We start from the raw sequence: 144,179 nt of genomic DNA, 5'->3' as shown, positions 1-144,179 counted from the left end.
GTGGCCGTTAAATCAGTGTCAAGGGGATGGGCCGTTCGAGGAGAAAGTATAGTAGTTGACTACATTCAAGGAAAAGGGTCCATGATCCAATGACTGAAATCTCTCGATCTTCGAGATTTTCCATGGCATCCTCTGTACACTGTTATTATTGTCGGATCAATGGTTCGGATCGCAGATACATAGGCGCGTGTATGTTAGTAATATAATCGAAGTTTGCTACAATGCATCGCGAGGTATTCTGTGGGATACGTCGGGACTTTAGCCTTTCAGCATGGCATGGATCATCTTCCAATGATCCAGACCGTTTGTATGATAAAAACTTGCTGGATAGTGACATGAAAACTAAGAGCTCATAGCTTTTACCATAGATGGATTACAGTAAAGTTCAGTTTAATCCGTTCTTCCAATGGTGTGGTCCAGTTGAGCTTTAGATTTACTTCATTTTTTTTCTCATTCAATGAAATGATATGGAAAAATAGATGGACGGCATGGATAAACCACATACGTCATGTATGGGCCCACGGAGCTTTTACAACACCTACGTCGGTACTCGAGGGGTCAGCGCTGAATCCAAGTCCATGCACATCAGCCTCAGGGTCGGGTTCGTCGGGACATTGGGTCGGGCATGCATCCGTGGAAGAAATGGATGGTTAATGTAAAGCTGACCAAGGGTCACGATGACTGAGCGTGCTTGATATGGGTCCTCGCACATGTGAAGCACTGGCACGAGTGTGGAGAGTATGATTTAAGAGAACCGATACGGTAGATATACCGTTACCTTCATTCCAGACCGTCCATCTAGTTGCCCATAGTGTGGATGATCAGCCATCCATCTACAAGATTTTCATATTGGTCTGTTCTGTGAAGCGCTTTTCATCCAATCTTCCCACAAGATGGACGGTCTCGATCATATGTTATCCTTACACGTGTACTGTGTATGGTTTCACCCGCTCTCTACTGTATCATCTCTCGGGATTTGAATGGCTACTCTTGCGGGTGGAATAGTAGGGCCGTCTCGGCCCGGATTTTGAACTTTTTCGGGCCGACCTTTTGAAAACTCTGATTTGTAGGCCCGAACCGGCCCATTGACACCCCTGCCTAAAACGGAAGCAGATTGCGTACTGAGTAACTCAGTGGGGCGCACCGTCATTAATGCATTGTATCAACTCCTTTCATCCTTTTTATCATATAATTTTATGGCTTTAAACCAAAAATAAATAATTTAAAAATCTTAAATGGACCACACCACCTGAAACAGTGTGAATTGAAGTCTACTGTTGAAAATTTCTTGGAGGCCACAGAAGTTTTAGATCAAGATTTTTTTTTTTTTCCTTTCATCCACATCTGTGTGATATTATGAACAATTTGGATGATAAATAAACATCACTAGGTCCTTAGAAAGGTTTCAACGGTGGAAATCAATATTTCCACTGTTTCCTTTGATATGGTCTACTTGAGATTTTGATGTACTTTAAATTTGGGTTCAACCCCTAAAATGATCTGGAAAAACGGATGAACGGCGTGGATAAACCACATGATTTCACAGTGGGCCCAACAGAGTTTACTCAGTACGATAAGAGCGTACTGAGTAACTCACTACGCAGTCCAATTTCATCGAAAACGACATTTTTTGCATGTTGCATGTGTGAGGAGATTAATGCTAAGACGCAAAACGTCAATGGCTACGGTTGACACGTGTGACGATCCCATGCCATCTGGCCAATAGCATGTAGATTTTTCTTCTTTCTTTGTTGGGACACTCCTTGGACGGTTGGGATCAGTTTTGTATCGTGGGATGGTTGAGCTCCTCTCGATTCCCGGTGATGTACTTTTGCAATCTTTTTAGCGTTCCTGAGCATGCAGCACGTGTGTTGAGATCCAGACCGTCCACTGGACAGGCCCGCCATGCAACTCACCAGGTCCGAGTTTCACGTCCGCCAGACAACCTAACCACTGACTCGGCTTCGGTGGTGACCCCTTCAGTAGCTAGCTCCTTAACGGTCGGTGATGGAAAATCTCTGTGGGCCCCACCATGATACGTCTGTCTTATCCATGCCGTTCATCCATATTTACATATCGTTTGATGGTATAATATATAAAATAAAGGGGATATAAATCTCAAGTGAACCACACCACAGGAAACAGTGGCGATTGAACCCTTACCGTTAAAAACTTCCTAAGACCACTGTAATGTTTCTTTGCCATCCAACCTGTTGATTTGGTCACAGGAACCTGGATGAAAGCTAAACACAAATATCAGTTTGATCCAAAACTTCCATGGCCTTTGAAAAGTTTTAATGGTGAGCGTTCAATAAACATTGTTTCTTATGGTGGTCCACACTTGAGATGTGAATGTAGTTCTTGGTTTTTAGCCCATCACCTAAATTGATTTGGAAAAATAAATGGAGGGTGTGTATAAAACATTATATGGAAGTTCATTGATCCTTTTCCAGCACTGAGCTAGGTACTAGAGGGGTCACTGCCGAATCCGAGTGGATGTTTGGTGCAGGAAAAGCTCGGTGGGCCTCATCGTGATATATGTGTTTTATCCATTCCGTTTATCTATTTTCTAATATCACTTCAGGACATGAAATAAAAAATAAGGCAGATTTAAATTTTAGGTGGACCACACATAGTTGTGATTGAACACCGGTTTCGGGCCACCAAAATTTTGGATCAAGCTGATATCTTTGATTTCCTTGATTCAGGTCCTGTGTGGCCCTGCCAAAAGGTTGGGCGTTTGATTACTATTAGTTCATGTGGTGTGGTCCACTTGATATTTGGATCTGCCTCATTTTTTATATCATGCCATAAAATGAGCTCGAAAATTAGATGGACAGTGTGGATAAAATTCATACTTCATGGTGGGCCCACATAGTTTTCAAGTACCTGGCAGTACCAAAGTGGGTCCTGGGGGGTCACTACCGAATCGAAGTCCGGTCTTGGCTGAACTAACTGTAGAGGTGAGCAACTTAGGCTCGATCCGATGGATCCGACCCGACCAGACCCGACTTGGTACCGTACTGAACAAAACCGGCGATCTGATTAGACCTAATCGATTCTGATGGTCCAGATCCGAAAGCATTTCGAATTGGGTTCGGATAGCACTATATCTGAACAGATCCGGTCCGAATACCCAAACCGACCCGAACAGACCTGACCCGGTTTTGACATCGGGTATACAATAAATATCAGCTTGATCAAAAACTTTTATGGCCTCTAAAACTTTTTAATGGCCAACGTTCACTAAACATTGTTTCCTACAATGTGGTCCACTTGAGATTTCTATGTACCTCATTTTTATTCTCATAACATAAAATAATTTATAAAAATAGATGGAGGGCATGGATGAAACACATACATCATGGTGGGGCCCATGGAGCACTAACCACGGGTTCATTAAAATCAAATTTACCTCTGTGTTTCCGGTTGGATTTCCAAGGTGATTTGACCGCCACCTTTCATTTATAGCACTCCTCATGTCACCCGAGGAGAAAAAAGTTAAATTGTGGGGGCCACCTTGATGTTTGTATATTATCCACACCGTCCATCCCTTTAACCAACTCATTTTAGGGCATGAGCCAAAAAAAGAGGCAGATCCAAAGATCAAGTGGACCACACTACTGGAAACAATGGGAATTGAACTCCTACCATTGAAAGCTTCTTGAAGACCGATGAAACTGATATTTTTGTTTCCACTCTATCCATGACTGTGTGACCTTATTAACGGGATGACAAATAAACATCACTATGGGCCCTAGGGAGACAACAACTTTCAACCATTGACGTTTTAATGATCATTGTTTCCTAAGGTGTGGTCCACTTGAGATTTTGATTTTCCTCATTTTTGGGGTCATGCCTTAAAATGTATTTTTTAAAAAGATGGATGGTGTGGATAACTCATATATATCATGGTGGGGCCCACATATTTAAATCAGTAATAACAATGTTTGTATGGACCGATTTTCGAAACTTAATTCCTAGTGACTTTCAAATAGGTGTAATAAGCAATAATCAGGTAATTCCGTGTGTTTACCAGGGAAACTAAAAAACCAAACAACCCGAGTTCTGGGCGCATTAATGGTCAACGTCACTCAACACTGTTTCCTCGAGCTCCGAGTTGTACGAACGATTCAAAGGAGATCAAAGTTATATGGTCCCCACAGTGATGTGTTTATTATATCTACACCGTTCATATACTTTTAGAAATCATTATAAGACATTATCTAAAAAACGAATAATATCAAAAGATCATCTCGACCGCACCACAAATAGCAGCAGAGAATGATTTTTGCCATTAAACAATTCGTGTGGTCTACTTGATTGTTAGATCTGTCTTATTTTTCATCTCAAGCCTTAATACGAGGTCACCAAATGGATGGACGGTTTGGATATAACACATACCCCATGATTAAACCCACACAACTCGCTAATATAGATAGAAAATCAAAACTGTGCATGTGCTTGCATGAAAAGCAAGTCTTGTTGCCGTGCACGTAAAGTAACGTCTAGTGAAAACCTGAACGCTGGTGAAAAGCTCTTTCAAAGCCATGTGGGGCCCACCTTGATGTATATGTTTTATCTAAGTCATTAATCCATTTTGACATATCAATTTAAGCCTTGAGCAAAAAAATAGCATATATTAAAGGTTAAAGTGAACCACAGTATATGAAAAGTTAAATTAAATTCACACAGATCTGAATTGTACCAACTCGATCCGACTCGGTTTCTCTGACAGAGTCGGACTCGGTTCGGGTCAGGCAAATCATGTATCGGATCTGTTCGAATCAGGTGACCCAGATTTGATTCCGGATCTGATCGAGTTCAGGTCAAACCATTGTCATTTCGGATCTGATCGTGTAACGCCCTGGAAATCGGGGGTTGTGCATACACTCGACTCTCGAGTTCTCGAGTGTCACTTATTGTAAAATTTTATGGTTTTATGATTAATCAAGCTTCATTGTGCAACTTAAAATTTCCTGGAACATGGAACACAACCACAACTAGTCTATTGAAATGAAAGGAGATCGAATATATACATATATGTACATGTCTAAAAGAATAAAGGGGTCGCACAAGGCATTACCCAACAAAATCACAAAAGAATAGCATGTCCAAAAAAGAATAGAGCTGAGTCATTTGCTCAACGATCCAACGTCCCATCTACTGATCTGATGAGGTCCTGCTCATCAGCTGGAAGTAGCAGAACTCGTCCTCCTCATCGAGGCTCGCATCGCCATGCTCCACGTATTCTGCATCACCTGTATCTACGAACGAATCTGGTTGGTGTTTTAAAACACCGTCCTAGAGTGGGAGTGAGTGATCAACTCGGTGGGTGCTATTAACCTTAAGTTGTAACAGGCATCAATTATATTATGAATTTAATGAAAAACAGTTATCCATAAACGCCTAACTAGTCTTATTAATGCATATGCATGTTAGATGATATGATGCATGCCCTCGCCACAACACTCCCTCAAGCGACTCCATCTAACGATCGCGTATGACCAACAGTCCCTCAGAGCGACCTCGACTGCCGAGTCACCACCCTAACTAGTGCGATACAATATGGTCGTGTTAGTCGAGTTCTTAGTTAAGTCCATTCATCCAGTTGGTTAGGGAATCTGGTATATCCCATGTATCAAATGCCCTAAACTGGTTGCGAGGCCAAAACCCCCCAACGTGTGACTCCAAGACCCCGCGATCCTTAATCCCGTCAGGTTTTCCGTCCCCTACTTCAAGCACATAGGGAGTGCTGAGAGAAAGGGATCGCTCGCGATCACTACGGGGAGGCGCGTCACCCCGGCATAGGCCGACAGCTCAGACACAGTGTTCCATTCCACCATGCCCAGCTCACGAGACTGTGGATCAATATTCTATTCGTTATTAATGGGCTACAACGATGGTAGGGTGTTCCAAATTCCATACATAAGTGAGCAAACATAGTTAACAAATAGGGTTGGACAGTAAATAAGTTAGACCACACGAGTCAGGCGAGCACGTGACGGACGACATCGAGCACAAGAGGCCCATGTAGTCGAACTACTGCTGCCCACGCGCACCCGCCCAAATCTATGGGTTTAGCCTTGGATAGTCCTACCAATGGGGTTGTCGTTTCTCCTCAAGTTTCCTAAGCAACGCAAGGACTTGAGAACGATTCATAACATGCCAACCATCAAGATTATCAACTAGCATAACAGTATCATCATCACATACATGTCAACATATGATTTAAATATTCCTAACAAGCAAGCTACAACATCATGAACAATGTGGATGTGAGTGGTGTGTATTAGGGAGGAAGTTAAGCACTTCCTACACCTCAAGGGATTAATTACGCAAGAGTAATGGATTCTACACACTATGAAGCAACACATATGAGAAACATCAAACAATATGAGCATGTAATCGTCCACACTAAATCATGTGAGAGGCAAGAACCAACATCATATGAAGGAAATCAAACAAGGCATACAACTTCATACAATTCCCAAACAAACCAAGCAATCCCTAGGTTTTCTCTAGATTCTTCAATACAACATCCTAAACAAACAAAATTATTAAACTCATGGTATAATTGGTACTATGCCACCTAAGGATAATAGTCTGCACCTTTGGATCGTTGTAGGCTTGGGAAAACGACTTAAGAGCGTGGATTTTGGGGTCAAACGACCGAAATCCCTAGAGCACACATTTGTACATTATAATCTCATGTAAATCCCTTCTCAATACAGGGGTTTCAAGAAAATGGATGAGAGATCTTTCCTAAGCGATTAACGGAACAATTTGTGTGGTTGTGGTGTTGGGTTTCCCTTTGGAGAAGGGATAGGAGGTTGCAAGGTTTGATTTTCCTTGGGCCCCACCTCAATTTAAGCTTCTCCTTGCTCTTCTTCACTCTCTCTTTCTTCTCATTTACTCTCTTGCTCTCCCTTTACTCCTTGGTGGTTGTGGTGAATGAGAGAGCTAGGGTTTATTTCATAGACTTGGGCCCTTTGGCCTCAAGTTTCAACAACATCTCAAAATTGCCCCCTAGGACTCCCCATTGGCGTCGGGGAGGCCCTAACACCTCCCCTTGGCCACTAAATTTGGTGTGTAGGTGTCACGGCCCAATGAGGGGTCATGCAAAGTTTGGGAGCCAACGGATAAACGAATATGGGGTTGGATCATACGGTTCCGATCTTTAAATGGCCCTATGGAGTCCATTCTGGTGATTGGAGCAGTTCTAGTGGCCCTCTGGCCCTGAAACTCATAAGGTAGGTGCTCCATGGCCTGATGAGAGGCCATGCAAAATTTAAAAACGATCGGGTATGGGGTTTGGTTGTACGGGTCCGATTTGTGATCAACGGTCACCGTGCCACAATCGGGTCCTAGATTTTGTGGACGGGCGTAGGAAAATACATTAGGCCTTCACTGTAAATTTTGAAGAAATTCGATGGTTGAAATGTTTTACATTTCAGTTTTATTTACAAGTGCCAGATTCCAATTCTGGCATTGGTGGGGCGCATCTGGCAAGTGCCAGATTCCACTTCTGGGTGTCCACTGGGCCTGTGGTCCGCGATGACCTACAAGCTCAGTGAGATCTATGCTTCCCTAAATTTTTATAATTTTTTGACCTTCCCGCATTTCGGAATAGCCCGCACGGACTGTTGATAAGTGTAAACAGCCATCTGGCTTGACGGTCCGCTCTTGGTCCTGTCATGATCCGTCTGGTCTATTCAATTTGGGCTAATCTTGGATTAAATTATTTGTGGTACCTCACTACAAGTGACTTAAACGAATGGTCCTGTGGCAAATCCTACGTGGACGCCACAGGAAACTGTGCTGGTTGGACGGGACGTTACAGATCGGGTTGAACCCAATCCGCTCCGATCCGGACTGTTTCCCACCTCTAACTAACTGTCTCCATTAAATGCACAAATTCAGCAATTAAGATTATACAACCATTCTTAATTTTAGATAACTTATCATCAGTTATGGAGCTTGCCTCACGGTGGGCTTGGATCTGTGATTCTGATGTCCCATCGACGTAATTGAGCCACATGTACGGCTAAAGTGTAGGAACGAGCGCATAAGCGGGAACGGATTGGCTACTCCCCCTGACACCAGCCCCGTGGATGTGGTCGGTGCTCCGTGGGCCCCACCATGATGTATGAGCTTCATCCATTCCATTCATCCCATTTTAAGATCATTTTAGGTTGTAGTACCAACTACCAACAATGAGAGTGCTATAAATCTCATGTGGACCACACCACGGGAAAACAATAGTAATTGGATATCCACCGTTAAAATCCTCCTAAGGGCCACTGTACTTTTTATTTGACATCTAATCTGTTGATTAGGTCATAAAGACCCAGACGAGGGGGAAAAACAAAGATTAGTTTGATCCAAAACTATTATGGCCTAAAAAGTTTTTAATGGTCGAAGTTCATTCAATATTGTTTCCTATAATGTGGTTCATTTGAGATTGGGATATACCTCAGTTTTAGTTTTATAAAATAAAATGATCTAGAAAAATAGATGAACGGCATAGATGAAACACATGCATCATGTTGGAGCCCACATAACACCGACCACCAGGGGAGTAGCCGATCCGTTTCCTGCATAAGCATCATTTGGAGGATATTCAATTTAAACGCAAACAACAAGAAGGATCACATTCGATAGAACGCAGGCATATTACCGTTCGTTCGAGATGTTTTGGGTCCACTCGAGATGTTTATGTAGAAATCCAAACTGTGAATCGGGCGTGATTTCCCATTGGCACCATCCATGCGAAGAATTATTCGTATCAACAACTCATGTGAGACAAACCATAGGGAAATATGGAAGCGGTTTAGCTGGTGACTCAGGACCAGCTAGATGGTGTCAAAGCTCTATGGTCCCTTCATGATTTGTGTTTTATCCATACCGTCCATCCATTTTTTTCAACTCATTTTGGACATGAACCAAAAAATGAGGCAGATCCAGAGCTCAAGTGGACCACACCACAGGAAATGGTGGGGATTGAATGTTTACCGTTGAAAACTTCTTCCTGGCCACTTGAGTTTTTTATCAAGCTGATATTCGTGTTTTCCCCTCATCCATGGTTATGTGAATTTATGAACAGGTTAGATGGCAAATAAACATTGTGGTGAAGTTTTCAATAATTAGTGTTCAATCTTCACTAAGTGGTGTGGTCCACTGGAGTTCCGGATTTGTCTCATTTTTTGGGATCCTGAGCTGAGATAAACTGAAAAATTGGATAGACAGCTTGGATAAAACACATACATCATGGTAGGGCCCACAGAGATTTGACACTAGTAAACTGGCCGGTGTTGGGATCAGGGGCCAAATCGCTTCAGAGAAAATGTACGTGACATATACACAAGTGGGGAGCCCTTTCCATCGGGAAGTTTCTACGGTGGGATCCCCTCCCCGTGTCCCCCAAGGTTACCTTTGGTGTGGCCCACCTAAGTTATTTATGGGAACGGATTGGCTACTCCCCCTGCCACCAGTCAATGGCTGATGGTCGGTGCTCCGTGGGCCCTACCATGATGTATTTGTTTCATCCATGCCGTCCATCTATTTTTCCAGATCATTTTATGGTGTGAGACGAAAAGTTAGTTATATTCCAATCTCAAGTGGACTACATTACTGGAAACAGTGTTGAATGAGCGTCCGCCATTAAAAACCTTTTGGGGGCCATAAAAGTTTTTGATCAAGCTGATTTTTTTTTTCCCTTCATCTGGTCCTGTATGACCTAATAAATAGATTGGATGTCAAATAAACAGTATAGTGGGCCTTAGGAAGATTTTTATGGTGGATATCCAATCACTATTATTTTCCTGTGGAGTGGTCCACCTGAGATTTATATCCCTCTCATTTTTGGGATCAATCCATAAAATGATCTATCAAAATGAATGAGTGGAATGTATAAAATACATACTGTTGATGCAAAAATCTGATCCACCCTCCTTAAACCTTCGAGTACCTGCACAGGAAGAAGACGAAGAAGACCCTTGCTAGAGCAGGGGACCCTCCGATGCCAAAGTTAGGCTAGGAATCCGGGTCTTATAGTATTGAGGGGGTTTGGGAAAGAGTTTTTACGTACCTTTTATCTTGGAGATGTCCTCTTTTTATAGGAATGGGAGGCCCCGCCGTGCAGGGATTTTCTTCCGAATATCTCGGAGATTTGATTTAATTGCAATTTATTTATGGATGCTTCCCGATCCCGAGATTTTCGGGGTCGAAAATCCTTTTATAGGATTTTTGGGATGGTGTTTATGCTTACACCGTCTCTTCTTTGCTCGGCTCGGCCCTAACCTACTCTAGTGAGAGATGAGTCTCGGCTGGCTGCAAGGATAAGGCTTGTTGTCTTCTGTCGAACAAAATAGAGTCGATCTGTAACCGATACCCCTTCTTACTCTGATAGCTGACACTACGACCGATTTACTATGGGGTCAGTTTTGTGATCGACCAAGTGACTTATAGCCTTGGGACCTTAATTGGTCTCATTTAGACGTTACTGGCTCATTATCCGAGACAACTTTATGCATCTTATATATTCTGCCTATGACTCTTGACTCTTTGAATCTCGATCGGGATTCATTTCCTGCAATTCGAGCTAAGTCTCTCTTTTAGGCTTCGTCTTGTCTCGGCCTGACCTGTTGCCTCGGAATCCCGGGCAGTGCCAGCAGAGTTGGTCCATTCCATAACCGGGTCTCCAAACTTGTCATATTTTTCCCCAATAGTAAGCCCTCCTTACTCCTTGTGTCAGTTGTGTCGACACTAAGAAGTAACGAGTTTTTTAATCGGTTTGCACTGGAGATCGAGACTCTGATGGAACATTTAATGCTTGTTGTATCGTCCTTAACAGGCGTCGGTTTGATGCTCGAGGTCGCACGAGCGGACAGCCGTCAAAACGTTTCGTCTGCTTATGAGCGACGGACGCGTGGTAAGGGCGTTACTTGCGTCAGTTGGCGTGCGCCACTCGTAGGGCGGGGGAGTCAAAACAGGCGTCAATTCGACTCCTCCTTAAATGCCTCTACCACGTGGCAGGGGTATAAAAGGAGGAGAAGGACGCTACTTCACCATTTTCGCGCCCACCTCTCTTCTCTCTCTCCTGTCTGCCTTCACTGTTGTCGCATTCCGCCATTTTTCGACCATTTTCTTATCTTCCTTTCTGGTCTTTGCCTCCTCATCTGCATTTATCTTGTCATCTCTGGTGAGTATCAAGCTCTCTTCCTCCCTTTATTTTTCAATTTTCAAGGCGTTGCGAGGTTCTCAGTACCCCCGGGAGGGAGCTTCCGGTGATGAGGACGAAATAAGACATCTCTGGAATGTCTCGAAATCGCCCTCATTGCTGACAGAGATAGCGATAGGCACTAATGAGGTCTTCTAGTACTCTGAGAGAGTGACTAGGCCTTCAGCCGAGCGCCCTGCTTCTATGGGTTCCTCTCGCGGAGAGGCGTCTCTAATGACTGCCACTAGGTGGCCTAACCCTCTTGGGAAAGACTTAGAGGAAGAGGATGAGGGTTTTGAGGAAACCACTGAGTCGGTTCCTCTTAGAAGATCGGCACGGGCCGTTGAATCGGTAGACGAGGAAGGGGAGGCTGCCGAGGGAGAGGAGGTTGGAGATGAGCAGAGGGGTCCAGTACCTTCGGTCTTAACTGAGGCGGATTTGGACAGAATTCGAGTCGGGTACCATATCCCCGACTCAGTTATTCTTCGTCTCCCCCTTCCTAGTGAATTACCCGACTATCCTCCTGTTAGGGTGGTCGCGATTTTTTAAGTTGCTATGCAATGTGGCTAGCGTCTGCCCCTTCAACCTGTTGCTTGGGATTTTCTTTCCCGATTCTGAATCGCTCTCGGACAGATAGTTCTGAACAGGTGAAGGAACTTGTTTGGATGTTCAGTGTTGTAGGCTGAGATAGAGCAGCCCACACTGACTATCGACGAGTTCCTATATCTGTACCAAGTACGATCAAATCCTCAACAGCCCGGTTGATACTTTTTGTGCGCTTGGCGGAACAAGGGCGGTCCTTTGATAACCGACCCTCCTACCTCCACCAAGCACTAGAAAGAGAGGTGGTTCTGGGCGTGCGGTCGCTAGGAGAATGCCGAGTCTGGACTCTTCGAACCTCGTGTTCCCTGGGCGTTCTCTGAAGCAGGTGACTTGGCATGTCTTTTTTACATATTTTCCTGCTATGATATCTCTGAGTCTGACTGAACGCATTTTGCAGATATCCTCAAGAAAAGGCCGAAGTTAGAAGCTAACGCTCTAGCTCGGATCAAAGATCTAAAGGCGCTAAGTCCGGAGGATCGATCTTGGAAGACTCTTCTTCAGCCAGAGCGTCTTCTTCTCTCGGGCTTAGACTCGTCCGTGACAGGTATCCTCTGGTTGTTCTGACGCGTTCTTACTAGATTTTATTTAAATCTGTGCCTTGTTTGATATAGATATGGCTGAAGCTCGACCCCTTTTGAAACCAGCTTTCAAGATGAAGGCTCCTCCGAGATCGGCGCTTCTGTCAGAGACTCGGCCTTCGAAGAAGCCGAAGACGGCTCCAAAGGCTAAAGGGCCTTCCGCCCCAGTCGCCTCTGTCCCGGTCATTCCGACCGTGGTCGTACTCTCTGACCCAGAGGAGAGGACAAAAGAGGTGGGCACGGCTCTTGCCGAGCCCCAAGTGGCTCCTGAGCCAGGACTTGTTGCAGAGTGGGTCTCGAAACTGAGAGAGGGAAGACATCAGGGGGGGAGATGACTCAACAGGAGCCTTCACCCCTTCAGCGGGACGTGTCGGCCATAGTTCCTTGGGCCATCTCTCAGGGGGGAGAGAAGGATTATGTTGGCCTCCTTAGCTCCCCCTCGAGGCGAGTTCTTGCTCACGCGGCGAAGGTGCTGCTTGAGGTAACGTCTTTAATTTTTGCCGTCTTAAGTAGCTTCACATTTGTCTTGGCGACTTAGTTCTGACCTCAAGTTTTTCTTTTTGCAGTTTGCCCCTTGTGTGCTTAGGGGTAGCTCGGATCTTGCTGATGCTGAAAAGTGAGTCACTGAGCTGGAGGCGCAGCTTGAAGGGGCTATGACTCGGGTCGGCTTCCTGACGGGCAATTTGAGTCTCGCCAAAAAGGCTGCTGAGGATGCCAAAGCCAAGTATACCCGCATGGCCTTGCTACTGAAAGAGGCTCAAGAGGAGAGTCGGCGAGCCCTTCAAGCTCATGCCTCTTGTGGGGATAAGCTAGCCCGGGTCAAGGCTGAAGCCGGGGTATCCATTAAGCGAGACAAGGATGAGGCCAAGGACCTGGCCATAAAGGCCTTTCTTGAGTCCCAAGAGTTTTTGGATGAGAGGGATCGCTTATATCAGGGTGGGTATATGGCTTGTATCCAGCTGATGAAGCAATCTTTTTCCGACCTTGATCTCTCGGGATTCGATGATGATGTCGCTGGTTCTGAGGACCCGGAGGCCGAAGCTGATGGGTCTGATGGTGTTGCGGCTGGTATCGAGGTCGAGTTTGAGGCAGCTCTAGAGGTCGCTCCAAGTGGTGGTAGTAGTTGAGTCTGAGCCACCTCCTGAGTTAGCTCCTGATGAACCTTGGAGCCTAATTTTTGGCACTCACACCAGCACTTTATGCAGACCAAGCTCCAAGGCATGCTCGAGAGTATCTACAGCCGAGGAAGAGGCTCGCACATCTCGGCTAGTCTTTCTTTTGCTTTTAACATTTTTACTCTGTCAATGTAGCGTCGAAGCAAGATGTAACTCGATGTAACAAACATACCAATGAATGAATATATTTTGGTTTCCTTTTATTTATTTTGACTCAGTTTACATGCTTGTCATCTTTGAGTTTTCTTACGTATTAAATTAATAACCTAAGGGTAGTATATCTTTAGATGCTCGGCATTCTAAGGGTGAGGTAGCAATCGCCCGGTTAGGTCTTCCAAATGATACGTTCCAGGTCAGATAGTGCTTGAGACGACGTAAGGTCCTTTCTAATTGGGTCTCAGTTTGCCCACGCCAACTTCCTTGGTATTGAGGAACGTTTTTTGGAGGACCATGTCTCCGACTCGAAAACGCCTGACCTTGAATCGAGCATTGTAGAACTGAACTACTTGTTGTTGCCAAGCCACCATTCGCAGTCGAGCTCTTTCCCTTTGTTCGTCCGCAAGATCGAGTCCAATGGCTAAGAGTTCTTCATTATCCTCCTCATTAATGACTCTGGCTGAAGGCAACCCGATCTCGACTGGGGTGACAGCTTCCGAGCTATAAGTGAGGGAGAAAGGAGTTTCTCCAGTAGCAATTCGAGTCGTGGTTTGGTATGCCCACTAGAGGTGCACATTTAATTGGTAGAACCGTGGAATCGGACCGAAACCGTTGGATCGGTTCGGTTTGTTCTGGTTCTAGACAGCACCGGTTCCGGTTCCAAAATTGCAAGAACTGTTGGATATGGTTCGGTTTCGGTTTAGGGGCACATAGAACTGAACCGAACTGTGGACCCGAACCGTGAAACCGATCCAATGAACCGTGGCCCAAAACTATGGATCTGAACCTTGCATCCGAACCGTTGATCCCAACTTAAAGATTAAAACAAAAAAAAACATATCTCTTTCTCATTCTCTCACCATCTCCCTCTCTCTTGCCGTCTCTCACCTTGCAACTCGCGTGCGACTCTCTCTCTCGTCGTCCCTCTCTCTCAATCGTCGTCTCTTCACTCGCCATCGCTGCAAGAATTTTCTTCGTGCCGCACGTAGCAGCTGAAGAGAGGAAGATGTCTTCCTGCTGCCACGGGGATTCTCAACCTACTACATGCAGCTGCTGAACGGAGGGAGATAAGATCTCCGGCTGCCACAGTCGCACTTATCGACAGCAAAAGTCCGACCTCCAGCCACGAAAATACATCCACGGGACGCCGGCGACGGCCTCATCAAGGAAGGTGGCATGCCATCGTCTATGGCCGTGGATCTGGAGTGTGACAATGGCAATCGACTCCCACAAATCACAAGTAAGGGCCTACAAGATGAGCCGATTTTGAAATCCCCAATATATTTGTCTGGATTTGGGGTCTAATCAGGAATTCCTGATTCCCGATTTGGGGATTCAAATCCCTAATTTCAACTGGATATGAGGTATAGGACTGAAATCCCCAAAATTAATTGGATTTGGGGTTCCAAAAAAAAATCCCTAATCTGAATTAGGAATTGAGGTTGGGGATCTGAAATTTCCATAGCTGTTTAGGGGAATTGGAATCCCTAATTAACTGATTTTGGGATTTCCTAAATCCCTGATTTGCTATTTTGGGGTTTTGAATCCAAATCAAATTATCACCGTGGAATTTTATTTTGTTGAATTTTCTAAAAAACCCAGAATTGTGGAACCGATCCGGAACTAAACCAGTTTTCATGGTCCAGTTCTGATTCGATTCTAGTATGCTAACGGTCAGGTTCCAGTTCCGAAAATCCCAGAACCGTTAGGAACGGTTCGGTTCTGGTTTTACCCCAAAATCGGATCGAACCGACCTGTGTGCACTCCTAATGCCCATAGTATCTTTAGGAGTTCTTCTGCCCATGCTCCTTTGGCTCGGTCAGCTTGGTTCGAAGATGTTGTTTGATGATCTTATTGACTGCCTCAACCTGTCTGTTCGTCTGAAGATGATGGGGCGATGAGTACACATTTCTAATCCCGAGATTATCGTACATCTCTCGATAGCTCCTATTATCAAACTGCTTTCCATTGTTAGTAATAATAGTCCGGGGTATCCTGAACTGACAGACAATATTTTTCCATACAAAGTCTGTGATTTTCTGTTCGATCATCTTCGCTAATGGCTCGGCCTCAGCCCACTTTGTGAAATAGTCCACCGCTACGATAACAAACTTGGTCTGGCCCTTCCCCATAGGGAGTGGTCCGATGATGTCAATTCCCCATTGAGTAAATGGCCAAGGACCGGTCATAGGAGTCAGCTCCTCCGGGGGTTGCTTCGGAATGGCTGCGAACCGTTGTCATTTATCGCATCGTTGGATGAGCTTATGAGCATCATATTGGATGGTCGGCCAGTAGTATCCTTGACGTAAGACCTTGTGCGCGAGTGATCGTCCTCCCGAGTGATTTTCATAGATCCATTCGTGGATTTCTTGCAGTACGTAGTTGGCTTCATCGGGATTTAGGCATCGCAATAAAGGAGCATAATAACCATTTTTATATAATGTCCCGTTGAGTATGGTGTAACAAGAAGCCGGATCTTTAACCGTTGAGCCTCGGCACGATCTTTGGGCAACTCTCAGTTGTCGAGATATCGGACGATCGGGTCGAGCCAAGTTGGGCTCGAATTAATTGTGTGTACTGTCACACTAACCGGGTCAGTGATACTCGGCTTAACGACATATTCGAATGGAACGGACCAAGGTATGTCGTCTTCGTCAGCAAAGGCAAGTTTTGCTAGTAGATCAACTTTAGCGTTTTCTGTCCGAGGGATTCGAGTAACCACACACTGTTGAAATCCATCGATTAACTCTTTGGCTTTCTCCATGCATGCTTTCAATTGCTCTTTTCGTGTCTGACACACACTGGTGACTTGATTGACGATCAATTATGAATCGCTAAAGACGTTGAGATGAGTAACACCCAAACTGGCTGCGAGTCGAAGGTCGAGCAATAAAGCTTCATATTTTACTGTATTATTCGAGGCTTGAATTCCAAGTCTTTAGGCATACTGCATGTAGGTTTGATCAGAAGTTTTCAAGACGATTCCTACCCGCTTGCCTTAGAGTTGAGGAGCCGTCGACATATAGCTTCCAAGGAATTGGGTCGGGTGCTGATTGGGGAGAAGCGATCGTTGATTACTCTATAGGCTTGGTAACATGCTCATTCATTGGATCAGCTTGTGGTGTCACTTCAGCAATGAAATCGGCCACGGCCTGCCCTTTGATTGCTACTCTTGGCTTGTATTGAATGTCGAATTCGCTGAGTTCGATCGCCCACTTTGTCAGTCGGCCGGATGCTTCTAGTTTCTGAAGAATTTGACGCAGTGGGAGGTCGGTCATAATGATAATGGTATGAGCCTGAAAGTATGGCAGAAGTCGTTGCGAGGAAACTACCAGGACTAACGCCACTTTTTTCAGGAGTGGATATCTTGTTTCTGCCGGTAACAGTGCTTTGCTGACGTAATAGACCGGCATTTGCTTTCCTTCATGCTCCCGTATCAGAGCTAAGCTAACCGCTGCGTCGGACACTGCGAGATATAACAGCAGATCTTCCCCTGGTTTGAGTTTTGACAAGAGAGGTGGAGATCCGAGATAAGACTTCAATTGCTGGAACGCAACTTTGCACTCTTCCATCCAGTCCACCATTTGTCGTCCCTTCAGTTGTTTAAAGAATGGGAGGCATTTATCGGTAGCTCAGGAGAGGAAGCGGTTGAGCGTGGCTACTCATCCGGTCAGCCTTTGTATGTCTTTGATTATTTTCGGAGACTCCATATCGAGTAATGCTTTGATCTTCTCCGAATTTACCTCGATCCCTCGTTGGCTAATTAGGAATCCGAGAAACTTCCCCAAGCTCACGTCAAAGGCACACTTGCTCAAATTTAACTTCATTTGGAACTTGCGTAAGATTATGAACATTTCTTCTAAGTCAGTTATATGGTCGGTCGCATATATACTTTTGACGAGTATGTCATTAATGTATACTTCCACGGTTCGGCCAATTTGCCAAGCAAATATTTTGTTCACTAATCTTTGATAAGTTGCCCCAGCGTTTTTCAAACCAAACGGCATCACATGGTAACAATAAAGACCTTTGTCAGTGACAAAGGTGGTCTTAGATTTATCAGATTGATGCATTACAATTTGATTTTATCCTGAATAAGCATCCATAAACTAAGAAGTTCATGCCCCGCACTGCTATCCACCAACTGATCAATCCTCAGAAGAGGAAAACTGTCCTTTGGACAGGCTCTGTTTAGGTCGGTATAGTCAATACAGACTCGCCACTTCCCATTGGCTTTCTTCATAAGTACGACATTAGCTACCCACTCTGAGTAGTATATCTCTTATATGAATTTGGCCTTGAGGAGCTTGTTGACCTTTTCTTCTATGATGAGTACCTTTCAGGGCCGAGCGGGCGTCGCTTCTGTCGGATCGGCTGGTAGGTGGATCGATGTTGAGTCGGTGAGTCATTACTGATGGGTTGATTCCTAACATTCTTCATGGCTCCATGCAAATACATCAGCGTATCGTCGGAGCAGGGTTATCAAATTGTCTTTCAGGGGAGATCGCAAAGATGAGTCAACTTGCACCATTTTGGAGTCATCTATCTCGACCAAAGGTACCGAGATAAGGTCTTTCATGGTTGTCCACGTTTGTGAGTTTCGACCTGAGGATCCAGTGACTCGATCATGGATATCTCGGCTGGAGCTTTTGCGTCTTGCTGATCTCCTTTGACAACTCTTACTCCCGACTCAGTCAGGAATTTCATGAAGAGGTGGTATGTAGATGCCACTACTTGGAGGAGACTCAGAGAAGGTCGGCCGAGTATAACATTGTAAACGGACGACTGATCGACTATTAGAAAGTCGACCATTACTGTCACCTGATGCGAAGGGTTTTTAGCTGTAAGTGGCAGTAAAATGATTCCTTCTGAGAATGTCTGTCCTCCTGAGAATCCGATCAATTGGGTACGAACTGGCCATAATGCCGATTGTTCAACACCCATTTTGTCGAACGCCTGAGTGAACAGCACATCAGCAAGCGATCCTATGTCAACGAGTATGCGGAACACCCTATGGTTCGCAATGGTGAGAGCGATGACCGATGCATCATCGTGGGGGTGATGAATACCCCAAACATCTTCATCAGTGAATGAGATGCAGTATTTTTTCCTCTTCTTTTCTTTAGAAGGTCGAGCTATGATCCTGGCGTGATTTTTTCGAGCTAAGATCTCGGATTCGGGTCGACTGATGCTCCTGGCGTGATTTTTTCGAGCATTGTTTGAGTAGCCTCCGCCTCAGAGACCACCGACGATAGTTCGGATTTCCTCCGTGGGTCGGTTGTCACTCGGGCGTTCTTCCACTGTCCTGGTTCTTTCGACGTGTTCTCTGAGTCGGTCATCTTGGATGAGCCTTTCAATCTCTTCTTTAAGATGACAACAACACTCGTATTATGCCCATGATCGCGATGATAGTGGCAATACTTGTTCTTGCTTCGTCGATTGGGATTGCTTCGAAGTTTGTGTGGCCAGTTCACGAATCCTTCATCCTTAATCTCCATCAATACCTGTTCTTGGGGTTTATTAAGTGATGTATATGTAGAAAACTTTTGATCAGGTCGTTTACCCAACTTGCGCTCTTCGCGTGTTTGGTTGTCCTTGTGCTTCTTCCCTCCGGCCGAGTCAACTTCCTTTTTAGCTGACTCTTTGGCTGGGGCTTTTGCGTTTTAGGCGGCCTCGTGCATAATTCGTGTTTCCTCGGTATCCACGTACTTATCCGATCAAGTCATAAACTCAGCCAAAGTCATAGGCAGATTCTTATCCCGGGATGCTAGAAACGACTTATCTCTAACGCCTTGCATGATCGAATTGTGTGTTGTCTCCTCTGAATGTTTTCGAACTTGGAGCGACTCAAAATTGAAATGCTTAATGTGGTCTTTCAGTAGCTCTCTCTCATTCTGAACTATGTTGTTCAGATGAGCAAGGGGCTTCAACTTCTTCTTTCCACCAATGAAGTTGGTGAGGAACGCATCACTGAGCTCTGCAAACGAGCTAATGGAATTTGGTTTCAGCTGTTTGAACCAAAGTCGAGCTATGTCGGCTAAGGTGAGGGAGAAAGCTCGGCACATCACGGCATCCGAGGCATCGTGCAATTCCATGTATGTTCGAAAGCATTCGATGTATTCAGTTGGGTCTGTTTAACCGGTGAAAGGTGTAATCTATGGAGGACGAAATCATTCCGGTAGCCGAGCCTGCATTACTTCCTCCACAAATGGGGATGCCTTTGTTTCAGGCCTGTTTTGATGTGCATCTCGACTCTGCTTCATGTCTGCAATATCTTCCCGTACTTCTTTCCTAAAGTCCTGAAGGTTGGCTTTTCAGGGCTCGTCGTTTTCTGTCATCCCCTCAACCGGAGGCCAACTACGCCTCTGCCGATCTATCTCGTGTCGGAGATCAGTGGGGGGTAACACGGCAGTCGTGGAATGAGCGGGCGCTGGCTCGGACGGACCGTGTGGTTGACTTCGCTGAGGGATTAATCGCGAAGCGATAGACTCAGGGTCAGCTACTTGTTGTGGGACGTTCATTGTCTGACCATAAGGCTGAACTTGCTGCCGATGTATCTGCTCCAGCATTTGTTTCATGACGTTTATGTCGAATCTGAGTTCTTGGACCTCTTTATCCAATCGCTCATTACCTCAGTTCCGCTGGGTATTTCTTATCGCAGCAGAGGCCGTTGGACGAGCAGCGAAATCTCGACGGTCGTCGGGTTGATTCTGAGTTCCTTGGGCTACGCTCGCACCCGGCGGTCCAGTGACAGCGGCCTCATTTGGCTCTTCTTGGACCGTTCTTCTAGTTATCGCCACTATAACGTGTTCACAGCTTCTGGGTAGAGCGTGGAAAATGACTTTTTGTACAAAATTTTCACAGATGACGCCAAACTTTTGATGCAAAAATCTGGTCCACCCTCCTTAGACCTTCGAGTACCTGCACAGGATGAAGACAAAGGAGACCCTGGCTAGAGCAGGGGACCCTCTGATGCCAAAGTCAGGCTAGGAATCTGGGTCTTATAGTATTGAGGGGGTTTGGGAGAGAGTTTTTGCGTACCTTTTATCTTGGAGATGTCCTCCTTTTATAGGAATGGGAGGTCCCGCCGTGCAGGGATTTTCTTCCGAATATCTCGGAGATTTGATTTAATTGCAATTTGTTTACGGATGCTTCCCGATCCCGAGATTTTCAGGGTCGGAAACCTTTTACAAGATTTTTAGGACGGTGTTTACACTTACACCGTCTCTTCCTTGCTTGGCTCGGCCCTAACCGACTCTAATGAGAGATGAGTCTCGGCTGGCTGCAAGGATAAGGCTTTTTTGCCTTCTGTTGGACAAAATAGAGTCGGTCTGTAACCGATACCCCTTCTCACTCCGATAGTCAACACTACAACCGATTTACTATGGGTCGGTTTTGTGATCGATCAGGTGACTTATAGCCTTGGGACCTTAATTGGTCTCATTTAGACGTTGCTGGCTCATTATCCGAGATAACTTTATGCATCTTATATATTCTGCCTATGACTCTTGACTCTTTAAATCTCAGTCGGGATTCATTTCCTGCAATCCGAGCTCTCTCCTTTAGGCTTCGTCTTGTCTCAGTCTGACATGTTGCCTCGGAATCTCGAGCAGTGCCAGCAGAGTTGGTCCATTCCATAACCGGGTCTCCGGACTTGTCATATTTTTCCCCAACACATACATCATATTGGGGCCACATAGCATCAACCACCAGCCACCGGGCTGGTGGCAGGGAGTAGCCAATTCGTTTCCTTATTTATCGGGCATTGTCTTTGGTATTAGCGGGCGCGGATTAGGTACTACCCCCGCCTGTTAGGAGCTCCGGACAGGCGGAAGCTCCGAGGGCCACTGACGGTCCACTGTGATTTATGAATATTATCCACACCATCCCCCCTTTTTTTTTCATATCATTCTAGAGTAATGGATCAAAAATAAGGCATATCAAAGTTTAAAGTCGACCACACCATAGGAAGCAACGGTGCTATGGATGCCCACCGTTGAAACCTTCTTACGGCCCACTGTGTTGTTTATTTTCCATCCAACCCATTAATATGGTCATATACACCTGGATGAAGTGAAAAAACAAATATCATCTTGATCTAAAGTTTCTCTGGTTCCTAAGAAATTTTCAACGGTAGAAATTTAATCACTACTGTGTGGTCCATTTGATATTTCGATCTTATTTACTTTTCGGATAATAATCTTAAATAATATGAAAAAATGGATGGATGGTGAGGATAAACTTAATACATCATGGTGACCCCCTTAGTGGCGCTCGGAGCCTCCGCTTGTCTCGAGCTCCAACAGGCGGGGGTAGTACATGATCCGCATGTGTATTAGCCCTGCCATATGGGAAACGGATTGGCTACTCCCCCTACACCAGCCAATGGTTGGTGGTCGGTGCTCTGTAGGCCCCACCATGATGTATGTATTTCATCCATATGAGACCAAAAATAAGGTACATCCCAATCTCAATTGAACCACATTACAAGAAATAGTGTTGAATGACCGTCGGCCATTAAAAACCTTTTGGTGGCCATAAAAGTTTTTGATCAAGCTTATTTTTTGTTTTTTCCCTTCATCTGGTATTGCATGACCTAATAAACAGATTGGATGTCAAATAAACAATATAGTGGGCCTTAGGAGGATTTTAATGGCAGATATCCAATCACTATTGTTTTCCTGTGATGTGGTCCATCTAAAATTTATATCCTGCTCATTTTTGGGATCAATCCATAAAATGATCTGTAAAAATGGATGAACAGAATGGATGAAACACATACATCATGGTGGGGCCCATAGAGCACCGACCATCAGCCATGGGCTGGTGGTAGGAGAGTAGTTAATCTATTTCCTTATTTATTAGGCATTGTTTTGGTATTATGTAGGGCTATACATCGAGCCAAGTCGTCAAGGTGGGCCAAGCCTAGCTTGACTTGTTCGTTCTCTCCTCAAGTTCGAGCTCGAGCTCGAGCTCGGCCTCGAGCTTACCATTGGAGCTTGGCTCGTTTTCCAAAAATTTCGAGTCGAGCTCGAGGCGAGCTAGTTGATCGAGTTGAGGCGAGCTTACCTCAAGTCGAGTCGAGCCTGATCCCAACCCGACCCAACTCGCACCTGACTCAACCCAGCAACCCGACCCAATCAGCACTCGACTCAACCTAGCCACCCAACCTAATTGACCAAACCCACACTGACCCAACTCCGAATTCAAATATTCAAATAATAATAATACATATATATATATATATAATATTTAATTTTTTATTTTTAAATACAATATATTATGTGTAATATAATATATGTTCGAGTCGAGCCGAGTCGGGTCAAGATCCACTATGATCGAACTCGGCTTGTTTTCAAAACGAGTTGGGTCATTTGAAGCTTGGCTCGCCTCGAGTCATCATTCGAGCCGAGTCAAGTCGAGCTAGATCGAGCCGAGCCGAGCAAGCTTTTCGAGCTAGCTTGGCTCGTGTACAGCCCTAGTATTATGCCTGGCATTGGAAATGGATTGGCTACTCCCCTTGCCACCAGCCATTCCATGATGTATGTGTTTCATCCATGCCGTCCATCTACTTTTCTCGATCATTTTATAGTACGAGAACAAAACTAAGGTATATCCCAGTCTCAAGTGGACCACATTACAGGAAACAGTGTTGAATGAACTTCAACCATTAAAAACTTTTTGGGGGCCATGAAAGTTGGATCAAACTGATCTTTGTTTTTTCCCTTCATATAGGTCTGTATGACCTAATCAATAGATTGGATGTCAAATAAACAGTCCAATGGTCCTTAGGAGGATGGGATAATCACGTAACTTTACATCAATACGACGTGTCATCCATGATGGGACCCACAATTGGATTCACATCACTGCCACGTCTTCTATAATGAGGCCCACAACTAGATGGTCATCAACGCCACATTTAGGGGTCATTTGGTTGACAGCAAACAATTGTGATTGGTTGTTAATGGCTGCACAGGGGCTAAGAAGGTTGTTTGGTTGTTAAACAAGGATGCCGATTGCGTCTTACCCCTGCCCGGACGGTAATCCATCTGGGCAGGGATCTGTGGGGCCCACAGTGATGTAAGTGTTTTATCCATGCCGTTAATCGCTTTTCTCATATCATTTTAAGACATTATCATAGAAATGAAGCAGTTCCATAGCTCCAGTGGACCACACCAAAGGAAGCTGCAATGATAATGACACCCACCGTTGAAACCTTTCTAAGGGCCATTGTGATATTTTTTTTACCATCCAACCTATTCATAAGGTCATGTAGACGTAGATGAAGTGAAAACGAAAATAACAACCTGATCTGAAATTTCTCCAGCTCCGAAGAAGTTTTTAATGGTGGAAGTTCAATCCCCACATTGTGGTTCAATTAAGTTTTGGACCTGCCTCATTTTTTGGATAATTTCTTAAAATTATATGGGGAAAACGATTAATGGCGTGGATAAAACACTTACATCAAAGTGGGCCCCACATAGCCCTGCCCGGACGGATTACTGTCTGGGCGAGGTTAGGACACAATCTGCGTCCGCCATCTGGGGGGCGCATGTAGTGGACGTGTTGGATGGCGATCAAACGGTCAAACATTGTGGTAGGTCCCACGCAGCTCGAGCTTGTTGCAGCCAATTACCATGCGATCAAATGCATGTGATCATTCAATACAGTTCGGTGAGGCCGTGATTGTGGGGGCCCCGCCTTGATGTATTTTTTGAATATCCATGCCAACCTAAAAATGAAGCCCATCCAATTCTCAGCTGGACCACACTACAGGAAAAGTGTTGATGGAATGCCTATTATTAAAAACTTGTTTTGGGCCACAACAATTTCAGATCAAGCTAATATTTGTGTTTTCTATTCTTTTGTATCTTTGTGACATTATCAACTACTTAGATGGAAAAATAATATTATTATAAAGCTTTTCTGTGATGAATGTTGAATCATAGCCGTTTCTTACGGTGCAGTTGACTTCAAATTTGGATATTTTTATATTTTTTGTTTTTTTTTTTAACATACTTTTTTTAAAAAAAAACACACCCCCACACACTCACGCAGTCACGCAAGTGGAATTTCACCACGTATGGGTACCCGAATCCTTGACCGGGTGTTGAAACTCCTAGCCTACCACAGCTAGAGTAAAGCCCTGTTGGTTCTTACTCACACCCGTTGGTTCATGCTCAAATGATATTAAAAAAATAGACGATGGTGTGCATATACAACACATACATCACGGTGGGCCCCACAGTTACGGTCTCACCAACGTCCCCTGCTTGGCCGAATCCTTGGGAGCACCTCGGGGGCTGTGTGGGACCTACAGAGATGTCCGTGAAAAATCTACTCCGTGCATCTGTTTTAAAATACTGCGACAAGACGATATTCTAAAAATCAGGCAGATCAAAAGCTCAACAAAACAGCGAGAACCTCAACGTTCACCATTGAAACCATCCTGGAGCTAACAATGATGTTTTTGTGCCATCCAAACCGTTCATAGAAATATTACCACTCAAATAAACTTTAGGAACTGATATCATCCTGATTCGAAACTTCTGTCATTGCCAGCCGTTCAGTCCCCACTGTTTCGGGTGGTATGGCCAATATGAGTTTTTGGATCTGCTTGATTTTTAGAAGCCTATCTTACTTTAGTATTTCAAAACAGATGGACGGAGTGGATTTGTCACGGGAATCTCTATGGACCCTACACAGCTCCGGGCGCAGAGCTCCTTGAAGCGGAAATCATTTGTCGTAATGGGCCACGCAACACACGGCATCTAGCAATAATCAATGTTTCCGATCGAATGTTGCATGAATATGATCTACCTACTCCATTTTCTTCTGAGCCGTAATTTATGCCACATTGCTCCTAATGATCTCGACCGTTCATCCACTAGGCCCCATTGCTGGTGAACGCGGATTGCATACTGACACTGCCAGTGCCAGTAACAGCCTTGCTACCGGTCGGTGCTGTGGGGCCACCATTACTTGCATGTTTTATCCATGCCATCCAACCATTTCAGCAGCTCAATATATTTTATGAGCCTAAAAATTAAGCAGATCTAAGTCTCAGGAGGACCACACTACTGGAAAACAGTGGTGATTAAACTGCCATCATTAAAAAATTTATGGGCCCAGTGTAACTCTACTTGCCATCCGACTGGTTGATTAGGTCACGCAATGGAAAAAAAAAAAATAATTACAAACATATACTTGATCCAAAACTTTTGTGGCTCCCAGTGTTTTTAACATGGGCATTCAATCACTTTCGATTTCCCCGCTGTTAGGGTTGGGCATGTGACGACTCAACTCACCTAATTTGACTCATTTAGACCTGGCATGACCCATACCAAACAGGTGAGTTGGTCCGAGCCAAATATGCTTTGCTGAATCCAAACTCAAAACGAGTTGTGTTTGAGTTATTTGGTAACTTGACTTGACTTGACTTGAAACTCGATTCAATCAAACTTGTCTCAATACGAAACTAATTTAGCTTAGATTCAAGTATATATATAATAAAAAATCTTAATTATAAGTATTTATAACCTATACACTGCACTTGACCTCAACTCGATCTCAAACTCTCTCTCTCCCTCCCTCATCCTCCTTCTCTTCTAAGCCCAGCAACTACCAACCACCATCACCACACTTCTCTCTCTCCCTTCCACAGCCACCCACTAGCATCACCACGCTCCTCTTCTCTCTTCTCTCCACTCTCCCCTCCCTCATCTCTCGATTTGACTTGGTGTCAACTTGAATCGATTCGGTAGTTTTGACTGGGCTAGACTTGGTCCGAATTAGTCCATGCCAAACCCAGTCTTGGATCGGTTTACATACGTTGGACTTGGTACTGGGTCGAGCCAAGTTCAGGTCAAGCCTATTTTAAAACTAAATCCAGTCGGGTCAGGAATATCCCAGACAGACTCTACTCGATGCCCAGCTTTACCAGTTGCGGTCCACTTGTAATTTTCATCTACCTTACTTTCTGGCACATTAACTAAAATTTGCTTGCAAAATGGACGTACGTTTTGGGTAAAATCATGGTGGGCCACAGACAGCCGACTAGTAGCCACGTGGCAGCGTCATTATGCAGTCCACTTTCAATGCGGGTGGCTGTTTCCAGTCGTAGGTTGACCGCTGGCTAGCCATCCCTTGTCAGCCAATAGTCAGATGTGTACGGATGTCTGCCAGTACCAGTGGAGTTCTGTGGCAGCAGCATCACTTGATGGTTGTGATCATTAAACGACGGTCCAGATCACTTGTCAGCAACGTACGTGTTTTCAGTTGGGCTGGAGTGAGTTGGTCACCATTTGAGAAGCTATGGTGCCACTTGTGCACCGTACACATGGCATGCATGATCTAACCATTCAAATTGTGGGCCACGTCGTGGATAGAGCTTAGCTCACGAACCACACCGATCAGATGAACCAACCGATCAACATTGGGACCCATGACTCATGGGCTGCCGCCCAAGTGCAGCCAATTTCCGGAGAATTGATCAGATACACGTGCTGTTTCACGAGCTATGTTGCGGCCGTTTTGTTTGCCGACATGCCTCACTGAATTTCGATTCCGTGGAAAAGGTGGCCTAACATGATTATCGCCTGATGCCAAAAGTTGGAGGTGTACACGAGTTAGAACCCGGCACAGCTCGACTCAGCCTTCAAGCCTGACTGGCAAGCTAACTCGGTTCATGTACAACCCTAGCCAAAACCATCCACTCGTTTAGGGCCCGTTTGGCCGGGTGGATTGAAAGGGATTGAATGGTATTAGGGTGGATGGCATGGATTTCTAAGTAATGATGGTGTTGTCGGTGGATTGTCTTGGGATCTATGGGATTGCTATATCCGGTCTGTTTGGCACGCCTGCCAATCCCGGATTAAACCTTCTCATCCATTCCAATCCCTCGAACTAAACACGTCTCGGGTAAATTTGAATGAATTAAGGTGGATTGAATGAGATTTAAAGGTAATGATGTTGTCAATGGATTATCTTAAGGCCCACGGGATTGGGATCAGATCACCGACTCTGTTTGGCACGCCCGGCCAATCCCGGGATTTAACTTCCAATCCCTTCCAATCCGACCGGCCAAACAGGCCCTTAGTAGACCACACTAGGACATCTAAGTCATGGAGGCAAACTACCTCTAAACCCTCATTAAAGGTCCTGTAACCCTTGTACCGGTCGCCCGCACATGATGTGATGCAGATTTCAACGCATGAAAAGATATTATCTTTTTTTGGTGGGCCTACATCTGACATATGCACGTGACGCTCTTTATTGTCAGGTTCATTAGATGGCCGATTTAGGTAAATTTCGTAACTGCTAGCTGTACTATGATTGTTCATTAATTTTAATGTTTTGTTCCAACGGCTCGAAACATCTTTGCTTGCAGTAGATTAGATGACTATCACAATCCAATCCACCTCTCTTTTTTCCAAGGAAATGGTGCCTCACCGGTGTACTGGCTCTCACACATATTAATGTATTTTGCTTTCTAGAAAATACTAAAAAATTAGAAGCTATCAACTAAGGAAAGAGATAATTACCTTTCTCTATTTTCATGGGATTGTTTGGATATGTGTAAATTATAAAAGGTGTGTTTGGATGAGAATAAATGTCAGTAAAAATATTGAATTGGATGTAAATGGAGCTGATTTTAAATGCTGAAGAAGAGGAGAATTTTGAAATTAATGTGAAATGCCCTCTTTCTCCTCCCTCTGAGAGTTGCATGAATAAATAAAGATGTCGTTAGGATATCAATCATGTAATAAGTCTATAAGGTGAGCTTTATTGATCAATGGTTTAGATTGTCCTAAGGGTTGAATAATGTGATCGGGTATATTAGTGGGCCCCACTAAGTTGTGATACATTTAGAAATTCGTGTAAGGGGTAGAGTGCTACAACTGTGATACACACATAGTATTTTAGAAGAACTAAGATTATCAAATTCGTGTGAAGTTAGAAAGGAGTTTTGATGGGTTTCAAACTCCTCTGGCCTCTGTAATTATAAAACTAGGCTGGGTCCCCAATCCAGCACCACCGACATAAGTTTAAGCTCCATCATAGCTTCTTTAATGGTGTAAGGAGAGGAAGACTTCGGTATCCTATCTATAGCAATGGTGTCTCAATTAGGTATGTCATGTACTCCATATCCAATGCACAAAAGATCTTTTGGCTATTCCGCATTATTATATCTTACAAATCCATTATACACGTTGCGCGATGATGATACTTAGAAACAATCCAATTATTGGTTGTATCATTAAAATAACACCAATAGAACTATCCAAACCATCCAAACATTGGCAATCTAAATGAATTGTTGAAATTGATTGACAAGTTAGTTAGTTGTAATCCTCACATTTGTGGCCCACTTAGGGCTCAAAATTTCCTCATTTTAAGATAAAATATATATTTCATTGAGTTTATTACAATCATTTTGTCAAATATCACATATGTATACTAATTTGATATATTAAAATTAATTTGGGGATTTACATGTATTCTTATGAATATGTTGAAGAATTATAATGCATTCCAAGCCCTTTCATTTACTCGCATGTAGATAGAATGCTTGGATTCCAATGCATTTCATTTACAGGACACCAAACGCAACTAAAGATTTCGTTTACACTCAATTGTAATTATAAAATGAATTTCATTTAACTTCATTTACAAGCTCCCAAATGAACCCTAATGTAATGACCCGGAAAATTTCGTGCTAAGACCCGAGTACTACCTCAAATGCTTGAGAAGTTATTTGTGAGTTAATTAGCGCTAACCTCGATTGCCTGTGAAATTAGCATCAATCACTTTAAATTTGATCTGCAGGACTCAAAACCTGTAGAATCGTTAGTGCTATATTACTCTGAAATCTGGGATTTAATGCTAAATCCAGTTGCTCTCGAAATTTTTTGAAAACTTTGGATCGGACTTGGACCGCGTGTCGAAAGTCCGATAGTGATGATCTTAGACAGTTATGGTCACCTAGTTGGGCTTGACCATCACCCCAAAAATCAAGTCCAAATGATGTCCTGAGTCGATTTGCTTGAGTCCGGAGTGAAGAGGGTGAGAACGGTGAGAAATTAAGTATAATTTAAGTAATCTGACCGTTGGATTCTGACCTAATTTCACCCTCAGATCAGGGAAAGTGGCCTAAGCATGTCATAGTGCTTGTGGAGCTTATCGAGTTTCGGTGACCGTTGAATTGAGTGTGGTCCGCCACGGCTGATCCGTAAATTCGATCGGTACGAAAACTCAGTTTGACCTAGATCCATGGTCAGTGAGCTTAAGTCTGACCGCACGTGGAAAAAGGACCACCGGAAGTGCTCCATTGGATCGAGAGAGGCCTGATTTGGTTATAACCTAAGTATACCTTGGCCCTGGGGCTATTTTCATCAATGTTAGGCCTATATAAAGACCTTAAAACCCTCACTCTCTATTCCATACGAATTTCCTAAACCCTGGCTAAGAGAGAGAGGAAAAGAGAGAGAGTAAGTGAGAGTGAAGTTGGTGAATCATTGGAGATTCTTTCTTGTTTCCCTGCATCCTTAAACTATCACTTCTGAATCGTTATTCCGGTGATTCTAAGTTCATTCTTGGGTAAGTTAATCTAACCCTAATCTGTTTTGGAGCTTAGAATAGTTTATGTGTTGCTATAGCTCATTTTTATTCTTGCCTTAGGTTATCTAGTCGCCGTTGACGAAGACATATCGTCTAAATCAGTTCGGTGTGCTTTTTCTGGTTTAACGTGCGGACTATATTCGTATAGGTTATGGTTTTCAAGGCTTTCAATGTCAAATAATGATTTATTATTGTTGTGGGTGTAATTTCACATGCCAAATGCGATGTTTATATTGCGTTCCTGATATATATGAGTTATGTTGAGATTTGTGTATTATATATGTATGTAGAAAGTATCGTATACATATATAATATGAACATGTGTTTGCCATGATTATTTGTCGTGTACTTGTGCTAGTTGTACGTGTGTCAACTCCTTCGCAAAAGAAATTGTCCAAATGTGTGTTCTCACCAACATACGTCATATATGTTGGAATATGTAGTCTAAGTGTTTATAGAAATGTCTGAATAATTAAGTGTAGTATATTATCCTATGTACGGGTGTTGAGAAGAGATTCTTAACTCTCATCTTGGTGTGTATGATTTCCTATATTCAATTTACATTCTTTGTTCTTTAAGTTCAAGCACTACTTATGTTGAAATCCATGTTAAGTTGATATTCTTCAAATGCCCACATACTGTATGATTTGGGTTGTTGTTCAATTACTGTTCTAAAGTGTTGATATGAATATCTGTTGTAATGGAATATGTTTAAGACTATGGAATAGTCCAGAAAATCGGTAATCGGCCTTGAGTTCGTGGCCGAGGTTGCTTTCGCCACGTAGGACGTGTTTGATGAACCCGAGTCGTATTAGAGTTGTCGGCAGTGGTTTGGCCACACGGAGTGTTTGCGCACTCTATGTCGTTCAACTCAACATGCACTTGTGCTAGTCGAGTTCGTCAAGTAATCCGATTGTCCGATGTATGTTCACCATGTATGGACGCTATTGTTTGAATCTAGGGTACCAAACTTACCGATGTAATCCCGTTAACCATTGTACCTTGATCCGCTAAGACTCATGAACCGGACATGGTGGTATGGGACACCGTGGTCGAGCTGTCGGCCTACGCTGGGGTGACGAGCCTCCTCGTAGTGACCAGTGAGCACACAAGACTCGTGAGCCGATTATGGTGGTATGGGACACTATATTCGCACTGTTGGCCTACATTGATTGGTGACGAGCCCTTTGTAGTGACCTCGAGCATACCTTGATACTGCAATAAGGCGACGAGCCTTAGAGTAGTAACTAATGTATGATAGGTGTGCATTGATTGGTGACGAGCCCTTTGCAGCGACCTAGAACCATATGAGCATATGAGATTGCCTAGGACTGACGACCCTATAATGGATCACTGTGTGAAAATTGATATGAGGAAGGTACCTTAGCTTATTGATTGGTGACGAGCCCTTTGCAGCGACCTAGAACCATATGAGCATATGAGATTGCCTAGGACTGACGACCCTAGAATGGATCACTGTGTGAAAATTGATATGAGGAAGGTACCTTAGCTTCTCAATCCTGCTGTATGAAAATGACTAATAACAACTTGGTAATCATGTTCATGCACCGCATTGCATGTGCGTAGAAGTCGTTGGCACTGCGAGAGATTGTCATGCGTAACGTAAGATGAAGACGCTAAGGGAGTGCAGGCGAGGGCATGCATCATTTATACATACATCCTTGCATTAACAAGAGTACTTTAGACTTGTTTAATTGTATTGCCTTATCATTACTGCTTGATTGATTTGATATCATATTAACTTTTACTGTATAGTTCCACTAAGTTAATCACTCACTCCCACATTCTGGGACGGTGTTTCAACACCAACCAAACTCTGTCTTAGATGCAGATGATGACGCGACCCATGAAGCAGAGCAAGAGTTCGAGGATGATGAGGACGTGTTTTCTATTATGCAATTCTCAGGCGGGTTCATGTGAGCCATGTCCTGATAGACGGGGATTCTGGGTTTTCTTTTGGAATTGATAACTTCATTTTAATACTTGTATTTTTGAGATAAACACTTATATTATGACCTGGCAGAGCATACATACCACAGAGACTTACACATGTACACATATATTTCTTTAAGTCTTCCGCTTGCATTTTTCACTTATTCCTAGATTATGTTTGCAGTTTGGCTTAATCTATTCCGTGTTTTATACACTCATACAGACAACATACATCCATCATCACATATGTTGCATAAGTGATGTTTTAGAACTCACGAGCTGAGTTATGCTCGACCCCCGAATTTCAGGGCGTTACACCTAATCCAAAATAAAGGCGTCGGTTGGAGATAGTTCACCTCCATGGCTTTATAGTTTTGATATACTTGGATAAAACATAGCCCCATATTTGCATTTGATATACTTGTTGAATTTAGCATGGTGGCCATCTTCTTTTGATTTATAATACCGTGTGCGGATGTTATCTTCTTATTTAAGCATATCACCTCTTGCAAATCCTTAATTGAATTTCAATTGATGACAAATCCACACCACCCATTTAGTAGACTATTGTTTTGGATGAGCCATAGCCTAAGATTATAGCAATTGGGAGTTCACCGCTCACATTCGATGGCCGAGAGAGGTCTATAGCAGTGACTTGATAAAAATGTCCATATATTCGAAAACATAAGCCATTCCCATTCGAATGTACAGAAAAGGTGAGCCACACCACGATTATTACCTAATGTAAAAATCAGGTCGATTCACTCATTGGGCGGGCCAAACTAGAGCTGAGTCACATACGTAAATTCCTTATAAACCCTGATTAAAGGCTCTTGTAACCCCTGAAGTGGCCCACCACGCATTATATGCGGGGCTCGTGGTGAAAACAGAGATCTTTCTACATGAAATAGCATATTGTCCGTTCGAGGAGTTCTGCATCTGACAGGTGCACTTGGTGCTTTGTCATAAGCCCATGGGAGTTAATGGACTATAATAAGCAATTCACATCCTCTAGTTGTTTATTGATTTTGATGTTTTGTCCTACTTGCTCAAAGTGGTTGTGCATGCCATAGATGGGAAGCCTACCACAATCCAATCCAATTCTTTGTAGGGAAATGGCGGCCCGTGAGGGCAATGGCTCCTATCAGTGGATATATTTGCCACATATATCACATATATGTTACCTTTTTAGAAAATACTTAAAAAGTAGTGACCAATTAAGGAAAGAGATAATTAACTTTCTAAACTTTCACTAAAGCCAAGACAAAGGAGCCATTCGGAGTTAGTTCACCTTCATGGCTTAATAATTATGTAGGGCTCGTTTGGGTGAAATATAGCCCTAAAATTGTATTTGATAGAATTATCTCAACCATCTTATTTGCTTATTTATAGGTGGTAATCTTCTTTTGGTATAGAATGTTGTGTGTAGATGTTGCCATCTTATTTAAGCATATTACAAATCCTTAATTGATTTGTTATTAACCACAAATCCACACCATGCATTAAGTAGACCATTGTTTTGGATGAATCATAGCATAAAAACTATAGCAATTGGGAGTTTATCGCTCGCATTTGATGGTTGAGAAAGGTCTATAACAATGGCTAGGTAAAAATGTGCATGCTTCTTGAAACATATGGCATTAATATTTGCACTTTTGATTGCCAAGAAGTACTTCCTTCATGGAAATGTTTTTTTGGAATTTTTAAAATTCCGGTTGGTTGGGACTTGCATGTCATGTGCCAAGATGTTATTAATGCATCCGTGCAAGCGGGCACCCTTACTCTTGCTTTCAGTTCAGTTGCATATATAAGGTGTGATATTGACTAACATGTGAAAATGCATTTTATTTGAAGTCATCACTAGCCAAATGAAATTTAGAATCTACGGCCAGCTAAAATTTATATAATCACTTAAGGGTCAGAATCCCTAACTCAAATGATTGTTGCAGTTAGTCTACGACCGTAGATTCCGGGTAACAACTTCGGTGACATAAGAGAAAGGGGTAAAGCATCTTCTTATGCTCCACATGATGTAAAGTTTATCCTTTACTTGACTTAGGGCTATTCAGGGGTTTGACAGGGTTTTGGTATTGTTACATCTAGTCGTGCTTCATTAAACCTCCCCTTGTGTAGTATAAGCTTTCTAATTCTTCACTCTCTTATGTTCTCTCTTAATTTCTTGTATTTTACAAAGTCCTAGAAGTATAACACTCACACAATACAATTGAATGCTCCCTGACTCAAGTAGCGTTGGGGATGTTGCACGAGTGCCACATAGGCGAGAAGGTAAGCAAGCTATAGCAAGTCCATAATAAACCACTGGTGAAAATTGCCTTTAGAGCTTATTTGGTTTATTAGGAAATCTTTGTTGGGAGATATGATTTTTTGAAAAAAAAAAAAAAATTTATTTGGTTGGGAGTCTTGATTTCCCGGGGAAAATGTGGATAGATTTGATAGGAACTAAGGATTTCATATGAAAAGTTTATATATGTGTGTGTATCTATTATACAATTAGCTATTGTCAAATATTGATTATAAATATATTTTAATATAAAAATAATATATATTACTTTAAAAAGTTTTTTGCCAAAAAAAAAATAAAAATTCATTTTTTGGAGTTTTTAAGAATAGTCTCACATGGGAAAAGAGGAAAAGAAAAAATTGGGTTTATATGAGAAAGGCAGAGTACCTTAATGTTTATTTGTTTGTTCTGTGGTGTATTGGGCACGGTCTCAGTGCGAGGGTGTGGGGCGTGGGTGTGTGAGGCAGTGTGGCTGTAGAGGCACACTTCGCACGTCCGCATCGTGTCGCAAAGGGTCGCTCTTTCACGACCTTACGCGAATCGGTGTGACAGAGAGATAGGTCAAATAACTGGGATGAACCTAGCGGTCTGAATGAGACCTATATGATTGACCGTTGGAGTGAGGTGTAACTTCTCATGTAAATTAAGACTGACAATGTAGAAATTATTGCATGTGGCTAGCCCAACAGCTATAAACGGCTAGCCAATGAGTCTAAATGGTCAACATACAACAGCTATTCCACCACATGCACAACTGTCAGAAACTGCCAATAATGGCTAGTTTCTCACCAATAGATAGAAACGATCATATGGATTAATGGCCCTGGACCAAAACGGTCAGCCATCTTAGCCTATATATACAATGCCTACATGGGTTTGCAAACCATCACCAACACACTCCAATCGTACTCACGCCAACCATAAAGAAGAATTGCAAATAGTGTACTCCAGCAAGTCAGTAAGGTTCATCTGAACCTTAGCCTAAAGAACTCAAGAAAAACAGACCAGTATTGTGGTCTAAAATGGTTCATCTGAACCTTAGCCCAAAGAACAGGCCAGCGCTGTGGTCTAAAATTAATTTAATTTTTTCCCTGATTCTGAGATTTTACTTTTTTCAGTTTTATGCCAGAAATTTGTGTACGGAGCTCCATTAGTGGATTCTCGTATTTGTTGAACGCAGTTCCACATCAGGCTCGTCGTATCTTAAAAGTTGTTTGCCTGTGACATTTCAGCATATTCAATTTATTTGAGAAGAGGCAAATAATGCTTTAAGGACAACATTCTCATACATACTTCAGCCTGTCAGGACATCTTTGATTTATCCATTTACAAAAAATATTATTTCTTTATTATTTTTCAACATTCGCAAGCATGGAGGAATATGCAAGTGATTTATCAAGTGGGCCATGTCGTGTAAAAATCACTTTAATCAAATAATTCTAACCATCTAATTAATGGCCATAAAAAATGGAAGGCTTGTGGTAATTATTCCAGAGTGTTCGATTAATGGCCAAGCACGTCTATCATGTGGGTTATACTTTTGCTTGCAAGAATCTCGTGAAAGTCACTTTGCATAGACAATCATAATCAACCAGTCAATTATGACAGTGAAATGTCTGATCATTGATATGGACAATCTATCATTTTTAACTATCTTTTGATTGCCCATCCTCCAAAAAAATCACCTGGAGTTATCATCTTAACTGTCCATCAATGATTAAGAAATCGACGGTCCATATTATTACATTGTAAAAGGACAATTCATCACCTTTGATCCCCATCCAACTCCAAAGATCATTATAATCTAACGATCACTTCCATCCAATGGATGGATGGGAAATAGAGAATGTACATTTATTATACTATAAAAGATACGATCATTTATATGGACCATCTATTGCATGAGGCCCACCTTTGGTTGCCATCCATATTTATAATAAATCATTGTGAACGGATCATCCTAGCAACCCAATCAATGGCTGGGAAATGAATGATCCATGAGTATATTAAGGCCTCATCATCACCCATCACGTGGGCCCCACCATCGAGGACGGCTTGAAAATAGCAAAGAAAGGATACTTGAGGACGAAAACCATGACAGGCACATTGGATGATCCTGATCATGTAATTGTTAAACCTCGTATCAATGGTGGAAAGTAAAAATAGTCAATGGTGACCGTAGGAGGATAATGAATGGTAATTAATGATAACCGTTCATCTGGGGAGAGTGAAAAAAAGTCACATCTTTGATGGTTCAATTTCAAAACATAAACTATTCATGGTAGGGCCCACTAGATGGACATGCTCAATGGGAACATCACCCTGCAATATGTACTGTGGAGAAATGGTTCTATGTCTCTTAAATGTTTACTTAAAATTGAAATAGTGTAGTAGTCTTTCTGCATTTTGATGTAGAGTGGATCACGGAAACTTTCATGTCCAAGATCAATAAGAGAAGGCCCGATCAGATGTAGAAGTCATCAAGACCATCAAAACCTTAAAACAGGCATATCTCACAAACTGGAATTAGTTAATCGACGTACCATATGTGGTTTTGGGGTAGGACAAGCTACTTTAGCCAACTAACCCAGCTATACTGGGTTGCCCACACCCCAGATTTGCGAGATTCCATCATATCGATGGTCGAAGTCCATGTTTAATTCTATTTTTTAGGGGTGTACACGAACAAAGTTAGCTCGGTTAGGTCACTTGACTCGACTCGAAAAAGTTTGATTCGACTCGGTTCAAAGTTGAGTTCGAGTCGAGTCGAGCTGGTTTTTTGAGCTTGGAAAATTTTCGAACCGAGTTCGAGCTTGCCCGACCTCTACTCGACTCGGATCAAACCCCAACTCCAATCGAGCTCAGATCGAACTAGTTTGGTGACTCGGTTACTTTGATATTGATGTTGCTCACTAGGTGTTTGATGAAATGACTCAACGAAGTATTGGCTAGTGGCAAGGAAGGTATGTATACGAAACAAATACCATTTTTCCTTGATTTTGATGTTGCCAATAAGGTGTTTGATGAAATACTTGTAAACAGTTGTTACTGTTTTACAAATAGTGAGAAATTGAAAGTGAACTACATGTGTTTGTGAAAATGCCACAGAGGCTTGATTTTCGCTCGAACTAGCCCGAGTTGTTGACCGAACCGAGCTAAGTTGTCCAGTCAGGCTCGAGGACCGAGCTAAGCTGAGTTCGAGCTAGAGTCAACTAGTGGCCAAGCCGAGGCAAGCTTAACTCGGTGTACACCCCTACCATTTTTACTATAAATAGTAAGTTTTAGTTTGATTATAACTCTTCATCCGTTGGGCTTTAGGAGTTGCGCCCAACATGAAAAGTGATTAAAAGACTTAGGAGAAAAATGTGGTTAAGCCACACAGGACACTTACTATAAATAGAACATTTACTATTTATAGTAAGTTACGAATTTTAAGGAGTTTTAGTTATAGTTTAATTCTTAAACTTCTTCCTAGTCTTGGTATCCTTATTTAAAGGGTTGTAGACTCGTTTATTTCATCTATCAATCAATCAATAAGTTTCTTTCATATATTTTAAAATTATTTATATTTCTTTTCCTCATGGATTCGAGAAATCTTTATGAGGAGTTCGAAGAAGCTTGTGGATTCGGGGTAGTTATCCTTGAGGAAGACAGTGATTGACCTCGTCACACGTTCATCCCTACATCACATTCACCGCAAGGATTAGCTACATGCGGGATGAATTCCATCCAATGTCAATGAAAAAACATATGACCCGTGGTGGAGGGAGGAGATTGGGTGTGGCCCTTGCCATGGGGCCCATATCGATGTATGTATTATGTATCCATTCCTTCTGTTCATTTTGCCACATCATTATAGAGCATGAGCCCAAAAAATGAAGAATATTCAAATACAGACCATGTTATAGGAAACAATGGTGATTGAACTCACTATCATTAAAAACTCCCCAATGCCCGCTGTGATGTTTATTTGGTGTCGAACCTGTTGATAAGGTCGCATAAATGTGGATAGAGGGAAAATGCAAATATCAGCTTGATCCTATATGGTCATTGGTCAATGACCATTGTTTCTTATGGTGTGGTCCACCTGACAGTTGAATCTTCTTCATTTTTAGATCATCCCCTAAAATGATTTGAAAAATGGATGGATAGTGCGGACATAGAAAACATGCATTAAGGAAGGCCCCACAGTTAAGGTGGCATGCATGACAATATATATGACATTGAATGAAGTGTGTCTAGTGGTTCTAACTGTAAGACCCGTGCCTTAGTCCGTACCGTTCCATTAGCTTCCGCGGTCATTCCGGTGGAATTCCGGCAACCTTCGCACCGTATCCGACATTTGCGCGCCATCCTAAATCGGGTCCCGCATACCTAAGTCGGTTCAAACCGAAACCTATACCTTAGCGACCGCATCGTCGCCGCGGTTCTAACACCGCGACTCACGCACCGACCCGATACCCAGGCTAGAAGATGTCGGTCTGCATTTATTCCGAAGAAACGCCGCGCATTGCTAATCTCGAGGGAATCTCTACAACAAGTCTTATCAATCAACCATAAATGCATCCCTTATCCAAGTACAACCACCCTACTCCTTTTCCCATAAGTCAAACCTCTCTCTCCCTCACTATTCATTCTTTTAAAAAAATTTCAAACTAAATCATCCCTCTTTTACCCATTTTTCAACCCATATCATTCATTCTTTTTCTTATTTTATTCTTTTATTACATTTTCTTAAGCTCTCTCCCAAGCAACCCAAGACACTCCATACGTCCAAGCTTCCTCTCCCTCTCAAGTGTGGTCCACCTTCTCATCTTCCATCTACACCTTCTCATCTTCCATCTCAATCATCCAAACCCCATCGACCTCCATAAAAGTTGAAGGCAAAGAGCTTAGGAGCCTAAGGGAGCAAGGAGAAGGCTTAAAAGTGGGTGATATATCGTTGTTTTCAATTTTAAGGGCCACTTGTTGTGGGACCCACTTGATGTATGTGTTGTATCAATGGAGGGCCCATAGTAGCGGGGTCCCTCCTCTCTATCATCGTATCTCTCTCTCTCTTTCTCTCTCTATTTCTCTCTCTCTCTCTTTCCTCTCCTTAGAATGAAGTGGGCCCCACCAAATCATGTTAAATTCATTCCATTCATCAATGGTGTGGCCCACCACATTTTAGGCAAAATCCACCATCCATTTTTGGGATGATGGGAAGTCTCACATGCTATAAATAATATATTATATTTATTTTATATTAATACTATATATATATATATATATATACATATATGCATGGTGGTGGGCCATGTACATGTGGGACCCACCATGGTGCATGGGTTGTATCAACACTGTCCAGCGTCCAGGGACGCTGGACGTGTAGCCATGGACGGCGTGGCTGTCATGGAGTGCGTGTACTAACATGGGCGTGCACTAGCAGCTATCAAAACAAAAAACTTTTTAAAAGTTTGGGGTGGGCTGCTTATGCAGGCCCCACCTTGATGCTTGTATATAATCCAAGCCGTCCATCCTATTTCCCCGATCATTTTAGGCGCTGAGCTAAATTTTGGCACCAATCCGATTCTTGGACGGGCCATACCATAGGAAATATCGGTAATACCGTTAAAAACGATCTTGAATCTTCTATGTTGCCAAGAACACATTGCATATTTGTCTCATTTGGTCAATTAGAGGCCGTAGAATCCAATGGCCGGATTGGATTTTTCAGATGTGGGTCATATCTATGAAAAACCGCAAATTAAATAAAATAAAAAAAACAAACAACATGCACAACAACGCTGCTGCTGTCAGAACGCAGCAGACGCTGCCTGCGGCTGGCGGGTGGACGGCCTGGCAGGCCCTCACGGCCTCAGTTGTGGGCCCCACCGTGACACGTTTCGAACATCCACTCCATGCATTTAATGGGACCCCACAGACCAGGTGTCCACCCCAAAGATCAGCCGTATACGGAACTCAGGTGGGCCACACCATCTAAAATCATGTGAAGACATGCCAAAAACATATAAAATCACTTGTGGGGCCTACCTGAAATTTAGATGTGGCTGAAACTTGGTCTGAACCCTCGGCCAAGTGGGACACACATAATGGGTGGGTTGGATTTGGGAACCACATTTGGTGGGCCCCAGTTTTCCCAAGTCCACGTGACCTTTTAATAGGTTGGATACAAATAAACATCACCATGGGCCCCCCTGACCGTGTGACCTTATAAATAGCTTGGGTGGAAAACAAACATTCTAGTGGGCCCCAGTCCAGTGGGCCCTACCCCAGGTCCACGTAACCCTTTGAACGGGTTGTGTGGCAAATATACATTACTGTGGGCCCAGGTCACGTGTAACCTTATTAAAAGGTTGGGTAGAAAAAAAAATTACAGTGGGCCCTACCTGGTCCAAGTGACCTTATGAATAGTTGGATGGCAAATAAACATTACAGTGGGCCCAGGTTGGGTAGAAAATAAACATTTTAGTGGGCCAGGTTGGGGTGGAAAATAAACATTATGGTAGGCCTCACATGGGACCCACTTACGTATGCATTGTAATCCACACCCTCCATTAGTGTGGGCCCCACCATGATGCGTGTGTTTCATCCAAATCGTCCAATCATTTTGAAAATTATTTTAAGGCCCATTGTCGAGGCCCACCTTAAATTGAATACGCCCATTGTGATGTATGCAAGGCCCATCTTGATGCATTTTTGGCCCGTCGTTGAGGCCCACCTTGATATATATATATATATATATATATATATATATATATATATATATATATATATATATATATATATATATATATATATACATATATATGTAGACCCATGCATGAGGCCCATTTGATGTATTGGAGGCCCAATGGGATGTACATGAGGCTTATACCATGATTTATGTGTTGACCCTTATAGCGGCAATGCCTTGGGAGCAATGATGGTTTGATGTCCACATTGTAAGGATAATGTTGGTTAAATGTCCGCATTACGACTCTCCCTAAGGCCCATTAATAGGCCCATACCTGTAGTATATAGGCCGTCTAGGCCCATCTTCATTTTGATCAGAGTCCATCACCACATAACATGTATAGCATAGATCCATGATTCATGATCATACGCATCATATGTATGCCTGATATGAGAAGTGATTGATCATAGCATATGCCTTCGGGCAGATCATTATGAGCTCCCTGATAGGCGAAGTCACCCCACATGAGCGCTCGGTACGTGCAGGATTGTTGTATGTTTGGTAGGGTGATTCATGCACTTGCATTTGTGTGATCATGATTATTCTATGCCCTAGCAACATCAGAGCCATAGCCTCCACAGACACATCGTGGGTGGCTGGGTTGGATACCGAAAATGTTTGGTTCTAGCATACGGGCGCCATAGATGTCCTTGGGTGAAAATCTCTAAACCCGATGGTACCAAAGGATGACTCCAACATCGAGACCGAGTGGATATACGAGCGCACGAGGGCCGAATACCAGTAGGTCGCGTCTCCCACTGTGTCATGGTCAGTTGGAAAGGGGTGTGGCCTTACTCGCAGGAGGGTAGGGGGCAATACTAAGTTGAGTTTGACCAGCTCGTGAATGGGTCCGCTATCGACGTCCCGGATAGGTATTGGCAGACTGTTGGCCAGGCGGATAGTGAGGTTTCTTACGCTCACTTGGACTGTGCGGCTTGGAGAGCGGCAATGCCTCTTGGAGTGTACTAAACCCCGGTGATTATCCAGAATGAGAACTGTACTGATATATGATGAGGATTGGCATGCTTGAGTTGCATCTCTCATCGCATGGCCGTGTTATGGCTGATAGCATTCATATCTTGCACCGCATAGCCTTGGTACGGTCAATTGCATTCATGTACTCATCACCATGATTCTGCATTACTCTGACCTTGCATTCTGAGCACGCTTATATTGCGCACACACTTACATCACCCTCTAAGCTTTCTATAAGCTTATGCACGATTGATGCGTGCAGGTGACGCCAAGACGCAGTCGCAGCCATAGTCTCGCCGTAGTTGGAGCGTGCAGCCGAGCTTCTAGAGTTTTGTTACTTTTGTTATATTGTATTTTCCCTTTCAAACGCATTGTACTCAAAAGTTTTTTATCATAGTGGATTTTGTGGTGGTGTTCTTGTGGTTATTGTTCGTGGGTTATGCTCATTATGAATCAGACTGATGATTATAAATCCTCCTTGTAGTATCCTAGGATCGGAACCTGGTGAATGGGTGCCGGGAGCCGAGAATGGGGTTCTACGGAGGCTGTCGGCGCTAGATTCGGCGATCGAAAATTTTGTGAGCCCGGTTTCCGAGTTCGGTGTGTGACACTAACCATGCATGATAATGCATATGGCATTAAATGGAGCGTGTCTAGTGGTTCTAACCATGCATTATAATGCATATGGCATTGAATGGAGTGTGTTTAGTGGCTCGCTTCTCCTTGTTTAATGGAGTGTGTCTAGTTGTCTGTAAGACAAAACAAGCAATAATGTCCTTCACTTAAGCTGAAACTTGCGAGCCATCTTTAAATTGAAAAGTGAGCCTTTGGCACAATGAATCGTGTTATATGACATTTGTCATGGCTTAAAGATGTGGATTCCATAGCAATCTATATGACATATTGTAACATTCTGAATTTTCGTCATTTTGGATTACCAAAAATTCTTAATTTTTGTTTAAATATAACTAGCCTACGTCATCACTTACTGACCCTTTATACTCGAAATGAGCCTATACGTGGGTGGTATCGATAAAGAACTGCACAAATAAGATTAATCAACCGTAAAAAGTCAACGAATTCGACTGATCACTTGAATATCGAGTATAACTCCATGATTTGTTCATATAGGGCCCAAATCTAGCCAACCTATCACTGACCAATCAAAATAACCATAACCAAATAAAGACCTACCTAAAGCCGAGACAACTATGGGTCGGATCTTAATTAATAGACCAAATCAAATCAACCCGATCACTCATTTAGCCTAAGAACCAATGATCTAAAATGATCATGACCGAATCACCATTTTTACTAATTTCGAATAGGTCACACTATGAACTTAGTTAATCTAGACCCTAACAACTACGCCCAAGAAATCTCCCTGCCAAATTCATTCGAAAAATGTCTCGATTATCCGAATAAGCTCTAGACCGCTCGTTAGTGGGTCACTAGTTCCGAAATTATAGAATAATGTTCGTCTCACTGGGCTTGACGTCCATCACGGGTGGCGAACCAAGAAAGTGCTCAAAACTGCTCAACTTGGGCTAGAAGCCACGCGCGAATCCCTTATGCTGAAATCTGAAAACTTAAGTGAAATAGACATTTCGTTCTTTTACGAAGTTGTGGCATCCCGACCATTAGATCGCAACCAAACTCGATGCATGAGTTAAGGATATTTCCTTGCTCATATCTATATAATTGTGGCCCCGATCGATCATCAACGACCGTTCATTGTAAGTATGGTCCCTACGATCGATTGAGGCATCTGATCTCCACCCAATTTAGACCAATCGCTCATCCTATGATGGGACACCTGCACCATGGCACATATGAGCTAGCGGGACCCCATAGGGGCCCTATAAATCAAAATTCAGCTCACTAGGGGCATACATGTTAGAAATAAGGACCCCTAAGGTCATTTTGACACAATTTCTGAACTATATAAAGCCCATAAATTCACTCCCCCACTCCCATACGAAATTCCAACTGCAAGGGAGAGAGGGAGTAGGGAAGAGTGGAAGAAGGAGCTCCTTGGGGGAGCTGATTTGGGAAAAATCCCCCTTGCCACTGCCCACAATGGACCCCGCAATCGAGCCCACCATGGAGAGTAGCCCACCGGCAATAAAAAGGCAATCCTATAGCCCTTTATAAATTTCAGCCTTGTAGGCCATTTGCATGCGCCCTTACAAGTTAATCTTATCGGCGCAGGGCTTCGATACACCCATCCACGAACCCGAATCCTAGTGGTGGCGCTAGAAATCCAACGGACTACTCCTAGGTGAGGACTATTACCTTTAAGTTACCGATTATCAAACATATATAATAATTGATGATTGTGTAGTGAAATTTGGAATTTATATGTTAAGCAAATGAGAAGTTCATAGTTGACACATCCTCCATGACTTATAGCTTGCCTATAATAAATGATTATTGAATGCATGTTAGAATAAGTTGTCTCTATTGAAAATTTCTTGCCCATATGCTTTACGTTTTCCCCTGACACATGCACCCAATTACTTTAATGTTGTGAATTCTGCGATGATTGAATAATGCTATTGCATTTCCAATTGATTGCCCATATTAACTGAGATATCCTTATTTTCTAACATGTATGTTTACCTATTCCTGAAAGATAAATGTGTGTGGTATACTATTAAATTTAAGCCTATTGGTCAATTAGGTTAGCTAATAAGCGGAAAAAACTCACAAGGGCAACCTTATTGGATCGGCTGCCTTGGGCCAATCCGACTGATTTAGGCCGAAGATGGACAACCGACAGTAGTTAGACTACATGAGATGCTTGCATCATAGTTCGCGTGAGTCAATTGAATTAGTCCATTAGCCGGCTAACCGTGTGTGTTCACCATGTATGTTCACGCATACTTGAATCTGAAACACTCTATACTATTAACCATTAGTGGTATGATCCCCAAGTCTCGGGAGCCAGGCATGGTGGTATGAGACACTGTATCCACGTTGTCGGTCTACACTGGGGTGATGAGCCTCCCCATAGTGACCAGTGAGCATAGGAGGTAATAGATCCTTGTTCGAAATGACCCTATCAAATTACCTAGCTGATGGTTTTGTGCCTGAGTACTGTTCGAACGACCCGAGCATGAATGAAATTGGGTGACGGGCTATTTTTCTTATAGTGATTTAGTTATGTGACAAGCTCGCACCTTGGAACTGAGTGATCATTTTCGGTGTTTTGGTGACGACCTATACCGAGTTTATCTCCATACTTTTAGGTATCATATCATACCTTTGGAATTATTGATTTATGAGATAACTGGGTGATACCTAAATTTAGATCATGGATCGCAGGCTCTGAGCCGCTATGGCCACCCTAGGCCAAGCGATATGAATAAGGTCATCGATTAAATGAAGGTACTTCAGCTTCCCCAATCTTCCTGGATAAACGAACTTAATTAAATACCCAGCTAACATGAACATTCATAGCATTGCATTAGTTAGGTTTGTGACTTGACGGTCGACGTCGCCTTATGAGGGAGTGTTGGTCATTTGCGAACGTGAGATGAAGTCGTTGTGAGGGAGTGTTGGATGACGAGGGCATGCATCATATCATAATGACATGCACATGCATTAACAAGAGTGTGTAGGGACTGTATGCTTACTTTGCTTTTCATTAACTCTGCGTGTAGATTTGATAGCTTGTGTAACTTGATGTTAATGGAACCACCGAGTTGATCACTTACTCCCACTCTGGGACGGTGTTTTAAAACACCAGGTACTAGGAATCCGATGCATTAGAGGAGGCTCACATAGACTCGGAGGAGTCCTCGTACTTCCAGTTGCTGGATTGGCCGATGTAGGACACTTTCAGGACATCAATGAGATTTCTGGGTTGATACATTTTGTATTTTTTAAATTGTTTATATTGCTCGGTTGTGGTCCCGTACTTTGGATAAACATATTTTACTTGTTGGTTGTTTACTTGCATTAAAATTTACTTTTATTCCACAGTACATACATCGCATAGTCTAATTTAATTCCATGAATTGCTTAAATGCCAGATAAAATGAACTATATAACTCCGCTTCCACAAAGCATTAGTGGCACTCGAGATATCGGGAATCAAGTATCTACTCGGCCCCCAAAATCCGGTGTGAAATTGCGGTGAAGACCGCTATAGTAAAAGTAGGAATATATCAAAGTCTCTTAAAGGGAGGTGAATAGGACTTTATAAACTTTTATGACAATTTAAAATCCTATTAACTTAATCTTGATCTAATGTGCAATCATTAAGATATACTCATTTTAACTCTAATGGTTTCGAAGCCAAGTAGAGGATCAAATTACAAGACTACTCAATATTTAAGCAAGATGTAACAATTAGTCTATGATGGATGAACTATGTGAAAGCATGTGGGATGTGATTCTTATCAATTCTATGTTATATTGCTTCATGTGATCATTCAAAGTAAACAAGGTAAAAGAATGTGCAAATATCAATCCCAAATACAATCGTTTATAATGGTTCGGTTATGTGCCTACTCCACTCCAGGCGGACGCACTCAACCCTTGAGTGTACATGATTTCACTAACGGAGGTTTTAAATCAGGTTCATCTCAAACCTTTATAACCTACACAAGGTTAACTCTAGGACCTACACAAGGTATCTAAACATGCCTACACAAGGCAAACGTTTATGCCTTACATAAGAGAAACAAAGGTCCTACACAGAGCACGTAGGTTTTATGCCCTACACAATGGCTAATGATCCACACATGGAACCTAGGCTTTATGCCCTACACAAGAGCAAAGGATCTACACAAGAAACCTAGTTTAGACCACACTGGTCAAGGATCCACACAAGAACTTTGGTTTAGGCCACACAGGCCAAGGACCTACATAAAGGACCTGAGTTTATACCCTACACAAGAGCAAAAGTCTTACACTAAGCACCTAAAACGTACTCTCTCGTCGGAGGCCTCCTATGAGGGCTTGAAAGGGTTGAGATGCACCTATGACCCAATCCTACACAAGGAATGATCGGCAGGGTCTTTGGACTCTAATGACTTACAGATAAGTAGATGAGCCTCGTTCTGTACGTTGATGAAGAAGACTTCCCTTGATGACGGTGATTCTTCAGCTCTCTTGATCCGCACCACTTAAGATGTTCTAATGTAAGGCGATGAGTTGGGTCAAGGTTATGTTGAAATCTACTCTAATGAATGTTACTCATTTGAGAGACGGAGAGATTTCAAGCTCTTAAGCATTCAAGGGATCTTAAATCAATGATTTGCCATTAAGATGGTAGCTGGATGATCCTTGAATGAGGAAGTTCATTTACCAATCCACTCTATTGAATAGCAATATATATGACATATATGCACCATACACCTGTTTTATTATAATATTTTGGGAGGTGATCCAAAAAATGAAGCAGATGTAACGCTCAAGTGACTGCACCAACGGAATTAGTGGCCATTATATGTCCACCATTGAAAGTTATTTCCTTCACAGGCCCATAGGGATGTTTATTTGTCATCTAATATGTTCATTAAGGTCACATGGACATGGATAAAGGGAAAACACCAACATTAGCTTGATCCAAAACTTCTAGGAGCTCTAAGAAGTTATTAATGGTGGGCACTTGATTCCCACTGTTTCTTTCATAAGGTCACGTGGTCATGGATAAAGGGAAAACACCAACATTAGCTTGATCCAAAACTTCTAGGAGCTCCAAGAAGTTATTAATGGTAGGCACTTGATTCCCACTGTTTCTTGTGGTGTGATCCACTTGAACTTTGGAACGGCCCCATTTTTTTTGGCTTATGCCCTAAATTCAGCTGGCATAGTGGGCATACGGTGTGGACAAGCCACATACACTATGGTGGACCCCATATTTAGATCACAGGGTCCTCTTTTGAGCGTTCAAAAAGTAATTATCACTGTTTGCACTCTGAAAGATGTGGTGATTACCTAAGTAAATAAATATTACCCATTTACATGGTAATCACTGTTAAGAAGAAAATCAAACAAGCCCTTAGTGATACATATTTTCAAATTGTTATTTGGAAGCAATGAGAAAAGTTCAGCTAAATAATAGAGTATAAATATTTGGAAATGGTTAAATTACCATTTGAGATGGCTGTTGTGGTTCACAAAATACAAGTGTGGTCCATTGGCAAATTGGATGAGGCTGATTTTTGCTAAAAATAATCTAAATAGTTGGGACAACCTATTCTATAATTTGGATGTGTGTACACACAAGAAAGAACAACAATTATTTGTTAGGTGGACTATAAATTATGGTCCAACTAGTTTCACCTGAGACCTTTTATTTTTTATTTATTTATTTTGGAAGAATCTGCCCTCGTGCATTAGGTTCTATGGAATAGACAAGCAACATTACCAATGGAATTTGGTGAAAGTTGAATAAAATAAAGAGGGTATTTATTTATTTTATTTTTAATACACCTACCCACACCTACACTACATGGGCACCCAATCCCATGATCTCGGTATTGAAATAAAGTCTGTCTACCACTTAGCCATGATTGGACCCAGATAAATTAAGGAATCGACTAGCCAACAAAATCTCAAATCTATGAAAGGCTATAATGTGTGGAGCCACGTAATATGAAGGTCCAAGTTTGACAAGTTCGACAAATTTGACTTGAATCATTTAGGTAATGGTCTTATTGGCACTTGATTTGGTTTGTGTCATGTGCGGTGTGTGCAGGTGTGCCAAAATTAATATAGCGGCTCGATTCAAACCGATCAACTTTGCTCCTAAGCGCCGAAATAAACAGATACGTCCAATATGAATATATATGACCAGAATATAAGGAAATTGGTTGCCTACTCAGCCACTTGCATAATTTTATAATGATAAGGTGCTTGTCTGGGAGTGTGATTCTTTTTTCGATAATGGGTTGAGCATTTACTTTCACAAGAAATGACTTTTTATTATATCAGTGCAATACAACAAAATGAAAAACTTACAATCGATCACTAGGAGTGACTGTAAGAATATGTCTCTTGAAAGAACTGCTTAATATTAGATAAAGATCATGTATAGCGTATGAGCGTAGACCTATATTATAACTAAGAACTATAGCTAAAAATTACTGCTATTGGTTTGAGACGATAATGCTCTTTTGATCTCTTTTATTATTTATAGATTTCTCTTATTGCTCATCCTCGTCTAAATTATTCTCATATTATGTTTCTCTTTTGTGACTGTTCATATTATACTTGACTACTTTTTACTTCTAGGTGTCCTTTGGCCGCTCATTCCTCTTCACCGCACTTCAAACTTCTTAAGATTTTGGGCCGTGTTATTTTATTGGCCATTTGATGACGTGTAACACTAAACTAGTGTCGTGTAGCACCAAATGAGTGGCCACTATATATATTAAATCGCTTAAAAATTCTTAGAAAATCTCTTCATACTTCTCTTATCATTCGTGCAATGCTACATGCCATCCTTCCATTGGCTCTTCTCGAAACGGTTATAAATAAGATACAATAGGTTTAGCTTCAAATATTAAAGGGTATGGAGAAGTAGAGTATAAGACACCCTTTTTGGTGATACATGTGTGCGATCTATACTTCGCAGAGTTCAACGTTTTTACATTATTGCTCAAGCAAAAATCTCAAGCGAGTAAGCAAGGGGGTGTGAAAAAAATGAAAATGTAGTAAAGAAACAAATAAAAACTCTACTCCCAGGTGTGTATAGTTCATGCTGCCCGTCTTGACTAAAGATTTGAAGGAAGAAAGAACTCTAAGCATTCCCTTCTGTAAAGTTCAATGTGCTACGGTTTCATGAGAGGAAGGTGCACCCCCAAATCAGCGTACAAAGAAAATATTCATCAGAGTTCTTAAATCCCTGCACCCTGCTCTCCTAACAATGGGTTATTCTTTTCCAGTGTCTAGTTTATTCTTCGACTATTACAATAACAGTTTTGTAATAGCTTAGATTTTTCTTGTATCTTTTTCACTATTCAATGCTCCGGTGGTACACTCTCGGGAGTTTCAACACCAGGTCAAGGGTTCGAGTATCCATAGGTGGTGAAATGCCACTATGACATGAGTATGACATGAGTGTGTGGGGTTTTGTGTGCTTGTGTAAAATGAAAGTAAGTTGCTTGAACTGTTTCTCCTTATTCGAACCTTGCGCAAGACATAATAATAAGGATACCATGCGATGAAGGTTTGTGTATAATGTCAGCCCAAAAGTAAGGTAAATATAAAAAGTTCCGATGGCCTTAATAAAGAAAAATATTAGGATGGATGAAACATTGTTGAAATTAAGACTCTCTCTCTCTCTCCGTGCATGCAACCCACACATTTAATACAATTTCTACTAAAATTAATTGAAGATTGCTGAAAATAAAATTTATCAGGTAGGCCCTCGGAAATGAAAACTCAAGACCCGACCCCAACCCCACTCGCTGACAGCCCTATTTTGAACTTTCCAGTTCCTGCCTGCGAATAGAAAAGAGGGAAAAAGAGCGGGAATTTTCCAGAGAGGGAGAGAGATGGTGGAAGCCGAGGAACCGATCGATCTCGAAAGCATCCGCAGGTTTCAATTTCGAATCCCGACTCTCCCCTCATTTCCTCCACCCCTCCAATCCCATTTTAATCTCATCTTCTTTCATCTGCAGCCGACTGAAAGAGCTCTCAGTTCTCAAAAGCAACTCCACCAGCGACTCCTCCAACCAATCACTCCAAGACTGCCTTCTCCATCTCGAGGTTTCGAATCTCCTAACTTCCATTCCTTTCTCCTCAAATCAGTTCTTTGAATTCATCACTTCTCCATGTTTTTTGTTCTTTCTTTTTTTCAGAGCAGATTCAAGGAGATCGAATCGGAGTTCTCGGATTTAGGGTTTGAAGATTTGGGTAGGTCTTTTTTTTTTTTTTTTTCCAATGGTGGTGATTTATTGATTTGTGGACAGCCGTTTTACATATTAGGAATGAAAATGCTATAAAACGATACTGCAGCTTCTGAAATGAAAAGCTGGTGTATGCAAATCAACCAGGGCGGGGTAGACATCAGTTCCTTTTGTTGGTGCTGTTTGCGAACAGTAGGCATTATTAATTAGGAAAACACTTGGGTACCTCACTCTAGGTACTCGCAGGGGTTACTTTCACTAAGGCGTCATTTGGAAATGCTACAGTAGTTTTCGAACCGTAGACATTATTAATTAGGAAAACACTTGGGTACCTTGCTGTAGGTACTTGCCAGGGTTAATTTCACCAAGGGGTCATTTGGATGCATGAGACTTTTGTAAAATGCAACTTATTTACCTGGAAGTTACTTACAACCTACAAGTGGTGTTTGGGGGAGGAAACTTACAGGTAAGGGCGCGTTTGGATACACCCTGATCCATAGCTCAAGTGGCAGACTGAGTGAAAGATACCTTGTTTCAACACTGAGGTCTTGGTATCGATTCCCTAGTGGGGGTGGCTAACAGTGATGTGTGAACTGACAGTGGGGTGTACTAACAAGCTAATACTCAAAAAAAAAAAAAGAAAAAAAAGAAAAAAAAGGGCGCGTTTGGATGCCTGTACATTTTTTAAGCCGTAAGTTACTTACAGTTACAGGTAAGGGTGCATTTGGATGCCTGAGACTTTTGCAAAACGTAACTTACTTGTAAGTTTCTTACATGTGGTGTTTGGGGGAGGAAATTTACAGATAAGGGTGCATTTGGATGCCAGTAGGTTTTTTAATTTGTAAGTTACAGGTAAGTTACTTACATGTGAAAGTAACTTATACGTAATCCTGTTTGGATGTAAGCTGTAAGTTCCTTGTAGATAAGTTGGTTTTTGTGTTTGGGTAACTTGTAAGTTAGTTGCAAGTAATAAGTTATATATTCATACTAAGTAGCGCTTGGGGTAAGAAATCATTCGAAAGATCGATATATAAGACAACTTAGAACAAAGGATGCCATTTTGTAAATCCATTTAGATGAATAGTCGAGCCAATTCTTAGGCTGAACTAATCATTAGGTGGGCCATAAAAGTGGGCCCATGTGTTCAAAATACTTGTAATGTGGTCTTGGAGGAATGAAGCACAAAATATCAGCTTGATCCAAAGCTTTTGTGGCCCACACATTTTTTTAATGGTTGGCATTCAATTAAAGCTGTTTCTTGTGGTGTGGTCCACTTGAGATTTGGATCGACTTCATATTTTAGCCCATGCTTGGAAATGAGATAGTAAAGCGGATGGATGGTGTGGATACAACACAGACATCAAAGTGGGCCCCACAATACGTGAAAGATGAGCTATCGATGTCCTGGGGGGGGGGGTGGTAAATAGGACAATACTAAATTCTTCAAAATAAAGAATCTCAATCGGCCAAGTATTGAAACCTTGATTCCAAATAATCATAGGACAACCTTCACTTAGAATTTTAGGCATGACAACCTTATATCACGATGTCTTTGAAATCATTTTTTCAAACTAGCAAGAGAAGATAAAATAAATACAACATTCACTACAAAGAATGAAATAAACATGACATTTACCACAAAGAATGAAATAAATATGACATTCACTGTAAAGAATGAAATAAGCAATCACCACAAGGCACAAGGGGTTATAGTGGTTCGGTACTTAAACCCACACCTACTCCACTCCCAAGATTACTACCCTCGTAATTTTGACTTTCACTATAACAAGGTTTTCGCAGGTTCATCTTAACAACCTCATACAGTTCTTGTGATTTTCACGGGCTATCACAATCAAACCTCTTTTGTGATTTTCACGGGCTATCACAAATCAACCCTCGGAGATTTTCGGGCTATCTCAGAAAAACCCAAATAAAATAAAGTAATTGACAACGTACTTATCTTTAAATGATGATTCGAAGATGTAGTTGAAGCTTGAAGCAGCGATCTTCTTTCTTGGGTGTAGATGAGGCAGTATTTGCTCAACCAGAAAGAGCATAGGGATCTAATGTATTTCAGGAAATGAAAACTCCGATGCTACAAATTCAATTCTCTTGTTTCTCAAGTGGAGTATAGATTACTTTCTAGAATGTATTTGAGATTAGCTTGAGAAAGGGAATTGAATAAGTTAAAATGAAATTTATAAATACCACACAATTAGCTTGATGAGGACCTGAGCTTCTCTTTTACTTGCAGACGATTTTTGAGTGAATTTTGTTGTAGTTTAGTATGAGAGAAGGTTCCTATTTATAGCCAAAATATTTGAAAATTCGGCTAGCCTAAGAATAGGTTCGGCTTGCTGGATTCCAACAATTATGTTTTAATGGCTATCGGATTGCATGGGATAAGATTTATCCAAAAATTCGGCTGGCTCAAGCCAAAATTCGGCTAGCCGAATTTCTTCGAAAATCCGAGAATTCTTTGCTGAAATTTGACTCGAACTTTCCTTAGGCTGACCGAACTTCAAGTTAGGCTGGCCGATTTTTCAACAGATTTTTCAAATTTGAAAAATTGCCCAAACCTGAAGTTAGCTTAGCCGAAGTAAGTTAGGCTGGCCAAACCTAAAGTTAGGTTAGCCAAACTTCAGTGAACTTATGCTGAAATTAACCTATTTTAATCAATTTTCGAAAGCACCTAACCTAAGGTCTTTCTAGGGTCATTTCACCGATTGATTGACCTATACAGAGATCTTAATCTTGAAACTATTGCGATGCCTTTAAGTCTTGAGATGTTGAGCTGATCTTGAGTCGATCTTCATGAGATGCCGAAGAAGACTGAAGTGTACTTGCGATCAATTTGGTACTTTGTTTACAAAATTTGACAACTCTAACTGTGCTTCAAATACAAGCATTTACAGTCTGCCTCATCTCTCACACATCCAAGGGGGTTGTATTTTAAGCGACGCAAAATTGGATTCGGTAGTGACCCCTCCAATGGTCTATGTTGGAAAGCTCCGTAGGCCCCACCATGAAGTATGCATTTTATCCATGTTGTCCACCGATTTTGCCAACTCATTTTAGGGCATGAGACGAAAAAATGGGGTAGTTCCAAATCTCAGGTGGACCGCACCATAGGAAATAGTGGCGATTTAACGCCCACCATTAAAAACTACCTAGTGGCCACAAAAGTTTTGGATCAAGTTGATAATTGTGTTTTCCTTTCATCTAGGTCCGTGCGACCTAATCAATAGGCTGGATGGCAAGCTGAGAATTGTGTTTTCCCTTCATCCAGGTCTGCGTGACCTTATCAATAGGTTGGATGGCAAATAAACATTACAGTGGGCCACTAGGAAGTTTTTAATGGTAAGCATTAAATCACCACTGTTTCCTATGGTGTGGTCCATCTAAGATTCATTTTTTGGGCTCATGCCCGAAAATAATGATTCGAAATGGATGGACAGCATGGACAAAACACATACATCATTTTTTTTGGGGGGGGGGGGGGGGCATAGAGCACCATCGAGCAACACTTGTATGCAATTCGTGTTTGTCAAATCGACCTTGAGGTAGAGGAAAAAAAGAGGGATTATGTCTCTTTGTTGTGTGCGTATGGAGAGAGAGAGAGAGAGAGAGAGAGAGAGAGAGAGAGAGAGAGAGAGAGAGAGAGAGAGAGAGAGAGAGAGAGAGAGATTCAACATTGTATGATTTGCTCACATTCTATATTCTCTGCTTGTATTCACTCTTTCTTTCGTTCTACCTTCTACACAACTATCAATGCTTTCATAGGCATAGGGTATTTGAAGTGAAAGAAGCTTTGAGAGAGATGAAGACTAGAATGCAATATTGCAATTATCGTGGGATTGAACTTATGAGTCATACTATGGAACTTTGGGATTGAGTGATTGAGCAAAGATAAAGGCATGTTTTGAATGTATTGGAACAAAATTTTGGATTATGCCTGGAAAGTCAACCACCGAGGCTATTTTCCTTCTTAGACGGTTGATGGAGAAATATAGGGAGAGGACCTAAACACTGTCTTTATATACCTAGTGAATGCATATGATAGGATCCCTATAAAGATAATTTGGTGGGTGTTGGGAAAGGACGGAGCCTCAAGAGACATATCAACATGATTAAGGAGATGTATGAGGGAGCGGTAACAAATGCGAGGATCGCTTGTAGAGAGACAAGCGAGTTTCCAATTATTGTAGGCTTACGTTGGGGGTCGGTATTGAGCTCATATCTTTTTACATTGGTTATGGATGAGTTAATGATCTTGTGGCGTATTGCTTGCAGATGACATAGTTTTGACAAGGGAAGGGGGTAAACACAAAGATAAACGATTCTTAAGAGTCTAAAGGTATGGAAATCAATTGGACTAAAACATAGTACATGTAATGAAATTTTAGTAATAATAAGAGTGGAAATGAGGAATTAGTTAAGATTGTTGGCCAAGAAGTACTCCGAAATGACAATTTTCAATAATTTGGGTCAATAATTCATGGGAGCGGAGAGATTGAGAAGGCTGTGGCACATAGAATTAGAATTGGGTGGATTAAACGGAGATGTGCCTTTGGTAGTAGTCAAATTGAAGGTGAGATTTTATAGGACAACTATAAGGGCCTGTTTGTTAACGCTGAATTTTTGTACTTAACACGGAATTTGGAAAATATTCCATGTTTAGTGGTGTTTGTTAATGCATAGGAAGGAGAGCACTCCACGATTTTATGTTGAAAATTTTCCGTGATGGGAGTCTAGCTTAATGGGGAATGAAGAATGCGCTCCGTGATTATTATTTTTTTAATCCAAAATTATCCCTTGTTAGAGAGATTTGCTCCTTTGCGTTGTACACATCCTAACTTTTAACATGGGGCACTTCTTTGAGCCCACCATGATGTATGTGTTTCATCCATTCCATTCATCCATTTTTAAATATCATTTTAGGGCTTGATACCAAAAATGGGAGTAATATAAATCTCAGGTGGACCACACCACAGGAAAACAATAGTGATTGGATATCCACCATTAAAATTCTCCTAAGGCCCAGTGTACTGTTTATTTGACATCCAATCTGTTGATTAGGTCATATAGACCCAGACGAATGAAAAAAACAAAGATAAGCTTGATCCAAAACTTTTATGGCCCCCAAAAAGTTTTTAATGGTCAACGTTCATTTAACACTGTTTTCCTGAAATGTGGTCCACTTGAGATTGGGATATACCTCATTTTTGGTCTCATACCATAAAATGATCTAGAAACATAGATGGACGGCATGGATGAAACACATAGGTCATGGTCGGGCCCACATAGCACCGACCACTGGTGGCAGGGAAGTAGCCAATCTGTTGTTGCGGACGTGGATTGGATACTGACAGGTTGAGTAGTGAGACTCGCCACTAAAGTGATGTCACCAAGTTATGTGGGCCCCATCATAATGTATGTTTTGTATCCACGCCGTCCATCCATTTGGAAATATAATTTTAGGTAAAGATCTAAAGAATGAGTCAAATCCAAAGCTTCAGTGGACCTCACCACAGAAAACAGTGGGGAGAGTGACGGCCACCATTAAAAACTTTAATAGGCCACAAAAGTTTTTGATCAAGCTGATATTTGTTTTTTCCCCTTCTTTCATGTCTGTGTTAACCTGTGAACAGGTTGGATTTCAAATAAAAATCATGGTGAGCCTTAGGAAGGTTTCAACGGTAGGCATCAATCTCCCCATTGTTTTTTGTGGTGGGGTCAACTACATATTTGGATCTGCCTCATTTTTTAAATCATGCCCTAAAATTAAATCTCCAAATAGATGGACGGTGTAGATAAAGCACATACATCATAGTGGGGCCCACATGCATCATAGTGGGCCCATAGAACTTGGTGACGTCACTTCGATAGCGAATCCCGCTATTCAACTTGTTAGTAGCTAATCCGCGTCCAAGTAGGATGCGGATTGGCTGGTGTACCTCACACCAGCTATATAGCTGCTCTATTGATGTCAGAAAGTTTTGCGGGTCCAATCATGAGGTATGTGTTATATCCAAACCGTCCATCCATTTGGCGAGCCCGTATTAAGGCTTGAGACTAAAAATAAGACATATTGAACTATCAAGTGGACTACATTGCAAAAAGCAGCGGGGGATTGGACGTCTACCATTGAAACCCTTTTTGGGGTCACAGAACTTTTGGATCAATATGATTTTTTTTTTCCCCCTCTTCACACAGTTATTTGTGACCTTATGAACATATTGGATGGAAAATAAACGTTATGGTTTGGATAGCATTAAGTGCGCACCGTTGAAGCATTTTTATGGCCATAAAAGTTTTGTATCAAGCTATATTTTAAGTGTTTTCACTTCATCCAATTGGGAATGACCTTATAAATGGTTTGGATAGCATATAAAGATCAAGGTGGGCCTTATTTGAAGGTTTTATTGCTAATGGTGGTCAACCCTACATGACACATAGTGACAATCTTCCCGCTAAGAGGAATTGAGGGCACTATGAATAATGATATTTTAGTTTTCTATTAAGTATTTTAGTTTATTTGAATTAAATATAATGATTTTATTTTCATTTAATAAAAAATAATTTCTTTATAATGTAAAACATTTCCAAATGGGAGATAGGGGCAAATGTGTCAAATTAACATATTTCAGACATTTAAGATGTTTGTTAACAAACAGGTTGTTTCAAATTCAGTACTTAATTTTCAGACTTCAGCCATAATTATCAAACAAGTTTTTTGACTTCAGATTTCAGATTCAGGATCCAGATTTCAGATTCAGGCTTTAGATTTCAGATTCAGTCTTTAGACTTTAGATTTAACAAACGGGGCCTAAGTCTATAAGACTAGCCATGCCCTATGGGACAAAATGTTGGGTAGTCAAAGAAAATGTTCTAGGATGGGTGTGATTGAAATGAGGATGTTGTGATGGATTAGTGGCAAGACGAGAAAGGATAAAGTTAAGACATGAATTTATTCAGGGGAATTTAGGAGTAGCACCAACTGGTAATAAGATGAGGGAAAGTAGACTTAGATGGTTTGGCCATGTGAAACGGAGACCAAGAATTGCATAAGTTAGGAGTGAGTTGGTTCAAGTTGAAGGCTCTAAAATAGCAAGGGGAAACTCCTTTTGTTGGTTTTAAGTCAAAAGCTCTAAAATAGCAAGGGGAAAGTCCAAAAGGACGTGGGTGGAGGTTGTAAGAAAATGTTTGATGACCTATGGCTTACTTGAGGATATGGTCATCGATAGAGTGGACTGGTGGAGTGGGATTCATGTAGCTGGCCCCAAATAGTTGGGATTAGATGACGACGACGAGGATGATGTATCTATAATTATCATTTATGATGTACATTTTAAAAAAAGTGAGACTGGAAGTATGCTCCTAGGTGTTGCTTGGCCCCTCGGTTATTCTGGGGGCCCATGCAATGTAGGCGTGCTTATTGCTTCGTGCCTTTGACCACATTGGGTGTGAAACACCAGGGTCAATGGTGAATATCCATAGACATAGTATTCACAAACATTATGAAACATCAACATCCATAGCTATTGGTGAATACCATCACTTTCCGACAAGGTGTTCCATAATGGTAACGGCGCCGTTACCGTTACGATACGTGCTGTAAAGGGCATTACGGCATTTATTATTATTATTTTTGAAAAAACCTGTTTTAGGACCGTTATGGGGCTGTTGCAGGCAGTTTTTCCTGTAACAGCTGTTACGGCCGTCATAGCCCCGTAACGGGTAGCAGTTACGGTCGTTTTTGTATACCTTGTTTTCCGATCAATCTTGCGTATTGAAAGTAGGCCCCAAGTCAAGGCGAGATGAACATTTTCCAATTGCAATCCAATCTTGATTAGAAAGTGGCAGTTCTAAATGTCAGCCCAATTATTACAATTAGAATATCAATTATGTTTATTGTGGATTCTCTCACTCACACATGTAAAATTTTTAACTCGCCACCAATACTTTAGTTTTACCTGCATTCACCCACTTTGATGAATAAATACACCATCCTCTGTACTGTTGATTATACTATGGACAATTTTGTTCCAATGTATTACTTTAAGTGGAGTGGATGGATGTCTTTATCAGTCAAGAGTGGGTGGCAACGAGAATTGTCTTATGCAAATTGCCATTTTGTACCTATATAGAGGTGTATGTGGAGCATGCGAAGAAGGCGCTTGATTCAGCTGGGGCTGAAAGTGAAAAGATCTCTGACGAAATCAGGGCCCTCAATGAAACCTTTCTACAAGGTGGGTTGACTATAATAATGGTTCTAATTCCCAGTTTTGCTGTTGGTACTTACCGTCTTTGTATTTTGCAGATTCTATTCAGTTGGAGGGCGATCTGGAAATGTTGGAAACTTCGTTAAGCTTTATTGGTTCACAGGTTAGTACACCGATGATTTAGTCCATAGGGAAGTTCAAATAGTAAAGAACTTGAAGAAGAAATTTTCGCTTTCAACCAACTCTCTTTGTAATTTCTTGTTTATTGTTTGGGGGAAGCACCCACACAAGGTACGGAGAGCAGTGTTCGAAATATTGGTACTGTGTTACGTATCACACCCTTGGGATACGGATACATATCGGTTATTGCATGAGATATATCGGTTGTATTGCGTAATGTATTGCTATTGTTGGAAACATGGGGAAACATTGAGAAATTGGTTGAATTTTTCATTGAAACTTCTGTGATTGTTAAAAAAGGCATCGATACACACTTATAAATCAAAGTATTATAAAAAACAAGTGCCCATAATAGGTTTTCGTTGTATAGGTTCCTAATCTATGCATTGTCTTACTGAATTCATGCAAGTGTATTCAAAGTCTATTCATATAATTTATAAATGTAGGATGCGTGGAAACACAAGCAATACATTCAAAAGGAAAAGAAGAATCATTAGATTAGGTTACATACATGTTTGATTTTATGTTTGGATACAAAGATTGCAACCGATTTGCGAGAACTTGGGAAAATTTGATTTTTTTCAATTTTTCATAACTTGGCCCATCTCTTCCAAATCTCAAAATTGAAGCTCATAATATATGAATTTTCATGCAAGACATGTAAGATCATGGATTTTAACAATTTGACATTGATTTAACATGATTTACAGAAAAAAGGATTGAAGATTGAAAATGCTCACCGGATTGAGCATGTGCGATATATCCCACTCCTCGTGTCTCGTATCGCACAGGTGGGATAGGATATATCGGGTGATATCGTCGATACTTAAAACACTGACGGAGAGTATGTAAATTCTGTGGATTAAACATGTGAGTTAAATTGAGCGGCTTTGTATCATTTCCATGTTATGAGTGTTATGGTTGGAAGCATGGATTTTTTTTTGATGATCCTGGACATGTTACAAAATTTTCTCTGCTTTATAAGCATGGAAACAAGACAATGACTCACATGGTTTGTTAAAGTGAGTCTAGACCCATTTAACATAATTGGCACAATGTAGATTCTTCTCATGAAAATTCCTTTGGTTTTTCTCATTCTAATATTGACTAAAGTTTTATGAATGAAGTTTAGCTTGGTCATGTTTAATGACAATCACTTTCTGTTTCTTGGAAAGCTTCCCAAATCCCTGAACTTCACAATTTTCATTTCTTCCCAAATTTCGAGTCATTGTCAATTCATTGCTTGCATTTTTTTTTTTTTTTTTCAACATGTCTTCCAAATTCAATTAGTACAAGAAATTTGTTCTTTTGTTTTGAATGCATGGGAAGTAGACATTGTAGAATCTAGGAAATTGTAGACAAGGAATTTTACTTTCTTTCTTTTATGTTCTTGAAGCACCAAAGATGATGCAATTGCCATCCCCATGTGGAAGTGAAGTGAATTGCTGACACTTCCTAGATCAAGAAGTTGGAACTATATGATTCTTAACCGAGGATATGCACAATACACAGAGGTTTTCAGTTTGTACAAGCGAGGGTTGTATTCAGTGATCCATATTATTGGTTTGATACAACTTGATATTGATGGACCTCTAGAGAGTGTTGTATAGTGTGTGTGTTTAGTGGCCCTTCTAATGTAAGTGCATGCACACACTTTCCTCCTCCTGCAATGTACCATATGTGCTCTATTCTAATAAACATTGTGTAAGGGCATGTTAGCCTACACAACATTTTCCCCAAACTCTCCTCTTTCTTCTTCTTCTATCTCACTCCTCTTTTCTTTACACTATAATCACCAAATCCTTTTCTACTAGACGATGCTCCAAGAATGTCCCAAATAAAAAGATCTTGCGCACCACTCTTGCTCCTTTTTTCTAGGTGAATATGGACAACTGTTGTATCTCTCTTCCTAACCATCTAAAATTGTCAATTTGAGGATATTTTTGGGGTATGGTCATCCACATTGGAGCCCAATTGGCCATTAACTATGATCATTGAACTATGGACCGTCTCATCCCATCATAGATTATGTTCCAAATATCAATGATATTATCGATAATATCTTTGATATTATTGGTATCGCCAGGTCAGAGATACCAAAATCTTGGTAGTTTAAAAATTTTCAAATAACGTTGATATTTTTGATAATATCGGTGATATTTGGCGATATTATCAATATCAACGATATTTCGAGAAGAAGCCCTAATCAAAATTTCCCTGGTATCAGCGATACCGTCAATAATATTCCCGATACCATCAATGATATCCTCAATACTAGGGAAACATTCTTAAATAGGTGAAAATTGACAGAAAATTGGGAAGAGTTGGGGAAACATCAATGATATCCTCAATACTTGGGAAACATTCCTAAAACGCAAAAAATTCTCCATTTTTCCGTTTTTTTATTTTTATTTGTATTTTTGAAATTTTGTTCCTTTAAGTGATTTCAACCACTCTTGGTTTTTATTGAGTCGAAGTTTAGATTTGGGGACAAATCGTGGCTTGAAAAGAAGATGGGTTGGAACTCAAAGGTGACAAAAAATCCATAGAAACTTCATTTCCCCCCCTTCAAATGTTAGCATTGATTGCAATGAAAATCTATATTTATGCATGATTCTCATGCATTGACATGGATTTGCGGCGAAAAATTAACATTTAAGTGAAAAATGGGGGAAATCCTAATTTTTCCATATTTATATTTAAAAAATGTGTTTTCATTGTTAATTAATGTTGACATTTTATACATAAATGAGTATTGACTGATATATTGATTGGCTACAAATTTTTATCTTTATTTTATACTTACTTTTTTTATACAACTCTCCTGTAGAATGGAAACTTATTATGTATAGTTGTTTCGTGCAATATTTCGATTCCTACATGTGTAAACATGTCTTTTAACATCTCCGGAAGTTTTAATGAAAAATTCCACATTTTCCCCAAAGTTTCCTCAATGTTTCCCTTGGACAATGATGTTTTTTCAAGTATTAACGATAATATAGGCGATGCTGATACATGTTTTTGTATCCCCAATCATCGATGCATGTAACAATGTCGATGCTCTGAACACCGGCTTAGCTTTGAAAAATATAATGCCTCAGGGTTACTACGAGAATTGCTAAAAATTCATCATCATCTAATTGTCATACCAACTAATTGCGTTCGGATACACGAATCTTGTTCCACCATTCCACTCTATCATAGACCATATCCTTAGTTAAACCACATGTCATCAAGCTGAACACCCGAGCTCTCTGTTTATATAATTGGGTCTAGGATTATACAGATCCTCTCAAGTCGTTATGGATATGGTAGTTCATGCTGGTTGGAAGTTGTGTGGCTGACTAAATATGTGGGTTTTGACAATTTTGGTAATGTTTAATTAAGTCATTTACCTCATCTATTTGATTTGATCTCTCTTTGGTTTAGGCTCTCTCCTTTCAGTTGTTTTGTGTTCTCAGTGATCTCTTCATTACATCCTCCTCAAAAGGCCAAAACAACATAGTGAGTCTCATGCTGAGACTTGTGTATTGAAGGATCCTCTACCTCGTTTTCCTCGCCGTCTTCTTTTATTTGCTTTTCCCTCTGCTCAAACAAAAGGGAGAAGTGGGTTATCCTTGTCAAGTATATAGCCCAAGTTTATTGAACAACATTGGTCTTCTTTGATATAGTTCAACACTCTTCTTCGTATTCCACAATCTTAACTTCATGTCGTCGTGTGTGTCAACCAACCTCTCCAACTTTTGAGCCTTCAATCTGTTCCGCTGCTTTGAATGTATCAACGCAAAATGACTCCAATTCCTCCTACAGCTGAAGGAGGAAGTTCTCTGGTGGAGAACTTTAAATGCAGTTCTTTTGAGGGCCTTTGCACTTTCTTTAAAATTTATCCGGTAATAAACTATAGAGAACAAATAAAAATACAATTATTTAGTATATAATATACATGTATGCAAATAATAGAACACATCAATAGAAGTAAAGAACAAATCTTATGAATTGTGATTCATACCTAGAGTTGTCCTATCAATTGCCCTTGCTGCAATTTTTGGTTGAGAAGTTGCCCATGAGAAGTTCAACATATTCGACCTGTTTACAAAATTACTTAATATGTTTACAAGGAATCTAAAGTCCAAAAGTGTTTAACTTCATTAAAGGTCCTTATTTGCATATCCATGTGAGGCTCTAACCTTATTATTGCATTTTTAAGCCCAACAATGATCTCATTATTGATGTAGGATGACCTAATCCAACCCTAAATGAATGTGGTATTTGAAAGGGGTAGATTTATGCAATCTTTAACAACAAATAAAAAAAATCAGCTTTATACATCATAAACACAAGAAGGAAATAAGGAGAATGTAGAAATGATCATGGCCATCCATCACAAACACATTGTATTGAACCTTAAAATCTGAATTTAGTCGAATCCGGCAAAAGATAGGACTTTCGTCTTACAATAGGTTCGTCTAATGATCTAACTGGATTTTCTAATCTAGGAAATACGAATTTTCTGGATTGGGAAATCTGGAAAATTCAAAAAAAAAATTGATGGCTCTTCAAATCTAAGGCCTCGGGTGATGTGATTTGAAGAAGGTCAAAATATGCAAATGTGGGGATGAAAACCTTCCAAGATCTAAATATTTGGGTTGAAAAGAAAATGTATCGGCTTCTAGATTTAGAGAATTTAGAATAAAATGAAGAAAGAGGTTTAAAGAAGAGAGTACATTGAGAAAAGAAAGAAGGAGAGAGAAGAAGAAGATGAGAATTCACTTCCCTGGGCCTCACGCCTTCTTTCAATCACTGGAAGTCGAAGACAGGATCGTCTGGTCTTTAAAAAGCAAAGCTCTCTTTCTTTTTATAAACATAACATAGCATTCTTAGGTTTAAGGCAGAACACTCTTATAAATTCATAATTACACTAAATGACCAAAATACTCCTACTAAAAAAAGTTTAAAAAGAAGAAGAGAAATTTGCACAAAAAATTGTGTGCACACTGTCTCAAAACTCAAATAAATAAAATATTCATAAGATAAACTCAAATCCAAGATGCCCAATGGGCCCCAATGATAGCGCAATGAAAGTGGGCCGCGACGATCCAACAGTCTGATCACACCATCGTTGCAATCCAATGGTCCAAATATTTCCTTCAAGCAACTTACACGTCACGAACACATGTGTAAGGTCTTCAACCTCTAGAGACCCGACCCATACCCGTCATCTAACCACATTAACACGGGTAACGCATGCCTCCTGTGTTGGTATACTTTGAATGGTCTGGTGTCCGCATCAATTATCCTCAACACATGATTCAACATACTGGAACCTTGGATTTAGGTAGTTTCTTGCGGTGATGCAAAAAACAGAAGAAATGAATAGTCTCATCATAGACTCACAAGGTAACATTAGTATAAAATAGGTGTGTGAGTGTATTATGTATTTATTATGTGCTGCATGAAGGGCATGGTGAAGTTGCTTTGTCCAACATTAGTCGATCATCTTTTCAATAATATTTATAGTTCCGACAAGGCGACAACCATGACGGATAGCAAGTTCATGCTATCCATGCTTTTGTAAAGGAAGCTCATCATAACTCTCTCGTTGCTCTCCACAAGATGAAGAACTATCATCAATGGCTGAGAATCTCTTTTATTTTCTTCCAATAGTCATTGTCTCTCATGGTCACACGACTTCAGTTGCGGTCCTAGTTGTCTTCTCCCCATACTCACTGTTCAGTCACTCCCTTGAAGTAGACATCTTGCTTAACTCTCACCTATGCTCATACAATCTTTCTAATATTTTCTAAAATGCGATAGACGCACTGTGCAACACATGATCAAAATAAGTGCTTTTGCTTTTGCCTTATAGGTGGCTTCATTGTCATTTACATTGTACAATGTTTTGCTCTCCAACTTCATATGCTATCAACAATTGAAAATATATTTTAGCATCCTTGACTTGGACTGATCTATTTATAGCAGTGTGGAACATAATTCTCTAGTGACAGTACACTATAAAATTTATTATTCTGTTTTGTTGGGCTAGTGCAACCATTAGACATAATAATGCACCCTTTAACTGGCCTATCACTTTGAAAGTGGACACATGCTTCTAGATATGTCTATATTCGTCATATTTATCCCCAATTTCATGAGCCATGGGTGCACGAACCCCTGCCCTGCCTTTGTTGCAGCATTTATCATGACCTACCAATTAGGAGACTTATTTAACATTTGCTGCTATGTTGCCATTTATGAATAGCTTAGCTGCAGCCTTGCCAAGCTTATCCATCCTTCTCATCTATCGCAAGTCTTTTCTTTGGTCATTTACTCATTTCCATTCTAACAAAATGGGATAAATCGAAGGTCTCCCTATCTCCAGATCCTCACCATCTAATTCTTCTTCCATAGGCTGACCTCTTTCTCTTGCTGATTTTGTTGGAGCTGTTGCACGAGGGTCGCATGCTAAAGGCACCCCATAGACAACTGCCAGTCCCACTCCCTCCCTTTACATCACGAACTAACCCCTTCCATTCCCCTCTTTCGATCTTGTATTTTGGCAACAACGTGGTCAAATATAACACAAAACTACCGTCGTTTCCTTTTTATTTTTATGGAGGTAAGAGGTAAAAAAGGCGAATAAAAAGGAAAAGAAATCTCTTATGGCTGTGATGCTCACATGTGCATAACAGTTTTATTACACTTTGTATCAGCAGTTTAGACCTCATTGTTTTCAAGTCTGACTGGTTCACCCCTGTAATGCATAATGGGGGGTGATCGATATGGCTACATAATGGCCGAACCGTTTTTCAAAACCTAGTCACATCCAATCAACAATTTTGTTTCATATAACCAGACTTTTCAATTCTACCTTTCTTTCTATTTTGTATTCTGAGAAACTCCTTTCTTATAGAGGCTTTGTCTTAACCTGAAAGAAAAGCAGTCATGTTTTAAGAGAGAGTTGTGAGTTATTTTTACTACTAAGCACAAAGCTAATGTGTCTGTGGAAAAGAAAGGTAGGACGCAGGTAGTGTTACTGCATTGGGGTCTTTCCCATGTATTTTTTAAGAGAACTAATAATATACAAGTGATCGGTTGACGACAATGGTTGATTAATCATCATCATTGTTATAATCTTCCATTGTCATGTCCAAATCTTCTACTTCTTCCACTTCTCTTATTTCTCAATAATCTTGTATTGAACTTTGGCACTTCCCTGCTCATTAATTTTGCTGAATATTATAAACTGGTGAAGAGATAAATTTTTAAGCATTCCACTGCATCTTTTTTTTGGCTTTCTGCTTCTTCTACTGTTGAGGTCATTGTATTTGTATTATTTCCAATTTGCAATTTCATCTTATCACCACATTACCCATTTGTTCGTTTATACTTATGTTCCATATTTTGTTGAATTTCTATTTTGAAGTTTCCAACATTCATTAGGGAATTAATATCTACCACCTCCCCTTATTTTCTAGTTTGGTATTACAACAGCATAACCAAGTAGTTCTATATGACCATAAGTAGAAAGAAAAGTTGTATTGATCAATGAGGTTGGATGTTAGTTGGGGATAAATTGCTGCAGTACGGTTTTCTTTTCATCTGCTGCCTGCTGGTAGGTCTTCTTTTATCATGCACTCAGGCCTACTTAGATTTTGCTCATGAGTTGTAGTTGAATACTTGTTAGTTGATTGTTTTATGATTGTGTTTTAGGGTCCCAACGGTTTGGAAGCTGGCGTAAACATTGGATATTCCATCTCTGGAGAAAACCAAGGGAATCCGATAAATGCACATAAAAACTACAATTTTGAGGTGCAACTTCTTGAACACTTGAATCAGACACTTCCTTAAAAATAAGTTCATATTGTCCTTTGCTAATTCAAGTTGCCATTTGTGGATGTCTACGGCATTCTTATGTAAAATACTATTGAGAATTGGAACTTTGATCCATTCAGTTCGAAGTTTGAATGATGAAGACAGTAATAACTGTAGGGGGTCTCCACATGTGCTTCTGAGATATCAGTGTGTTTTCCTCATCCTCATGGTCCTCTGAATTTTCTGTCGATATTTGCTAACTTGTGACTGAAAACCAAATAAAAGAAATAATAATTGACAAGCAATGTTGTGTCATAGCATTCCGCTTAAGTTGAGATGCGTGATTGTTGCATTGAAAGCTTGCTTACGAGAGTCTTTTTTTTTTCTTTTTCTCTTGAGACTTGAGAGACTATGTCCCATCATCATCAACTTTTCTTTTATATATTTATCTTGACATATTGCCACAACCATTCATGAAATCGAGGAAGTTATATGGTAACTGTCCATTAGGTTGGCTCAATTTGGAAGTGGAGGTTGGACTTTTTAGGGGAGCATGCAATGTGGATAAACACAGTTTTTTTTTTTTCCACTCAGTTGGCCATTTTTTGATGGAGAGACACTCATCTTGGACCCTTTATGTGGTCTACTGCTGGAAATTAATGTAGGGAAACGTGTGTATGTTATTTTCTGTAATCCTAGGGAGTACCATATCTATATTTCATAATAATATAACTATGCAAGAGTGTGAGTCCTCTCTCTCCACCTTACCACTTCTACTTGGTATTAGAGCAATCCTGCACTAATTGGAGGTGCTGTTGGTGGGGCCCACTGCTGAACGTCACAAGACCATACGTATGCCATCAACAATGCATGGTCAGGTGGCCCCTCGAAGAAGAAAAGTACTGTATCTGAAAGATCATGATTTTAGAGAACTTATGGTGATTTTTCCAGAATTTTTTTTGCAGGTTTATGAAGGTGTTTAATCAAAAATAGAAAAAAATTGGAAAAATAGTCTGCTTTGTTTTTCTGCATGTACTGTTTATCCAGGGGGGTTTTCTGGGATCTCTCACTTGGATTTGGTTTGGTTGCTTAATTACCATGAAAGAAACATCAAGGAAAAAGCTTTTTATCAAGAACATGACAATAGTCTTTTGCATATAAGATCGCAGCTGTTTAATAGCTGTGTACAGACTTTCCTAAATTGAATCCAAATCTATCTCTAAACTTCTTTCTTGTTACAATATAATAATACTCTTTTCTGCTGTAACTAAACTCCCTAAATAGAAACTAATATTAGAGATCCATCCTGCTACATTCATTTTTTTTTCGCATGTCTACAGTTTGAATATCAATTGGCCACTGCAAAGGTATCCCGCAACTGTATAACTTTTCCAAAAAAGACCACAGATGCTGTATAGAGGATATGTATAGCTTTCAATGGCAGATTCCTTCCAAAAAGAGAATACAAATTGATAGGGATCTATATAGCTGTGTGAATGTATTTTATCCCAAAACTGGCAATTGGGTGGTATATCTTGTTCAAAATAGACTGCTGCTGCTGGAAGCGGACCCAATGCATATGAGATAAAATGCTAGAAGTACATACTCCAAAAATGGCATACTGTTTGAACTGTGGATGTCACGACCCTAAATCTAGTGTCGGTAATCCATGATTACTATACACCCAATTTTGGTTGACAGCCTCTGTAGAACTCTGATTTTGGGGCTTCTAACTATCGCATACTAAGTCCCGTAAGTGGGGCTCCACAAGGAGGATTTCCGAAAGTAAAGACGACACATACGTATCATTTCTCAAAATTTCATCATATTCAACATGTGTTACTGTGTACAACTGAGCACATCAAGGCAAAACCAAAACATAAACCATGTCATATTTACTATACCTGCTGTACATATACAGGGTACTACAAAAAAATATATACACTGATATGTACAAGACAAAAAGGACAACTGGAGTCTGTAACGTCTACTCCTTCAGCTCCCTACTCTTACCTGTACAAAAAATAGATATGAAACCTTGAGCTACTAAGCTCAGTGAGTGCGTATGTGTAGTGAAAATGCATGTTTCATGTCATGCTCATATCATGCACAGACCTACTGGGCCGATAACAATAAGAGAAAGATACAATGCATGATGCTACTTTACATGTTCCAAAATTTTCACATTTCCCAATTGGATCACCAAGGTTTGAAACAGAGGTGGGACTCACATATGATTGCTACCCACTTGCACAGACTTTTCTACCGTGGTTAACTACAGAGGTGGGACTACATAATTCTTGGGCCGAACTAGTTTAACCCACTTGTGTTGAACCTCACTATCTGCTTAATAGCGAGAAGTCATAAGTCGCCTGGCAAAACGATAGCGGATAATTTATGGGCTCGTCACACACAACCTATCTTTGCTTGCCCATAAGCAGGTCAGGTCAAACTTTTCAACCAATCGATATGTGTCGGTGGGAGTCGCCGCTTACTTTGGTATTTCGGCATTCCAACGCTCTGTTCTTCCACTCGGTCTAAGCATTGGTTGCTCCGAATGGTACCAATTGGGGTTTAGGGACTTTCACCCAGGGACCCTCTAATCATGTCCTGTTGAATTTCACATTTCTGGTGTGGTGTCCAACTCAAGCCATAACAAAGTATGTTTCATCGCATTTACAATCACCATATGCATAAGTCCACACACAAGCACAATATATCATGTTTTTTTCAAGGCAAGTATAGGACGACCTTCCTCATATGGTCTCCTCATGAATTTAAGTTCCTCATAGGAGTCTCATGTAATGCATCCTGTATCTAGACGGTTCACATACTAATCATAGACACATTGTGTGTTGCAACACAACCCACTGTGATCACTATACCATGATATGAATCATTCACTCTCAATCATACAATGATACAATAACTATGAACCATGCATATGATATGCACATGACTTAGCCAATCTAAATCCAATCTGGGATTTATTTCGTATAAGACTTCATGCCACAAGCATGCTTTTTCTCAAGAGTTAACTACACCAAAAGGAGGAAGGATAACTCTTTCAAACGTTTTGTTAAACAGGTGGTGGGCGGACTTTGTAAGGGACAAAGATAGAAACCGATGGAAATATAACCAACTAAATCAGAAAATCCAGCAATAACTTAACCAACTAAATCAAAAAATTTAGCAATAACCTATCAGAAAATCTATTCTTCTATAGGGCTTTCACGGAAAATCCAGCAATAACCTAACCAACTAAATCATAAAATCTATTCTTCTATAGGGCTTTCAAATCCAGCAATAACCTAACCAAGTAAATAAGAAAATCCAGTAATAACCTAACCAACTAAATCAGAAAATCCATTCTTCTATCAGGCTTTCAAGTAATCTAACGCACATATATGCGTGCTCTTAATCTATGCACTCACCTGTAACAATTAGAGGATTGGATTTCAAACTCGGCTTCTACTTCCTTTTCTTCTTCTCAACTTCAAACTTAAGCTAGAAGAGAGTGCTGGAAATGGTTTGTTGAAAGAGGGTTTTTATGTTTATGGACTTGAAAATGGTTTTAAAATTGGCTTTTGTCTAAAAGAAGGGTTGGGAGGTGTTTTGTGATGTTTTTGAGAAGTTTAAGTTGCTAGTAACAAAAAAAAAGTTATTTAAGTGATTTGAAATAAAACATTCCAAGGATTTTAAAAAAATCAAGGTCATTTGAGTTATTTTATCAAAATATACATGTGCATATCTATTCATAACTTACAATCCGGGTGTCATATTGACATGCCGTTTTCGCCAGTAATTCTGTAACTCGACTACGGTCACAACGGTTAGGTTCTCGAACCTAACAGATTTTGAAAACTCGATGATGGCTCACCGCCAGATAAAATAAGGACATAGCTGTCATTTCTCAGATTGTTTAATTTTAAGTCCGTATTTTAAAATTCGGACATCCGGTTGAAATGCGGCTTGTGGCTCGATAACAGAACAACATTTTGATCAAGTCAAAATATTCTCGGGGCCAATGAACCTACAGTCAATGGCTATCTAGTGTACGAACCAGATGTCGGGGCCTCGAGTAATAACCCAAATAAATCTTGACCCTCCAATTTTAACCATTGATCGACGTACCCAATTAGTCCGATATGATCGTCGATCTACAAGATCAATTGGTTCAATCTCAACCATTGATTTGGACATATCCGATCCAACTGTTCATTAACTAATAAATCCATCCAACAATACAACCATCAAACCGTCCATATGCTGAAATCATAAGAATACTTGTCCATCCATCTAAACTGACCGTCCATCTCACCACTAGTCCATAGGTACATCACGAAGTCCACTCCCCAATCATGTCCATCCGTCCATCTATTATACATTGATCCATCCATCCATCTACATCATTCATGTGCCATCAAATACATCACAACCACAGACATGCACCAAACACATCATGCACACATACTTTTCACACATGGCATACATGCATCAAATACATCACATGCATCACATACACACATGTGGTACACATGGCACACGTTTAGTGCATAACATGTGCATTGAAGGAAAGCAATGTGGAACACGTTCTTTGAATGGCAAAAACAAAAGCAAAACTTAAAAACGTTAAGAGAATAAAGGCTCTCTTTCACACATGCCACGTGTGATAGTAGCTTATAAAAAGGGGAGGCATGAGAGAGATCCTGCATCGTGAAGTCATGAAACATGGAAGTTGAACGTGAGGTGAGGTGAGGTGCTGTGACAGAGAGAGAGAAAGAAAAAAAAAGTATTGTTGGACATTCATGTTGGAAAGAGAGGGAGAGAGAGAAGAGAGAGAAAAAGGAAGAAAGAAAAGAGGAGAGAGAAAAAGGAAGAGAGAGGAAGAAAAGAAAAGAAAAAGAAAAAGAAAAGAAAATACTTTTTTAAGAAAAAGTGAGTTTTCTCTCACTTGATATTTATGAAAACTCTATATAATTTAATTTAATTCATTTTATTTGTTAATTCAATTGTACTTATAATACAAAATTGCCATCGTGGATGTACTTTTTAATTTGACGTAATTACTTACCCTGCTTCTTAAAATGTTGTTTAAATTATTATTTTTGTTGTCATTGTTTTAATATGATTTCATTGAAGTTTTATAGTCTTATTGTTAATCCTATCTTTAAAAAAAAATTTATTTATTTATTTATTTATTTGCATTTAGATTTTGTTTTGTTAAAAGTTATTGCAAAATCTTGAGTTTATATATATTTTTATATAGATCTTAAATCGTATAAATCATGTTGCATGCTTATCTTTTTAATCAAGATTTAATAAATCACGTTGCATGTTTATTTTTTACATTGTATTTTAACCATGATCTAATAAATTATGTTGAATGTTTATTTTAATTTTTATGTAAAATTTTAATTATCTACATACAATTTACATTGATTGAAAATTTTGTTTTTAGTTATTAAATCATGTACATCAAGTATTATGGATTGACCGAAGAATAGTAGTCATTGAAGATATTTAGAAATATTTGATTTATGCAATATTAAAATCATGCATCATTAAAATAGTTATGAAACACCAGAAAATAGGTGAGGCGATCAAGTCCTCTGGGTTGAAAATCCCTAAAGCGTAAATAGGTGGGGCGATCAAGACCCTTGGGTTGAAAGTCCCAGAAACCCAATTGGTACCTTTTGGAACCTCTACCGTACCCTTTGAGTGGGTGAGCATGTCAGGATTGCAAAAGGTTCCCACTGCCAGGTTCGGTAGGGTAGTAGTCTGACCAGCTAACGTACAAATGGGTCCCTCACCAAGTGCCCTTTGGATGGGTGAGCATATCATGCAAGAGGTTCCCATTGCCAGGCTAGGTGTTGTATTGGCGCGGGTGTTGGCCAACCGGTGTAAACTGGCCCTGGTGTTAAAAAGAATAAACCACACATGTTATTATGGAGTATAACATATGTTGATTTCATTCATCCATCTTTCTTTGAATTTACATTGAAACATTTTATTTATTAAATCTCCTCATTTGTTGTTTTGCCCAAATATGTATTGTATTTTTATACAGTTTTATTCATATTACATGAGATTATTTTGAAACATGTGTTGAGATTACTCACTAGGCTTCGCAGCTTACCCTGTTGGGATTTAAAAATTTCAGGATTGGGATCACATGGAGGAGCTTAAAGAGATTTTCTTTTATTTATTTTGTTTCTTTACCATTTTCTAAATAAGTGTAATGAACATTTAGTATGACAACATTACGATGACATGTGTTTGATGATAATCTTGAATAGTCGGAACATGGACATTTTTCTTTAAATAAATGTTTAATTATTAAAATTTTGGATTGTTATATTCTATGAATGAAGTTATTTTGTCAATATATGTGTGGAATATGAAATGTAAACATACAAAACATAAGTCATGCCTGCGGGTACGGAATCGGGGTCGAATATACCCAGGTGCCGGATTTCGGGGCGTGATACCTCGGGTCCTACAGTGGACCCCACAATCCAATTGGATGTCTCATTAATAGCTGTTCCTGCATGTTTGTCAACTGGGTTCTAATTTGGACCTTTTGCACCCATGGATCACGTAGTTAAATATATAGCAAATGTGCAATAAAGAACTTGTAACATTGTTTTTCTATGAGTTTCTTCCAACATTTTTTAGAATGGAAAAATATGTATATGGAAGCGAAGGTTTATCTCTTTCTTTTGTAAACTATAAGTTGCAAATAAGAGAAAATTGGGTTTTGTATAATACAATTTTGTAGGATGAAGTAATCTGTAATGCTTTTTCAATTCTTTTTTTTTTTTTTTTAAAAATAAAAATCTAATTGATGCTAATTTACTTACTTTTGAATGAAAATTTTATGAACAACTTCCTTGAATGTTTGAGACATTGTCTAGTGATATTGCATTTTTTTTGTCTTGTTAGATTTTTATTCTAGAAAATTCTCTAGTTTTGTTGAAGTTGTTTCCTTGGAGCTATTGAATCATTTGCATAATGCTGGATATGATATCTTAATTTGTTATTTATTTCTTTTCAGATTTTGGAACTTGATAGTTTGATCCAAAAGAATAGTATTTCTTTAAGGTCTTTGTTGGACCTGCAGTACGTCTTTGAAAGGTAGTACTTTGTTGATCTAAGCTTTTGTTATCCCCTGGATCTTATATAGCAGTGCCCGGAGCATTCATTGAAGTGCTACTCTGGACTATAGAATGTTCAACTACTGTACGATATGTTCTCTGTGTCTGGTTGAAGTGATTTTATGTATTTATTCATTTTGTCATAAAAACTATATATGATTTGATTCTTCTTGTTCATAAGTTGTCATGTTGAGTGCCATGGCATGTTTGATCTATAAGATGAAACAATTCAGATATCAATGGTAGCTTTGTGTTTGCTTGGTGCTTGTGGTGTTTGGATGACCTTATTGTGTGTTTATATGCACTTATAGTTCTCGTTTGTTTTATCTTATTATTTACTTGAAGTTGTACTTTAAATGCATTTGTGTATGTTTCATGAAAGTCTTGTCTCTCTCCCCCTCTCTTTTTACACCACCACTAGTGCCATGTCCCAACTAATTGAGGTTGGTTTATGAGCCCTGTTTTGCTAATCAATGCTATGTAATACCATACTCTTGGTGGGTGAATAGGTCTACATGTCCCTTCTTAGCACCTCAATCCAAGTCCTTCTGGGTTTCCTCTTATCTTCTTTTTCGGCTCTTAAACCCTAATTGATGTTCCTCCTTTAGTGGAGATGTCTCTGGTCTTTGTAGCACATGGCTGAACCATATCTCAATCTACTTTCTGTCATTTTGTCCCTAACTGAGACTACTCTTATGCTGCTTTGGATGATCTCATTCTTAATTCTATTGTTCCTAGTTTTCCCATCTGTCTTCTTAACATCCTGATTTTTGTAGTACTTGATCTTTACACATGCTGCTTTTGAATTGCCCAATGCTTTGCCCATTCAATATAGTTAGTTGCTTTGTTACTTGTGAAAACTTGAGTTTCATGGGCATGTGACAAGCCAACAGACTGAGGTATATCACCACATCCTCCACCCTTCCCTTATTCTGTTGAAAACATCCTCATCAATTTCCCTACCATTTAAAGAATAGAACCAAGGCAAGGGTTGGGGGGCATACATACATGCATTCATGTATGTATGCGTCATGCTGCATGCATGCATACATACATACATACAATTAATTGGGGGCAAGCCATGGTGAAAAGATCATGCATGTTGGATGATCCTAACCTTTCAATGTGGGCCATCTTTTGCAACCATATGTTTTTTATAATCCGTAGATCGGATGGTTACCATCATCAAATCAAAGTGCTTCTTTGGAATCATAAGTAGTGCAAAGTGGGATCTATCGAATAGATGTTCCGATATGATGATTGGACCTCTTGACTATTCCAATATGATTTGGACCTCTTGATTGTCCATTTTGCATGCTACTGATCGGATGTTTAGGATCATCCAATTGCGTTGATTTTTCCACCATGGCTTGCTCCCTTAATTGGACCTTTTAGATAAATGATTGGTCATCCCATGTGTCTTACTCATGGCTCAGTCGTAGACACTGTGTGTCTCAACTTTGAGGTCATGGGTTCGAGAACCCATGTGTGCGTGGGGGTGTAAGAGTGTGTGTGTGTGTTTCTCACCTTTCAAAAAATAAAATAAAATCCTGTGTCTTACAAAAGCTTTGGGGACATTGCTAACGTCCCCATGAAGGTGGGGACATTAGCATTTCGCTACACACGCACATGTATAATCATACCTCTCCTTTAATGTACTTGTGAGTAATAATCCAGCAGCGTTGATACTATTGTACGAGTTGTGGTACGTAGGGCCACGTTGATGTGTGCATCAGATCCAACTTGTCCACAAGGTGTCCCTTCGATGTTAGGATTCAAGGTAAAAAATCAGCCGCATTGGAAATGCAGGTGGGACACACCACATGGAACAATTGGGAAGGACTCAGATTTGGTAGTAACCCCTCCAGTACCGAGGTTGGTATTGTGGGCCCCACAATGATGTATGTGTTTTATCCATGCTGTCCATCCATTTTTCTGGCTCATTTTAAGGCATTAGCCCAAAAATGAGGCAGCTGTTCGTGTTCATTGTATATTGCGAAATTCACCTTGATCCAAAACTCTAGTATGCCACACTATGTGAACAATGCAAATCCATGTCTGCTAGACTTCACCCTACTTTCCCTTACTCATTTGATGACTGATTTCATTTCTCTAAAGCACATTGGTTTTGTTCCCATATCTACACCATTTTGCCTTTCCCACCTCAAGAAGGGAGTAAAACCTTTTCTTCAAAAAGTTAAATGGTGGGAATAGAGTTTGCCTCTGATGTGATGTTCTAGATGACAAAATTGGAGGGAAAAAAGTTTCTCTTTGTGGGATTGCAATCCAAACACTTTCAAATGCATTGGCAAAGCATTTTCCAGGACTTTTATATAGCAGAACAAACACGTGCACAGGGGTTTGCTTCACCTAGTGATGATGTCAGTTTACCATTCGTTTATGTCACAGTTTTGCTTTCTCATGCATTCCCCTAGTTTGCCCCCATCCAAACATGCCTAAATGACACCATGTTTTTTGCTTTTACCTTCCATGCAAAATCTCTTTTGATTTTCTCTAATTGCTTTGCAACAACATTTGTAATCTTCAATTGAGATAAGTAATAAACTGGGATATTACTAAGACTCCTTGAAGTCTAGTGGGTCATGTATCACTCAATGGGGGAGCTATTGAGGGCTTGAGATGGTGATAGGAATGGGTTCAAGAGAAGTGTGATTTGTGGACACTCTTTGCTTGTGGTGCCTTGGGTGGCTTGGAATGAGCAAAAACAGTTGGATAAGTCATGTAATTCCCATATGGATTTTCTCTAGGCAAAATGTTTGGCCATTGATTTGGTCTAACCACGAAAGGTTTTCGCTGTAAATCATGGGGTCTTTTTGATGGGATCCTGGGGAGTTTCCCCTAGTTTGAACTTTGGATGATCTCTTGTTATCCTCTTGTTTAGTACATTTATAACAAAATTTCAGAATCTTTAAGAAAAAAAATATCCTTGATTATTTGCTAAAGAAGATTTGATGAGAGATATGCATCCCCCGAGTCCCTAATGAGACAATGAGATTTAGTCTCTAATGTGTGGCAATGGCGAATTGGAAGTGAGTTGAATTACATTGCAGAATTGATGCTAGGCATCCAACACTGATCTTGTCAATCCCGATGCCCTCCAAGACACATTTGCAAAGATAACTCTTTGACCTGAACTCACCGAGAAGCACCTGAGAAGGTGAGAGAAGGATTCGAGTGGAAAATAAATAAATAAACTTATCAAGTTAAGTACCTTGAACAGTATAAATATTTCCAACCACAAGCTTTGTTCAAAGACGTCTTGGGAGCACAAATCTCTACCATCAAAGGTGAAAGGATGCAATACTTAATGAGCATGAAAGTTAACATGGATTCAGAAGAAAAAACTATTCTAAACCTAATGATCAGCCTCCCGAGTAGAAGTTTCATAAAGTTCAACATCCAAATACACTACAGGGAGAAAAGCTGGGATTGAGCCAATAGGTCAATAGAGGGTGCTCAATCTTCATGACCCTGAGGGCTTTGGGTTGTTCCTTGCTTATCTACATAACCTAGGAGATTGATAAAGGGAAAACCTAAAATATATGAAGTTAACAATCCATCAAATTGAAACCATACCTCTTCAAGATACATAGTTATAAGGGTTATTTTAATAAAGTAAAATGTCGTATTTCAACTTGGCCGTTACAACAATTGATTTGGGGCTTAGGAAGGATGATGCAGTGATGGTGTTTTAAAAATCATCTTGTCGCAAATCATTTGAAGGTTGAAACTTTTTGGTACCCTTGTTGCATGCATTGTGTTGAAGCCTTGAAGGATCTTGGACTACAAATTATATCATGTTTATATGTCATTTTTCTTATGTGCCATTTTTTAATTATTTGCTGCTCATTTTCTTTGAATGTGTCATTATGTGTATGTTTTGGGTTAATGGATTCTCAGATTATCGACCCAATGACTTTTATCACTTCATTTAATGTGATCCCACAATATATTTTCCTTTGGAACATTCTGCTATGTTTGTTGTGCTTTAAGTTTCAGTTGACATTGACCTTCCAAATGACTGTCCTTGATGTTAGCAATTGTTTCTATGAAAATGATTATCTTGTTGTAACAATTAGGTAGCATTTATGCTGTTTTCATCATTCTATGACTTGTATCTTTTGTCATGTTCTTAGGGTTGAAGCTGTTAGACAGGTTGAGGATATATTATCTGATGTGAAAGTCGTCGAATTTGAAGGCAACTGCATTAGGTTGTCATTGAACACACTTTTTCCATCTTCAGAAGGCTTGTTGTGCCAACAGAAGTTGGAATGCATCACCGAGCCATTTGTACTAGATCATGAGTTGCAAATAGAACTTATGGATGGGACTACAGAGCTAAAGAATGTGGAGGTATTTTCTCTGTGTTGATGAACATGTAATGCAGATTTATATTGAGAATGAAGACATTTGTTAATTTATGCAATGGCATGTGTATAATGTGATACTATGCAAGTGGGATATATAATAGTAACATTCATCATTCATAATAGTTTCTTTGCATGTGGGATCTATGCAAGTGGGATATATATATATTAATAACATTCATCGTTCATAATAGTTCCTTTATATGTGGGATCTATAATTGGCACGTATATTCACAATGGTTACAAGTAATTTCTTCCGCTTCTAATTCATCAACAACAACAACAAAAAAAAAACATTATGCACGTATTTGTATCAATATTTCTTTACTGTTTGGTACATAGCCTATAGATCCATATGTATGAACCGTTCTATTCTCGATTAATTCTATAAACTGATTTTAGTTCTGTTTTTGACAGTGATTCTTTTTCTTGCTATTTCTGGTTCTTTCATCTAATGCTGATTTCTGACATGTCTAGATCTTCCCGAATGATGTATATATTGGTGAAATTATTGATGCTGCAAAGTTTCTAAGGTATGTTTCTCTATGTGGTTTTGCACTCAAGTTCTAGCCTGCATAGGATGTAATAGTCATTCATGAATATGTGTAAGATATATGTGTTTCTATTTTCTAGTCAGGTTACTTAAAATAGATTTCTCATCTATGGATTTTGATAGTTGGTTTAATGTTGCAAATAAACATTTTGTGTCAAACACTTTCTAAATGATTTAGCTTTTGAGTATGAACTGCTTGCTATGGAAATCCCTTGGCCGAACATCTATCAGTGTCAAGTGCTCATTGATATACTGCTTTTTCCATTAGTGTCCCCTCTTCGTGATGGGGATATCTCGCGCACATGCACGTGCCCCCAACGCACGTACGCAAGGAGGAGGAGGGCCCCACCATCGATCTGGATCGATGATGACGTCCAGGGAGGGCCTCCTAGTTAGAGGACTGCTTTTTGGTTCGTCGGAGTGGACCCGATAGTCATGTGAATCCTACCATGGGTTCTCATGATCGTGACCCACTATTCTAATTAATCTAGTACTTTGGGTTTTGCTTATTATTGTTATTAGAAGTATCATGGACAGTTTAGATTGCTTTGATTAGTTGTTATTTTTGATTACTTCGTCGCTAAGTAATAAGTTGCGCACATGGCACGAGTTTTGGGGTTGAAGTCTTTTTCATGGAATGGAGATTAATAAAATTGCCGCGTTTTTCTGCTCCTCTAAATTTCTGAGTTGTGGAGATTCGATTGGGTGTGAAACCCTCCCTTTCTCGAAGGGCTAACTACCGTGGTGCGAAGCCACGCCTATTCCGATTCGCCCCCACCTTCTTCCATCCATATTTCTCCTCTTACAAGCATTCCATCTGCAAATCCATCAATATTTGCAGCCGTTTCCCCATCTACAACAGATTTCCAGAATGTGGCCCTGCGGGAGGGCTGAAACTTCGACGGAGCACCACGCACAAACCGTGCATCAGATTGAGCTGAGATTTGGGGGTTTTGGAGTCTATCCCTGGCCGACTAGGGCCAATGTGGCCTTTTTCTGAATAGTGGGCCCCATACACGTGCGGTCGGGATCACACGCACGTGTGTCTAGGCCGTTGCTGTTGTCCACACGTGCAGTACTTCTTTGGTTCGTCCTTTTCCTTTCTTTCACTCCTCTTTCACCCAAAATCCCTAAACCTAACCCTAAATTTACTCAGATCCTCAATTTTATGCCATTTCTTCAACCTTAGGGTTCCCCGAATTAAAATTTCTGAATCCCTTAGATTGGGAGAATTATTTTTGTGCATGTGTGGATGAATTTACCCTCATTTGATTCTTGTTTGGTCTATAATTTTGATTGATCCAGCCCTAGCATGTGTAGGCCTGGATCCGCATAAGATTCCCCTTGATTGAGTGTTTGAACTTTTTGTGTGGGATGTGGAATTTTGCGTAATTGTTTCTAAACTAGTGTGTTCTAAAGCCTGAACATCTTGCACATCATACTTGAATTTCAAGTCCTGCGTCACTTCGATTTCTGAAGCATTTTAGCATATGATGCTCAAAATAGTTGAAAAACTGAATCCTTAAAAAAATATTGAATTAGCCTTGTTGTATTTGGAGCATTCTGAATGAATAATGGTGGATTGGGGAGTAAAGGAGGTTGTTCAGGATTATAATTTCCCAAGAAGAGTGCAAATCTAGCATAACGGTTTAATGTCTCTCTTACATTGCCCATGCTTATGGGAAAAATGCTCATGATGGACCATGGAGTAAGTAGAGGCTCTTTTAGAAGGATATGCATTTATAACAATGTGAGTGCAGAAGGGATGGGATTGTGCATAGGCTATTAGGGGTAGATTTTTGGGAGTATGTCCAAGTTTAGAGGAGTTCTAGAAATATCATATGTATATCATGTGTTACTAACAGAATTATGTTCCGGAAGATCAGTGGTGGATATATGAAAATATCTTCTATACCAAGTAACTTAGCCTCTACAGGTTTTGTAAAAGGATGAACTACATTCGCGAGGTCTTTCAGAAAGTTGGGTATAGAATGGTTTACATTTGTGTTTAGAAGGAAACGAAAACAGGTTCAATGTAGATCCAAGGCCCACCTTGGGCCCCAACCTGTGCTGAATTTTGGATTGGTTGTTGCTGATTGGTGTAACCCGGTTATCAAGTTAATGAGATCTTGACACCCGAATTGCAAGATATGGACAAGAGTACACTTGCAAGAATAATGGAGTGCAGTGGGAGACATAATTTTATTGATATCAAACTTCTTCAACTTAAGAAACTCACACTTAGAAAATTTTGGAATGCCTACCTCCTTCCCCCCCCAAATAGACCCTAAATGAATCTTCAATAAGAATCCCCTAACTAAGAGATTAAGGATAAATCAAACACCCAATGAGGAATGGATAACTTTTATTTACCCTGCGTGTATTTCAGAAACCTATGTATATCAACGAACGCGATCGCTTGATGGAACTTCTTGTTTCATCACCTTCTCACGTACATTGATTCTTTAACCATTGTAATGCTCACCTTCAAACTATATTTTTGATCTCATATATGATCACAAATCTGGCCATAAACACATAATGTCCCACTTTTGTCCATCACAATGGACCTATATGAAAGTGGGCCTCACACACATTTACAAGTCACGATTATAGAGCCCTTCAAACAGTGGTTGAGAGAGATTTGATTAGATCAACCCCCAACAACCTTAGATTTTGACCTCAAAACAATACGAGGAAAAAGAACTGAGAAGAAATGTTGAAGTAGGAAGAGATCAATGCTTGGTTCAATTTAGCTTTGATACCATGTGGACGGATTGAGAAAGGAGGAAAGAGAAGAAAAAGAGAAGAAAGGAGGAGAATGAGAGATAGCGAATGAGGATTAGGGTTCACACATCCCCACATCTCTTAAGTCTATTAACATAGTTTTCAATATTTACAAGAATGTGATTAATAACAAAAGAAAAAAAATACCCATTATGCCTCAAACCTAGATGAGCCTAAGAACTGGCCATATAATAGCCAACATTCACATTCATTAACAAAATCAAGAGCAATGAATGGTCTGATACCATGTAGAATAATAGAGTAAAAGATGAAGAGAAATAAAGATAGAGGGAATTTGGGACCTTCGGGCTGGATTTCCACCCTTCTCCTTTCATATTAATTTAATAAGAGTTGAAAGGACCAAATTTCCCTTAAGTAACAAAAGCTAAAGTTTCCAATTAGTCTTAAACTAAAACCTACTCCATCTAGAACAATAAGAGATAAAATCCTACTCTAATGAAAACATCATGAAGAATAGGAGGGCTAGGTGGGTTGTACATGTTGGAGTTGGTTCATGGAAAACTAGTGTGTGCCCTAATCCATTGGCCATGTGGATATGATGGGGTCTATCTCAGCCATTGATCTAAATGACCATGGGTCCTCTTAGGACATGTGCGTTATGCCCTAGACATATTTAGTTTTACATTTATGGATTGTGTGAGAAGTGCATGGTACATCCTCTAGTCCCAGGGAACATGAGATTGGGCACAATGGTCATTGACTGGGGAGAGTTGTGTTCCATAGATCTCAAAACCCACATGAGCCATGACCGGCACAAATGCTTAGGAAACATGCAGAAATGGATCTTAGAGATGCATGATCATCTTGGGTGAGGGGACTGACTTGGGTTCGAATGGAAGGTCTCCACCATCGGGAACCAACTTGATGTCAATCGTGCCTTTACCCTTACCCTACACAAGATTGTGAGTGTGCCATGGATGTGGGGTCCTGGTATGGACTCTTGTGCACTCACATTGGTGGATCGAAGTTTAAGTCAACAGTCCGGGTGCCCATTAACCTGGATTGTGATCAAAGACTTGATTGTACACATTAAATGATTAATCCTTAGACTCGAGGATGTGTGAGGGTATTGGATCTTGATCGGGCAGCTTTGGCTCACTTTACAAGACTACATGGGTACGCTCATCATGGTTAGTTAATTCTTACATGGGCCAATAAGGGATGCACTGAGTTTACCATGGTACTTGTTTAGGGCAAGATTTAGATAGAGCAACAACTCATCAAGTGGTTTTTTGTTGGGCCCATCACTTTAAAAGTTTTAATCGACTTTTAAAAAGTTTTCAACTGTTGAAGTTTTGTTTTAACCGTTAGAAACTGTTTCGATCGCACTTGATGATGATTTGATGGTCTACTTCATGATCGGCACGGGGTTTGGATCATAAGTGGATGGCCTTGATAGTGGAGGGATAAGACCATAGGTGTGTGCATGTTAGAGGCAAATTCACAGGCTTCCTTCATAGTAGGGTTCACCGAAGTTCGTAGGACGGTGAAGCACCATACTGAGTGCACTGCTGAAACCCTAACCCTTCTTTATATATAGATCGTATTGTAGAGGGAAAAGCTTTAAGGAGAGAGAGCTTGGAGTCCCCCCATATATATATATATATATATATATAGAGAGAGAGAGAGAGAGAGAGAGAGAGAGAGAGAGAGAGAGCGTCATCACCTCCTTGCTCATCATTTCCCCTTCTTTGTGTGGTCCACATGAGTGGACAATTAGTTAGTTTCCTTGGCCCCTACTAGAGGAAAAACACTCTTTGGGTTCCCTTCATCTTCGATAGATTAGTGAGAGTTTCCTTGGTTCAGGAGATCATCATCGATAAACTTACGTTATAGCGATTATCTGCTTAATCATCATGCCTGGGTATGTTCTCATCAATCTATATGTTTCCTTTTGATTTAGAAATTTGATATTTTTGCAATCGGGGTATCTTGGGGTCAAAATTGTATTGTATGCAATTTCGCTGCGCTTAGATCCGAAGGACTTAACAATATAATTGTATGGCCCACATAAGTATGCATCAACAACTCTGTGATGCCATCTTGGTGCCTTCGTAATGAATTCCCTTTATCTTAAAAAAAAATGCACAACAATATTCATTTCATATAAGGATTTTATGTCATTCTCTCTCCATTTTGAAGTTCTGTTAATAGTCCAATGGGTGCATTGTTTTCTTTTTTTGCTTGAATGAATACTTTTTGCTTTGTAAGAAGAACCAAACAAACACAATATATTGTCCATCTTGTTTTAAAAAAGCTTCCATATTGTTTAGCTTTGCTCTAGTTTTATGAGAAGAGGACCACATTCATTGTTGCAGGCATCCACTTTCTTCGTTATCATGTCTAGAGACAAGATCTAACTTGGAATGGTTGGTGAGGAAAGTACAGCATCAGATATTTTTGTGCACTCTAAGGCGTTTAATAGTGAAACATGCAAATAATTCAAGGTGAGATTGTTTGTTTTCTACTATATATTTCTTGTTTCTATATCTTGTGTAATCCTATTTTGTGTGTCATGGCTAGATATCTTGGTTTATATATTTTGAAATCCTTATAAATACTGTATATTATAGTTTTCTTTGCGTTGCATTTTTACTTACCATTATCTTAACCTTTCTTTGATCATTGGGTTGACTTTTAAATGGTAAATTGGCAAAACAAAAATAAAAAAGAAAAAAAGAAAAAAAAGAAAAAAAAAAGGAGCCTACTTGACAGTAACCTCCCTTTTGCTTGGGCTCTTGGAATAGGCCATGGAAGGGGCTTGCATTGACAACACTAACATTCCAGCATGATTCACCCACTACTTGACAGTCAACCCAACTATTGTATGCACGCTCCGAAGGGCAAGTAATCAAATTAGGCTCATGGAGGGTTCGATCTAAGCTCAATGGTCTTCATTTTAACCATATTTTTATGAGGTGAGCGTATGTACTGAAAGAGATTTCGAGGAAGACGGTCTTATCATAATCCAAGGAGTGGACAAGGATAAAGCGCTGAGGCTAGTTGGTTTCACCATGTTCTTCTAGGATTGTTGGAATATTCTTAACGTGGATATACTTATGTTGACTACCTTGGCATGATGCATATCGTGGAGGACCTCACTGAGTAAAAGAAGATTTGGGTTAGAGACCTAGACATCAGTGACTTAGCGTCCTCTGGAATTGCATACTTGCACATGACGCTCCATCAACTTCAGCAGCACCACCCACTGTCAACTATGTGGAGTCTAAGGATCTTTCTTTTGATCCATCTAGCCTCATCAGTAGGGATCCGATTATAAACTATCTATTGGCAATAGTAAAGCCCAAGGATAACACAGGAAAGGAGAGTCCACTCGTTCTCGCTAGATATCTTAGGTCGCCCTCCACCACCTTTTGCAATAAGGTATAGGAGGTCGTTTGACTTTGGCCAGTGGGCTGCATGATGCAGGACATGAAATTAAACATGATGTGTGAGATTTCAGGCTTAAAATCACCTTAGTTCAGAAACAATTACACAAATTCCATATCTCACATAAAAAGTCCAAACATTCAAGTAAAAGGGAATCCACGCAGGTCCAGGCCTACACAGGCTAAGACTGGACCAAAAAAATTATAAACCAAACGATGCTCAAAGGGAAATAGAAATCAACCACACATGCATAGCAAACAGTCCCTAATCCAAGGGATTCCCCAATCTCAATTCAAGGAACCCTAGGGTGAAAAAAGGGGCAAATAAATTAGGGCTAATGCAAACTAAGGCTAGGGTTTAGGAAATAGGAATGAAAAGAGGAAAACCTGACCCCGAGAAAGCTCCTGTGTGCAGAAGGTGACAAGGGGCTAATGCACGTGCGTGGGTGGGCTAGCTGCACGTGTGATGGAAGCCGCCTCCTTAAAGTGACACCTAGGCCTTGGTCGGCTAGGGGAGACCTTCAATCCCTCCAAGTTTGACGACGATCCGATGTAAGGTCGAGGTGTAGTGCTCCACCGAAGTTTCAGCCCTCCTACAGGTCCAGATTCTCGAAACTGGCTGTAGGGGGATGAATACCTGTAAAGTTGGGAAATTCAAAGCAATAATAATGATAGAAGATGAGATATATGGATGGGAGAGGGTAGGGACGGATGAGGATATATGTGGCTTCACACCACGTAGTTAGCCCTTCGAAAAGGGAGGGCTTCGCACCCACTTTTGTAATCTTCTACAACTCACTAAGAGAGCAGAAAAAAAAAGCTGGAACTTTTATTAAGCTTCAATGACTCAAAAGAACTACAAGGAGTGCCTATTTATAGGGAAAATCCTATACCCCTAAATTCGCGCCATGTGCGCAACCTCTTACTTGGCGATGAAGTAAACTAAAATAAAAACCAAATAAAGAAATCCAAAGCATTCATGATGTTCTAAATAATAACAATAAGCAAAACTTAAAATATGAAATCAATCCGACTAGCGGGCCACGATCATGAGATCTCATGGTTGTCTTTTCTTGACTATCGGACCCACTCTTTTGAACCAAACTTCGTCTTCTAGTTAGGAGGCCCTCCCCGGACGTCGTCATTGAGCCAGATTGACGGCGGGGCCCTCCTATTCCGTGCGTAGGTCGGGTGGTGTGCATGCGCGTGTGCGCGAGATGTCCTTATCAATTCTCTTTGGCTGCAAAGATTTCACCACTGGCGAAATAAAACTCCTGAACCGCTCCAGGATGTCAGGATCAAGTCTCTGAAGCTCCTCCGCAGTGAGCTATGTGCTGTCTGAAGTTGGGCGTGACTTCCGTTTAACCAGGTACTTCTGAAACCCATTGTCTGACGTTGAAACTATCTGATGGTCCAGGATATCTTCTATTTCCTCTCTGGGTGTGTGAAGGTTAGGTATGGGAGATAGAGGCTGGAAAGAAAGGTTTGGAAGAGTAGGTATGGGAGGTAGAGGCTGGGAAAATGGGTCAGGATGGGTAGGTATGAGACGTAGAAGCTGGAAAAATGGGTCGAGAGGGGTAGGTATGGGAGGTAGAGGCTGAGAAAATGGGTTGGGACGGGTAGGTATGGGACGTAGAGGCTAAAAAAATGGGTCGGGAGGGGGTTATGGATCAAGGGATAAATCTGGAGAATCAGGACAGGTAGGCGAAGGGCCTGACAAAGTATCAGTGGTCCCCTGAAAAGTAACTAGATCCTCCACGTTGAATGTGGAACTAATTCCCATAGAAGGTGGAAGATCTACCTCATATGCATTGAGACCGTTTCGTTTTATAATTTTGAAGGGTCCAGTGCTATACACGTGTAATTTTCGAACGGCTCCCTGAGGGTACCGCTCTGGCCTGATGCGGATCATCATAGAGTCCTCAATATTGAATTCTTTGAAACTTTTATGTTGGTCTGTAGAAAATTTGTAATGTTCATTACTAGTAGTGATCTTCTGCCTGATTTCTTGTTGCCATGAATAAATGTGATGTGCAAAAGACTCTGCAGGCTCTGACGGCGTATGAAACAGAGACATAGGGATAAGATCAATAGGTTTCTCAGGTTTATAACCAGTAACGACTTCATAAGGACTGAGACCTGTGGACCTATCGACAGAACTATTAAACGCAAACTCGGCTGTAGGTATTACGGTGTCCCATGTTCTGGTGTGCTCTATATCCCTCTTAGCGGGAGACTCATCCAGTAGATTATCAGGAAAAACATCACGTAACTCATCTACTATCGGAATGGCCTCAGTGGCTAACTCTACACTAGCCCTTAGTGTACTCTCTCCAGCCACAAGGCCACACATGTTGTACCCCTCAAAATAGTGGTCTTGATGTCCCTCATGGGGTGGGTGCACGGGTGCATGCCCATAACTGATTCCTTAACCAACTCCAATCATTGGTCTATCCTCCAAGCCACCTGCCTGAGATTGGCCATCTTCCCTAATGGTGGGGTTTGTCTTGATGGATGCCTCTATTTGGTCAAGTCGTTGATCTATGCTTTGTTCCAAGCGCTTACCCCAAGACTCGATCTGTTGGGACAACTTGTTTAATGACTCTAGCAGTTGTTCCATGTTTAGTGTAGGGTGCTAGCCAAAACCATGACCCGTACATGTAGGCGTACAACTCGCTAACTCCACCTAAGGACTTTTTACGATGACTATATGCAACTAAATAGGACTAATTGATCCTATGAGACTCTATATGAGGGAACTATGCAGTGTTATTAAAATCCAACAGTATAGTTGACAACATAAGGGACTATGGACTCCTAAAAGCTATATGTGTTGGACTGGATGCATGAAGGACTCAACAAACTAACCCTAAACAAGTAATGCATTCCCCTATAAGAACCCTAAGCTTTGATACCAAATTTGATGCAGGACATGAAATTAAACATGATGTGTGAGATTTCAGGCTTAAAATCACTTTAGTTCAGAAACAATTACACAAATTCCATATCCCATATAAAAAGTCCAAACATTCAAGTAAATGAGAATCTATGCGGGTCCAGGCCTACCTAGGCTAGGATTGGACCAATAAAAAATTATAAACCAAACGATGCTCAAAGGGAAATAGAAATCAACCACACATGCATAGCAAACAGTCCCTAATCCAAGGGATTCCCCAATCTCAATTCAAGGAATTCTAGGGTGAAAAAAGGGGCAAATAAATTAGGGCTAATGCAAACTAAGGATAGGGTTTAGGAAATATAAATGAAAAGAGGAAAACCAGAGGAAAACCTGATCCGGATAAAGCTCCTGCGTGCAGATGGTGACCCGGGGCTGACGTACGTGCGCTGGTGGGCTAGTCGCACGTGTGATGAAAGCCCGCCTGATGTAGGACGGCCTAATCCAACCTTAAATGAGCATGGTATTTGAAAGGGGCAAATTCATGCAATCTTAAAAAACAAATAAAATATCAGCCTGCCTTATACATCATAAACATAAGAAAGAAATAAGGTTAATATAGCATTGATTATGACCATCCGTCACAACACGAAGTATTGAATCTTAAAATCTGAATTTACTTAGATTCAGCGAAAGATAGAACTTTCGTCTTGCAATAGGTCCGTCTAACGATCCAAATGGATTTTCTAATCCAGAAAAATAGGAATTTCCTAGATTGGGAAATCTGGAAAATTCAGAAAAGAATTGGTGGTTCTTCAAATTTAGATTTGGGTGATCGGTTTTATGTGGGGATGAAAATCTTTTGAAATCTAATGATTTAGATAAAAAGAAATAAGATTTGGATTCTAGATCTAAAGATTCTAGGAGAAAAGGAAGAGAATGGAGTTAAAGAACAGAGTACCTTGAGAAAAGAGAGAAGGAGAAAGAAGTAAAGGGTGAGAAATTGTTTACATGAGCCTCACGCCCTCTTCCAATCACTGTAAGTCGAAGACGAAATTGTCAGAAGCAAAAAAGTTTTTTTTATTTTTATAAACATAACATAAAATGCTATGAGTTTAGGGTAACCCTTATAAATTCGTAATTACATGAAATTACCAAAATACCCCTACTAAAAAAAGTATAAAAAAAAGAAATTCGCACAAAATTGTGCGCAAACTGTTTCAAAACTTAAATAAATCAAATGTTCATAAACTAAATGCAAATTTAAGATGCTCGATGGGCCCTGATGATAGCGCCGTGAAGGTGGCGTAATGAAGGTGGGCCGACGATCCAATGGTCCGATCACACCATCCTCGCGATCCAACGGTCCAAATGTCTCCTCTATGCAACTTACACATGTCACGAACACATGCGTAAGGTCTTTAACCTCTAGAGACCCGATCCGTATCCGTCATCTAACCACATTGACACGGGTAACGCACGCCTCCTACGTTGATATACTTTGAATGGCCTGATGTCCGCATTAACTCCCCTCGGCTGAGAAGATCTCGACTCTGGTGAGATAAAACTCTGGTGCTGTTCTAACAAATCTGGATCTAGTCGCTGCAACTCTGCTGCCATTAACCATATACAGTCGGATGATGGTCTGTTCTTCCACTTCACCAAGTACCTCTGAAATCCATCGTCTCGAGTGGAAACAATTTGCTCATCCACAATTCCTTCAATTTCTTCTCTTTTCTCAGGTATAGTAGGCATAGGTGGTGTGAGTTGGGAAGAAAATTCAGAAATTGGCCAATGGTTTGGAACAAAATTAGGTTATATGGGATGGCTTGAACAAGGCATCAGATCCTCCACATTGAATGTTGAACTAATCCCCATGCGAGGTGGAAGATCTATCACATACGCATTGGACCCAATCTTTTTCAGAATTTTAAATGGTCCAACACTGCGTGCTTGTAACTTCTTAATGGTACCTTGTGGGAACCGTTCTAGCTTCATCCTAACCAGTACATAATCACCCTCATTAAATTCTTGAATTCTACGATGTAAGTCAGTCGAAATTTTGTATTGTTCATTACTAGCATTTATCCGCCTCTGAATCTCTGCATGCAACTCATGAATGTGATGGGAAAATGCATCGGCTGACTCTGAGGTCCCCTGGGTGACTGACATAGGTAACAAATCTATGGGTAGTCTAGGTTTATAACCACTAACAATCTCGAATGGACTCATACCTGTAGACCTATTAACTGAACTGTTATATGCAAACTCGGCGACTGACAGGACTAAGTCCCAAGTTTTAATGTGTTCACCCACCAAACATCGTAGTAGATTTCCGAGACTTTGATTCATAACCTCAGTTTGGTGATCAGTTTGAGGATGGTAGGCAGACGAGAACTGGAGTCTCGTACCCATCATATGCCATAATGTCTTTCAAAAATAACTGGTAAACCGGACATCCTTGTCAGACACTATGGTCTTAGGCAAACCATGTAATCGAACCACCCCCTCAAAGAAAATCTTAGCTATGTTGGACGCATCTGAGGTTTTAGAACAAGGGAGAAAGTGGGCCATTTTTGAGAAACGGTCCACGACCACAAAAATGGAATCGTGCTTTTTAATTGTTTTGGGAAGTCCAAGCACAAAATCCATACTGATGTCTTGCCACGGTGCGTGTGGCGCTGGTAATGGCGTGTACAATCTAGTATTCTGCTTCTTCTGTTTTGCCAGTTGACATGTTCGACATTGCCCTAAATTTTTGGCCAGGTCTCGCTTGAGACTTGACCAATAAAATCGATCTTCCACTAGGGCGATGCTCTTATCTCGACCAAAATGGCCAGCAATACCTCCAGCTTGAAGCTCCCAAACAAGGAAATCTCGGAGGGAAGTGTAGGGAATACAAAGTCGGTCTCCTTTGAAAAGGAAACCATCTTTTAGCACGAACTCACCCAAACTATGCTGGGCCCTAAGAGTGACATGTATGTTCCCCCAAAATCTGGACACAATGGATACTCGTCTTTCAATTGCTCAAACCCGACAACTTCTACACTCAAGGAGTTGAGCAATGTCACTCTCCTACTAAGGGCATCGACTGGTTTGTTCTCGATCTTGGCTTTATGTTTAAGGACAAATGAATATTTCTGAAGAAACGCTGCCCACTTGGCATGCATCGGGTTAAGCTTCTTTTGAGCATTCAAATACCTCAAAGCCTCGTGATTAGAAAACAAGACAAATTCTTGCCGTAGACGATAATGACACCAATGACGTAGCGATTGCACTACCGCATAAAATTCTTTGTCATAGGTGGAATACTTTTGTTTTGCCTCATTCAGTTTCTCACTGAAATAGGCAACTGGATGACCCTCTTGGCTTAGTACTCCTCCTATACCTACGCATGAAGCATCACACGCTACTTCAAAGACTTTAGAAAAATCTGGAAGACGCATGACAGGAGCCTCTATCATCTTGCCCTTAATATCTTTGAATGCCTTAGCTGTGGCCGTAGACCATATGAACTCTCCCTTTTTAATGCAATTAGAAATGGGAGCAATAATAGTGCTAACCCTCGAATGAACCGATGATAAAATGTGGTCAAGCCATGAAAGCTTCTCACTTCATGTATGTTCCGCAGTTCAGGCCAGTCAACTATGGCCTTGAATTTTTCTGGATCTGCTCGCGTCCCTACAGACGACACTATGAACCCTAAGAAGACAACCCTATCAAACAAGAACGAACATTTATTAAGGTTCGCACATAACCTCTCCGCCCTCAGGACACTACAGACCTGCCTCAAGTGGTCAAAATGCAGCTCTTTAGTGATACTATATATGAGTATGTCATCAAAATAAACCCTTAAGAACTTCCCCATAAAGGGTCTCAAAACCTGGGTCATCGCACGCATAAAAGTACTGGGTGCATTAGTCAAGCCAAAGGGCATGACCAACCACTCATACAACCCATTGTTCGTCTTGAAGGCTGTCTTCCACTTATCTCCTGGGTGTATGCGTATCTGGTGATACCTGCTCTTGAGGTCTATCTTGGAAAAAATGGTGGATCTGGCCATCATGTTTAACATATCATCAAGCCTCGGTATCGATAACCGATACTTGATCATGATCTTATTAATGGCCCTACTATCCACACACATCCGCCACGTACCATCTTTCTTAGGCGTTAATAGCGCTGGTACGGCACACGGACTCATGCTCTCACGGATGAAACCCTTTCGCAGGAGATCATTTACCTGCCTATGCAACTCTGCATGCTCTGCAGGGTTCATCCTGTAATGAGGAAGGTTCAGTAAAGAAGATCCCGGGACGAGATCAATGGCATGCTGGATGTCCTGTATAGGTGGAAGCTCATCCGGTAAATCCTCAGGGAATACAACACTGTACTCCTCAAGAACCGAAGTCACCTCAGGGTGTAACTCTACATGAACCTCGGGTGTAACTTCCCTAGCCATTAGGGCGTACACCGTCGAATCATCCTTTGTCTCTTTCTCAAACTCTTTTGCATGTATGATATGTAGAGACTTTGGAATAGATTTCCTTACATCCTTGCCTCACTCATTTTCACATCCCTAGCCTTGTTCGTGTGGCTCTTGGGTGGCAACGGATTAATCTTGATTTTCTTGCCCTCATGCATGAATGTACACACGTTCGAGCGACCAAAAATCGTGACATCTCTATCGTATAACCACGGCCTCCCTAGAATGATGTGACCTACATCCATAGGTAAAACATCACACCACAACATATCTTTATATGAACCGATTTGCATGGGGACTAAACACTGCTGGGACACAGGCATAGAAGATGTGTCTACCCAAGAAACCTTGTAGGGTTGAGGGTGAGGGATGGGCTTCAAACCCAAACGAGTGACTGTGCTAGCTGAGACCACATTGGTGCAACTACCACTATCCACGATGGCTTTGCAATTTTTGTCACCGCTCTTGATAAACGTGTAGAAAATTGTGCTTTTGTGCCAATCATCACTCTCTTTAGCCTGTGCCAAAGCACATCTAACTACAACTAGTGGTGCAGTCTCTGGTTCTCCTTATTCATAATCACTAGCACCTATCTCTGGGTGATATTCCTCAACTTCATAATCACCCATGTCATCCGCATTTTCATTTGACTCGTCTATGATTAAGGCTTTCATGCGAGTCTTTGCCGGGCATTGGTATGCGAAATGACCTGTACCTCCGCACTCTTAACATCTCAGGTGACTACCACTGCCAAGATTGGCACCAAGGACACCTTTGCCCTTATCATCCTTAGGCTTAGGTGGTGCACTAGCTTACGCCCTAGGCTGACTTCCAATGTTAGGTTTGGTTCCTTGAAAACTAGATCTAACAGTAAAGTCTCGGGACTCAAAGCGCCTCGTGACAGGAGACTTTAGGTAAAGCTCTAACTCCTGTACAACTTGGTAAGCCTAATTCAAGTCACTCACTGGATGGGTCATAAGCTCACGCTGTATATCCATGCGAAGACTCACCTTGAAACGTGCCAGCGTCACTAAGGGATCCTCCTGAATATCACACCGCATCATATACTCAAATTTTGCGATGTAATCTGCAACCGACATAGATCCTTAGCGTAATGCTTGCCATTGATCTTGGAGCTTTTGACGATAAGAGAGGAAGATTTTTTTTCTTTAATAACTCCATCTCTACGCAATGCGCGACTGGGACACCTCCTGATCTCTCGATCCTACGCTCTGTATTTGTCCAAAATAATTTAGTTTGACCCACAAGTTTCATTTTCGCAAACCGTACCTGTCGGTTCTCATACATCTCATACCATTCGAAATAATGGTCCATGTTCGCTAACCAATCGAGGAATGATTTTGGGTCAAGACGCCCATCAAAACTAGGAGCATCTACTTTAACACTCTTTAAGACCCTCTTATCGACATCATAACGGTCTTGATACTCGACAGCGGGCTGCGGATTTCGCGCCCCTCCACGTCCTACCCCTGGGCCATGTGCTCCACGAGCTCTACTACGATTTCTTACCCGTTCCTCAACTATTCCCCCTACGTGAAACTGTTCATCCCCTCCAATGTCGGAGATTTCTCTTAGGGACGCGTCTATCTGATCCATACGGGTATTCGTGTTCCTATATTGCGCCTCAATAGTGGCCAAACGTTGGTTGATCGTGTTCATCATCGCAGTCAACTGTTCCATATTGAAAATCGGGTGTAGACCAAATCCTCTACCAGTCCGAGTGGGCATACACAATAAGACGCAACTTAGGTTTTCTAAAACATGACACTAGGAGATTGTTTTGACACAAGACTATGGACATCGACGATCCTAACTTTTAGAATGATGTAAATGTGAAAAAATTCAAATCTAGACTTTTTTTTTTTTTTTTTGCAAATCTGAAAATTTCAGATCTAGACTCTATATGCGATGCATGAAACCCTAGAAAAATAAATAAATAAATAAAAATCTAGACTCTTGATAACTCGATCTAAGACGACCCAATGCAAGGACCTAAGCTTTGATACCAAAATTGATGTAGGATGGCCTAATCCAACCTTAAATGAGCATGGTATTTGAGAGGGGCAGATTCATGCAATCTTAAAAAACAAATAAAATATCAGCCTGCCTTATACGTCATAAACACAAGAAAGAAATAAGGTTAATATAGCATTGATTATGACCATCCATCACAAACACGAAGTATTGAATCTTAAAATCTGAATTTACTTGGATTCGGCGAAAGATAGAACTTTCGTCTTGTAATAGGTCCGTCTAACGATCCAAGTGGATTTTCTAATCCAGAAAAATAGGAATTTCCTAGATTGGGAAATCTGGAAAATTCAGAAAAGAATTGGTGGTTCTTCAAATTTAGATTTGGGTGATTGGTTTTATGTGGGGATGAAAATCTTTTGAGATCCAATGATTTAGATAAAAAGAAACAAGATTTGGACTCTAGATCTAAAGATTTTAGGCGAAAAGGAAGAGAATGGGGTTAAAGAATAAAGTACCTTGAGAAAAGAGAGAAGGAGAAAGAAGTAGAGGATGAGAAATCGTTTACCTGGGCCTCATGCTCTCTTCCAATCACTGGAAGTCGAAGACGAAATCGTCAGAAGCAAAAAAAACTTTTTTTTTTTTTTTTTTTCATAAACATAACATAACATGCTATGAGTTTAGGGTAACCCTTATAAATTCGTAATTACATGAAATTACCAAAATAACCCTACTAAAAAAAGTTTTTTTTTTTTTTAAAAAGAAATTCGCACAAAATTGTGCGCAAACTGTCTCAAAACTTAAATAAATCAAATTTTCATAAACTAAATGCAAATTTAAGATGCTCGATGGGCCCCAATGATAGCACCGTGAAAGTGGCATAATGAAGGTGGGCCGTGACGATCCAACGGTCTGATCACACCATCCTCGCGATCCAATGGTCCAAATGTCTCCTCTAAGCAACTTACACATGTCACAAACACATGTGTAAGGTCTTCAGCCTCTAGAGACCCGATCCGTATCCGTTATCTAACCACATTGACACGGGTAACGCACGCCTCCTACGTTGATATACTTTGAATGGCTTGATGTCTGCATCATTGCCTCCCTAAAGTGATACCTAGGCCTTGGTCGGCCAGGGGAGACCTCCAATCCCTCCAAGTTTGACGACAATCCGACATAAGGTCGAGGCGTAGTGCTCCGCCGAAGTTTCAGCCCTCCTACAGGTCCAGATTTTGGAAACTGGCTGTAGGGAGATGAATAGCTGCAAAAGCTGGGAAATTCAAAGCAATAATGATGATAGAAGATGAGATATATGGATGAGAGAAGGTAGGGACGGATGGGGATAGATGTGGCTTCGCACCACGTAGTTAGCCTTTCGAAAAGGGAGGGCTTCGCACCCACTTTTGAATTCTTCCATAACTCACTAAGAGAGCAGAAAAATAAAGCAGGAATTTTTATTAAGCTTCAATGACTTAAAAGAATTACAAGGGGTGCCTATTTATAGGGAAAATCTTATACCCCTAAACTCGTGCCATGTGCGCAACCTCTTACTTGATGATGAAGTAAACTAAAATAAAAACCAAACAAAGAAATCCAAAGCGTTCATGATGTTCTAAATAATAACAATAAGCAAAACCTAAAATATGAAATCAATCCGACTAGTGGGTCACGATCATGAGATCCCATGATGGGCTTTTCTTGACTATCGGGCCCACTCTTTTGAACCAAACTTCGTCTTCTAGCTAGGAGGCCCTCTCTGGACGTCGTCATCGAGCCAGATCGACGGTGGGGCCCTCCTACTCCGTGCGTACGTGTGTAGGTGGGGCGGCGTGCGTGCGCGTGTGCGCAAGATGTCCCTATCACTGCAAGAGTTAAGACCACCTGCTCTAGCCCAGATTGAGTGCCTGGTAATCATGAGGGTCAGTCCACTCCTGTTCAAGTGACTGGCACACCAATGGGAAATGTGTATGCTAAGCCCGTAGAACCTTTGACACTTCAAAGGGCAAGTGCTTCCTCCATGACCAATGAGAATGGCATCACTTATGGCTTCTCTACAAAACATGACTGATTAACACTCAAAATAGTACGTCCTATTGATACTCATGAAGGTGGTATCCAAGTGATTTGGATAGTAGGATTGGTGTGAAACCATTCCTCTTCAATAGAGGTACGAGGCTTCCTTTATCTTTCATCTTCTCTTTTCCCTTTGCTCAAAAAAAGGTATTCTCCTCAAACTTTCACCTCTTTCCGCTTCCCTTTTGATCTAAACCCATCCAAACCCCTCTTTCCCTCTTCCTTACATCACCTACATTAGCCCAACCAAACCCTAACCTTGGAACCCCTCAACCCGCACCAAAATCTCCCACATTTGTGACCTTATGCCCACACGTTTGAGCCATCCTAGTTGGCCATACGGTCAGCCATACACCCTCATTTGTTTCCCTTGTTTCCCCCATCAAACCCGCCTTGAATCCCCAAACCTAAACCTAGCCTAATCCCTAAATCCTCAAATTTCCCAAACCCCCCAAACCCTAGATTCCCCAATTTCCTAAAGTTCCCTATACCTAACCCTCCAATTCTACAATTCCCTTCAATTAGGACTTGAACCCCAAATCCCTTAACTGATTAAACAACTTAAGTCCTAATTTCAGTTTTCCCTAAATTCCATGAACCCTAGGTTAGCCTAAGCCCTATTTGAGCGAACCCTAATTCGTATTAGCTCCCCCTTTGGATTTAGATTAGTTCCTATGCTAATTGGATGTTCCTACATCCATAAGATCTTATCAATTAGTGTTTGAATGGTTATGCATTGCTTAGTTGTTACGTGTGGCTTGAACCTCTCATAGTTTAGTGCTTGATTTTTTATGTGTGATGAATTAGCGTAACTTATGAATTTTAATTATTTAGGTTAAATTATTGATTGATCTCACTTGATTATTTAGTCGCATGCATGCGTTCTGGATCAATATAAGTCATAAATCATACAATTCAAGTATAAAAATAGATTCCTCCATATAAATTTAAGAGAAAATGGATTCTCGTGGGGTTTTTTTTTTGTGATTTTTTTTTTTTTTTCCTTTTGAATTTCTAGTAGGAGGATGTATTGCAATGTGTCGCCTGTTATCGCATATATCAACGATACAAGGGAATTTTATGAAGGGTTTTTGGCAAAATATCACAATGTATCGATGTATCGCGTTATATGGATGATACATTATGATATTTCAGTCAATATTATCGATATCTAAATCACTTGTTCTAGGTAGCATCAAATTACCCATAATGGTTAGCCAATACTGTCACAATGGCGAAGAAAGATGGCAAGATCAAAGCGTGTATCGCCTTTTAAGATATTAATTTAGCTAGCCCAAAGGATATTTTCCTCAACCGCACATTGGCACACTGGTAGACAACACTGTCGGAGACGAGTTGTTCTCATTCATGGATGGGTTCTTAGGGTATAATCAGATTAAAATGGTAGCAGTGGATTGTGAGAAGACATCATTTATCAAACCATGGGGCACCTTTTGCTATAGGGTCATGCCCTTCATATTGAAAATGTAGGAGTAACTTATTAGAGTGCAATGATGGCTTTATTTCATGATATGATGAATCGGTAAATGGAAGTATACGCCGACATCATGATTGTGAAATTGAAAGATATTGAGGGGCACTTCAAGAACGTGGAAAAGTTTTTCAATTGGCTCTAAACTTTGGCATAATAAGTAGGAATGCACTTTTAGTGCATCGTTGGGCGATTGACAAATGATCCAATGATTGGCCACCCAATTGACCATTGTTGGGGGTACTTTATATGAGAGGTTGCATAATCAATCCTCCTTCGATGTGTGGACGAGGTAGAAGCATCTAAAATAACGGCAGAGATTCATGAAGGGGTTTGCTGACCACATATGAACGGGCTCAAGATGGCAAAGAAGATTTTGCGGCTTGGATTTTGCTGGATGATGATGGGAACAAATTGTTGCCAACGTGTCATGAGTTGCTTCAAATGCCAAGAGCACGAAATCGGATCCATGCAACAACTAGAGAGCTCCATAATCTAACGATGCCTTGGACGTTCTGTATGTGGGGGTTCAATGTAATCAGAAAAATTAGTCCTAAGGCATCAAACGGGCATGAGTGTATACTAGTGGTGGTTGGTTTTTAAGTAGGTGGAAGCATTATCTTACACCACCATCACAATAGCTCAAGAGGTCAAGCTCATGAAAAATCGTATCATTAGCCGATTCGAAGTGTCAAAAGTCATCATCACGAATGACAAGGCAAGTTTCGTGAACAAGAATGTGGAATGATTTCATGCAGAAATTTCGTATCAAGGGACACCATTTGATTTCGTATAGACCACAAGCCAATTGAGGAGTATAGGCATCAAACAAGATGTTGGTTTGTGTTGTTGAAAAATAGTCTAGACATACTGCGATTGGCATGTGAAGTTACCCTATGCACTTTGGGCATATTGGACGTCGATTCAGATGTCAACAAGTGCAATGCCATATGATCTAGCTTATGTGATGGAGGTTGTCCTTTTAATTGATGTCAAAATCCCCTCGAGAATTTTAGTGGAGAGTGAGGTGGAATAAGATGAGTGGCCGCATGCTTAATTCGAGAAGTTAGGCCTAATCGATGTGAAGAAGCTGAGAGCTTTATGCAACATGCATGCTTATAGGAGAACATCGCCCGTGCACGCAATAAGAGAGTGAAGTAAAGGGCATTCAAGCAAGGATCAAGTGATGAGGAGAATTCTGTCCTCCCACCTCGTAGAACCATTTTTTGAAGTATCCCCGATATTATCTGTCTCCAGCTCGGTGATACCGATAACGCCGGCAGCAATACTGATAACACTGGTTGTTTCAGAAATTCCAAGTATTGGTGATGTATCGCTAAGTATCGACAATGTATTAATATCACTAATGTATTGCCAATATTTGCTAATTTATCGATATCATCAATATATCACCAATATTTTCGACTGTGTAAATTCCAGGTGTCGGTGTATCGGCGATATTTCGATAATGTCGCAATGTATCGGTAACAACAAAATCTGTTTATTAAAAATGAAAAATCCATTATTATTTATTTATTTATTTTTATTATTTTTTATGGGCACATGGTTGTACGTAGTGTACAATTTGTCGATGATAATATTGATAATATCGTTAACAGAACATGGGCGATATCAAGACCACAATCTTTCGTTTTCTTTCCAATCAACGATGATTTCTTGGTGAAATATCGTGTGTTGTCAATATTATGAAATATCTATGGATGTTTGGATGAAAGGTTGGATAGTTGGATAGATATGGGATGGATGGGATGGTTGGACTTATTTCTTACGACAACACATGCTTTTAGGCCCTATTGAATGGAAACTTATTATGTATGCATTCTTTTTACAATTTTTATATTCCTAAATATGCAAATATGTGTATTTTAGCATCTCTTGAAGTTTCATTGAAGATTTCTACCGTTTCCCCCATATTTCCTCACTATTTCCCTGCATTTTTATCATCAACGATATCAATATTGTTTTTGTATCCCCGACCAACGAAACTTATAGCGATACTGATACTTTGAACACTGCCTGGAGCCAAGGGGTGAATTCAAGCCAACCTAGGATGGTCCATTGATTGTTCGTGATCAATGGACTTTAATATGGACGGTCAAGATCATTTATACAAAATAGGTCAAATCAACAATTTAATCCATCTATTTGTTAGTACATATCATGTATTGCTTATGATTCTGAATAATCACTTTTGTTAGCCAATTGTTACCATCCCATTCTTGGCTTGGAAAAGAGATGTCTATAGAAAATAAGGCCAAAGAAAGCATAGATTGGATTGTTCCATCAGTGTGATTTTTTGCATTGTACCCCATGAAATAGGTTGTGGACTTGATCGACAGTTCATATCAATCAATTGGATTGTAAAATGAATTAATGCAACTAGAAGCACTATAACTTATAGTGCTTTGAGAGCATGGGAGCATTTCTCTTTATGCTTGATAATCATAAACTAAACCCACCTAATGTCCTCATGAGACATTGTTTGATAACTTTCACATACAATGATTTCTTTCTGGACAATATGTCATATGCGTATGACATCAACAGCATCCAGGTGGGCTGCGTCATAATTATTACCTAGAGAGAAAACTAGGATGGGACATTTTTTTGGCGGGCTACACCGTCGAAATCAATGGACATCAGATGATTCAGTGTAGATGTGTAGTTCACCTCAGTCCAATTTTCACTCTGGTTCATCTTCATGTTAGAGCCAACCTTTTTCACAGCTTGGGTGGTCCACCAAACTGACATACTAGTGGAAAATTCTCCTGTGCGATTTATACCTTTTCTCCAATTTTCTTATAATGGTCCATGCTGCTCCAACCTGTCAAATTCCACTGAAATATTTTATTTGGATCCTCAAAATAGGCCTAGATCTAGTTTAAAATGACTTTCTAAGCTTCCTTCATGGTTGAAATAAAATAAATATAAGAAAAATGAGAGAAAAGAAAAGGAAATAAATCTGCATCAGGGCCTTCATGAACATATTGACACTGTACCACGGTGGCCATGTAGAGTGTCGATACTGGCTGATGCGACCCAATATGGGCCTTTTTTGTGGGGTTGATGGGTAGGGGCAGGCCAAAATGGGTGTGAAACGGCTGTATCAACCGATGCGGTTTGGATATTCTGAATGGAGGGAGGGATTATATCAATTGTATTGCCTTATCACCGGTAATAAAGGAGGGAGAGAGGAGTTGATACCAATTGAATTATGTTTGATCCAATTTATGGGAGAAGGGAGGGAGAGAGTTGTTATATCAATTGAATTGCCTTTGCACTGGTTCTAAGGGAGGGAGGGACGGAGGGAGGGGTTATATCAATTGAATTGCCTTTGTGCTTGTTCCAAGGGAGGGAGGGTTCTGTATCTATTGAATTGGCTTTGCACCAGTTAGGAGGGAGGGAGAGACGGGTGATATCAATTGAATTGCCATCACACCAGTTATATCAATTGAATTGAGGTTTTGGTATGAACAATTGTATTGCCTTCGCACTGGTTATATCAATTGAATTGAGGTTTCGGTATGAAAAATGTGCATGCTTGCAGATGTGGATTTTGTATGTTACTTTGGAGTGACATGGAAGGAACTGGAAGATGTCCAATGCATCTCCACAGCTGTTGTCAAAGTGGGTTTTTGTATGTCATTTTGGAGTGACATGGAAGGAATTGGAAGATGGTCAACGATCTCCATATATCTTGACTTGGTTTTTAGGTTTTTTTTTTGTCCTATGAGTTTTTAATCTCTCAGTTGTAAAAAGGTCCTCATCATCTTCTAAGCCATATTCCAACTCCTTGGGGTTGGCTACATGAATCCCGTTCTGCCATTCCACTGTCAGTTGCAAAAAGGTAAAACTGTAAAAGCATGTTGCGGGCATTTGATGCACGTGATGCTGTTCCGGTCTTTTCAAATCTTAGTATGGATTGGTCACAAGTAATAGATAACCAAACAAGCTTTTGTAATTCTTTTTTATTTTTGTGTGGTTTTTTGTAATACTTTTTACTGCAATTGCTTTCTTTGTTGGATATTATGTGTTCGTGAGTATGGTGGATTTTCATATTGTCCATTCTAAAAACACTTCTTCATTTGCAGGCACTCTTTTGAGTACTCTGATAGAGATGAGACAATTACAGCTCATTTGGCAGGGAATGTAGATGCTTTCATTAAGATATCTCGAAATTGGCCAGTATCAACTTCTGCATTAAAGTTGGTCTCTCTCAAGAACTTGGATTTTCTTTCAAAGGGAATTTCATTGAGTTTTCTCTGCAAGGTTGTGGTGAGTTGTACTGGCTGTTAATTTATTACTTACACAATGCATTCGCAATGTTTGAACAAAACACTGCCATGCCATCCTTTATTCAGTCATCTGGGAAGAGATTTGAGCATCATGAGTAGGAAATGCAGTCAGAACTAATAATCCTATCCTTGCTTAGAAGTATCTGACCTGCCAAAAAATATATTAACAGAATGCAAGGATCAGTTTTGAAAGAAAGAGGAGAAATATATCAAAGAGGAGTCACCAGAAAAAGCCACCTATTAATATTAATATTGCTGTTGTCGTCGTCATCGTTGTTTATTGTTGTTATTTTTGTCATTGTTGTTATTACTATACTGCATTAGTCAATTCTATAATGTATCATAATTATTGGTCTTACCTTCTGCTCATCACTGTTTAGATGGTGTTGCTTTTTTCTTTTATTTCAAGTTCCCCTATCGATTGTATTTTTAGTGGAAAATATAGGGCCAGAAAATGCACAGTTCGGCCCACTTCACCGAGGTTCCAGTGCTGTAGATGTTGGTCCATAATTCCTATTTTTCTAATAGGCTCCACCGTGGGTAAGGGATGCCCTGAAGATCTCAGATATTGGAAGATCCTAACTCTACAACTGATGGTCTACAAGAGAGGGAGGGGGTGCCGAATGGCCCCAGCTATAGTCCACATTTAACAGAAAAAAAAGGCCTTGCAATATCTGAGACTTTTGTGGCATCCCCCATCGACCATTGTACACATCCAATGGTTTAGATCACCAAATCATGGGACCTCTAATGGAATCGGACTACCTGCCTACCTCTTTGTTTAGTTAGTGATGAAGCAATGTTCTGCTCAATTGTGATTAACTAGGAATTAGCAAACTCCTTGGATGAACAAACACGGAGCCAACTTCCAAGCTTTGCAGATGCTATCGAAGAGATACTCGTTCGGCAGCAGCATCTGGAACTCCAATCAGACCATATGCCAGTCCATTGATTGGGTATGTTTAGCTCCTCTTTTCCTTTTAACTTACATTGGGATTCTCGAAAACTTCAAATGTATTCCATACATACATGCAATGTCAAGGCATTTTATTGAGCATTACTTTTATAAGTACTTTTGTAGAGGATTGATTGCCTACAACCAGTTGTATACTAAGCCCACTTTTTATGGCTTCAAATTCCAATTTTTCTATTGATGATATCACATTTTTTTCAAGGGCAAAATGCTCAGCGGTTAACCTACAACCTGTTGTAGGTATTCACTTTTTGTTTCTGTATAAATTATTTGGTTATGCTGCACTACAACTTGTTGATGCCATCTTAGAAATATGCCGATTTGATTATAAATTAGCCTTTGTGTCAATGGAGTTGGACTGTCATTCAGTAACCGTTTATTATGTACACACATGGCGCTCCTGATGATAATATGGGGCTGGTTTTTAAGACGGTGTTGTCTATGCAGTGGGGACCACCGAATTAGTGGCTCTGTTTGCACATGCTTCGCTTGTCTCCACATGTGACGCAATTACAATTTCAAAGTACACCCGACGGAGTACACAGCATTCCTATCTGCTGTCTGCCATGCATACCTTTTTTTAAATTATTATTGAATCAAATATTTTGCAGGATAAGAGCTTGCGGTCGCAACTAAAGCCATACATGAACCGAGTTTGCTCGGTTAACTCGCTCGACTCGACTCGGAAAAGCTCAACTCAACTCGGCTCGAAACTGGGTTCGAGCCAAGTTGAGCTTATTTTTTGAGCTCGAAAATTTTTCGAGCCGATTCGAGCTAGACCGAGCTTGACTCAACTTGGCTTGGAACTTGACTTGGTTCGAATCGATTCGACTTGGATTGGGTTCACTTAATATAAATATTTTGTAAATATTTATATATTAAAATAAATTATATATTATATATTATATATATTAAAAACCCTAAAACCTAAACTTGCGAAAGATCGAGTTCTAGCTCAAGGACCGAGCCAAGCGGAGTTCAAGCTGGGGTGACCTGCTGGTCGAGCTGGGCGAAGCTCTACTTGGTTCGGCTCGTGTGTGGTGTGCACCTCTAGTCACAACCACACCTCAGCCAGTGATCAAACTGGCATGAACCGGTGGTTGAACTGTTCTGAATCTGAAGTTTGTAATTTTGGACCTGTTTGGATGCAACCTCCAAAGGGGCGTTCAGGGGGCTTGAAGCCATTTTGATCCAAACAGCAGTTGATGCTGTGTTTGGATGCTCTTTACGAACCGTCTTACTGACCTCTAAGGTCTGTCCAAGTCACCTTTGGTAGGCTGAGTATATTTCTATTTTGAGCTGATGGATAGGAACTAAAATTAATGAGATCATATAGGATGGGCCCTGAATCGTATATCCTTGGCTCATGTGCTGTTTTTTGGAGCCTACGCAATAAAAATTCAGTGTGGCCAACCGAGCTGTCCGTGTGAGCCACTGTCCTTCTGTTTCAGGAGCTCATGTGAGGACATGGTCCCAAAAATGAGATCCGAAATTCAAGTGGGCCACAACAGTGGAAAGAGTGAGGATGAGGACGGCCACCATTGAAACTGTCCGGGGCCCATCTTGATGTTTATATTCCTGTGCCTTCAACATCGTACTCCAGTTTACACGGGAGACACTTGGCTGCAATCTCGGGAACAAGCGAGGAGCGCAGGCTTACCTCCATGTATGCATTGTATATCTAGGGCATGTTCCAAAAAATCAACCGGATAAAGATTTCAGGTGGACCACACCATAGGAAAAAGTGGTCATTGACCATTAAAAACCATTCGTGGGCTACAAAAGTTTTGGATCAAGCTGATATTTATTTGTTTTTTTCAATTCAACCGGGCTCGTGCAACCTTATCAACAGGTTGGATGGTCAATAAACACTACGGTGGACCCCAATTAGGTAGCCATTTAGTGACCACTGTTTCCTATGGTGTGTTACACCTGAAATTTTTATCAGCTACATTTTTAGATCATGTCCTAAAATAAACTGAAAAAACAGATGGATGGCATGAATATACAATCCATACATCAAGGTAGGCCTTACGATCATGGCTGCACGACCCCAACCATAGGCCCACCCTGATGCATGAAATGTATATCCATGTTGTTCACTTGTTTGATGTTGCTGTGTATGTTACTTAAAAGGCTACTTATACGTTGCCGGTGGTTATTGTTCAATGTTATGTGGGGCGTTTTATTTATGCCATCTATCCAGATCATTTTAGGGCTTGATACAAAAAATGCGGCAAATATAGAGCTCAGGTGGACCACACCACAAGAAAACGGTAGTCATTGAATGTCAACCATTAGAAACCTCTTAATGCCCGCTATAACGTTTATTTGACATTCATCATATTGATTAGGTCATGCAGACCTAGATGATGGAAATAAATAAATAAATATTACCTTGATCCAAAACTTTTGTACCCCGCATAGTTTTCAATAGCGGGCATACAATCAACAATATTTCCTGTGATGTGGTCCACCTGAGATTTAGATATTTCTTGTAACATAAAATATCTAGAAAATGAATGAACAATATGGATGAAACAAATACATTATAGTGGGGCCCACAGAGCACCAACGTCACTAGCCAATCAGTGTAGCTAGCCATCCGAGTAAAAACAAAACGCCAATGGACCCAGGCATCACTCAGAAGAATGAAATTGAGGTGTCAATGGGCTGGGCTTGGGCCTACCAAAATCAAGAGTCAGCTCAGCTCATGCCGTAAAATAACAATGATCAAAAATGGATCGACGACGTTGATAAAACACATGCATCATTTTGGGCCCACGGAGAACCGTCCAGTAGTAATCCGCGTCCGCAAGCGGGCTGTTGGACGCGGATTAGCTACTGACAGGGGAAGTAGTGAGAGTCGCTACTGATGTGACGTCACCAATTCTCGTGAGCCCTACCATTATGTATGTGTTGCATCCACACCGTTCATTCATTTTTAGAGATCATTTTATGGAATGATACTAAGAACGAGGTAGATCCATCCACAGAAAATAGTGGAGAGAGTGACGCCCACTGTTGAAACCTTCCTAAGGTCCACCATGATGCTTATTTGAGATCTAACCTGTTCATGTGTTAAAGAAGACATAAAAGAAGGAAAATCACAAATATCAGCTTGATCGAAAACTTTTGTGGACTTTAGAAGTTTTCAACGGTAGGCTTCACTCTCCCCACTGTTTTCTGTGTTGAGGTCCACTCGAGCTTCGGATCTTACTCGTTCTTTGGTTCATTTCCTAAGATGATATCTCCAAATGGATGGACAGTGTGAATACAATACATACATCATGGTGGGACCCACAGAACTTGGTGACGTCACTTCAGTAGCGAGAGCGAGTCTCGCTACTGAACCTGTCAATAGCTAATCCGCGAACCGGGCTATTGGCGTGGCCTGAGGAAAGCTCCTAAAATGAAATAGCGAAATCTGAGAAAAAAAAAACAAATACAGAAAGTCAGAGAAACACCAGCGAAATGGGTGTCGATGCGAACGATCAGCGAAATATCCTTTCTCAATCCACCTCCATGCGCACGTTAGCAGCTCTCCTTTCTTGCCTCTTCAATTCTCTTGTCAAAAGCAGCATTCAAATTCAATAATACAAGAAACCAACTCTCCCGAAACTACCGAAATGCCATCCTCTATCCTCTCTGCAAACCCCCGGCTCCTCACTCCAACTATCTACACAAAACTCGATGGATTGGATCGATACAGACGAAATACCAAAAACCCACTTCAGATTTCCAAGGAATGCCTTAGATTTTCGATTTCCAGTCGAAATCCCGCGGTGAATTGCCGAAGCTTGCCGTCTCTTTCAATTCGATGCTATTCGACGGAGAGCGGGAAGTCCATTGACGTTGAGTCGCTGGTGGATAGAAGGTTGGGAGATGAGGTGGCGAGTGAGGGTGAAGAAGGCAGTGGAAGTAGATTGAATGTCGAGGTGGGGACGCCGAATCTTCCGGTGCTTTTGCACTCGTCGAAGATGAGCTTGGGCGATCAGGCGTTCTTTCTCCTGGCATTCATCGCTTGCACGGTATGATCTCGTTTTATTGATTTGGACTTTGGACTAATCAGGACATGAAAATTTGCATTATATAGAAGGTTTTTGTTTGAGAGGAATTATCGTGGCCCATGGTTGGATGATCTGATCTGTTGAGTGAATGGGAATCACAGATATAATGATTTTAATGATTGGTCTGCATAAATTGGGCAATTGTCACAATCTTCTGCTTGGAATCTTTCATCTGGTGGGCCTCAGTGTGAGTGGACCATGGTGGAAAATTCTCACTGGAAGTATGATCTTGACCATCTGATCAGTGAACCCGAAATGGGCGTGGAAAGGTATATTTGACAATCATCACTGAATGGGAAAATGTCCATCAATTGTAATAGTATGTGCAACTTCGGGATAGCAGTCCATCTGCAGTAATACCCACCTGATGAACAGTTTGGATCACCAGAATGTTGCAACTTGCATCTTACTATTGTGCTGCACTGTTGTAAACACAGACTTGAGAATACTGTCTTTGAAATTCTCATTATTTTTTTTTTTATAACTCAGATTAAGATTTTTTAATTATGATACTTTGTGTCAATTGTCAAGCAATCATGAAATCAAATAGTGTCAACGGCGAAAGCATACAATTGTAAAATTCTAGAACCGATGCAATTTTTTTGAAGGATTTCATTTGGAATTCTCATTGATGTTATATTAAGATTCGAAATTTTTCATGCGCAAGCAAAGCATCTAACAACAGCATTAGTGTTTTTTTATTTTTTTTTAAATTTTTTAGAGAGAGATTAACAGCAGCATTAGTTGGTTGCTTTTCTTTGATATTCTAGTGGATTTTGATATTATAGATGTTCCAAAATATATGATGCTTTTTTTTTTTTCAACTGATGAGCAGGGAAACATGACATGCATCCATAAGCTGGAGGCATGCATGTTCTCTAATCAAATAAGACTTAAGTGATTATTACTCAAGATAATATGTGTTATACAAACTAGGCAAAACAAATAAAATCCCCATCACCCTTTGCAAAAGAGAGATGAAGAGTTTGCTTTGTAACGATCATATTCTTACTATGGCATATGAATTGCGTTACACCAAATGCTTGCACGCCATTTCATTAATTGAAAGACATGGTTTGACTGTAGCTTTTATTATTTTTATTTTTTTACACACGCACACACACCCCACACACTCACGCTAGTGGAATTTCACCACCTATGGGTACTCGAACCCTTGATCGGGTGTTGAAACTCCTGAGAGTCTACCACCCGAGCAAGAGTAAGGACTCGGTTTGACTGTAGTTGATTTATACTGATGTCATGAGTCATTCCCATGCATGCAGACCTCTATAGCATTTACTAGCCTGGTGATTGCAGCTGTCCCAACTCTTATTGTAAGTTACTCAATCCATATCTTACTTATTTGTCTTTTTATGACACTTTTGAGTTGTCACAAACAAGGCATTCTGCACACAGATATGTGTAACATACTCAAAGATTCCATGAATTAAGGAGCTTTTCTAGGCGCACATGCATGTGCAATAAACGCCATGTACACAACATATATGATATCCAACCCATTCATCAGGTTGGTCCGACCTTGTACGTCTTTTCCCAAAAATAAATCTAGTCCATGCAGCATATGGGCCAGCCTCAATATTGGAGATAGGTGGATGGGTTAGAAAACTTCAGCCAATGTTTTTGGAACCACACATTTATTTTGCCAGTTGTGGCCCGGCTGACAAGTGGATCAACGTGATTCTTGGGCTAGGGCATCAATATTGTGATGCCATTCTGATGGGTGGATTTGATCTCAGACCTATCCTGCCATGCCGTCACATGTATGTTGTGTACATGAGCTTCATTGCACTTGCGCTAAGCAAAGCTCTTAAATAAGATACTGTATTTATTATCACTGAAATATTCTCTTATCTTCTGTCACGCGTGACAAAATTACTTGAGTTTAATTCCATGAAAGAAACGAGGTTTAAGATGCATTGTTATTCATGGTTTAGGTGAAAAGGCATCAGATTGTACATCTTCACTGCTTTCCTATTTCTTCTACAGGCAATGGGGAGAGCTGCAACATCTCTCTCAAAGCTGGCAGATACTGCCCGTGAGGAGCTTCCCAGTACAATGGCTGCAATCAGGCTTTCAGGCATGGAAATCAGTGATCTTACTCTTGAACTGAGTGATCTGAGGTAACATATGAAATGCTCAACTGAACCTGCCATTTTTATTTGGAGATAGCATGTATTACGATTACCCAAATTAGAAGCTTAGGCCAGCAATACATGTACTGATGTACTAGATACCATCATGTCATGAACATGAGTAATACATGATATACTGATGTACTCAAGTCTGTAATGTGATGGCATGGCATGAGCATGATGTTCTGATGCACTCAGTTAAAAAAGAAAAGAAAAAAAAGAAAGATGTATATTGTCCAACCAATTTAGGCTGATGCTACATTAGAAAGAATCACGTTGGTTTCAATCCCTAACGAGTTGTTTTGAGTCCTTGGTCATGACGAAGATGCAAAGATCGTCCTTGCATTTAAGAAAGTTTGTTTAGATTCTTCCTCTTCTTCTTTTTGAAAGGTGACAATTTTTATTAAAAGCAAGAACAAAATAAAAACATTACAAGGATACATCAAGGGACCAAGCCCCACATCCCATTGGTTAGAACCTCGGCCGAACCCCCCTCGTGGACCCTACATCACATGGGTTCCGCCTCATACGAGCCACCCACCTCACACGGGCCGCCCACCCCAGGTGTGCTCCTGCATCCCACAGGCCCCACTTGAGCCCAGTGTGAAAATGCCCCTATATTAATCACCTCTGGTGAGGAGTCTCGAATACAAGACCTCCCGCTTTGATACTACTTTGATGCAGGACAACTAACCACTTGCTCTAAAAGTTCGAACTGATAGAGCATGGCGAATTAATCCCCTCATCTCATAGCCTGGGCCCCACATCCCATGGGTTAGGACCTCGGCCGAACCCCCCTCTTGGGCCCCACATCACATGGGTTCCGCCTCACAACCCCCCCCCCCCCCCCCCCACAAAAGATTTTCCTGGAATACAGAGAGGAAAGATGCACAAACCTCACACAAAAATATCAAATAAAATTATATGCGCGTGTGCGTGCGTATAACGGGTCGTTTGGAAGCACGGAAACAGCCCCTTATGGAAATAGATTCTATAATTGGAGAGGGGAAAGGGAGGAAGATGGAGCTACAAGGGAAACAAACCTGACCAAGAGAGGATTTTCCTTTTGTAACAGGGCGTAGATGGAGGTGGCATGGAATTGCCTTGTAGGGAGATACCATCAGCTAGAGAGCAAAAAGAAGAAGCTCTAGCCAGCATAGTAGAGAAAGATGGGAAGAAATGGTTAAGGTTGAGCTGATGGCATTGGAAATATGCAAAAAAAGGGATGAAAACTTGATCAGAATTATGTCTAGCAAGCACATGCAAATAAGAGGAGATTTCAAGTTGGTTTGAAGTCAGGTAGGGAAAGCAAACCATCAACCCTATCATCAAGGCCCTTAGCAAATCGGTATGTTGATTGAGGATGAGTGTGTTAAAGAAGTTGTTTAAGTGATGCAAGGGGGAGTTAGGTCCTCTGACAGTCCTCTTAAAAGACTGCTATTTTGGGAAGCCTTCACCATGGAAGAGACATCATCTCTATAGCATCCTGATCCATCTTTGGTGTTACAAAATGCCGTGGTCCATTGGCTCTTTTTTGGGAGGACTGGAAGCCATTGATAATAGGACCATCCAAAAGGAGGTGGATGAGCTCACAACAATTAAGAAAAATGGAGAGTAGCTGCAAAGAAAGTTGATTTGTGGTGGGGAGAGAATTGCCATGGCATAAGGGTCATGTGCAAAGAGGATGGCTGCATATAGAAAATCCAACAATCCTGTCAGAGAAGTCCTATCATCAATAATCTTGTCATTGATGATAGCACCATCCAAAAGGAGGTGGTTGAGTTCACAATAACTAAGACACGAGAGAGTAGCTGCAAAGGAAGTTGATTTGCGGGAAGAGAATTGACACAGCATGAGGGTTGTGTGCAAAGAGGATGGCTGCATATTGAAGATCTAAAAATCTTGTTAGAGAAGGGGGACTCTGGTGCTGTCATGAAGGGGGCTGCAAGAGATGAAGGGGATGTCAGGGAAGATGAAACTGATGTGGAGTCTTCCTGCAGACAGCCAGGGGTCAGGATTGGTGGAACTAATCCGACGAGGCTGGGAGATGGGGGTGTCTGTGCGTGTCCCACATGTGGTGTCAAATGGGTCCCCGGCATGAAAACTTCTGTTTTGGGAGGTTGGCTGTTGAGACAGCTGGCAAGAGATGCAAACCAATGCATTGCTTGATGTCAAACTGTCCCTGAGACTATAGTGCCTCTGGGGCATTACAGTAATTCCCATAACTTCAGGGCTTAGGCCATAGACAATGGCTCGGGTGTGAAATTCCTCAATTTTGATGAGGGTAAAAGGAGCATTCGGCATGTGACATAGGTGAGAGATCCAATTCATCCATCAGGTTCATGGTGTGCCGTAAAGGCCGTTATGTAAAGGTAACAGTGGCAACCGTTACACGTTACAGGGTCGTAACAGCCGTAACAACTGTTATAGAAAAAAAAATGATCCGTAATTGCCGTTAACGGCACATTTCATCCCCTATAAAGGCCATAATAGCCCCGTCATAGTCTATTACGGGACATATATAAGTTTTTCATATTTTTTAATCAACATTATGGGGCAGATACATGTTTTTCGGGGGGTTTTTCAATAAATAAATAAAAATAAAAAAGAGAGACCGTTACGGGGCCATAACAACCGTTATGCCCTATATCGTAAAGGTAATAGTGGTTGCCGTTACAGCCACCGTTACCGTTACGGAACACCTTGATTCAGGTTTGTCTGACCTTCTACATGGTTTTCCAAATATAAATCTGGTCCAATCAGCATATGGGCCCCTATATTGGAAAAAGGTGGACGGGTTGGAAACTTCAGCCAAGTTTTTCAGATCTATACATTTGTTTTGCAACTGTTGCCCACATGACCAGTGGATGAACCTGATTCTTGGGCTATGGCATCAATATGGTGGCACCGTTCTAACAGATGGATTGGATCGTGGACATATCATGTCATGCTGGTAGATGTGTCCGCGCGCGCGCGTGCTTGGCAAAGCTCTTTATGCACTGAAGGGGAAAAGTAGAGGGACTGAGGGAGAGGTAACCAGGTGCCCCTTATGAGACTTTTATCCTGTACTATGCAAGGGCTGGGATGCCTGAGAAGAGAGCAGGTGGCAGAATCATGTAAACAACAAAAGATGAACCTGGTAGCCATGCATGAGACTGAACTTCACAAAACAAACTTTCCATTACGTCATGACATCTAGGAAGGCAGTAGCTCAAGATTGCATTTGCATGGATTTATCAGGAGTCACGTGGAATAGTGGTTGGATGGAATTTGGTCATAAATTGTATGCAATGATTAGGTAACACTTGGTTATGGCGCCTGCTTAGGATATTTCAGGAGGGTTTTCACGGCTGTTCATGGCCCTTGTTGTCCTGATAAACTACCTGAATTCTGAAGCAAACTGTATGCCTTGAAAGGGAGGTGGAATGAACCCTGCTGCGTTGATTGGGTGGATTAGGATGAATGGTTGGATCTGCCAATGTGGCGTGTATTTCACTTGGTTGGATAATTGGGCTAATACTGCGGTGGCAATGATCGACAGATTCATGGTCCCCTAAGTCAATGTTGGACTATTCCTAAAGGAAAAAAGCCAACACTGGATTACTGTCCCATCCTCTTGAAAACCTTGGGAGAGTCTTGGACACCAGATCAATGTTTTTTTTATCACCCTAAACATGCACCAAATGCATTGGTTTGTCTTGCTCTCCCATTAAAATAACTCTATCCATCTGATTCTATCTATAACCACTGAAGAAAATTGAAATCTAAGGCTTGGTGATGACTTCCTTTCTAGGGCTGTCAATGTGTCAGTTCCTATGGTACCCATACCTATGCTAACAGGGTTCAGGTCTTGTTGGGTCTGGGTCTAGTTCTTGAAGACCCGTATGTATATGGGTTTAGGTACCCATCGCGTCTTTAGATCTAGATTTTAAGTTGGGTTCCGGACAAATAAGAGCATTTAAATGGTTGGGCACACTCAATGGATATATTAGATCGCACACACTTGTGCCCCTTTGACACGTGCATGGTGTGCAAATGGGCCCTCTTACTTGTGTGTGGCTTATGAAATCTCATGTCTTTTGCTAGAATAATCAACATATATATAATATACATAAGTTTACTATTAAAATTAACTGGACCCAACCCAGACCGACCTGACCTGATTGGACTCGTTTTGAACCAAAAGGTGAGACCCGAACCGACCTCATCTATGGGTCCAATAAATGGGACCCAGACCCTTTAAAATCGGGTCAGGTCTATCAGGTACCCACGGGTCCCGGTATCCATTGATAGCCCTGTTTCTTTTTGCATATAATAATCAGGTGGTACTCAACATGAGCCTAGTCTTGTGTTGTTGTTCATATGTACGCAGAAAAGACAGGGCTTGTTTGTTTTGGTTGGTCCTTCACGCCCTAGCAACAATGATGGTTTTGTTTTCTTTCTATTTAGAGACCTAATCTAGGTCAAAGAAAATTGGTGCATAAAACACAAACCTCCAATTCAATATGTTAACATGTCAATAGACCTGAACCTCCACTGGCACTACTACAATTTACTTTTATTTGGGATTCTGCTTCTAATATTGCTGTTATCTATGGTAATCAGTCAAGAGATAGCTGATGGAGTTAGCAAATCGGCACAAGCTGTACAAGCTGCAGAAGCTGGAATCCGGCAGATTGGTGCTATAGCTCGGCGTCAGACCATCTGTACGTTGGTGCATGTTTATTTTTCTTCTTTGGTGATTCTTTCAGATTTTCTTTATTGGGTTTTGCTACACCCACAATCAAATTTCCAACCACACCTCTACATGCAGCTACAGTGCAAAGTTCTTACATGTTGAACATCTGATCCATGCATCAGGTGGGCCCCATCATGTAGATTACCCGGCCCAAATGGCAGACTGGGTAGCACACAGCTCAAAGTCATTCTCATGTACAAGTGTACAACATGTAGATAGGTCTGTCAACAGGCCAGGCCAATGTCTGTCAAACCCGGCCTGCAAAGTAAAACCCGGGCCTGTGACCAGCCAAAACAAACAGGACCGAGCCCCACCCTTAATAATGCATGGATTGATCCCAGCCACCCACTTTTGTGCAACATTTGGGCTCTTCATTAAGTGTGCCCCGTCGTCCATGATATATGACAAAAATGCCCTTGAAATCCTAAACTGTAACACCGGGGCTTCCGTGCTCTTAAATGAATCCCTAACCCGGGCCGGTTATTAAGAAGATTTAAATTTTAGGCCTGGGCCGGTTATTAAATGGACATAAATTTTAGGCCCTTTGCCTGACCTGAAAACCCAACAGGTCAGCCCTGCCTAGTGACAGCCCTTCACGTAAACGTGTGGGTGACGTAGCATATCTTTTCTTTCTTTACTAAATTGTTATAGGATTTTGTTTCGGACAGCAATGATACAGGAACGAGCAAGCTTGCCCATTATTTCATTGCAACCAGTAGTCGCAGGTGCTGCAAGAAAGACTTCTAATGCTGTCGATCAGGCTAGGAAGACTTTTATGAATATGATCTCTCAAGGTGAGTCTAGCTCAGACAATGAAGAAAAAGTGTCTGACAGGGTGAATGATTGAATGTTTGATCAAGTAATTTATAGCAATGATGTGAAGTTCTTACAGAAATGGGGATAGTAATCTTATGTCTGTTAACCTGTAAATTCATCAGAGATTAAATGTTATTCTCATAGCATCGAACATTTTATTGCTTTCCACAACTATTCTGAATATTGAAATGTTTAGATAAAAACTCCAAACAAACACACGGTTAGAGACCACCATTGCGCATGTACATGCACACATGTAAACATAGTTCAAAAACCCAAAAACTCAACTCAACTCCATGTCCGGTCGGGTCGGGTCAACTTGAAGACTCAAACGAGTCTTAAGTTGACTCGACTCAAATATTATACTATGTAAATGATGAATTTTTGAATAGGTGATGATTTTTTAAAAATCATTAAAATCAGTACATATATTAAATAGCCAAAGAAAAAACCAGCCGAGGTTTGTGGATTGTTGCTAATGGGCTTGCATTGCATCTTACAAGGTCGTGGGTCAAATCTCTCATTCGTCATTTTATATTTCATCACTCAACCCCAGTTGGTAAGGTGTAGGAGTTGGTTTGAGTCACGCCAAGTTGTCAAGCCAACTCGACGAGTCAGGTCGAGTCTGGACCGAGTTTCTTAGAGAGTCGGCTCGAAATCTCACCGAGACAAGCCTACTTGGCTGAGTTTCAAGTCAAGTCATAGAGTCTTACAAATAAACACGCAATGTTTTAAACAGCTATGCCTGGTAGCATGTAATTTACACTACAGCTTAGCCTTGACACTGTGGCTCATTAAAATAGCTTAAGTCGTGTGTAGCCTATGCTATATGATAATTCACATACAAAGCTACGCAGATCATGCTAAACGCTACGCAGCTCACATTTTTTTCACTATAACATTAAAATCAATTAATGTTTTGAATGATTTGTTACATTTTTCTATTTTTAATAAGAATTAGTTAATCTTTTCAATGCTTTTAGTAAAAATAATATAAGTAATAACGTTAAATTAGTTTCATTGCTCTTTCTTTACCTTAATCATTAATTACCCTTCCCTATTACTTTAGGTTGTGTTTGGTTGCACTAAATATCATGAGATTTTGTTAAATTTCATTATTAATTAGTCTAATTTGGTGTGGAATATCTTGAAATTGGTGCAACCTATTTAAAACGCTGTATGCACGTAAAGACATAAGAAATTATGGTTTGGTCAGAGAGTTGTGTTTCTGTGTAGGTTTTCTTTTTCCTGATCTCTTTTTTGCTATTGTTGTCTTAGAAAGCTGTCCTGTTTGCAACTGAACTATTGCCTGCTTAGCACAAATTAGTTGGGTGTTCCTCTGGGATAGACTCTGGGGACTTTTCTGCATTTTTATGTTATTTAAAAGAGGCGTGCTCCAGTACTTGCAGAGCACTATGAGTTACAGTGCTCCGAGTTGAATTTGGACACTTGGACATCAAATCCATTGATCTAGGCAATTCAATAGGTCCAATGCACATTTCATAGGCCATCAAGCAAACACCACACTGATCTGACAAATATTAACAATCTGATCAGTGGATTTTAATATGGACAGCCAAGATTGTTGACATGAAAATAGGTCTTATCAGCAATTTGGTTCATCCATTTGTTAGGGAGCATCATGGATTGCTAATGATTCTAAAGAATTACTTTTGTCAGGCAATTATCATCATCCCATCCCTGTCTTGAAAAAAGGACAGGTACAGAAACTAAGGCCACCAAAGATGGATTAGGTCATCGGATCAGTGTTATTTTTGCATGGTGTCCTGGGATCTGTGTTTTTTACTTAGCGGATAGCTTTGATCAATCAATTGGATTGTCCAAGTGAACTGATGCAACTAGCCCTATAACTTGTAGTGCTCTGAGGGCAATGGGGCATTTCTCTATTTAAAACTTTCAGGTTAGCATGATTGAGATTATTGTTAGTTCTAAACTATCAAAATTTCTGGCTTATCCATTTCATCAAACAAGAAGCATACCAGGCTTGTTCTTGTTCACCTAGTACTTTATGTCCCAGAAATAGTATCTTTCAGAAACTTTCAATCTGAAATATGCAAAAGCTACTCATGTGAGTTGGATTAGAATCCCACTCCCAGGTAAATGTGTCAGCAAAAGACACGTGTACAAGATCCTGGCCATTTAGGCCCCACTTACTATATGTGCCCTTGCCCCAAGACTTAGGCTGTACGCTCATCAGGTGGCAGCACTTATAAGTTGAATTTGGACTGTTGGTTGTTAACCATCCAGTTTTTTCTACACATGACCCTCCTGATGAGTGGATTGACCTGTTTTTTAGGCCATGGCACATGCATGGTGGGACCGACCTACCATTTAAACAGTCCGATCTTGGATGTGCCACCCACACTGGAACCTGTACCCAAAGTAGGATTTTATTTCTGCTTACATTGGTAGAATTAGTAGGGCTCTTTCTTCATTTGAAAAGATGGTTAAGGCATGGCAAGCCAACAACTCAAAGTTGGCTGAGCTTTTATCATCACTAGTGCACCATTCTTCTCCTCCTCAATTCCAAGCAGAGAATAGATTGTCAATCGATTTTGGCATGACCCACACTGGTACAAATGAGTTCAAGATGCTTGCCCAAATCCCGGAGGTGAACTCATGGTGTAAGAGATGGTGATTGAGGATTCCTTGTTTTTATGGTACATAATGCATCCATTTGTGATTATCATTTTCCTTTCCTCAAATTGTCGATGGTCAAGATCTTTTTGGCCATGAGGCAGCCAAAAGCAACCACTCTCGCATGTCCTCAAATTTTCTATCAGGTTAGACAGGTGTCTGAGGAGAAGCTTCCATCTCCACCTCTCAGCATGAGAAGTGGATAGGCATGGATTCCTTATGCAATCTAAGAGAGCAATGAACTCAGTCTCATCATCCCTCAAATTTCTTCAAAAGCGAGGGGACCCGGCCGCATCACTTCTCCAAGGAAAAGGCACTAATAGAATTTCACATGCCATTTTGATGATAGGTTTTAGAACTTGGGATAATTTTCATTTAGAATAGAATTGTCGCACCAAACATCTTCCCAGAATTTTTTTCTCGACCCACTACCAACCTCCAAAACTGCCCCTTTCTTAAAGTCCCGAAGCTAGTGGCAACAGTTGGAGCCAGTGTCCTAGAAAACCAATGTGATCTCTAATCCATTAATCGTGTGGATATGATTAGGGCTATCTTAACCGTAGATCATGATGACCACAAGTCCTTGGTAGACATCCTATTAATCCTCAGTGTATAGTGTTACCTTGAATCTTCATTATGGGTTTGTTGAGGAGTTATTTCTCTAGTAGTCCTTGGGAACTTGAGATTGGACATGATGGTCACTGACCTGGGAGAGTTGTGGTCCATAGATCTCAGTACCCTTTAGACAATGACCGTCACAAGTGCATGGGACACACCTGTAGACATAAATTCATGAGATGTATGATCATCTTGTGTGAAGGGACCGACTTGGGTCAGGATGTATAGTCTCCACCATTGGGAACTAACTTGGTGTCGATTTATGCCTCACCATGCCCTACATAGGAGTGTGAGTGTGCCATAAACAAAGGATCTAGGTTCGGACCTTTGTTCACTTACATTGGTGGATCGAGATCAAGTCAACAGTCTGAGGGCCCATTAGCTGGATTGTGATAATGAGATCAGAACTTGATGATGCATGAAAGATGGTTAATCCTTAGACCTGATGACGTGTAAGGGTCAATATCTTGATTGGTCAGCTTTGACTCTTCCTATGTGGTCCATATATGGCCAATAAAGTAGACGTATTTGGGTACATCCATTAGGAGTCATTGATTCTTGCATAGTCCAACAAGGGATCCACTTTGCTTAGGAATATGTTTATGGATATGATCTGGATAGATCATGGACTCATTAAGTGGTTTTTTCCTAGGCCCAACACTCTGATTGTTTTAATCGACTTTTTAAAGGTTTTTAACTGTTAAAACTGCTTTGATAACACTTGATGTAACCTGATAGCCCAGATATGATGGTCCATTTTTGATTGGCATGAGATATGATCATTAGTGGATGGCCATGACAGTGGAGAGATTAAATCATGGGTATATGCGTAGATAAGGCAAATCGACACACTTCCCTCACAATAGGTTACAAAGTTGTGTGTAGGGTGGCGGAGTACCATACTGGTATTTCCCTGAAATCCTAACTTCTTCCTTATTTATTCGATCCTATTCCAGAGGAGTTGATACGAGAAGCCCTAAACACCCTACCCCCTTGGGCATGTGAATTAGAGAAAAGAGAGAAAAGTGTATAGAGAGAGCAAAGGAAAGAGTTTCTCATCATTCTTCCGAATCTTCTCCATCTCTATGTGGACCATACTTGTGGATGGTTGTGGGATTCTTTGGCATCTACCAAAGAAAATTCTTTAGGCTATCTAGATCTCTTCGGTACCAGGATTGATCAAGGATAGACTTCCTAGGTTGGAGGACTATCATCGACATTGGATCACTATACATCGACATTAGATCACTATATATCATCGGATTCTAAGTATGATCTAATCTTCTCAAGTTATGTCTTTGATTCTAGAAATTGTACATAATCATATTTGAGAGATTTTGGGATTAGAATTTCAATTTTGAATTCGGAGAAAGTCATATTCTGCTGCCCAATCCGATGAAATACTATTAGATTGGTATCAGAGTGGTCCCATGCTACGATTACCTTTGATTTCTATTTGTTGTAGAAATTCTAATGACTTGTCATCTAAGCAAGGATTGAACTGCTTTTCATTTCGCATCGATTTGATTCCTGGATTGATCTTTATATTCACTTTTATTGGATATGCTTTTCATACATGCTATATGTTGCTTTATTTCTTTGTGAATGGTTGATTAGGATTGTATGGGTGGGGCGTGGATAGGCCATGATGTAAGGTCTCATGCATTAGATGGTTCTCATTGATTATATATGATAAGTAATTTATATATTTATATTTATTGAGAAATTATACCACTAGTCATAGGATCCATAAGGTTTATTATGGAGGTTCCAGCTTGACCGAGATGGTTGTTTAAGTATGAGATATTAAATAATGTGTTCCGCACCATCCATTTGTTTCTAAGGGCCTTGGTATTCGAATTAAGAAAAAAAGGTCATAATTGTGAGAGTTATAAGCATGGAGAGTAAGGTGAACGGAGTCGATCTTTCACTTTTGGTCCATGATGAGACCCACCCCACAGTTAAGGACCGTACAAGTGGTTCCACACAAGGTAGGTGTCGTACACACATTCCCTCTCTCTCCTCTTGTTTTTAAAAACCATGAGTTTTTCCTCTATCCTTATCTTTAATTTTGCTCTCCCTCCTTTTCTCGTATGGGTTTCTATTTTGGGGTTTTCAAATCTCAAGGATCCCAATTTAAATATACTTTTATATTTTGGGAGTTTTAAATTTTCCATATCTGGAAACGGAAGTGAGAGTGGGCCTATGTTCGTATGATCATCCTAACCATTATTGTTTTTATATACGCGTTCTATGTAGATATGTTGCTATGTTTGATTGTGCAGACCTTGATCCAGCCGTACAACCACATTATTTTGTGGGGCCCTCTTAATCCTTGATATTAGAAAAATGCCATGTCATCTGTTGTCCTCAGATCCTCATATGGAGCTACATTTTGGGCTAATTTTAGTGCACCGGGAATATGTGTGTTTGGACAAATTTGGACACTCAAATTGCATCCATTTTTATTATTATCCAGTTTTGGATCTCCTTTTGAGTAAAGTGAACCTTACACTTGAGAGTACTTGTCAATACCTTCAAAACAAGTGGTCGCACACCTCAATTGGACATCGGATAGCTGAGATCTAGCTAGAACTAGTCGGGCTGTCCAGGTGCATGTAGACTCACTGTTTTGAACGGACAGTGGCCTATTGCGGCCCATTTTTGGACCCTATGATGATTTCCTTTGGGAGATTATATCCGTTGGTTTGTAGTGCTCGTCAGTAGCTTCGAAACTTGGGATCGTTTGTCCCAAGGACTACTAAATGGCACGTTGCATTTTTCTCATATCACAAGAGGGCCCTACAAAATCATGTGGTTGTATGACTGGATCATGATCCGCACAATCAAACATAGTGACGTATCAACATACAACGCGTATATAGAAACAATGGATGGTTAGGATATCACACGAACATAGGCCCAATCTCACTTCCGTTTCTAGATTTGGGCAATCCAAAACTCTTAAAATATAGAAGTTTATTTAAATTGGGATCCTTAAGATTTAGAAACCCCAAAATAAAAACCCATAGGTGAGAAGGGAGAGAAATTAGGAGATAAGGATAAAGGAATAATCCACAGTTTCTAAAAACGAGAGAAGAGAGAGAGAGAGGGAAGGTGCATACAGAACCTACTGTATGTGGAACCAGTCGTACGGTCCTTGACCATAGGGTGGGTCCCACCACAAGCCAAGAGTAGAAGATCCACTCCGTTCACCTTACTCTCCATATTTATAACTCTCACAATTATGACATTTGTTTCTCAATTTGACTACCAAGGTCCATAGAAACAAATGGATGGTGTGGAACACATGATTTAAGATTTCATTACTTGAACAACCATCTCGGTCAATCTAGACCCTCATGATAAACCTTATGGATTCTATGACTAGTGGTTTAATTCCTCATGAAATATAAAAATATCAATGATTTATCTTTTATAATCAATGAGAACCATCTATTGTATGAGACCTTACATCATGGCCTATCCACGCCCCACCCACACATAGAAATAAAATAGCATATTGCATGTATGAAAAGCATCTCCAATAAAAGTGAAAATAAATATCAAAACATCCAATCTCAAAATCAAATCTAAAAGGATACATCTGATAGGGCCAACTTCAACAAACTGGATCTCCCAATCCAAGAATCTGATCAACACGAAACGAAAACCAGTTCGATTCTTGCTTAGAGGACAATGATCTAAACGGTTCCTATCTATTGAAGAAGTTACTGGAATTTCTGGAACAAAACAGAAATCGATGGTGATCATAACACATAACCGCTCTGATACCAATCTAATAACATTTCATCAAATTGTGTTGTAGAATATGACTTTCTCTGAATTGAAATTGAAATTTTAATCCCAAGATCTCCTGAATACGATTATGTACAATTTCTAGAATAAAAAATAAATAACTTGAGAATGTCATATCATACCTGGAATCCGATAATGTATAGCGATCCAATGTTGATGATGGTCCTCCAACCTAGGAGGTCTCTCCTCGATCTATCCCAGTACCGAAGAGATCTAGATAGCCCAAAGAATTTCCTCCGGTAGATGCCAAGGAATCACACAACCATCCACAAGGATGGACCACACATAAATGGAGAAGATATGGAAGAAGGATGAGAAACTCTTTTCTTTACTCTTTTTACACACTTTTCTCTATTTTGCACACCCATGGGGAAAAAGTGCCTAGGGCTTCTCATATTAACTCTTATGGGATATGATCAAATAAATAAGGAGAAAGTTAGGATTTCAGGGAATACTAGTATGGTACTCAACCACCATACGCATAGCTTTGTAACGTACTGTAAGGGAAGTGCATCGATCCGACTTATCCATGCATATACTCATGATCCAATCCCTTCACTGCCATGGCCATCCACTAATGATCATATACCATGCCAATCAGAAACGGACCACCAGGTTATCATCAAAAGCGATCAAAGCAGTTTTAACGGTAAAAATAAAACTTCAACGGCCAAAAACCTTTGAAAAGCTGATTAAAACAATCAGAGTGTTGAACCCAACAGAAAAACTACTTGATGAGTCCCTGATCTATCCAAATAAAAGTCATAAACATGTTCCTAAGCAAACTAGTGAATCCCTTGTTAGACCGTACAAGAATCAACGGCTCCTGATGGAAGTATCCAGCTACATCCACTTTATTGACCCCTGCATGGACCTCGTATGAAGAGTCAAAGCCGACCAATCAAGATTGTGACCCTTACACGTTCTCAGGTTTAAGAATTAACCATCTTTCATACATCATCAAGTCCTAATCTCATGATCACAGTCCAGGCTAATGGACCCCCAGACTATTGACTTGATCTCAATCCACTAATGTGAGTAACCAAAGGTCTGAACCTGAATCCTTTGTTCATGGCGAATTCACACTCCTGTGCAAGTTAGGGTAGGGCATAAACCGACACCAAGTCAGTTCCTAATGTTGGAGATTGTCATCCTGATCCAAGTCGATCCCCTCACACACTATGACTATACATCTCATGAACTGATGTCCATAGGTGTGTCCCATGCAGCTGTGACAGTAATGGTTTAACAAGGTACTAGGATCCATGGACCACAATTGTCCTAGGTCAATGACTGTCATGTCCAATCTTAAGTTTCCAAGGACTATCAGAAGAATCACTCCTCAACAAACCATAATGAAGATTCGAAGTAACACTATATATTGAGGATTAATAGGATGTCCACCAAGGACTCATGATCATCATGATCTATGGCTAAGATTGCCCCAATCACATCCATATGGTTAATGGATTAGAGCTCACATTGGTTTACAAGGCACTGGCTCCAACAATCTCCCACTTGCCTTAAGAATACTTGATGCCCTGTAAAAAGATGAACTTAAGGTGATCCATCTTGCATCGCTGATGATTGTGCTTCCAATGGATGTTCTCCTTAGTCCCAAATCTTCGTGCACATTTTCCAAGCAGAATGGTTTGTTGTCTTCAGATCTTTGATATAGACTCCTGCTTCATGTTGACACACCTCGCTCCACCCCACTAGGTGGATTTCTTTTCTTTTCTTTTTTCTCTCTTCTATGCCTTGCTATAAAAAATTTCTTTGAAAGCTTTCAACATGATCATAACACTTGTTGGGCATTGGAAAAGAGACATAAAATACATAGTCATGTTTAGCAAGGCCACTTTGATTAGTCTTTTTGATTGATCGTGGAAATTTTATTACTCAGAAGAAACAGTGAGAAAAAAAGAAGAGAGGGACCTACTCTCTATTAAGGTGATGGAATTAGTTGCAGGATCCTTCTACCTAGGTGCTGCTTCCGCTTCGAATCCCTACTTTGGACTCTCCCTTCTGCTCCTACTTCCTACCTATTTATACTTGTTACATTTTGAAAGGGACGCTTCCCAGCTTCCACACCTGAATTTGTTACTGATTCACTTACACGTGTTGTGCAACTATACAATGAAAAAGGCTAACCCGGTTTGAATTCAGTTTGGGTTTAGGTTGAGCAAATTTCAGTCAGGTTAGGTTGGGTTGGAAATAGTCACATGTATTTGGGTTGGCTGGATCAGGTCAAGTTGGGTCAAGTATAGAGGACTTCAGGTTGGGTTGTGGGTTGAGTAATCTTGAAATCAGATGGGGCTTAGGTTGACTCCCCAACTTGGACCAACCCACCTGAGTTCACCCTACCTCTTATGTAATCATTGTGTTAGATTTATTGCACGTAGAGGCACTCAATTATTTTTCTGAATTTTTTTATGTATCTTAGTTGCGTGAACCTTCTACCTAGGTGCTGCTGCTACTTCAAACTTACTATGCTTATACACTGGCTGACATTTTGAAGAAAAATGCTTTCTAGCTCCCACTCTTGAATCGCTTCCTGCTCATGCAGCTAAGTGGTATATATTATATATGATAGAAATTCAACTCAAGATTAATATTGAGCAGGATTCTCATGCATGCATTCTTCAGATCACCTTTCAAGTTCTAATCCAATAACTTAAATGCAACCTTGAGGTTGCAAACTCATTTCCAGCTTACATAGGAAGGTCCAACTTGTAAAACAGTATCTTACGTTTTCTTTTTTCCATTCTTTATATTTTTCCATTGATAATGGAACTTGATGGCGAAGGAAGAACTGCAAACTAACAAGAAAAGAACTACAACAGCAAAACAACATCATAATATAGACTACAAGACTGACAACTGGGACCCATATTTTCCTGGTTAGTCCAAAAGTTAATTGTCCTCACTGATATTAGAAAAAAGATCTGATAGGGAGAGTTGGGAAGTTGAAGCCTCAACTGTGGTGAGACTGCACATCTAGCCACCTAGTCACTTTGTGAGAATGGCAATACTCTCACAATCTACTTGTGCTAAGGATGTAGCATTCCAACAACATCAAAGTTCTGCTACATCAGAGTTCTGAATGCTATAGGACTGGAAATGGCCATTCCCAGCTCTACAATCCCAAATGAACTAGGATTGTAGTTGAGCTTGAGCTTCTTTCTAGGGTGGAGTTGCATCTCTCATCTATTGATAGGTTGCAATATGTCTTCAGACCACAATCTGCCATTCAGATCCTATGATCGGCCTCCCTGTTCCTTGTGCATGGGCATTTGATGAATTAAAAGATCTCCGATTTCCTCCCCCATTTTTGATGAAACCTCTAGTTCTTTTGAAGTGGGAATTAGATGATCCTCCAAGTGAGGGCATGCATGGTGTACTCAGATTTTCAGTTTGTACTAGAGGTGTACACAAGTCGAACCGAGTCGAGCTTGGCACAGCTCGACTCGGCTCAGCCACTAGCTGACCCTAGCTAGAACTCGGCTCGGCTCGGTCCTCGAGCCTGACTAGCCAGCTCAGGCCAGTTCGAGCCGAGTTCGAGCTTGTGCGACATTTTCACAAACACATGGAGTGCACTTTCAATTTCTTACTATATGTAAAACAGCAGCAATTGTTTACAGGTATTTCATCAAACACCTTGTAGGCAACATCAAAATCAAGAAAAAAGGGTATTTGTTTCATATACATACCTTCCTTGCCACCAGCCAACACTTCGTTGAGTCATTTCATCAAACACTTGGTGAGCAACATCAATATCAAAGTAACCGAGTCACTGGACTGGTTCGATCTGAGTTCGATTCGAGTTGGAGTTTGATCCGAGTCGAGTCGAGCTCGGGCAAGCTCGAACTTGGTTTAAAAAATTTTCAAGCTCAAAAAATCAACTCGACTCGACTCGAACTCAGTTTCAAACTGAGTCGAAACGAGCTTTTTCAAGTCGAGTCAAGCGAGGTAACCGAGCTAACTCGGTTCGTGTACAGCCCTAGTTTGTACTAGTGGGACCTGTTAAAGCATATAAGGCAAATTAGGATACCGCTTCTTTTGTTAATTCGTATCTGTTAGGATAGGCCTACATCTTTAGAGATCTCCAATCTTTTCTATATATTCTCCTGATTGTTAATGAAATAAATTAGTTCCATTTTCCACAATGTAGTCTCTTTGGGCTAACATGGTATATGAGCAAGGGTTTTCCAAACCCTAACCCTAGCCTTCTTCTCCAAAGCCTTCACCATAATCACCGTCGAATCTCATCGGCAGTCGACCGTTGCACCTCCATCACAAGCAGCCCGCCGCACCTTCTTCCCCATCTGCCACATCGCAACAACATAAACCCATCATCCACCATCTTCCATTGCCCATATTCCACGGCCGCAAACCCATCCACGAACCCACCACCGCGCCACCATCTTCGCCGTGGGGCTCTGCCCTAGCTTCCACTGCTAACCCCAATACCCCTGTCGTCGTTACAACTATAGCTTGTTGTGACCACCTCCTTCCGGCGCCGATTCGCCCCCACCGCCAGTTGCAAACAATGGCTACATATCTGATATTTTCTTGACAATCGGCTACACCCATCTTCTTCACCAGCAACCCTGCGATCCTTACTAGCTGTGAATCCAGCACTTGACGCTTGCAAATAGGGCTATCACGAACCTATTGCCCCTCGTATGCCTTGCTCCACTCCTATCCCATCCCTTTTTCCTAACGTCCCAACCCACCATCACCCTGTTTGCAGCACCCTGTCAACCGAACCCATTCCGCTCGGAAACACCTTCCCTGTTCAAACCCACATCACAACCACCACCTCCGTCGCCCCACCTCGACAACCCTGCCCCATCGCCCCTCTCTTTGGTGCCACTACTTCGTCACCTCTTATGCAGCGACATCGTTGCCTCGTCACCCTGACACCATTGCTACGCCTTGCCACAATTGCCACCTTTGCCCTGTTGCCTAGTCGTTGCCCTTGGCGTCACCACTGCCATCACAAGCAGCTTCAATCGTTGTTGCCACTGCCATGAACTGCCCCCTCCATCGCTATCATTGCAACCACTCTCTACCAGATCGGGCAGTCGTGCTCCTACTACTCGCCGAACCCCTTTCCATTAAATCCAACAACCACATCTCCATGGCATCCGCCAAATCTGCTATGCCCACAATCTACTCTCCCAGATCCATATTTGCTTCTGAGCTATGGGTTTCTTCATATAGTGGCTCACCAAGATCTGCTACCGTTGCCCTAGAATTGGGCCCCACCTTGGTTGATGTTGCTTCTTACATGCTGAGGATTCTCTTCATTGCAGTATCTTCATCACATCACACAAGACCCATCATACCATCCTCAAGTCTGAGTAGATCCAGATTTGTTGCCATGCCAATGTGTTCATGGACAGAACCTGTTTTGTTTTAGGTCGTTGGTTGTGTGGGCCTGATTTGCAAATCGTGTGGCCCACTTTGCTGGTGCACTGCCAAGCTTAAAGTCCTACACGTTATTGTCTCGCATGGACCACACCATGCATCAAATTGCTGGTCCAATTGACGTGGCTAGCTCGTCTAAGTGGGCCTTCATATAGCACCTTCCATATACATTTAATGGGTTGTTGATTATTGTCCAAATCCAAAGATCTGCTGTTCAGTGCATCTAATGCAGGACATATGATTAAATGCTAGCATGCAACGTGGAGATTATGAAATAGTCCATAAAGTAATTCAATTAACAAAGAGATGCTAACCTACCAAGTAATTAGGAGTAAACAATAGGAAATAAAATCTAATTTAACCTAAATCACATGCCCGCATTGTAAGAAATCATATAAATCAATTAAAACTAGGACCGATCGAAGGATAGAACTTCTAATTTAGCATAGGCATGTTCCATGCTCAAGGGACAGATTTGTAAGTTTTATGATTAGGGTTAGGAATGGAAAAATCTGAAATTTGGAAAAATAGGATTTATGGGAATTAGGAATTTTGGGATTAGGGTTTTTAGAAATTGGAAAAAATAGGAAATTGAAGATCTAGGGTTTAGAAGATTGTAATGGAAAAGAAAAGAGGAAGACAAGAGAAGAAGAATAATACCTTTCGAAGAAAAAGGAAGGATGTAAGACGAAGAATACCTTGGGGAATCCACCACCAAACAAGCTTCTACCCTTCCACAACTTAATTGAAAGGGAGGGTTTAAAAAAAAAAAAAAAAAAACCTAAAAAACAATGAGGAAAATTCCTTCACACAAGAGGGCTTCTCTCCTTTTTTTCTTCTCAAATCTCCACTAGGGTTAGAACTCTACCCCCCCCCTCTCATGCTTTTATAATTGAAAATTTGGAATTAAATCCAGTATAATTACAATTATGCCACTCACTTAAGTAAAGTGACCCATTATCCAAAATAAGAAAACTAAAATATACATTATCAATTTCAACCATCAAATAACTCTAAAAAATAACCAAAAAAATAAAAATATAAATATAAAGAAAGCAAGTTCAGAGTCCAATGGGCCCAAATCTAAAAGATTTGGTGGCCCGATGGGCTGATCAACAAGATCCAACGGTCGGATCGACACGAAATAGAAATGTTATGACTAAAATTATCTCCTAAGCAGCCCACATGCATCATCCCAAGGTGGGGTCTTCCTGATACACGTCCAATGCATGTGGGGTCTTCAAAATGACCTGGCGGGCCCCATCTGGAACTCGTCTCCCATCCACAAAGAAAGCTACGCTGATGTGGGTGGTTGTCTCCGTATCTGGTATACTCGAGTAGGTCCTCTGATGTCCCCTTCAGCATCAACCACTATGTCCCACCTTGCGGGATATTATGTGCTCTCCCTTCATCACCTCCATGTATTAGCTTCATGGGCCTCGATCAAATCAATCATATCCACTGTACATCTTTGACAATATAGCTTCTCTGAATCAGGCATGTTGACAAGATGTGTTTTGTTTTATTCTCATTTTTGTGTCGGGCATATTGGACCAGACTCGTTATTGTGTCGGCCATGTTGGACCAGACTTGTGTTTGTGCCAAGCATTTGGATTAGACCTCGTTACCTGTTACCCATTACCCATCGTCGTTATGATGTGACCTGTTTTTCATTTGCTGACAAAACATCTAGAGCTACTAGAAGTGCAACGGTTGACCTCCCAGTCACTGGAAATATATATCCACCTAAAGTTTTAATGGGTGAAATCCTGGCCACTGGACGTGTTGTTAGATCTTTCGTCAGCTGTTTAAGGTGCTATTGGTTTACATCCCAGGAGTTGTCAAAAGTACATGCTTGTTTGAAGTTACTCGTCATGGCGTCGCCCAATGGTCGTCCCTGCTATAGTTACACGCTTACAGCTTGCTTCTGTGTTTAGTAAATGTTCATCATGCCTTTCAAACTCAAGTTACTCCTTTCACAACACCTTGAGTTTGAGGGGGATGTTAGAGTATATTAGGTAGATTAGGTTATTGCCTCTTTTGTTAACAAGTATCTGTTAGGATCTCCCTATATCTTTAGAGATCTCCAATCTCTTGTATATATTCTCTTGATTGGTAATGAAATAAACAAGTTCCATTTTTCACAATGTAGTCTCTCTAGGCTAACGGGACTCATTGTCTAGTCATTCTTGCAACAGTTCAAAAACTCAAGATGACTTGATGTTCAGCTAGGTCAGATTGGCTTGAAGACTTGGCCCGACTCAACTTGATATTCAATTATTATAAATTGAAAAATATTAGGATTGCCAATGGATATTTTAAATAATTAGAATATGAGCAACTCAAGGCAACAAATATACTGTTACAGTGTTACCTCACCAGTTAAGGTTGTTGACTGGTGATGGTGGGGGTTCAATTCTCACTCCAAACTTATTTCATTTTAATAAAATCATGCCATTTAAGGTGGTTCGAGTCATGACTCCACACATCTATCCAAGTCTAGGCCAAGTCAGTCCCAGTATGATTATCCCAGAGACTTGACTTGAAATCTCTCTGAGCAGAGCTCACTTGGCCAAGTTTTTAGTCAAGTCAGCGAGTTTTATAACTATGATTCTTACTGTTGATCTGTTCTTGTGGATGGACCATGTCATGAAATTTCGCGGATTTGAAGACCATACCTGCCAATCTTTGGCCTTTTTCTCAGTTGAATGTGGATAACTGCTGCATTTCTCTTCACGACTGTCTATTTGTAGGGTGCAAATTGAAAGGCCAGGATTGTTCTATTGAGGAGATTTTTGCGAGCATAATCCATCTGTGGTGGTGCCCACGAGGTGTATGGTCTGGATCACTGAACCATGGGCCCAGTTATGCAAACCAGGAAAGTAAGTATAATGTGCATCCTTGGCTCGAGGATCATATACTTCCTTTCAGAATGTGTTGTTATATATTCCTAAGCATCCTAGAAAGTAGCCAAGGGACAAATCCTCTAGACAGTTGGGTGGAATATGCAGTTTGTTAACAAATAGGATTTCATGCATGTGGTGTCCATCATGGTCCATGATTGAAGCTGACGATACGATGACCATTACATGGAAATGGCTCAGAAATTTCCAAGATTCATTCACAGCCCTTTGTTATTGTGGCCTAGAATAGATGGTTGAGAGAAAAATGTAGAGATGGTCCAAATTCAACAGATGAGGCCAAACGCCAAAGGGTTATCATCTTTCAACCTAAGAAATTTTTAGAGCATAACCCAACATTGGCAAGGCATATCATACAATGGTTTGGATCATCAAAAGATGGGCCACACATGCAATGAGGAGAGCGTATAACTCCACTTTGTGAGTTAGTGTAGCAATGGACAGGAAGGAAGCGATTGTGAAAGCATGCAACTTGAAGGGAGACAAGTATCACTGGCATAGAGGCTATTATGGGGATGTTAATTTTTCACTTCTTGTACACTATGGCCTGTATGTAGCGTGTAGAGACTTCTAGAGTAAGCTAGATGTAGGAGGAGTTATGTAAAGATCTTTGGAATGTTCTAAAGTTTTCTTCTTGGTTCTTGTGACTAGAGTTATATTTAATTATCTAGAAGGGTTGCAGAGTTTTCTTGACCATTAGATGAATGTCATGTGCCTATAAACAGGTGAACCCTTCTCATTTCAGAGGTGCACCTTGAAGTTGTAACAGTTTGAGCTCTTAAGCAATAGAAGACTCTTTGCCTTTAGGGTTCATAACATTTTTGAGCTTTTGGGCCAAGAGAAACACAATTGCCTTGGAAGCCTTTTTACCCTATGGAAAAGGGCTATGGCAAACAAGTGTATTGCCATGAAAGACCAATAACGAGCAAGCAAGTAGGAACAAGGATGTCGGTTCCAACGCTTTAGGAGAGAGTCTCAGGACATGGTGGCTGCAATGGAGGCATGGCCCGCATGAGGGGAGCTTGCCATTGTCGAGTGGCAAGAATGATTTGAGGCTCAAGGAACTCCACGGAAAACTGCTAGGTGCTCTGAACAAGTTGGCCGACACTTCACTTCAAGAATGGGAGCCTTCCAAGCTAGGATGCTAGAAATCCTAACCATGTTGCAAGATCAAGTTGAAGAAATGGGGGTGGCTGGATCTTATGGAAAAGTGTTGCAAGATCAAGTTGAAGAAATGAGGGCGGCCAGATCTTATGGAAAGGGGTTGTGGCCAATGGGAGTGTAGCTGCACAGGAAATACCTATGGTACAAACAACTTTCTCTAGGACCTTGAATGGATCAAGGAATGCCTTATTTGGCAATTTTTCTGTGACAATTGACACAATACTTTCATATCATTGGAAAACTAGAAGGCGAAGGTATGGATAACGGCAATATACTTCACCAACACAGTAACCTTATGGTGGTGTAGGCATCATGCAGACATTAAGGAAGGTACGTGCATAACCAACACTTGGGAAGAATTCAAAAGAGAAAATAGAAAACAAGTTTACATTGAGAATTCAAGTAGTTAGCGTTGTCGAGATCTGAAGTAGTTAACACAAAGGTTCAACTTGTATGTTAAAGATTCCTGACATGCCTGGAAAGGACTTTTTCTTTGACTTTATGGAAAGTCTACAACATTGGGCCCAACAAGAACGATGATTTTGACATATCCAAGCAATGAAGATCAATTGCTTCACTTGTAACGGGCCTCATTGGGCAAGGGTGTTCCTAAAAAGAAAGGCTCTCAATGTCTCGCAACAGAGCTCGATGAGAATAAGAATGGTATAGCAGTGAGTCACGGGTTAGATCAATGCAACTCCTTAACCCATAGCAAGTAAGCATGAGAACCGGGAAAATAGTTGTTGACACCCCACTCAAAATGAGATTAAACTACTCTTTGGTTTTTAGCCAAGCTTCGATAAAAATGAACTGTTGAGCCATCAAAGGGAGTACCGGGCGTACCAGATCGTCCAATCGGAAGGTTTTAAGCCAATTTGACCGTAGTTTTACAAAAATCAAGCCAATTGAAAATGTACGAGGGAGAGGGCCACAAAACCCAGTTGTCTTGACAAGGGCCCATAACTTGGCCTAGGAATGATCGATGGTCCCAAGACGATCGATGGTCCGCAACAAGTAAACACAAACATGCTTAATCAGGGTGCATTTCCCCAACTCCAACAGTAGGGGGTCCTGCCCAGGTTTGGTCCAGTTGGACCCTCCGCACCTACCGAATATAACTAGCAGCTCTAATTGACCCAAAAAATGAGCCAAAAATGACAGATCTCAGCCATATGCCACAAGCTTCTTAATCCTGGAATTATTCATGCAGTAGTTGGGGCCCAAAAACAATAAAAACTGACATGCGGTATTCTGAAGCTATGCTCCCATGGGCTCCGCAGTTTGACATTCTATCCTGACAGCAACTACAAGGGAAGCCTATAAGGCTATAGGCGATCTTCAATAGCCGCCTATTTTCATCTATATAAACTGCATCATAGCGACCATTCCAGGGATGAAAAATAAACAGCAAGGGAGAGGTCGTGAGCGTGAAATACACAATAGAAAGGGCTTTTTAGGGTTTAGCGGGCACCGGTGCACGTGGAGTCGATGCCAGAGGCTCTGGAGTATTCAAAGATTCTCCAATGAGCTGAAGTTTTGCCCAACTCAAGAGACGTCTATTATCAAAGCTGCTAAAAGACAAGAGTAGAGTTGGAATCGAGGATATTAGGCTATCTCTTTTGTAGAAAAGGGTTTCTAGTCTCCCCATTTCCTTCTTATATCTCAAATCAATTCGTAATTCAACTCCACACATTCCAAGAACACTAACAACATACTCACCATTTTATTTATTTCTATAATTCTTCTCTCATATCTACACTTCTTTTTATTTTTATTTGCCCACCCAGGATCATAAATTCTACGAACTAAGGTTAGATGTGACAAGGCTGAAATTCCACTAAATCCCCCTAAAATTGATAAATCCTGTAAAGTAAAGACCGCATATAAGTGCGGGCCCGCTTCATTTTCTGTGACTGAGCCCCTTACTTGGATTATATGGTCACAGACCAACTATGGGAGTCACTTGAGTGAGGAAATCTTAAGATTCCTCGACCCTTAAGCGATTTTGCGGTTTCTAGCCCATTGTAGATTCTAAAACTTTATTTGTCTAGCGGCGACTCTCAAGTTAAAGTCATTATCATATTTGAGTCAACACCACATCCCAAACTATACCAACCAAAACAAGCAAAAAAGTGCAGAGGAAGTGAAGGCATACTGCAGCTTGTACGCGGCACCATTCACAATGGCTTAGGTTCCTTCTCTGTAACAGTGACCATCAAGCAAGACCCACAAAGGCCAGCCTGAAACTCAGTCCAAACCAGTGAGGAGGGCGAGGAGCTGAAGATGGGGGCAATCATGCTGCTCAATGCACCAAGGGGGCAAGTGGCAAAGAGGCCAAAGCCACTTAGCTGGGATAGGAGCTCAAACGGCCAGGTCTAAAATTGGTGGAGTCTAATATAATAAAAGGAGGTAACTTAAAAGCCAAATGCATCCAACATGTCACCAAGGATGCAGAGCTATGCATTGGTGGGTTGATCAGCAAGACGAGTCTCTCTGCCATTTTGTTGGATTGCTTACATATCATCTTAGGTATGAACTTTTTTGAGTAGGGTGAAGGCAACACCAAATGCAATCTCATGAACAAAGAGGCTTACATGCATGGTCAGGGAACGCCAAGGTAAAGATGATCTTAGCCTTTGCAGCTAGACAGGGGTCTTGAGGGTGTGTGTGTGTGTGTGTGTGTGTATAGTGGAATATAAGGGGAGCATCATGAGGGAACTACTCCCAAGAAGTGGAGATGGTTTCACTTAGGGCCTGTTTGGTTTTCCAATTACAATGGTAAATAGCTGTAAATGTGTAATAATTATTTACTCTTGTAATTGTGTGGTGACATCACTTACATATGACTACAATGATGACTTTGTTGCATTGTTTATTTCACCCATATATCAGTATAAAAATGGTAGTTTTATAATGTGAGAATGTAATTATTACAATTTACTTTACCTACTTCCTTTACAAGTGTTTTTTACTTTTGATTTATGTGTCATAATTCCTATTTAAACAAACACCTGGAAATGATAATGATGACTCATTTATTTTATATTTCATAAAAAATTGGAAAACCAAACAGGAAGTGGAATAATTGCAGTGAACCAACTATCGAGAAACATGCCTGATGTCGTTAGTGTGCATAATTGGCTATTTTTTGCTCTTCTTATATATAATAGACTTCTAGTGTAGGCTAAAAGTATGTAGAGTTGTATAGAGATCTCTCCGAAATGTTCTGGAGTTTTCTAATGGGATCTTTTTAAGTAGAGTTGGGTGAATTGTTTGATTTATCTGAATGAATTTAAGTGTTCTCACATAATAGATGAATGCCACATGACTTCATCCTAGCCATTGATGTAAGGTGGCGAGAATGTTCCTCGGCTCATAAATAGGTGAGCCCACCTCATATGGGAGTCACCTTAAAAATTGTTAAGTGTTTGAGCTATTAAAGCAGGTATAAGACTCTTTATCTTTACTTAGCCACGCTAACAGTTGGGGTTATTGGTTGAATCATCTAGAAAGGGTGTTTTGTTGTGAGTAGAGTGCCACAGTCTACACTTTGTAGGCATTCAAGCTATGACAAACGGTTATTGGCCTTGATGGGTTTACTGTTGGGTTTTCCCAAGATTTTTGGGAAGAGATTAGCATAGTAGGAATTATATAATGTGTCAGTGTGACACACATCTTTGTATAGTATACTTTGGTGTTGTTAGCCGGGCCATATCCATCCAGACCCACACCTCAAAAATCTCCCATCGTGCTAAAGTGGGACAGGCCAATATTTGATTTTGATCTGTTCATACAATGCTGTTATTAGTATGTGTTGTACTTTACTTCTGACCATTCCTGAAGTAGTCAATCAAGGGTGGATATGTTTTATTATAAGTGAAAGATATAAATTGTTAAAGATCTTCGAGAATACGTAGAGTGCTTTTTTATGAAGTCACATTTGACATAATGATAGGATAGGGAGCAACCGAAAGATATTTAAAAGCAAACCAAGTTGTCAAGATGCATCTAACAAGGTGTAGCCAAGAGTAAAGAGGCAATTGAGAGGCGTTTAGAAGTGGAACGAGCAGCCAAGAGGCGCCTGAAAATGGAAAACGGCTGAGCGGTCAAGATTTGCAAAGTTGATCAAGAGGGAAGACGCGGGCAATTGATAAGCATCCAAAAGCAACGTGATCGAGAGACGTTCAGAAGAGGAATAGTCAAAAGAGGAATGCACACAGAAAAAGAATTTAGATGGTGACTCTTCAGCTACCATACTTAACAAATTAATTAGAGAAATGTCTGAAGAAGAGTAGTATAAGAAATTTATAAATAGCGAAAGAAATTAACAAAACAAATCATCTCACACCAATCAAACCAAATCAAATCTATCAATTTACTTTATCTCAGTCTATCGTAAGAGTTAGGGCTAAAAGTTGGGCGGGTTAGGTCGGGTTTGTGCTCAACCCCTAGCCCAACCTAAGGTTAGGGTTGTACACGAACCGGGCTAACCCGGTTAACTCGCTTGACTCGGCCCGAAAAAGCTCGACTCGGCCGGACCCAGAATTGAGTTCGGTCTGGGACGGGCCATTTTCTTCAGATCGAAACTGAGTTCAGGCCGAGTTCGAACAGGTCCCAGTTCGGCCCGACTCGGCCGTTTATATATATATATATATATATATATATATATATATATATATATATATATATCCTTACCCCTAACCATTTGAGACAGAGAAGTGAAAATGCCGCCCGACCCTAAACCCTAAAACTCTCTCTCTCTCTCTCTCTCTCTCTCTCTCTCTCTCTCTCTCTCTCATGACTTCTGGGATAGTACACCGCTCATCTTTGAAGTGACAGTGACTCATCCACCTCACAGGTGTCATAGATTTACAACAATCCAGGTCGTCCAAATCGTGAGTCCCTTTGTAGATGGAGCAGAGTCCAAATATCACGTAAATTGGAAGGTCGTAACCATTTAAGTATGACGATTGAAATATTTTAACCATTCATTTGATAGCCGCTGACTAGATAGCCTGGATAGTTTGACATGTTTCAAGTTATGCACCGTCCACAATGAGACGTATAACTTGAACGGCCTAGATTCACCCAAATACAAAAAGGAATTATAATTTCCTGACTAGTTAAATTTTTTTGTAGTTTATTGTTCAACTATCTAAACTGTTGATCGAGGGTCTTTAATGGGACGCGGATTACCTGTCAAAGCCCTTCCCATGAACTTACTATAAGGTTTGAAACTGACCCGAACTTAACCGATTGCTGACCGGGCCGAGTTCAGGCTGGACATGTTGGCCTGATGACCAGGCCAGGTTCGGGCTGGGTTTGGCTGGTGACCGGGCCCGGTTGAGCCCAGTTCGACTCGGTTCGGCCCGTGTACAGCCCTACCCAAGGTTCTTATACCTCAACCCAACCCAACCCAACCTTGGGTTAGGAATTCTCAACCCAAGCCCAACCCAAGTGGGCTTAGTCAGGTGGATACATGCTAATATTTCCGTTATTACATTAGTTTATTATATTTTCAATATACATCTTATTTTTTGTACGTATAGTTTTCTTAATTATATATGTAGTTATTTATCGTAAAGAACTTCATTTTTTTCTAAACAAACAAGCTAAAATATCGGACAACTACTGCTTTAAAAGTTGTGTTGTGTAACAAGCAATCTATTTGGGAGAGAGAAATCGGGCGTATCTGGTTAGCTTGAGTCATCAAAAATGATGTGGACCGAAGAAACCCGATGAAACTCGACAACGCTAGAATTTCATGTGCCTTCAACACAGACAATCCACACTGATCCACACTCAATTATAATTTATAAGTAACTTAAAGATTGATCAGGTTCGGGTTGGGTCCGACAACCTAAGACCTCAACTCGAGCCCGACCCAAGTTTTAACGGGTTGGTATTTGTATAGCCCAAACCTGAGACCAAACCCAATACATCATGCCCGAGCCCAACCCAATGTCGAGTCGGTTATAGGTTGGTCGGGTTAAACCCGCCCAACTTTCAAACCTAATAGGAGTAGCAATAATGCAGTAGAAGCAATCCTTAGAGGTAATCCACGTCTACGCTCATACGTTGGAGTTTGTCTTTATCCAATATCAGCAATTCTTTCAAGAGACATTCTTGCAATTGCTCCTAGGGACCGATTGTGAGTTTTTCCTTTTGTTAGATTGCACCAATATACTGAAAAGTCATTTCTTGTGAAAGGCAAGACGCAACCTATTATTGGAGGAAGAACCCCATCTTCCGATTATCACCTAGTCATTACAAAATTCTGCAAGTGACTGAGTAGGCAACCAATCTTCTCGGATTCTCTAGATGTATCTATATGTTTCGGTGCTTGGGGTCAAAGTTGATCAGTTTGAATCGAGCCGCTGTGTCTATTCTAGCATGCCCCCACACACTACACATGACAGAAAATAAATTGAGTGCCAACAATATGCAACCATGCTAGGTTTGCACCAATTGGGTCATCCTAACCACTCGATCAATGACCACAAAAATATATAATCAATGGCAAGCAAAGAGAAACAAGAACTGATCACTACCTCATCTTGGGTTGCAGTAAAATCTTTCCTGCCAACATGCCACTTGCATGGAATATCATTACCCTCAAAATGATTGGCCACACCATGAAGATCACCCTTCAAAAAAATCAGGCCGATCAGCTCACTCAATGGTCATGCCTATTATTGAGTTAGATCATCGGTTGTCCATTGATTACAATGGTGCGAGCCCCGCAGGATGAGTTAAATCAATACATTTTTATAATTATTTGAAATCACCAAAAACTGAAAATCTCCTGAAATATTCCCATGAGATTTGTCACTGATCAGTTCTCCAATAATAGTTTTGGACATCTACTTGATAGTCCCACCATGGATTGATGATGGTCCAAAATATGCACTTTGAATCATCTGATCTGTAGCTCGTGAGAAATGGACAGTGATAACAAAATGAGTATATTGAAAATAATAATAATAATAATAATAATGAGCGGCCAAGATTAGATCCCACCATATGAAGCAAATCCAAAGGGCATCATATGACTTTTTTAGTGCTGGGTCCTTTTCGTGGACCACCATGGCATGGTTGTCATGAATGCCATAGCATAGCTTTCATGAGTGTGTTGTGAAGCTATGGCAAAAGGAGGGAACCATATGATCCCTTGTACACTACATGTGGACCCCATGGTTCAGTGGTCCACGCTGTTGGTCTTGTGGGCCCCACACTGAATTGACCATGACTTAAAAGTATCCGGTGCGGAGGGCGTGACTTGCGCTTAGTGCCATGTTGGGTGAACATGAACAAGATCTGCTCCGTCCATTGGGTGCAACAACCCATTTCATCATGAAGTTAAGATCAGGTGGGACAAACCACAGGGAATAGTGTAAAATCATGACTAAAATCTCTGAATTCACATGGTGTGGCCCACATGAGTTTTGGAATGGAATGATTTTTTGTGTGTCTTTGCATCCTGGTGGGGAGAGTCAGATGAATGGATTAGATGGCATATGGACGCTACAGTGGACTCCAGACATAATTTGGAAGTTTTAATGGTGGGTGTCCTGATTACAACTTCCACTGTGGTGTGGCCCATCTGAAATTTGGATCCGTCTAGTTTTTTGAGTGCATGGTCAAAGTTGGGTGGCACACCTGATGGACGGGGTGGATCTCACAAACATGCAGTCTTTACCTCAACGTTAGGGCATCATAACTATAACACTGTCCTGATGCCCCTACCAATTTTGTAAAATTGTTGCTCATTGCTCGTTGATCTAAACCGTTGATCTTATGGGATCTGCTGTTTAAGAATGACCCACCATTCTTCAAGACTGGAAATCATATCCGTTAAAACTTTGAAATTCTTTTTGGCAGTTGATAGATTTTCTGATAACCATCTATTCCAATGTCATTAATCAAAGATAAGAGACCTCGAACTAGATATTCCAAAGCAGAACCATCCATGTAATGGGCCTTACTGAGGATAGCACCTCGTCAAAATACCACAACCATTTCACAATCATAGCCATTGCAGATGGTTTGATAGCCACTGATTGGATGGCTTGGACGGTCCAATTGCTGTACTGTTTGAACTATTTGCTATTCAAAGTAGACCTACTAGATGGAGGGTCCTGGTTTATACTGAGCAGAGGATCTTATCCATTCGATCAATGTCCTCCAAAATGGGTATCCTGCTATTATCAGAAAAGTCCATTCGTCAATCTGAACCGTCCATGGTTTGCAAAACAGTCGGTGATCAAAGAAAATGCTGGATGGATGGAACAAGATCATCGGTGTGAGGTCTTCATGGTGAACGATTAAATTTGTGCAGCGGACCAATGAACGGCCCAGATTGATCGATTGGACTGTCCAAATGTCCCAGTGCAACGAGGAACACTGTAATTTATAATGCTTTGAGGGATCATAAACACAACCGATTTATCCCGCCAAAGTGTGACAAATGTAGAATATCCTAACCGTACAAAAGGTGGTCCACACCATGATGATCGTCAGGAATGAAAATCAGAGCGATCTACTTGTATAGCTGGAGTATATGTACATATCAATGGACGGCCAATGGGCAACGGTTTGATGTAGTGTACTGGTGTGGGCCCTCCAACTAGTGGTTCGGGCTGATTTTCATACCAGATGACTATTATGGCGTGACCCATGTCTTGTACAGATAGGATATGCTAATTGTATGATAGGCTGGTGTGAAAAGAGTTTGCTGTACCGTAACTGTGTTACAGCCGCTGTATCTAATCATTTCTCCTCGTTAAAAAAACTTTTTTGGGAGGAGATTGAGCGCGCATTGGAGAAAGAAAGTACACGGACGCGGACGCGAATTAGCTACTGAACCCGACAGTAGCGAGTTGGCTGCTGAAGTGACGTCACCACGTTCTTTGGGCCCCACCATGATGTATTTGTTATATCCACACCATCCATCCACTTGGAGAAACCATTTTAGGTCATGATCCAAAGAATTAGGCATATCCAAAGCTCAAGTGGACCCCACCACAGAAAACAGTTGGAGAGTGATGCCTACCGTTGAAACCTCGTGGGGCCCACAATGATGTTTATTTGAGATCTAACCTGTTTATAAGTTAACACAGACATGGAATAAGTGAAAACACAAATATCAGCTTAATCAAACTTATGTGGCCAAAAGAATTTTTTTTAATGGTAGGCGTTCAATCCCCACTGTTTTCTGTGGTGGGTTCCACTTGAAATTCAGATATGCCTTATTCTTTGGTTCATTCCCTAAAATGATCTCTCCAAATGGATGGACGGTGTGGATACAACACATACATCATTCTTGGGTGGGATGCGGATTATATACTGAACCCGACAGTAGCTGAGTCTTGCTACTCAAGTGACGTCACCAACTTATGTGGCCCCATAATGATGTATTTGTGGTATCCGAGCCGTCCATCCATTTGGAGAGATAATTTTAGGGCATGAGTCAAAGAATTAGGCAGTTCAAAAGCACAAGTTGACCCACTGCAGAAAACAGTGGGAATTTAACGCCTACCATTAAAAACTTCTTTAGGCCACAGAGGTTTTCGATTAAGCTGATATTCGGTTTTTTCCCGTATTCCATGTCTGTGTTAACTTACAGGTTCGATCTCAACTAAACATCACGGTCGGCATTTGAAAGGTTTCAGCGGTACGCGTCACTGTTCCCACTATTTTCTGTAGTAGGGTCCACTTAACTATTGAATCTGCCTCGTTCTTTGGCTCACACCCTATAAATTAAATATCTTTCCAAATGTATGGATAGCCAGGATACAACACATACATAATGGTGAAGGCCACAGAACGTGGTGACGTCACTTCAGTAGCGAGACTCGCTACAGTCGAGCTAATCTGCGTCCAAAGTACATGGTACACCTTGCATTTACCACGGCACAAACAGTTAATCAATAGCATGGCCATGTATAGGGGTGTACATTGAGTCCAACTGAGTCAAGCTGGCCTCAGCTCGACTCGGCTCGGCCACTAGTTGACCTCGGTCCTCGACTGGCCAGCTCAACTTGGTTCAGTCAGCCGCTTGGACCAGCTCGAGCCGAGTTCAAGCTGAGATCGAACTAAGTTCGCCTGTGCAGCATTTCGACAAACACTTGGACTGCACCTTCAAAATCTCACTGTATGGGAAATAGCAACAATGGTTTTCAAGGTATTTCATCAAACACCTTCTAAGCAACATAAAAACTAAGAAAAAAGGATATTTATTTGATGTACATACCTTCTTTGCCACCAGCCACGCCACCACTCACACTTCATTGAGTCATTTCATCAAACACTTGGTGAGCAACATCAATATCAAAGTAACCGAGTCACCAAACTAGTTGGATCCGAGTTCGATTCAAGCTGGATTCAATCCGAGTCGAGTAGAGCTGGAGCCAGCTCTAACTCGGCTCGAACTCATTTTTGAGCTCAAACTCAACCTCGAACTAAATAGAATTGAGCTTTTTCGAGTCGAGTCGAGCAAGCTAATCGAGCTAACTCGGTTCGTGTAAGCCAGTGGTGGTAGTGGGCTGTTGTGGGGCCCATGCAATATATGCATGACATCCAACCCATCCATTAGATGTGTCCCCACATATTTGGCATTAAGCCCAAAAGTTAGGCCAATCCAAAACTCAGGTGGGTTACACCAACAGCAACAATTAAGAGAGGGCCCAATATTGATTTCCATTGGGGCCTACCCAAGTTTCAAAATGACCTGATTTTTTCAGTTTGCCTTCACCTGAGGTGGATAAGTTAGATGAATGTACCGGATGCATGCATACATCACAGTAGGCCTCACACGCAAATCACTGGTGGGTGTCCCCTCTCAAATTCTTCCCCATGCCATGGCCCGCCTGAGTGATTGGCATGATTTTTGCGCATGTGGCCAAATGTGTGGGATCCATAGCTTACAAACATGTCCAATAAAAGGTTGGGAATGTTCGATAAATGTAATGTTTCATTTATAGTTCATTTACAGAGCCTTACTGTGAATAAAACTTGTGTATATGCCACATGTGTGCCAGTTAGGAGATTGTGGAAGCACACATAGATGGAGTGGGTAATGTATTTCAATAGTACAATCAAGCCTAATTACAAAGGCTCTAAATTTAATGTGAAAAAATTCTTTCAGGAAAAAACCATAACACAAAGCGACAAATATATATTATGAAAACAGAAAATTACATGAGATATTGATTACCTGATTCAAACAAGCCTTGAATTATTAAAGATACACCTTTGAAATCCTAAGAACAAATTAGCAAGATCTCATATACCTTATATTTCTGATTACACCCATATATATAGTCTTGAATCACAATCAAAATATTAAACAAATCCTGCACTGACACAATTCTACGTAATTTCTGCTCGATCGTTTGATGACATATTTGATAGGACTTCAATGTCATTGAACAAAATATCAAAACGTTCCAGCGATTAAATGTGGTTTTTCAATTTTTCTCAATGACACTTCGATGGTATCGAACTTTTTTCGATGGCATCGAGAAAGACACCAAAAGTGTTCGACAACTAATTACGAAATTTTCGAATTTTTTCGATGTCATCGAGTGACTATCGATGGTATCGAACAACTCTCGATGGCATCGAATGGACGAACCCGATTGGTTAAAAGATTTAAGATATCAACAGCAATGCCAACATGAAATATAAATGTGAGATCCAATCTGTCCATTGGGTTGGTCCGAACTTCACATGTTTTCACATAAATAAAATTGGTAGGCTCGAGCATGTGAGTTCCAATATTGGAAACAGTTTTTTTTTTTCTTTTTCTTTTTTTGTTAGCTTGTTAGTACACCTATTGTCAATTCATACTTCACTG

General features: G+C 40.8%; 2 protein-coding genes across 5 annotated transcripts; both read left to right on the top strand.

Moving 5' to 3' along the window:
* The first annotated feature begins 50,732 nt into the window (after window positions 1-50,732).
* On the top strand, window positions 50,733-104,216 carry LOC131239539 (uncharacterized). Of its 2 annotated transcripts, none has more exons than XM_058237297.1 (12): window positions 50,733-50,879; window positions 50,962-51,049; window positions 51,142-51,196; window positions 59,340-59,441; window positions 59,513-59,577; window positions 67,305-67,403; window positions 74,464-74,543; window positions 78,721-78,937; window positions 79,429-79,484; window positions 84,631-84,759; window positions 102,756-102,933; window positions 103,786-104,216. In XM_058237297.1, the coding sequence occupies exons 1-12, from the start codon at window positions 50,836-50,838 to the stop codon at window positions 103,909-103,911; spliced, it is 1,239 nt and encodes a 412-aa protein (XP_058093280.1). In that variant the 5' UTR covers window positions 50,733-50,835; the 3' UTR covers window positions 103,912-104,216. The 2 variants fall into 2 exon arrangements, with proteins under 2 accessions (XP_058093280.1, XP_058093279.1); XM_058237296.1 differs by having other exon boundaries at window positions 102,756-102,939.
* Window positions 104,217-107,318: 3,102 nt separating this feature from the next.
* On the top strand, window positions 107,319-115,862 carry LOC131239537 (uncharacterized). 3 transcript variants are annotated; one of them, XM_058237293.1, is made up of 5 exons: window positions 107,322-107,963; window positions 109,286-109,336; window positions 110,010-110,143; window positions 114,761-114,861; window positions 115,016-115,524. In XM_058237293.1, exons 1-5 carry the CDS (start codon window positions 107,562-107,564, stop codon window positions 115,378-115,380), a joined length of 1,053 nt encoding a protein of 350 aa, XP_058093276.1. In that variant the 5' UTR covers window positions 107,322-107,561; the 3' UTR covers window positions 115,381-115,524. The 3 variants fall into 3 exon arrangements, with proteins under 3 accessions (XP_058093277.1, XP_058093276.1, XP_058093278.1); XM_058237295.1 differs by lacking the exon at window positions 115,016-115,524 and adding an exon at window positions 115,562-115,862 and having other exon boundaries at window positions 107,328-107,963; XM_058237294.1 differs by lacking the exon at window positions 109,286-109,336 and having other exon boundaries at window positions 107,319-107,963; window positions 115,016-115,530.
* Window positions 115,863-144,179: the final 28,317 nt, after the last annotated feature.

Source organism: Magnolia sinica, chromosome 3, assembly GCF_029962835.1.
Source record: "Magnolia sinica isolate HGM2019 chromosome 3, MsV1, whole genome shotgun sequence".
In the NCBI taxonomy this organism is placed as follows: domain Eukaryota; kingdom Viridiplantae; phylum Streptophyta; class Magnoliopsida; order Magnoliales; family Magnoliaceae; genus Magnolia; species Magnolia sinica.
The sequence above is the reverse complement of the archived record's forward strand: the minus strand, read 5'-3'. Positions and strand labels throughout refer to the sequence as shown.

Coding starts and splice junctions, on each gene's coding strand:
- LOC131239539 (XM_058237296.1), top strand. CDS start 50,836: ATGGTGGAAGCCGAGGAACCGATCGATCTCGAAAGCATCCGCAG. Junction 51,050..51,141: donor ACTGCCTTCTCCATCTCGAG/GTTTCGAATCTC, acceptor TCTTTTTTTCAG/AGCAGATTCAAGGAGATCGA. Junction 51,197..59,339: donor TTTAGGGTTTGAAGATTTGG/GTAGGTCTTTTT, acceptor GTACCTATATAG/AGGTGTATGTGGAGCATGCG.
- LOC131239537 (XM_058237293.1), top strand. CDS start 107,562: ATGCCATCCTCTATCCTCTCTGCAAACCCCCGGCTCCTCACTCCAACT. Junction 110,144..114,760: donor CTTGAACTGAGTGATCTGAG/GTAACATATGAA, acceptor TATGGTAATCAG/TCAAGAGATAGCTGATGGAG. Junction 114,862..115,015: donor AGCTCGGCGTCAGACCATCT/GTACGTTGGTGC, acceptor TCCATGCATCAG/GTGGGCCCCATCATGTAGAT.